At 41.1% G+C, this 122476-nt stretch overlaps 1 protein-coding gene across 1 annotated transcript; it reads left to right on the forward strand.

Moving 5' to 3' along the window:
• Nucleotides 1–21148: 21148 nt before the first annotated feature.
• On the forward strand, nt 21149–121513 carry PCSK2 (proprotein convertase subtilisin/kexin type 2). The gene is made up of 12 exons (XM_027886514.1): nt 21149–21594; nt 41327–41431; nt 69336–69449; nt 70790–70898; nt 72575–72612; nt 90157–90233; nt 96319–96407; nt 99037–99212; nt 110270–110485; nt 111766–111866; nt 114415–114642; nt 118348–121513. The coding sequence occupies exons 1-12, from the start codon at nt 21406–21408 to the stop codon at nt 118832–118834; spliced, it is 1929 nt and encodes a 642-aa protein (XP_027742315.1). The 5' UTR covers nt 21149–21405; the 3' UTR covers nt 118835–121513.
• Nucleotides 121514–122476: the final 963 nt, after the last annotated feature.

The following is a 122476-nucleotide window of genomic DNA, read 5'->3' on the forward strand; positions in this document are numbered from 1 at the left end:
TCTTGTTAGCCCTTCCTGCTAGATTTGGATATTTTGAAGTTGTTCAGAGACCTCAAATGTTTTGATGACTCAGAGCAAGGCACGCAATTAAAGTGTAACCAACTTGTTCCTGTGACGGAGGACCTTTTAGTTTGCCCAGCCAGGAACTATAACTCAAGCAGCACAATAAATTAATATATCATTGATGGCTTCTCTGGTCTGGGGGCGTATTAACTAAAAGCTGTTGTGCACATCAACAGGAAAACAAGCATGTTCTCATCAAACAGCAGAGAGCTTGCAGAGTTGATGCTGGAGGTCGGTAATTGAAACTTAAACGCGCAAGTGCAGTCATCTACTCCTGGGAGGAATGTGAATAAGAAGGGAAAGTCAAGTAGCCTTACCCTAACCTAAAGTCTCTTTGGGTGAGATTGGGAGAAGGCAGTAGGATGCTGCAGGAAGCAACAGAAATGGTGCTGCTCAGCATCCTCCCTAAGGCAGGAACAGGGCATGGGGAAAGTGTTGGTGCTATTTCTTTGCCAAGTAAAGGGAGATATGACCCTGTATCTGGTGTTGGGCAAGACTTGGTTGAACCTGGTATTGACATCTGTGAATTCTCACTCTTGGGATGGTTCAGTAGCTGTGGTGCTATGGAGATAAAAGATGCTTTCTAGATGTTTAGCTCCATGACAGAGCAGCTCTTCCAACGTCTGCAATTTTGGGAAAGAACTGCCAATTCTGGAAGAGATTTGTGCCAAGTTCAAGGATCAAAATGTTTGAATGTTTTCTCATTGTGGAGAGTTCATTGGTTTCTGTTCTGATAACTGCTCATTAGAGAGTGGGGACTCTGTGAGCTCCAAGGAGCAGTTGTTTTTTGGGATTCTTCTGGGCGTTTCCTGTTGTTCCTCAGTATTCTGTCCAATTTTCCTTTCTGTCTCATGGGCTATAGGCTCCATGGGAATGATTTCCTCTTAGAAATAATGCATGTTGTTATACAAAGGTGGAACATTTCCCACCCTTCTCTCCCCACCCCTCAAACCCCAAACTTCTTTGATCTTTCAATTTTGTGAGTAACTTTTCAACTTCTTTCCTCCCCCATTAGACTCCCCATTTTCCTGACTTTGGGGGTTTTGATTTTTAGTCCTAAGTCAAAGCTGCTGTCAAGGGAGTAAAAATGTGGTTTATCTGATCACAGGTGTCAGGCAGCTGTTATGTGAGTGGGTAATACAAGGACAATTTCCAACTTTCTGTAAATAACTGAAAGCTGATAATTTTGCTACTGTTTGGCCCTTGAAAAACTGCTGCCTTCAGACTCTTAATACTGTCTGACAAAAAGGATTGCAAGCATGTTCCCATTCTCCCCCATTAGTGGATGATAAATAAGGTGTCAGGTGAGTTTGTTTACTTGGAAAGCAAAATGAAGGAAAGCAACCCTATAAAAGGAGACTATCCTTCAGGTGGAAGACAGTTGTTGAAGGTGCACAAAGCTGTCATTAAATATTTGCAAACTATTATTTATGTGATCTAGATTTCTGGGAAAAAAATTATGTGAAGAATTTTTTTTTGTTTATACTGTTTATATTTTGTTTATATATACCACAAGGCCTACTGTATCTCTACTATAAACAAACTTTATGGAATTCGCTGTGTTCAGTCCATAGAAATTATTTGGTAGTAGGAGGAGCTCAAGGAAATATTAAATGTGGTGCAGGGAGTGCTTGCTAATGCAGGAATTATCTTCTTCTGAAGTTAGATTTATATAACTTTCATATAAGAATTGGAGTTGACCTATCTCTTCAGGCAGAAAATAAAACCCTGAGCTCTCTGTAGATTAAACCTGTAAAGGGTTATATGGTTTGCTATATTATACTATTTTCAAAGCCCAGTCTAGTATTTTAAAATGTAGTCTAATTAAAAGTACAGCCCTTCTAGAATAAACATAAAATATGAATTTTTTTCCCCCTTTCTAGAAGATTTTTGTTTTCTTTGGGTACAATAACAGTCTTAATTGTCTACTTTGGTAATTATGTTGAGTTATGTCTTATTTAATGTTAAAAACATTTATTGAATTCTCCCTGAGCTCCATGTGTATCCCTGCATAAGAAATAGATGTTTATACAATAACTGAAATTATTTTTGGACTACCTGATCAGATCATTGCAATTTTACTAGAACCATTGTGTACTCAGAGATATGTCTCACATTTGCTGGATGCTGTTTTTAATGCATCAGCAATGAGCACATTGGAAAACATTTATTATTACCAGGATAGTTTCAGAGAGCTGTGACTGACAGTTTGGTTGCTGAGCTGATTCCCTGGAGCATTAATATATTGCCATCCCTTAGCCCAGCCTTGGCACTGAACCAGGATTGTATTACTATTTCATGAGATAAACCTCTGATAACAAAACATCTTGAATACAGATAGAGTGGCAGAGAAAATGAGAGAGGCAGTCTGGGTCAGATCCTCAGCCATTATGAATTGGCCTTACAGGGCCATGGAGGTGCTCTGCATTTTGACACTGTTCCTTTGAGAGCTTCCCACTGGACAGGTGCAGATGAGGAAAGCAGCTTTCTCAAACTGTAGACTGCAGATAAAAAACAAACAAACAAGCAAAGACAAAAAGAGAGAAAAAAAACCAGTAAAGGCTTCCCCCTACTTAGCTTTAGGCCAGATGCCTGAGAAGTTGTGCTGATTTTGGCTGGGGTGGAGTTAATTTTCTTTGCAGTGGCTGGCGTGAGGCTATGTTTTGGATTTGTGCTGAACACAGGGTTGATAATATAGAGATGGTTTTGTTATTGCTGGACAGAGCTTATACACAGCCAAGGTTTTTTCTGCTGTACTGTGACAGTGGTGAGGGGGCTGGAAGTGCATGGGGAACTGGGATGAGACACTGCCAGAAGAGCTGAATCCACCTGACCAAAATACGACATCATGCTCAGCATATAAAGCTGGGGGAAGACGGAGGAAAGGAGGTTTGGAGTGATGGTGTTTGTCTTCACAAGTAGCCATCCTGTGTGATGAGGCTCTGCTCTTCTGGAGATGGCTGAGCACCTGCCTGATCCTGGGAAGCAGTGAATTAATTCCTTATTTTGCTGTGCTTGCATGAACAGCTTTTGCTTTCCTCATTAAACTCTGTCTCAACCCATGAGTTTTCCAGCTGTTACCTTCAAATTCAATCCCCCATCCCACTGGTGTGGGAGTGAGTGAGCAGCTGCGTGGTACTTGGTTGCTGGCTGGGATTACCACAACAGAAGTCAAGCTGGTTGCTGCTATTCCCAGATGGAAAATTGCTGTTTGGGGTGGGAGACAGATGTGACTGTACCTCACCTCCTTGATTCCCTCTGAAGCAGCCCACTAAGGCTCCATATTTCTGTCCCAGCCCTTCCTCTTTTCTCATGCTCTTCAGTTCCTGTGACAGAAATATCCTAGCACAGCCAGGCCTCCATAACCTTTCGCCACGTGATGAGAGGAAATCTAGTTCCAAAGCTGACTGCTTACAAAAACTCAGAAATGGCTTTGGGGTCCATTCAGACACTGCAAAAATACAGCAGGCCCACTTGAGACAGAGTGTCTAAATCCATGATGATCCCTACATGCCATGGACACCTCTCCCACTTTCTTGACTCCATTGGCTCCATATGCTTTCCTTTCATAACAGATGCACTTTCCTTTATCTTTGAATCAAAAACATGAGCTCAAAAGACAGTAGGAGTGATAGGGAACTGCTTCAAAATATTTGTTGCTTAACCAGGCACTTGTGAAATTTTCACTAGTTGTAGGCACAGCAGAACAGATATCAAAGTTTTCTAGCATTCAGGAGATCAGCTGTACCTCATTGTGCTTTACCTGAGCTCACCCAGGCAGAAAGTGAACAAAACCTGCTCTGCTTGTTGCTCGAAACTAACCTTGACAGAAACAGCCTCTGTCCTATCAGGGTACCATTGATAAGGGGCTATGCAGATGAAACCTTATCAAGATTCTTGTAAACATTAATCCATTTCATTCAGAAGCAAGAAACTCTGGTGCTTCATAGCCTTTAGAATAAAATTATTTAAATCTTATGGCACAGGCTTCACTGGAAACCAATTTCCAAGCAGACATTAGCAGTGAAAGAGGCACCCATTTTCCTGCTTTTAATTTAGAGGCTGGGTAACCAGAAGAGAAGCAGAAAATGTACTATATTTTCCCTTCAATTTTTTTATGCTTAGGAATTAAAATACACCTGGCTGTAGCATATGTTTTCACAACTGCCAAGTAGGCAAAAATGGGATTTTCAGAACTGATTAGGTGGACAAGACATGTTGGCAAATTGCACTGAGAATAAAGTAGGTGCTGAACTTGTACTGAAAATCGAAAGGAGCAAGGCTTTTACTTGTATTTGTGCAAAAGAAAATCCTTCTTAATGATATATTCAGTCTTCAAGTCTCACTCACAGAGATCTGGGTGGGTTTTTTCCTTCTACATTGTGGTTTTAAATCTATTTTTCCAGAGGGAGACTCCTGGGTTAAAAAAAGGATGCACGTTACTTGAGACTGCATCCAGTGAGGGATTTGGGTATCAGAAGCTGCCCTGGCAGCCTTCTGACATGTTCAGGTGGAACCCTTGTCCTCTAAAGGATGTGGGGGGATCTTAATGCTTGACAAGGGGTTTTCATCCAAACTAGATAATCTTATTTCAAAAGAGGTACCGTGAATTGTGAATATGTTCCAGAATAAAAATAGAAGAAAAAAAAGCTCTTTCATGGCACTCTTCCTTAGTGGCTATTTTTATTCTGTTGTGCTGGATGCCCTTTTCCTGCTACCCCACTTAGTTATGTGCATTTTACCTTTACTGACAAACCTGCAGGTTTAGGATGGAAACAGTTTGCAGCTGATTAAGGATTTTGTGCCTGGCGATTTCTTGCTAATCTCTCTTATTGTGCCCTTCATGAAAATGGCAGTCATGGTATAAATCCTAGTTTAAATCAATACCTGCAAGTGCTAATCTCTGAAGAGGAAAATGTCAAATACCTCCTGCTGTGTGCAAGGACTCAAATTGTACGGCATCAAACATTAAAGGTTATTGAAATTGTTCACCTTTTTTTCCTTTGCACAGTGCTTTGTACTTTCTTTTCTAGTATTCCACATGTCATTAACCATTCTTACATAAACGGTGCCTTAATGGTGGTAGGTGCTATGAGGTGACTGACATGGTCATTGCTCAGAGCCACCAGTGGTCCTAGCTCTCACCCAGTAACGTCTTGGACTGTGTCTTGAGCTCTGGAATCAGCTTCCTTCCTTACTCACGGGACCTCTTCTGAGAAATGTATCAAAATGAGTGGTAAATTATGTCTGTTTTGGGATCCTAAACCCCGGTTTAAGCACTTAGGGTCAGCATCCTATCTCATCCTCATGGATGCTTTTCTTGCTGATTAACATCGGGACACACGGTTTTTTTCAAGCCTGCTCTTTTTTCCTGAACTGACGGAGGGGGAAAGGTAAATGAGCAAACTAAGACTGAAAGATCACTTATGAAATGAGAAAATAGCGTGTTTCAAGGTAAAAGACTTTACCTGCCCACTGCTTCTGTTCCATCTCTGCAGAAGTATGTGCTCTGCTTTCTAAATTAAAATTATTCTCATAAACTATTTCAGAATGTAGAGAGCAGTTCTGCTTTCAATGATATCTTTGGTCCTCTGGAAAGACAAGCTGCTTGTGAACCTCAGTGCATTAGGGACCCTGATTCTAGAAAGTACTTGAAATTGTAGCTTTTTTTCATGATTGAGATAAACAAACTGAGAGACAGAAACTCTTTATGTAATTTTTCACAACTTTTAGAAATTTTAGTGTGGTTTTTATAAGGTACAGGACAGATTTTAGTTTGCCCCTGTGTTAGTTCCACTGTGCAAACACCAAGCCAAATTTTGAAAATCCTTAGTCTCCTTTCATTATGTCCTTGCACAAAAGCACCACTGATGCTATCTTAGCCCAAGGAAGAGCCAGGGAATACTGTGTCATTAGCATCTTCAGATATGTCTAAATGCCGTTTCTTAGTTTCAGGCAGCTGCTTCTGAAGCATGTTCTAGAAGCTCTTCAACTACAAACAGCAGGGAGTGTGTCAGGCAGAGGTAGTTAGGAGTTTGGGGATCCCTGTAATCTTAAGCAACAAAGTATTAACAGATTAGAGTCTACAGCTGCACTGGATGAAAAGTCTTGTGGGAAGAAACACCTGAGTTTTGGTGTTTGGCTTTTCCCTTAACCACGGAACAGCATGAGGGAGAGATGACTGCTAGAAGATGGGCACAGTGTTTCCGAACAGATGCTTGCAGATACTCCACGAAAAATTGGGTCTGAATGGGCTCTTATAAAGTTTTTGTGAGATAGGGAGAGATTCTCTTAGAGAAGAAGCTCTGTTCTCCTGAGGACTTTTATGTGTTTTTTAAAAAAAAAAAAAAAAAAAGCTGCTTTCAACTACCATATTTGAGAAAGCGACCTTGGATTGTACGTACACTGATTTCCTCCTGTAAAAAAACAGAGAGGATATATCTAACAGCCATCATCTTTTCACAGCTCTGCAGCTGGGAGGACTGCCACTTTTCTGTCATTTCACAAAAAAAGCTGTGGTTTCTCTCTGTTTTATGGCAACTTTTGGAAGCTAGGAGCCAATAAGGGTTGAAGAAATAACACAGGCTTATGAGCAGTAAATTTGCAGCTTTATACCTGAGACAGCTAGTGACAAATTCTGTTCACACAAGCAGTCCTGCTGGGGAACACCAGATCTGTGTGAAAGCACACTCCAGGGCACACTCTGCTTTAGAGGTGTTTACTACCAAATAAAAACAGTGCAGAATTGCAATCCCTTCTGCCCCCATTACACCAGTGACATTTCTGTTGACATCAGCAGAATTTGTAATGCTTGATGAAGCTGAAGCAGCACCTTTTTCTTCCCCGGAATGAGGTGATTGAGTTCATTTTAAGGGATGGGAGCACCCCACACCTTGACATTTTCATATTGCAACAAAGTTTGAATGGAATTCAAGTCACCTCTTGCGAATCTGTGTGGTGAATCCAGTAGGTGGATTGAATCTTACTGTGGCTCCACGGACCTGCCTGATAAATCAACAACTGCTCACCAGTTGGATTTGTTTGCAGAGTCCTAAGGGCGTGCTGTGATGGTGCTGCATTCCAGCCCCTCCGGATGTGCAGAGACTGCACTAGATATTATTTAGAACCGGTGTTTGGCGCTTTGCAAGATGCTGTGTCAAATATAAGAATCAAAAGATTTGGAGAGGAACTTTCAGGCTACTGGGCAGCTGCACCAGAAAGAGAAAGAGAAGCTGTTGCAGGGAAGCTGCCTGGAAGGAGGTGGACAGCAGGCCATGTATTTGCAATGACAGAGACAGAGATATACGTCTCGTTCACCCATTTGCTCAGCTTTTTAATCTCCCATAGCAGTCTCTTGTTATGGTGGGCTCTGCACATATTTTAGCCCCATCTGTTCTCTGTGTCTCTTTTTTCAGACCATTTGTCTTTTCGAAATTGTCTTTGGTTTATCAGTCTTTCACTTCTTTGCCTCCTCTACCCTCTTCTGCATTCCCATTGCTCTCCCTTCTTGCTTTTCCTTTCCCTCAGCCTTTTACGCTCTTTCTTCAGGCCCCTTACTTTGCCACATTTTTATTTTTACTTCTTTGTCTACGTTTTCCTGGGCAGCATGCAAAGGTCAACTTGTAGGGTGTAATCATTCTGGCTACCTCCAAATGTGAAAAGGGCTTGAAGCTCCTTGAGACCTTAAAACTATTTTATCCTCCAGTCTCTTGGCTCTGAGAAAAGAGAGGAACCAGCACACTTCCTTCTGTGGTAACTGATCCAGGCAGTGCTGTGCAGGGCAGTTCAGAAGAGGAGCTGCAGCTCAGTTCTTCCTCAGGTAGGTTCTGAAACCCCCATCCCTTCCCAATGGGGTCCTCAAGGTACAACTAGGACCTGAGCTGTCAGATTTGGATCAAGGCCTCACCCAGGAGCACTCAGGTCTCCTGTACTGTTTTGCAGAGAAGGTCAGGTCAAGATGTACTCACCAAGTATTTCGGGATTTCTGCCCTTAGTCGTCCTGGGTCTAAGTAGTCAGAACCGGTAAGGTTCAGTACAAAAGGTACTGGTGTTATCCTGCCAGAGGGATATGCACTACAGAACATGCCTTAGGAATGAAGGGCTTGTACATTGTGTTGGAAACTGTCCCTGCCTTTGGGGAGTTTCTGTAGTCTGGCAAAGATCAGCTGCCATGTCTGGCATTTTCTCAACCCACAGAACTTGGTTATTGTCTAACATCGACTTGTAATTTATCCATTAGCTGCCAAGCCTTGCTGATAGACTTTTCAGAAATCTGTCACCCTTTGAAAAGATGCTTCATCTCAGTCTTTGCCTTTCTTCACACAGCAGATGTTTTAATTGTAATTAGGAAACCCAAAGTTTACTAGATTTTTTGCATTTCCAGAAGGGAAAATAAAACTCCTATGTAAATTATTTCATGTGTATGTTACTTGGGGGGGGGGGGGGGGGAATAAATCTATTATCCTTTCCTTTTTGTTTTCTTTTATTTTAAAAGATGCCGTGGTACAAAGAACTGGGAGTGTTATACCAGGTTAGCAATTCCAACTCCTTCTTTCTGAATGCACCACATCACAGCCTTTCCCATAAGCTTTAGCAACCTACATCTTAAAACCTATTTCCCTCCTGTAAGACCTCACTCCTTTAATGCTTTTCTTTTAATGCTTAATCTTTTAGCTTTCAGCGTAGTCATGCCTGAATGTGGATTATTAATAACTGTTCTTATAACAATAATGCAACTGGTCTTAAATGCCCCTTCTTTGTCAGTCTTTTCTCCTAGATGTGTGATTCTGTAATTGTGTTTTTCCAGAGCAGCCCTATCCTTTCTCTTCTGTTGTTGGTTGGTTGAAAAAACACAGCAGGAATTTGTAAATTGTGGACTGACTCTTGGTTCCCATGACTGTCTTTGGTTTTTTTTTTTTTCTTTTCTATTTATATCTGCAGCAATCTCAATCTTTCTTGAATTTGAGTGAATAACTTTTTTTTGTGTTATTCCACTATTCCCAGTGCAACTCATCAAATTCTTGACTATAGGGAAACCCTGTTTTTGTCAGAAATGTTAGGTAACTAGTACCTAACATTGTTAGATAACTAGTAATTACCATCAGCAGAGAGATAGCTAATAAGTCCTTCAATTTCAGATGCTCTTTCACCTTAACCTTGCAACAAACACTGACTTTAAGATGCAATTTAAGATACTATTCCTTTAGATATGAGTTGTTCCTATGATGTTATATTTATGCTTCCTTTCCAGAAGTTGCTCTCCCTCCTTGCATTTGCTTGGCTTTGTACTCTCAATAAAAGAAATTCAGATCTGACATCTAAGCCAAATTCTCAGCGGTCAAGAAAGCTGCAATAAGCCCACGTGTCTGTAGCCACAAAGCCATCCTTCTCCTGCTGTTGTGAGTGCCAGCTCACATCCCTCTCCTGCTTTGATTTCCTGGTGACCTTTCCTTTCGGTGCTCAGCCCTGTTGAGACTCTCACAAGGGATGCTACAGAAACGAATGGAATTGCTTCCTGAGCAGAGAAATGCCAGACCTTAAACAGGCAGCTGGAGAGGCCAGGGGATAAATGAGAATGCTCTGCTCTTGAGAAGGAGAAGCTTATTTCACTGCCAAAAAGTCAGAATCCCTGTGGAGTACAGAAAGTTACTTCTGGAGGGAGCAAACGTGGGCCTTTGTATTTTCTCATAATCTCTCATGCAAGCATTTCAATACTGGATACTTGATTAAAGTAGATATCTCTCATTTATACAGATGCTCCCCAAACCACATGGTTTTTCCAAAAACACATGGGTTTTCCTTTTTAAATCTTGTTGTCAACATCGTCATCTATCGTGGATATGTGGGTACTTCTCCTAATATGACTAATATATTAACAACAGCCAATGTTCGGTTTTAAGGTTAGGAACAGACTACTTAATTATCCCTCCAGGGTATAATGGGTACTCTCAGCCCATGTCTGTACAGCAGTGTCAAGCTGTGATAGTCACCTGCCACCCACAGGTGATTCAATGTGGGATGCTGGTCCATCTGCACTGGACTACTTCAGGAGGAAATGATACTTGCAAGGTAGCAGGAGTGGAAATGAGTTGTGAAGCAGTGGCTGGCACTTCTTGGATTGGGTGCAAGAAAAAAAAAACAACAAAAAACCAACACAAAAATATCCCTGTGGCCATCATGAAGGCGGGGCTGTTTTCCAGCTGTACCCATCGGGGAATCTTTTTCAGTAAAGAAAGGAGAGAAGGAGGACTGTTGTATCAGGACATCAGCAGTGTCCCTCAGGTGAGCAGCACACCAGCACTGTCGTGTACCTTGGGGCTGAGAACAGCACACAGCTCTTCCTGCTCCCTCTAAGGGGTTTAGAAGCTGATTTATAGGCTCTTTCATGAGAGCCAGCATAACGGAGGCTCACTGATTTTTATCTAAACTGATTCAGTTAAAGCACTGAAACTTTTATTCCTTTATTCCCCAGCATGTATTTAAGGCCTTTTGTAGATTAAAGACAATAGCTACCATTAGTGCTAGGCTGCTTGCAACCCTAGAGCTCAAGTGTTTTGCAAGGGTAAGTCTTGTCAATCGGATTGAACAGTTCCATGTGCTCAGCTACAAAATCTTGAGGCAATTGTTGGAGAACCTGGTGAACGAATCTCAAGGTTTCCTTGACCCACTTCTGTGAGGCCCTGTCTTGCTCCTCAGAGCTGAAAGATGGTTGTGTGCATGTATATTGGTTTGAGAGGGCATATAAGGAGGAGTGTAAAGGAAATAAAAGGCTGTTTAATATCAGGTTTTGCGCTTTTAGAAATTAATTCTGGGGAGTATTGCAAGTGAAAATAACTACTTTTTCATTTGATTGACTTGTTTTCCTCTGCTGAACAGCACTCTGTCTTTGTCCTGAAATGGTTTAAAAGGAGCTGGAATGTATTTCTCCCAAAACTCAGTGATGTTGAGCGCTACAATCATCTCATTCCTAGGATAAAGTCTGTTGAGCAGAAGTATTGCTGATCATAGAGCTGTTCTGACCTCTTGCTGTTGATCTGAGCTCAGGAAAATGTGAAGGTCATTGCTGCTGGCATAATGAAGTTCATTTGTTGAAACAGGCAAATACAAATCAGCTTGTCAAATCAGTAAAGCAGACAGTACCATCCAAGCCTCAGAGTATGTTTTATTAAAGGGTTTGTCTTAGAAAGGCAGACAAAGTCTAGCAATGGAACTGAGGATGTATCTGTTAAGATAGCAAATGTGGAGGGATTTCTTGTTCTTGGGGCTGAATGTTTTCACTAGTTGTCTTGAAACAGTAAATGTGTAAAGATCATGGTTTATCTGCTGCTTGAGGTCCTTAGCTGAGAGTGAGGAGTTCTAGGCTCTAGTCTCTTTTCCAAAACCTTGCTATATTTCTTATCCAGTGACTCCTGAATGTGAAGTACATAAGCAGTCTCTTTGCCCAGTCTATGCTTTAGGTGATTACAGGTGAGGGGATTTCAGGATTTCATTTCTGGGCTTGGTGAAACTTTACCTCCTTGAAGGTTTAAACCCTCTTTGGAATATGGTACTGCTGTGCATTGGGTCACAATCCTCAAACACAGTACTTAAGATTTGATTACTGGAGTCAGAGTGAGATTATGGTAGTTTTCAAATTGAACTAGGGACACATTTTGCTAAGGTTGCTTCAAAGTGGAAGTTTGAGGACTTGTATAATTTCAGTGCTCTTGAAAACTTTACTCAGGTTCAGGGATAATACAAGTGTTCATGCTTTTTACTCCTCTCATGCTGTTAGACTTTTCACTATCAGCTTTCACAGATAGTTCAAGTAAAGGAAAAGAATGGAAAATAACTTTTAAACATGTTTTTCAAATTCCACAGGCCAGTGAGTCAGCCCAGTGGTGCAGTGAATTGCTAAAAAGCCCTGGCTTTACAGCTGTCGTGTGACACATGAACATGAGCTATATAACCAACTGTGCTGTCCCTGGTGGAAACATTTGTGGGAGTGATTTGTGGAAGGGGGAGGAATGTCAGAGGGGGCTGAGGTTGTTTTATAAATGCTTCTGAGTAGGCTGAGGCTTTCAGTTGGAGTAACTGAGCATCTGCTTATGGGCTGTTTATTTCTACAGTAGTAAACAGAAGATTTGAGGGAAAAGCAGCACAAAGTCATGTGTTGTATAGATTTGCTGACATGTTGTGCGTATTTTGAGGGACGTGGCTGGTGGCACCTCAGTGAAACCTGTGTGTTTCACCAGCTGTTACAGCATTATCCATACAGTGAAGAGCTCAGAAGAGAGGCACTGAAAGATTTAGAGCAATGCCACCTAGTGATAAAATATAATCTCCTGAAATACATAAGTTTTAGTTTTGTAGGCTTTAAGTTTTTTTATTTCTTTACTCTTTGGCAATTCCACTTGTTAGCATTAAGCTTAGATATTAAAAAATGTCCTTGAGGCACAGTTAAGAGATTTTGCTCAGCACCAGCTTGGATTTACAGGTATGGCTCATATCCCACTGAGAGCAGTGGGAAGGGCTGATCAGGAGGAGCCCTCTCGCCTCACTTCTTTTCTCCTGTCTTCTATCAGTTAGTGGCTGAATTCTGATACCACTACTTAGCAGGAGGGAGTGCATCTGAAGGAGTGAATTTTTAGCCTTTGATGCTTGATCATGAATCACTTTCCCCCCCCCAACAGCTGCCTAAATAAGGTGGCCATCTGTTCAGTATTAAAAAAAAAAAATAATCATTTTTTCAGTGTTGTGCAACCTATATCAGATGAATATAGGGATGTGCTTTGTCCCACATTTCAGCAGTAATCACACAGAGGAGTCTATACAAAGATACAAAGGTGTGATTTGATAAGATCCATGATTGTTGCATATCAAATAGAACATTCCTGGCTTTTCTTTTCCCTTTCCTGAATTCCTTTTCTTGCATTTTTTTTCCCCTTTTGTTTGTTTTGTGGGTTTTTGTTTGTTTGGTTTTTTTTGTTTGGTTGGTTTTTGTGTTTTTTTTCGTACTTCTTTTCATTTTTTGTATTTTCTGGTCATGCAAACATTTATTCAGTATCTACTATGCATTACTGTGACCCTTTAATAGTTAAAATTATTTGGACTGTTCTATATTACACACTTCCATAAGAAGACAGAATAGATGTATTTCCCACTGAGATTATTTTTGTCTTGTGATGCCCTTCATGATGTTGGTGTTCCTGCTGCTGCTTAATTTCTTCATGCAAGGTATCAACACCTTTCAAAGGGGTGGCTCCTGAGAAAACCTCAACAGGATGTGACTAAAAGAACCTGTCAAAACAAATCTTTGGGCAAAACAGCAGTGCACAGTTGGGGATTGAGATGGCTTATCTCTTTGATTTTTTAAAATAGGGGCCCATGGCTCTGCCAAAAACAGTGTCATAGATAGTAGAAAAGATATGTATACAAAGGTAAACCAGTCTTAAAGATTTTTTTCCTTTCCCATTTAAATTCCTCTGTCTTGAATTTGACACTGTTTCAAATGAAGTGTCACTGTCTCCTCCATTTGTGGTATTGTTCTACTTTCTTCTCTGAACTGAAATTTAAATGGAAAGATTTGCTGAATCCCAAGTCCTCCCTTTGGACACTGATGCAGCTCTGCTCCTGTCGGGAGGTAAGGGATGCAAAGAACTAAAAATGATTGAGAAGTCTCTTGAAAGGTCCCCCACCTTGAAGCCAGCATGGTAATTCTGATGGAAAATAAGTTGCTATTAAAATTTTATTATTAAATTCTAATCATGTAACAAAGAAAAAAACAAAACCAAAATGAGACCCAAACCAACCCCCCAAATAAACTAGACTTCAGTTTTGCCATACCAAGATATTTATTGAAGACTTGAATTCTCATCTGCTCCTTGTAGCTTCTTTGTTTTCTACAAATGAAATAAAGACGTAGTCAAACATCAGGTTTTTGCAGTAGTTCAGAAGTGAGCTCTTGAGCACAGCCTGCACATGTTTTTGTGATGTTCATTATAGTTATCTCTCAGCAGAAGTAGTAACAGGTAATACATTTCTTTATGATGTGATTATGAGAGAAATTTAGGAGACGAGTGATATGTTTCTCCTAATGATTTATATGCTCATTTTTTCCCTTTTTTCTTACACTGTCAGAATTGACTTTTTCAATTATGAATGTATAGTTGCTTTTTGGTGAATTGTTTAGGAAGCCACGATACTGCTTAGTATGACAATATGCATATATATGCTTCTTAATGATTTGGAAAAGGACAGCACTAGAGAAAAGAAGGTGGAGGGAATAGATGTGTTTGTTTTCATGCCAAAAATCCAAACAAAATTATTTTTGCCAGGGGAAAATTTCAAAGAACGAGACAGGCTTTGTCATCCATCTCCCACTGAATTTCAGCAGGCTTTGTATGGCCTGCCTTTTAGATAATCCTCCATTTTTCTTTACAAAAGGTTGTTTATTGTTGCTGTCTACAGCACAAACACTTCTGAACCTCAAAATGGAATGAGGTTTCTTTGTGCAAACAGTCTTAGTAATCATTATCTGAGGTATGAGTGAGATGAAGAGAAAAATTCAAGTTTTCCTTTCTCCCTATACCTTTTTCATTGCTGACCTGTCTCTTCTGTGTCAAGTGTGGCCTCCACCAAACAGCTTTTTGTGGCACAACTGGTGACAGAGGGCTGAGCTGGTGGGTGCTGGCAGCCTAATCTTAATCCTGCCGTGTTGGGGTGTGGCACACTCTGGCTCTCTTATTTCCCAAACCAGTATCTGTGGAAGACTGTCTGCAGCATCATCCTCTGAGCTTTGTTCCTCAGTTTTTAGCCTGTGCCTGCATCCCAGCTCCAGTGCCTCCCTCCCAGGAGTGTGAGAACATCACTGTTTGCAAGGAAGAGGTTTTTAGGCAGGGCCTGGGAATGAGACAGTCAAATATGGCAAAACTTAAAAGGTAGCTGTGCAGAGATCGTGAAGGAAATGACCCTTAACAGGAGTAAACATCTATTACCTTAAAACTGATAATCTGGTGTGATGCTTTAAGCTGTTTTGGGTTTTTAATTTGTGACTCTGTGAGGGAAGGGTTGCTGGTCTGCAGCCTTTTTCAGAGTGGGAGGTGAACTGCAGGTGTGTGAAACTGGTACAAGAAAGAGCACAGACAAATTCACCTCAGTCATGTACCAAGCACCATAACTCTGGTAACACTTGGCAGCTGAATTATGAGAAAGGCGATCAAAGCAGCCCAGCAGAGGTGGTTGTTTTTTCCTGTACTTTTCTATGGGATGCAAGGCTTTAATTTACGGTAGAATACAGAGGAATTTTGTAAGCAGGGTCCATCAAAAGAATATTTATACAATGAAGTCTTGATATGTTTATTTTCCTATCAGCCAGGGGAACAAAGTCAGAAGTGGAAGAGTTTAATTTATCTTCTTTAAACTTGGGATTTCAAAGATAAACTTGAGAGAAACCTGCATTTATCTGGATATATGGTGTCACATATCTAATTTATGGAAGCAAACTAATGTCTGTCCATAGAGAGCTTTCAGCTCAGATAGGAACAGCTTCTTGTTTTATTTTCAGTCTTGCCTTTATAAATTATTTTCTTGTGATCATATGTCTTGGCTTTTCTTTAAACTCAAGTGCTAAAATAAAAATTATGGATTTTCTACTGAGTTGTTTTGCTTTTGGTTGGAAGTAAAGCCTGAAATTTTAATACACAGAAATAAAAAAAAAAAAAAAAATCTGTAAACATATCTTTGTTTCAAACTGATGGTTTCTAACTGCTATGGTAAAAAAATATCAAACATTCTGTGAGGAACATAATATGAAATCTAAAATGAAAAGGACAACAGTAAATCTAAGATTTTTCAGTATTTTTTAATTACTAATCAAAGACTGGTTTTTTACCCAACAAAATTGTCATGGAACTGTCAACACCACATATGCATTATTACTGCAATAAACTGCACTTTTGTCTGTCCTATATTCCAGCCAAATGTTCACTATTAGTGGTCCCCCACCTGTATGTTGTCACCCATTCCTCTCTATCAAAGAGATGAGCAGCTACAAGGACTCAGAAAGTTAAATGGCAGTTATTGCATTCTCTTCCCCACCTTCCCTCAGCCTTTCTGTAATTAATTTGAGACACAGTTGGGGACTTCCTGAGGCAAACACTTAGATTTGTTAGTAATTCATGCAACTTTCATTACCCATGTGGGTGGATTTCTCGGAGACAAATTTCTGGATGTTTTGATGTTTTGTTTTGAATTCTACTTTTCAGTCTTTCCTCCAGAGCAGGATCTCTTTCCCTAACTCCACATATCCAGTGATTTTCCTTTGGTCTAGTCATAGTCAACAGACATCTTTGCACCTTGGCTTTCTTGTACCCTCTTCCCTTAAATCTGCTGCTGTTGTTGGGTTTTGGTTTTGTTTTGGCTTTTTTTTTTTTTTTTCACCAGTATTTCCAGGTCTTGTTTAGAAGCTTTCTCTCACCCTATGAGAGAAATAACTATGAGAAATAGCTATGATAACTCGTACATCCATCTTTTTATCATTGTGCTCAAATGGCCCAGATGTGTTTTATTAAAATCCTCTTTAAGACAGTCATGGCTGGTTGCCAAATCAGCCCACAGCGGACTCTCTGAATTCACCTGCTGTGGTTTCAGCTTTTCTTTCCTCATACCTGTGCTGCTCAGTATCAAAACAAACCAGTTTAAAGCTTGCTCTTATACACTGCAAGGCTGGCAGACAGATATACCTTTAGAGTACTTCTGGAATCCTTCTGAAGTGTCTTTGATCCTGTAGCTGAAGTGGGACAACTCAGCAGTGAGTTGGTTGGCTCAACTTCCCAAGCAGTTCCTGACAGCATTTCACTCTATTCTTTTCATTCTATACATTCAACTACACATGTTCTCCTGTGCTCTTGATGTGCAGAGAATACACGTTCTTTATTCTTCTACATTCTCTTGTTTTTGCTTTTCTTCAAATAGGTCTGGTCATTCCCTGTCCTTCTAAACAACTTTCCCAAATGATACTGCTTCACTTTCTTTCAAATGTGAGCTTTTAAACTATGTATCCAATTCCTACCTTTTGAAATCTCATGCTTTTTTAATCCCATTTCTGTGGCTCAAAATGTAGGTATTATCTTTGAGCCTGTTTCCAAGTCTACTTAAGGCATGTATGCTCACTTCACAGCTTCAGAAGGATAGGTTTAAGGGAGACTTAGACTTGTGCCAAAGGATGCTCATGTGCTTTGCTGTCTCATAACATGAAATTTAATTATTGCAATATTCTGTTTCCAGCTCTTCAGAACACTACTGCTTGTGTAACTGCTGGGATGAACGATTAAAGATGAAAGCAATGTAAACCTTGTACTTAGGATTGACTTCCACAACAAGGAAGTGAGTTCTTACAACTTCCTCTGACACACTGGTCTCTTGGCATGGTACCATCCTGTGCAGTCCTCAGGAGAAGGTAAAAATTAGTACTTTATTGACCTCACACTGGGTGCCAATTACTTGTGGTAAAATAATTGTAGTAATTTAATGGTTGTTTAAAAATGTAGTCAGCAATCCATTTGGGAACTGGAATTGTTAAATTAATTTTATATATATATTTTTAAGCACTGTTGTAGTTTTTGACTGGTAAAGCTAGTATTGTTGTTTATTTATATTTCGTTAGATGAGCCAAAATTATATGAGTAACCTTGGTCTCTTTTACTGGACTGACTGATGAAGTTGAAAAAAATGCAGGTTTTTTTTGATCCATCATGTTTATGACATTGCTTGTGTCTGGGAGACCCTTAACATTGTGTGACATGTCAGTGAATAAATAGGATACAAAATCAAAATGGCCTTTATGACACAGACTAAAAACTGATTAAATGCTAGGTCCTTAAGTATAATTACAAACTGGGAATCATTACTGGAGTTGATTTGATTCTGGAGAAGTTCCAAAGGACTGGGGCCAAGAAACAATCTCTGTAAGATCTTGCTAATCCAGTACATCAATGTAAACTCATTACCGGTAAAGTTTGCAGGTTGAAGAAGGAAGCCCTGAACTATAAAAGAGAGGAGTGCTGGCTGATCTGGATTGTCTGGAAAGCTCCATGGATGTAAATGACGTGAATTTTGATCAAGTAAGGTAACACATATCTAGGGACAAAGTTCGTTGGCCAAGCAGGAGGGTACAATAACCCGTCCCAGAGAGCAGCAAACCTGAAGAGGGCTCGAGGGGGATGAGAGGTGTGTGAGTCAGCACCGACACTCTGCTGCACGTCAGGGAGACTGAATGGAATCCTTGGTTGGTGAAACACTGGGTTCCAAGTAAGAATAGAAATGTGATGTAATATCCATTTAACACTGGCCTGACCTCTGCTGAAAGAATACCTGATGCAGCCACGGTTCACAATTCAAGGAGTAAAAATATTTAATGGGAAAGGTTGAAGGGATGGAAAATATGCCTTACAGAGAGAGACTCAGGTAGTGCTATCTATATGTCTTTATCATCACAACATTAAAGCTATCAGCTGGGGATAATTATAGTTCAGTAGTTCCATGAACAAATTCATAATAAAAACAAAACCTAGAAGTCAATGCAGGACCAACTGGTGTTCTAAAGAGAGATAGAGTTACAGCTTTTTGTAAATGGCTCTAAGCAATCATTGGAACGTTCCCCCAATGGCCCTAATAGATCAGTCTTGATTTTTAACTCAAGATTGGTACATTAAGGAAAAAAAAAAAGGAGCTACAGACCAGATGCAAGAACTAATACAGATAAGCCCTTCAGCTTATATAAAGCACTAGGTTAGAAACCCCAGTGGTCCTGTCTGGTCGTAAACTTCTGTAGTCGTCAACATAACAACCATTTTTTTTTTTTGAGTGGCCTCTTTGTGTGGAGTTTTCTCTTCTTGGTGTTATTCAAATTAGACTTTTTCACCCAATCTTTCCTAACCCAATCTTTTTCCTTTTTATTATTTTTAAACATCACATAGACAGAACCATCAAAGCTTGTCATGGTGTGGTTTATAAGCTAGAGCCAGTTGGTGCTATCTCCTTGGCAATGTCTCTTTAGTGGCAGCAGCTTGCAGAGCGGTACTGTCAGACGGCAGTCGGGGCTGTCAGAATGTGCACAGCAAATGACTTAGTCACACCCCTCACCAAGGCTTGTGATATGGTCCCGGTTTCTGAATGTGTGCAGGATCTTGCCCCGCTGGGTTTCTCCGTTGCCTTTGTTACTGATGTTTCTCTTTCTACGGACTGGCAACAAAATGGGGAAATGTGTGCCAACCAAGGGAAAACTTCTGGGTGAAGAAAGGCTTACCCACACGCACATACATATATATATACATACACACACACGTATTTACAGATGAGAATTTAAAGTAGTGAAAATGCCCTTCCCTGGTTCTGTTTTATTTTCCTCAGTTTCTGATCCCAAGGATGGAAACCAGTAGGGCCTTCATTGGCTGTCAAGCAGTTGCCAGCAGGTATTACTGATCCAAGAGTTTCCCAGGCCCCAAGTTACCTGGAAACTCACCATGAAGCAGAATCTGCTTTAATGCCGGGAAGGATATTGTAAGCAGAAGTGTTGCTGAATATTGATGAAAACAAACAACTTGGCTTAAAGAAATAACATATAAAGTTGTTTTTAATAGCTGTCCATGCTTAGAACAGGCATCCAAAAAATGGATTTTATCAATGTAATCTCTTAATGAGGCTGCAAAGCTGTTTTCCTTCTGTACTGTGCCATTTCTCATGTTTCACCTTTCCCTTGTGTTTGATTTTTTTTTTCCCAACATCAATCATTCATTTACAGCACTTCTGTTGATGTAAATGGGCTTTGGATCAGGCTCCAAGTTACCATTTCCCTTCTGTTTGAATAGGGATTTTCTTTTATCCAGGGGAAGGAAATCAATAACTTACCATGACAAACCAGTGCTCATTTGGATTCACAGTCATGCGATCAGCTCTTCTGTCTTTTTCTAAAGCATTTTAGGATAATGGAAGAAGAGTCTCACTTGTGATTTCTGCTGTTTTCCTTTGTTTTCCTCAATTGATTTAAGGTCTGTAATCCCTTTCAGCATTTGCAGGACAGATTACAGTAAATCTATCTTTTTGTTTGCTTTAAAGGCAGTACTAACTTTCCATGCTTCCATGCTTTCTGTGCCCTGAGTCTTTCCCGGGGGGGATCATTCAGGGATCCATCAAAGGATTAACCTTTGGCATGACAAATTACCAGATGTATCTGTAGGAACAAACTAAACTATACCTTTCAGTAAACTTGTATAACCTGCACCATTCCTTTCCACTTTGAGCTTTGCAGATGGCAGGTTATTTACAGAACCAAGCTCCCATCCTTTTTAGGTGCTGCTACCTCCGCAATCCCACCAGTACACGGAACACTCACAGTCCTTGGCTGTCTCAACACAGGGAATGCCCAGGTGCTTTCCCATCAGTCATCCCCTGAAAGCTCATGTTTGGGGATTAATCAGGGAGCCTGGACTGCTGTGTGATCCTGTGCAGGCTGCCAGAGCAGACTGGAGGTCAGTGCAGAGTGAGGAGCCCTGGGCCTGATGCTTTCCCCTGACTTTGTCCTAGGACTGCTTGATCACTTCCCTGTCCTTTGACTTTTGTAAAAAGAGGGATGGGGACAGGTTGCTGATGGCCCTGGGAGCAGATGGTGCAGGGTTTTGGCTAGAGAGGGAGTTGAGGGGGGAACTCACTGACTTTTGCGTTTGTTGGGCTGAAGAGAGGGTTTGGTTCAAGTGTTTCATTCTCCTGTCCCTACAGCCACCTGTGTAACAGTTCCTTCTCTGGGGTTTCTGGCACTGCTCAGCATCCTCTTCTCCTTGCTCCAGCCCCACGGGAAGAGCTGGGGCTGGAGCAGGTCCAGGGCTAGGCTGGAGCTATGGGGGGTGCTGCTGCGTGGCTTGCGGGTGTAATTGTCGGGGCGCGGCTCTGGCGGGGGAGGACCGAGGCAGGTGGGTGTGAGGTGTGGGTGGGGTGTCGGGGAGACGAGACGGGGTGTAGCGAGCGCCGCGGGCTGTGCGAAGGGGGAAGGAAACAGGGCGATCCTCCCCGCCCGTGATTGGCAGCGCGGCGTGTCCCCCCCTCCATCCATCCATCTATCCATCCTTCCGCGGCTGGTGCTGCCCCTCGGCCGCCGCGGAACGCGGGGCGCGGAGGGCCGGGCTCTCACAGCGCTCACACATCGCACCGCCGCTCCCCTCCTGCCTTCTGCCGCTCTCGTTTGTTTTAATTTTAATTTTTTTTTCTTCCCTCCTCCTCCTCCTCCTCCCCTCCCATCCTTTTGGGCGCTTCCCCCGCTCGCCCGCCCGCCCCGGCGGGCTGCCCTCCGCGGGCGCGCAGCGCGGGGCCATGCCGGCGGGGCCGCCGCTGCTGCGGGCTGCCCTCCTCCTCACCCTCGTCCTCCTGCTCCTCTTCCTCGGCGCCCCCCCGGCCCGCGGAGCCGTGTTCACCAACCATTTCTTGGTGGAGCTGCGCGGCGGGGGCCGGGCGGAGGCCGAGCGGGTGGCGGCGGAGCACGGCTTCGGCGGGGTGCGCAAGGTAAGCCCCCCGCGCGGGGTCGGGTCGGGGCGGCGCGGTGCCCTTCGCGTTGGGATGTCCCCCCCACCCCCCGTGGGGGCATTCCCGGCGCGGTGCTGCCCGCCGCTCACCTGCGGGAAGGGAGCGGGAGCGGGGCGCGTCCGGATGCCCCCGCGTTAGTCCCAGCTTTGACCTCCGCGTTAATCCCCGCTTCCCGAGGGGGTTCGAGGAGTAGAGGGTACCAGGCGCTCCTCGGCGGCGGCCCAAGGAGGGTGGCTGTCTTGGACTGGAGAGCAGAGGAGTTTCCCCACATGGTTGACTTACTATGTAAACATCCTGCTATTGAGGAGCTCCCCATCCTGCGGGGCTGGGGCTGCCGCCCTGGGCTTCTTGAGCGCGGCTGGAACTGTTCGGAGAACCTGTGGAAAAAAAATTAAAGCTTGATCTCCGTGGAGAAGCTTGCACACAATTTAAACAGACGATTTCGTAGGGGGTTTGACACTCAAGTTTGGGAGGCTGGTGGCTTCTTAGTATCCCTGTTATTCTCCTAGGGGAAATAGGATAGGATGATCTTAGGCTGAAGCATGAGAAGCAACCAATGCTTTTTCACTAATGAATGTAAGTTAGGAAACTTCAGGTGCCGTTGGATGTTATTTTCACTACTGAGGTCCCAGGAAATCAAATGTAGCCAGAGTGGCAGGGAGTCCCCCCTCCTGTCTCCTGGAGAGCCCAGCTCTGCTACAAATCTTTCCCATTTAGATAATAGTTAGACCTCTGAGTATGCTAGGGTACAGTCAGACCTGGGGTGAAGACAAGGGGAGGCTGATAGAGTGCCCTGGTCAATATAATTACTGGCCGACTCGGTTTGGAGGAGCACGGACAGAAAGCGGGCTGTGAGCGTTCCTCCTGCTGCTGCTTGTTTAGATTTTTTTTCTTTCTCTGGCAGTTATGCAATGAGAGCCTCATCCTACTTCCAAGGAAATGAATGAGAATAGCATCCTGGACTTGGATGAGTGAAATGACTTAAAACCTCGATTTAAAAATAAAAATTAAAAAAGCCTATCAAGTGAGACTCCCTCCCTCGGGTTTGCCTTGTTTCAACTCCAGTGGGAGCTTGTTAGAGAAATGAGGACAAGATCATTGTTGCTGTGACCATGGCCAACTCCTGCTGCTGATAAGATGCTTTTGTTTTGGGCTCACAGCCTTGTCCTGATAATGACAGAGCTGGGCTGCTGTTGCCTTTGGGAAAGGATTCATTGTGGGGAGGGGGTTTTGCTACGTGAAATTTATATACAGTTTTTCAGTCAACAGTTTTCCCCTTTTGTTTCCTCCCTGTTTGTGACCCCTCCCGGGAATATCTGACTGATAAGGCCTCATGAGGAGGGAAGGGTACTTTTCTGCATAGTTCAGTTTCTTGCGACTTTTGGTAGACGCTCTCAGATGATCCTGTGATACGCATGGGAAAGAGACAGGGAGAGAGAGGATTTTGTAGGATGGAGAAATGCAGCTTCTGGGCTGTCAGAATCTTTTCCCCTCCACTGTTCCTCTCCCCAGAATGCCTCGGGCACATTAGGAGACATGCAGCTTCATCATGGAAATCAGCCTTGCAGCTCATCTCAGGAGAGAGCTGGAGGGAAGTCCTTTGGGTGTGTGAGAGGTGTGTGCTTTCCAGGACGTGCTGGGGGGGGTGTGTGTGTGGCTGTTTCCCATGGACGCCGGTGGCTCTAGGAAAGAAGCCCTGCAGAGCCACGGCATGCTGTGTGTGTGCTTGCGGGGTGGGGCAGCAGGTGGTTGCAGCGGCTCCTCTACCCGGCACATGCTGTCCCAAGAGGTTTCTGGGTTATGTCATCCTAGAAAGCCTCCCATCCCCTCCTCCACAAATGTGAAAGGAAATAGCACCCTCCTCTCTGCAAGGTAGTAATTTCAGGGAAGAGGAAAAGTTGGTGGGGTTTGACATTTTGCTGGCTCTGTCGGAGGATAATTGTGAGAGGCTGACAGCAATCCCCGCTCTGCGGGGGAAACCCATAACGGGGCTTGGGTGGCGGTAGCTGGCTGGGAATAAAAGCTTGTGCCATCTACTCCAGTGGCTCTTCAGTATTGCTGAAGAGCCTCCTCTCTGTTTTGCTATCATCAGGCTTGTCTGGCATCTCTGCTTACAGTCTGCAGAGTCAGCTTTAATGGCGATAACGTCGGTGCAGAAAGTTGAACGTGGCCATGTGTGTGGAGAGAGGCAGAGCTGTTCGTGGGAAACTCTCAGGGGAAAGTGCCATGTGGAGGGAGATATGCTGTCTAATGAAATATTCAAAAAATACCAGAAAAAAACCCCCAAATTATACCACCCAGAGATGTGATCTTCTGATACTTCAATGACATGTGCTGTTTGGATGATATAATGAATTTTTTTATGTAAAACAAATCCAGTTGCCTTTACCCATGCTGGAGAAAAGCCATTGTCTGAAAATAATCACCTGTATTTCAGTGCAGGGATTTTCCCAGTAGGACCACAAGGGCAGATCCAGCTTTTTTTTTTTTCTATATGTGAATTTAAGATGTGTATGAGAACGATTTCTTGTATGCCTGCTTTATATCATAGACCCCTTTTAACATGGCTTTATGGGAGCTGATTTTTAAATTACATATTTTTAGTGCAGATATTTTTTTCCCAATAACAAGCAATCTCTGAGCAAGTGCATATTACATTTACTTAATAGCAGATTTCTGCAGAAATACATGAGAAAGGATTGCCTTGAAAATTAATGTTATGAACTGTGTGATGTGCTTTTTAATTGATTTTTTTTTTGGCCATGCTTACTACCATCATTCTGAAACCACTACAAAACTATAGGTGAGCTAAATGTGTACTTTAAACTCAATGCTTGATGAAGAATGGCTTGGTACTTACATAAACAGGTACTTATATTAAGATCTATGATTCTAATGTGAGTTAGAGTGTCAAAAACACTAGTTAATTTTTCTTTAACCTTCCCTGGATGCATCCTGAATTCAGACCTCTTTGTAACTCTGACTTGGCTCCTCGATTTTTTTTTTTTAATGTTCGCAAATTTTCAATCGGTTTGTACCTACCGAAATCAGTTCTCTGTATTTCTGGTGAAATACTGTGGTAAAGCATATTTTCTTCTTAAAATGCTTAACCTTATCATCTTTGAGCTTTCAGAAGTTATGAGGATGCCCCCCTAGTATTGTGAGAACTGCAAAAGGAACGTTTTTTAGCTTTGTTTGGTGTGTTTTCCCTTTTTATCTGCCTCCTGGCATCGTTACTGCCAGAATACATTGCTTAGTGCAGGCTGAAAAAAGCTTCTTTCTGACCTTGCCTGGCAATTCTTAATTCATTTCTAACAAGGAGAGTTGGAAGATGCATTTGGAAACGCTCCTATTTGGAGATCAGAGTTTAAGGCATCTCTTTCCATTCATCAACAACACTGATGACAATCCACAAAATGCCACAATAGCTAAATAGCTAAATATTCTGCTTCTGGTAGCACTGGGGTGAAGGGTTTTAAACAATTAGCATTTAGTGGCTTCATATTTTAAAATAAGAACCAAACCAGATTTCAAAACACGGGGAATTTTATGTTCCCCAAAGCTCATCTGTTTTTTATCTTGATGTATGACCTGTTCCTTTTTCCCTCTAAATCCTGGAAAACTCAATGTGCCTTTCACAGCAGTGACTTCTCTGCTTCCAGTTTTTGCTGCTGGTTGAGAATCAAGGTTTGTGGAGCCGACCAGCAACTGAGAGCTTTTGGAGTGAATTTTTGGTTTGTTTGTTTGTTTGTGTTTTTTTTTTTTTTTTACATTACATAAATACAGACTTACTGAAAGCAAAACTTAACAGGTGAAGAAGCTGTATTTCTTGCTGCAAGAGCCCACTTCTCTGCATCTAGGCTGGGAGCCTGTGTGGTGGGAGTTGATGTGATGTGGAAGGCAAGACCAAGAGGCAGAATAATGACTTTGCAGCCTTCAGAGCTCTTTGCAGGGATCCTGAAAATTTCATCCTGGGATTTACTTACTAAAGCCTTGAAAATCCCCTCCTGTGCAGATCAGCCTCTAAATCTGGAGAAGAGGTGTTTTGCCTGGCTTGGCTGTCTAAGGTGCCAGAGTATGCTTCTGCATGCCCAGGAGTCAGTGTGATGGGCAGATGGGATTTTGCGCATGTGGAAAATGCTGGTTGTGCATGAGGGCCTATATGTGTGTTTATAGATGGGTGCATATATTTACATATGTATGTTTCTTGTTCCTTTTCCCTAAATACCCTTGCTTGCAGCAAAGAGAAAGGTGAATTCTCAGCCGGGCTCCTGGCTTGACCCTGTGTGCACAGGTACTAAAGCAGCCCATTTGTGCACATAGATGGTGGTCCATACTTCACAGATAAATGTGCCTGTGTTGCCCTCACATGTGTTGCTGTCCCAAGTGCTTGTGCAGGTGTTAATTGTGGCCAGATGAAGGCAGCACAGAGGGTGAAGGAATGCTCTGGTGTGGGGAGAGATGCTGAAGCAATGGAGCATCCCATGCAAAGAGGAGGAGGCAGATTCTCAGGTCTCCCCACGTGAGGCCACCTGGGTCCAAGGACTTAAGATCAAGCCTTAGACTGCAGTGTTTCCGTGCATTAATACGTGTTTAATAATTTATTAGCTTTGTGTTTTATGCTGGCGTAGAAGAAAGGATGTTTGCTTGCAAAAGCCTTTCTTTATTACAGAAGCAGAAAAACCTCTTAGACACGGAAGGTACAATGTAAATTTTCTAAGGAACCCAAGAGCTTTAATTTCCTAGATTTCACAGTTGCAATTTTGTATTACTAAGACAAAAAAAAATGTTAATGGCATGCAAATGCTAATTGTGCAGTACTGAGATTTCAAGAGGCCATCTCACCATAGCAGCAAAAGCTTCAGTTTGCATCCAAGAGAGAGTCTGAGCTGATGTATTTAAATGAGGGGGAAGAAGCAATTAAGTAGCAGGAAAAGTTTTATCCTGCTGTGGGCAGGCACACTGCTGGGTGGTGATGTAGAGCTCCCTTTTCCAGAAAAGCCCTGGAAGAAAGTAACTGGGGAGATGCAGAGAGAGCAGCTCTCTGCATCTGGAGGGAGCCTTGTCAGCTCCTCACAGGGGGAGTCCAGACATGTCACTGGGCACAGGCTGGAAAGGCCTGTTTGCTCCTATTTACACTCAAAGGCAAATATTAGTGGAATTAAAAAAGAGTTTTGCTGTGCTAGAAGTGAATTTGCCTCATATGTGGAAGTACTGTATTGCTTCAAAATGTTGATTTTTTTGTTTAGGTTTTTTTAAATTTTATTCTATTTTACATTCCCCCTTGGATGCAGCAAGAGCCCCAGGAACAAACACTGTAACTGGCTAACTCAGAACAACAACAAAAAAAATAATAAAAATCTACTGTTACTTAAATGTAATCACTTAAGCACATGAAAGCTGTAAACTGTCAAGAAGAAGAAGATTGTAAACCACAGGCTCAAGTACATCCCTAACCCAGTTTCTGTAGAGCTCCTTCTCTACCAGAGACTCAAACCGACTGTTTGTTGGCGGTGAGTGTTCTGCTTGAGCTTTAAAATAATTACCTTGTCAGATTTTCAAAGCATTTAATATTTGAGTATAAAACAAGAAGGTCAGACTACCCTACCAGAGATCCCTGCTGTAATTGCTCTATTACTGTTTTGAATATGTGGTGTAGTTGTTTCTTGGCAAAACATGCACATTAAACCTTACCTTTCTAGATTTTTGTTTTGTTTCCTGAACTACAGCTCAGTAAACACAAAGATATGAAATTCTGGCTGTTTATAAAGCTGCTGGCATTTATAATTTTGTTTATTCCATATTGCCTGAACCCACTGGCAAAACAGAACATGTGGTAGAGACCCAGGAACTGCATCACAAGTAATTCCTTTTTCACTTTTTTTTTTTTTTTTCTTTTCTGATGCTCAGCCCGACTGGGGATGTGCAGTTATTTGTTTCTGTTTACAGTATGTTTAGTTTTGCCAGCATCAGGGAGAAAAAACACGAAGAATGTGTGATCCCAGCACAGCAGAACTGAACATGGTGTGTACTATCCCAACTCCTGCCATCCAGCCCTGAATGCCTGCCTGATGAAAGCTTGTTGTGGTGTGCTATTGAAGGCACCTGGGACACCTTTCTGCTCCAAGAAGTAGCTCCAGGTCTGAGAGGCTTAAGCAGCTGAGGCATCTGGGCTAGAAATGGGGATACTGTGGGGTGCCATCTCCTGCTTTCCCAACCTTGCAGAAGCTGGTGGAGCAGGAGCACCTCATCCAGGCTCCTCCTGGCCAGAGGCTGCCTGCATTGCCACCAGGCCAGCAGTTTTGGGACAATATGGCACCATGGACACCAGAAATGACCAGTGGCCCCCTGAGTAGTTTCCTAGAGCTCCTACTCTGGAGGGTGCCTGTGACGTGGGGGAACCACCAAAGAGAGCAGCTGCAAGTTCTTTGCTGACACTTGTTGAGAGTGAATAGCCTGTTCCCCCCTCTACTGTGTGTTCTAACCCTGGCGAGGCTCCTTTAACTAGTTTTGTGAAACCTCTTCAAAGTATTGCATGGAGTGACATCAGCTCCTCAGGTTGTTTCTGTCCTTTGTGCACCTCTGTGTAAAAGCATTGTGACGGTATGTGGGGATTGCTGTGTCACAAAACTGAGGCTCAAGATTTGAATCATGAGAGACAGGATTCGTGTATAGGAAACAAATCTCTGGCTTTGCTTCACTTCAGATGAAGCCAATTCTTTAGCTATTTCAGACCTGTGCAGTGGAATTTATAGTCAAAGGTATTACTTCAATATCACCACTAGGTAAACAAAGATCATTAGTATGGTCCTGCAGTCAGCCTGGGGTCTCCTTCCTTCTGCCCAGATATCTTTCTTGCAGATAACTTTCAGACTATTTCTGGGCTCTACAACGTACAGATTTATTAATCGCCTGTATGTGTTGGAGCTTTGGAATCCCATATGCTGTGGGAATGTGTGTGGTCCTGCTTAAAGCCCTGGGTAGGTGCTGAAAGCAGTCTGAGGGCCATTTCTGAAAGGCAATATGGATATCTGTAGCTGTTAACCTACAAAGAGTTGAATTTTTCCCCTGATCTTAGGCTGCAGAGCTGTGCAGCAAAAGGATAACTGTTTATGCAATAGCACCCTGCCTTGAAGACTTGGTTTTTGGTATCAGGCCAGATGGACAGATCCCATTGTCATGCCTATGACCAGACCCAGATGGCTTAGGTTACTGTGAATGAAGGAGAGCAATTTGTTTCTAGTTGGGGAGTTCAAATCCAGACTAAAGCTCTAGACCAAAATAAATTGTCAGTTCACTCCCAGCTGGAAGTGCTTCCATCTGAGATCTCGTGGCACCCTTGGCATTTGTTTATTAGCAAGACTGACTACACTGCTAGAGCTTGGCTTCTTCAGAAAGGGATAGAGGTGTTAGAATTTGTGTTATCTTTTTGAAAATCCTAGTATTGTGTGGAGGTGGAAGATAGCCCTCTAGCCTTCTCACAAAATACGACAGGTGACAAGATGTAACACCCTACTCACCCTTGGAAAACTTTTATTTATTGCTGTAACTATACTGATGTAGTTAGAACAGGAAAACAAGCCCAGCTGCAGTGCTGTTACTATCAGTGTAGGAGTACTGGCATGTTCAACTCAGAACAATATTAGCAGAAATTTAATTTCAACTAGAGCTTTTAAAAGTAAGACTTTGTTGATTTAAAAAAAATCCCCCAAAACCAATCCAACAGCAGCAGCAAAAAAAAAAAAGAGCATTAGACTTCCTGGAATAGTTATACTGGTAATACTTTACAGTATAGCTAAGTAGAAGTTTGCATGTGATCCTTTACCTCATCCATCTGTGGAATTACTCAATTAAAATGAATACATGGAGCTCAGGTTTCAAATGCTTGTAATAAAGTATTTGCAAAGTAGTTGCTGAAATGTATGTAGAATTTATTTGGTAGATAGTTTCAATTAGTAAGTTCTGAGAAATGTCCATGCTCATGGAAAATTCTGTGAGCTGGAAATCAAGCCGAAGTGCTAAAATGAATGATAAATTCTTCTAGTTCTTATTAAAATATTATAGCTGGGAAACCCTCCTGTGTAGTTCCAGCCCATGAGTGGGTAGTTCTGGGAGAGCTGTAGTAACAAATTTAGGGCTGTTGTTAACGGATGTAAAATTTACCTTTGTCCTGCAATGCTATTCCAGTCGTCAGAAACCCTGCTCTTTTTTTTTTTCTCCTTTTCTTTCAACTTTCTCAGATAATTAAATGGGTCAGGTCTCTACAGGATGCTGGCTGCTTGGTGGCTATAAATATTGCAGTGAGCAGCCCAGAGCTTCCATCCATCCCTGGCCTCTGGTGGGAGAAAGCTGAACTGCTCGACTGTTTGTCAAAGACCGTCTGGTGTGTTGCTCCTGTAAATCGAGGCGAGCCCCACATTTAACTCTCATAAGTTTATTGAAAAAGCAAACCCTGTGATACTGAAATGGAGATTTAATTTCAGCTCAGCAGGCTCAGCCCGTGCTGTGGGACAGAAAGCACTGTCCCAGAGAGAGCTGAATTCGGTGTGTGCTGTGTGAAATCCTGCATGGCCACGACACGCAGTTTATCATGCAGTGTGAAATCCAATTTGGTCACAGATTTATGGCAGTAGCTCAGAAGTGTAATTCAGCTGAACACTGGCTGTGTTCAGCAAATAGCAGGAGCTTGGACCTAAAAAGGAAATTATGAGCTTGCCCAGTCTTACCATTTATACACTGGGAATATAAACAAATTGGGTAGTGAAAGCTCCAGTTTACCCTCTCAAGGAGTGAACTGGGACATAATGTTCTTTGTCATGTATTACCTACCTTCTCAAACAAAACTTCTGTGTAAATGGTACATTCTTAACCACTTTGTCCACAGAGAGCAAATGGAGAGAGTGACCTCAGTGTTTACATCAAACTGGTCAGCAAGTGTGTCTCAGATACTCCTGACTGAACTAGATTATTTGCTTACCTGATGAGTGAGATGGGAATATTTCAGAGCTGCTTTCTCCTATAGAACCAAAATGTGAAAATATGAAACTCAACAAATAAATATTTAAATTTTATTATTATAAGTAAAGAAACTGGTACTGTTTCACGTGGTTGTTGGATATCAAACTAGAGCCAAACAGGTCAATCTCTTCCTTGTAGGGGTAGTAAAAAAGGTGGGATATAGCCTCCCCTTTCCCAATGACAGAGGATCCTTATTTATGCCTACTCATTCTTTGTTAGATGCCAGTGAAATGAAGGAGTGAGACTCTAAAATCTGCTCTACGGGTGAGCACTGTCGTTGTCACCTCCTGTGCAACACCAAGTGCAGCAGAAGCTTCTGTTTAAAGATTTTCACTGCAGCCGAGATATGGTGGATTACCTATAACCATGACTGATGATTCCCATCAATCCCACGAGGACCTTATGCTTCCCTGTATCAATTCATTTTAGAACTGTGTTTTGACTGAATTTAGCTACTTAGGAGTTATTCCAAACCAGTTGTAAAGTAGAACTGTCTGTTCAGAATTTGGGTGAAGAAGTATAAAAAATCAGGACTGGAACACATTTGCAGGTTTGGAGGAATCAGTTAACATTGGTGGAATGATGGCTGTGATCAGGATATCATCTGAAGTTTGCTTCTTGCAGCATTTCCATCTGTTAATTTTTACATTATCATTTAAACACCCAAACTTCACAGGCAAATGTACTTTTCATCTCTTAACAGTAAAAGCATTCAATTTCTCCTACAATTAAGATATAGTTCAGAGTAAAACCTGGACAGAAGAGCAGCTGGTTTTTTATTTCTCTTTCTTCTGATGGGGATTAAAGAACTCAATGTCATTCTGTGAAATCCCTTTTTTCCCCCTTTCTAACAGAACATATTTTATTCATGTTAAGTATATTATATCCTGGTAGAGAAACCAGTATTCCAGGCTCTGAAGGCTGAAATGCTGAGTGATTAATTAAAACCCCAGATTTTCTTTGCTTGACTGATGTGTAATAAGAGCAAGATAACACATAAGCACATGCTGGATTGACCACAATTTCTGCCAGCAATAAACTTCTGTCACTTATTAATTGGTAGCAACAAACAGTAAAAAGACTTATTTCATAGCTGTCTGAAGGGTCAGTGAGGTAGGTCCTGGCAGGAAAGGGAAAAGGTGGTGTTGCTGTTTGCTTTCCTTTCTCATCATTATTAGTAGTGTCGGGGCAGGTTTGGGTCATCCTTTTTCCTCTGTCTAGTACAGAGTTCTTGACCACACTCAGAGCAGTTAGTCCTTGTTGTGAAGTGACCATCATGCTGTTGTGCCCTGGAGCTGAGAGGAGCTCTCTGCAGTTCGTGATGATGTAACTAAAGGCAGAATTTGTCTCTGACCTGGTCTTGTAATAGTGGGGATTAATGTCTGTGACTTCCTCTTAGCGGAGTCAAGAAACTTCGCAAAAATGAGAAAAACAGCATCCAAAAATATCCTCTTTTTCTTGGCTCTGCTTTAAGTGTTTTTCTTAAAGCTTCCTTCTCCTGCTCTTCTCAAGCCTACTATTTTATGCTGTATAAAAAAAACCCAGGAGAAACAGTGTGACCCTCCTGTCCTTTAATGTCACAGTTTTGCTTCTAATTGTTACCCATCAGCTTCTTTCCCATAAAGCACGTATTTTTCTCCTGGAACTGACTGCTTCTCTGGTAACTGGAAGACTTGTTCAGGGTGGTGTAACAGCAGAAACTCCCTGTGAAGCACTTTCTGTCAATCGTCTACTGCTTGGCAGCCTAGCATTAAACAGACATGGAGAGAAAAGGAAAGGATAAGGGTTTTGAATTGCAAGAGAGCTCAGATCTCCTCTAAGTGTTGGTAAGGGCTAGAATCTTTGCATTAGAGTAATTCACCTTTTCTGTGCCTTCTTGAGTAGCTCTTCTCAGTGAACAACTAATTCTGGTCTGAGCTGCTTTTATAGCACTACTTCATTAGAGCTTGAGTTCCTGACTTTGCTTTTAGGGGCCACATGAGCTGGGCTCTTGCACACATATTCATACTCTACACACTTTGTTATGTGTACGTAGGTTTCAAAATAATGCTCAAGTGCCTTGCTGAAATTCATGTCCTGTCCCTTCTGGATTTTGTGAGACATGAGTACCAGTCATTTGTGTCTGGGGCACACTGCATCTTAATGGGTTTGTTTGTTTGTTTGTTTCTTCAGGTTTTTGTTTGTTTGTTGTTTTTTGGTGGTTGGGTTTTTTTAAAAAAAAAAAAACACAACAAACTTTATCTCTTAGCTTTTATCTCAGTGTTTTTGGAGCTGATGTTACACCAGCTTCCTGTGTGACAGTAGTGGTCAATCTGTTTGGTTACATGTTTAAAAGGAGAGGTGGGTTGTAAACCAGGCAAAGTGGCCTTTGTTTAGCAGTGCTAAATTGCTGTCAGCTGTATTGATCCAGCTCAGTTAGGAGTATGCCATGGTCATTCAAATTTGCAGACTCTAACTGAATCAAGCTTTTTCTTATAACGGGAGTTTTCCATAAGGCAGCTGTACTGATATGAAGAAGAGATTTCCACCATATATTAATTAAATATATTAAAGTATTCACCAAGTATTTGATGCTGAAGAAGTACCTGATTGCACACAGATATATGTGTAGATATACCCATTAATATATGTTTACAATGGCACTTGACATTTTATAGTTATAGTTTTACAGCACAGTCTGTGGTGCTGTACAAACATAAATTAAATGAATCCCATCAATAAATAGAATAAATAAACAAGTACTTATTAGAGTGTGCCATTTTACATGAGATGGAACTGAAACAAGAATATTAAAGCCCTAGTTGCCTGAGATTCTCTTAATATTGGGAGATACTGGAGTTACCCAGCATCTCTGAAGATGCTGAAACTCACGTTGTGTGAGTTTTAGTCCTGGCTCTGTCCTATAGCAAAGTGCTACCATGTGAAGCAACAGCAAGAGGGAAACAGCAAAGAAAACAGTCCTGGATTGAATGAATTTGGCAAGAAGGTTATTTGAGGTATGAAAACTTTTACAGAATATTATCACCTTTGAGAGATGGCTTGAAAACACAGCAGAACATCAAAAGAGTGACAGGATACCGTGAGGAGCCCCATTGCACCAAGCAGGAGACAGGCACTTACAAGCAAAAGTTTTATTCACCTTTGGTAATAAAATGTAGAACTGGCAAAACCACTTTTGGGTAGCCATCCTTTTTCCTCCCTTTATTCTTAAAGCATTGACTGCCACAGGCTAAATGAATTATGGTTAATTAACTGGGTCAAGTACTGACCGACTTTCTGTGCCTCTGAAGAATGTCTGGAGTATGAGTTCTCTTTGTCTTTTTTTGTTTGTTTGTTTGGTTTTTTTGTTTGTTTTGTTTTGTTCCTGGTTTTTGTTAGTTTGCTTGGGGTTTTTTTGTGGGGGGTGGTTGTAGTAGAGATGTTTTTGTTTCAACAGGATGGTGAAATTCACCCAAATTGTGGAAAAAATTCGTTTTCTGTTACGCATACCCGTCTTAAAGAAATTTAATTGATTCAACTTCTGATGAAATAATATTTACTTCATTATTCTAAGTGATGTGTATGTTTATCTGTGTGGTTGTGGTTTTATCTGTGTCTGTTTGCGGGATTGGTATGGAGCCACGTAGCTGAATGATTGAAGGATGCTGTCTCTTTTTCCCAGTGGCTAAAAATGACAACAGAACTGATAAATGCTTAATCTGGCTGCTGAGCTCTAGGATTTTCCTGGTGCCCAGGGCTTGAGTGAGGTGCTCCTCTTTCAGGATACTCAACGTTTATCTAAGAGGACATAATGATGATTGCTCAGCCTTCACTTCAGGCTGCCAGTCAAACAATAATAATCACCTAATCCAGGTAATGACAATCTGAATTAACCCAGGCAGCCCAATATAAGTGCTGGTGTATAAACAATAACATTTTCCTTGAAATCTGGGGGGTGTACTGCTTTTGGCAGTGCATGTGGTAGGATCAATAATGGGGCTTGCAGTTGCTGGAGAGTAAGAGGTAAAACTCTCTAAACTGCACAGATCCATTCACATAAACTAGAATAAATCTCTTAAAAGCCTCAAATGGCTTCTCCATTTCATTGGTAAAACTATCAGCAAATCCAGTCTTATCACAGATGACTTGTATGACTGTTATGGGCTTGCAGGATGGAGCTCTTCAGTGGCAAACTTATGTGATACAAATACAGTCAAATGTTACACCTATGTGATTCATTGAATTGCAGATCACATTCCAAATACCACCAACTTGTAACCAGACCAATGGAGTGGTGTTTTGTTTAGTGCTTGGAAACACTGGGCGTGATAATGTAACAACAAAACTGATGAGAAAATGAGATCTATTTAACATCAGAATTGATCTACCTGAACGTGAACAGCTGTGCCTTTCTTACAGACTCTGGAGCGAAGGAGGTGCTCCTGGGGCTTAGCTCTGCTTGTATTTTAACATGGCCACCTAAAATAGGTCAAATGAATCGTGCTTTCAAAGTGCCACTCTTTTTTTTTTTTTTTTTTTTCTTTTTTTTTTACCATGAATTCAGACCGATTGCACATGGACAGACTGGACATGTAAGCGTAATAGCAGTCCACAACTGGTTCTGTTTCTTCCATTTACTGCTGTGTATTTCCTAAACTCCTCATGTCCAACTGTTAGGAAGATTGTTTAACCTTGTGGTTGCTGCGTGCAAGAGGGACTAGACAAAAGGCTTTGTTTTATCCTTTTGGATAAAATATAATCCAAAGGCATATATTCTGCAAAGTCTTCGGAAATCATTTTTGACTTTACTTTGTTTCTAGAGGAAAAGACATTTTGCTATGGGGGTGAGGGAACCTTTCAGAAACCATTGGAAACTACTTCTGTTGGCTTGAGAAAGACTTAAAAGAACTTTTTAAGCAAGGTTACTGTTCTCATATAGGATAACCAATACCCTTATTATATCATGTGTGTTGTAAGATCTCTCTACTTGGTCATGGCCCTTCCTTACTACTCCCACCTCTTGGTGATTCCTTTAAGAGGTGATTGGATATTTGTATGAAAGAAAGCTGAAAACATATGTAAGTTTTTAAGTCAGGTACTTCTGAATTATTTTGTAGGAGAATGTTTCACTGTGCGTTAATCTACTGATTTCACAAGGATCATCTGATGACATTTTAACATGAAATGTATATTTTGGGTAATGGCTAACACCTCCACCTGCCACATGTGCCAAGAGAAGCAGCTTAGGTTTTTGGTGGAGGCAGCTGAGTAAGACACAGGTGCCAGGAGAAGTGAGCCAGGGAGACTGAGTCGTGACGCGTCGTGACACTCAGACCTGGGCCTGGCTGTACCAGCTGTTTGGAGCCTGTGCAGATCCCTGGCTCCACCTGAGATCTTTATGCTGAGCCTTCAGAGTAATTATAGCACACTAATGAGAAAGTGTGAAATCCTTGCCTGTGGCCATGGGGACACGGTGGACTGGATTTCATGTTGAGCGAGCTCCGAGCTCCGGCACAGCTTTAGTCCTCTGTGCTGTTTCACATTTCTCCACCAACGTTTGAATTAATCCTTTCTTGTTCGTGCTTTGTTCTGTGTTATTTCGGTGCCTGGGGCTGCCTGTGTTTTAGGCTGGCTCTTCTCTTACATGGCCCTCGTCGCTATAGTGAGTGAGTGCTTTTGACTTCAGACTTGGCTCCCATCTGTGTATTTAAAAGTAAAACGGTTTCTAATGCTAATTGGGGTGAGGGAAAACGAGAGAAAGAGAGTTTAAAAATTCATATTGAATATTTATAAGCATCCTCAGTGCATTTGGTAAAACTCGGCTGAAGAGGTTTCTAAAAGGTTTCTAATTTCTGCTGTGAGGCACTTTGTTGTGCTGTAATGGCAAATGAAGGAGTGAGGCCTGTGGGGCCTGTAAAGGCTCCAAATACATTTACTTGTACCAGGTTTAGGTCATATTTTCCATTGGTGTAATTACAGAACAGTAATGGCATGAAAGAGCTCACCTATGCTGATTTGTGGCTCCTTTTAAAGTCAGGAGTGATGCTTGGGCAGTGCTTGGGCTCTGTGAGGGAGGGATATTTTGCGATATACTTTAAAAAAAAATTAATTTTTTATTTTTAATTATTTTGAGGATGAGTATTGTGAGGTTTTTTCCTCAGAGAAGACAAAGAGTTTCTTCAGCATCAGTATTTGTTTGACCCATCACATCCATGGCCACACATTCATACTAAGAAATGCAAGGAGCCCTGAGGAGGGTCTTTGTGAGCCAGGCTGGATGAGGACTGCAGTTTTAAATTAAGGAACAGTGACTGAGTTAGGTCTTTCTATGGCTTCTTTTCTTTAAATCCCTGCACCACTTTGCAGCTGATACTGTCCTTTGCTTTGTGACAGGCAAAACTACATCTGGTACCCCAATGTATATTGTCCAAGGCAAGGCCAAGAAAGAAGGGCAGTTTGATTTTCTCTGTCAAATAGATAAGATGGGATGGGAGCCATGTGTGTGCTGCCCCATCCTAGATCAGATGCCTGTGAGGAACAGGCTACCTTATACCTGATTTTTTCTTCCCAGAGCAGATCAGTAATTGAGGGATCAGCAGTGGACTGTATTTTTTTTTTTCCTCTTCCTTCCCCCTGTCAGTATTAGGGAGTGGCCTCCCAGCAGCATTGCCTTGAGCCTGGCAGGGGAGAATTGTAGCTGCCTGTTCACAGACCTTCTTCCCAGGAGTGGCATCTAGGCAAGCACAGAGTGAATTTCTCCCTCCTTTTTCTTGATGGGGAAAGACCGTCATAGGTAAGGAGAAGAGTGCAGAAAGGCTGGGAACCATGAATTTGACTTACCTACTTTTATTTCAACAATAATTACACCTGGACTGCTGTGGTGGAGCAGTAGTCTGAAAACAGCTAAGTAATACTTCAGTCGGAGGTGTTGGTGCTAAGACTGTGCACCATTTGAAGCGCTTCCTGCTTCTTTCTCTCATTTTAATAGAATCATAGAGTCACTAAGACTGGAAAAGACCTTCAAGATCATCAACTCCATTTTTCTTTCTCATAAGCTTCTTCCATTGAAAGAGTTTTTCTTTCCTCCATTTAGTTGAACACTGAATTTTTAAAAGGCATTTGGTGGTCTGTGGCCTTTCAGGAAGGAGGTTAAACAGACTTCATCTTTACTTCAGAAAGTGTTACTAATAACCATAGGGAGGCTGCAGATCTGAAGGAAAGGAGGAATCAGGTGTATATGTAAGGTTTTGCTCTACTTGCTGTGCTGTATTTGTGGTTCTGGTTTTGCTTGCATGTATTTCTCCCCAGTAATTCTTTACAAATATTGAAAGCAACAAAGTACCTGTAGTTGCTGAGAGTCTTGCTTTGTACTGGACTGTATTTATACATCGAGGCAATAGTAGGCCCTTTTCTAATTCTCAGTAATCCTCCTCACTTGAATATTCAAGTGCTTTCCAGTAATTAGTTATCTTACTTAATTGCTAATTTTCCTCTGAGGGCAGGAAGCGTTCTTTCTGTCTCACAGAAAGAACCTGAGCCACCAGGCTGAGTGCATTGTTGTTCCATGGTACATACTGAGCCTGCTGCTGCCAGAGTAGGAATTTTACTCAGATGCAATTCTAGCTTTACAACGAGAACATTACAGAGTAGCTACTGCTGGTGACACTTTGGAGACTTTATGTACAGGAGCCCTTCTGTTTTCATTTCACTTCATTACATGCACTGCTCATTTTGCTATTTGCCCTTTTGCTGTAGCTCCAAATCAGAGGAGACCTCCCGGGGAAGCTAATAGTGGGAATGTAAACCCTGCTGGGAGCTACCTGCGTCCTGCAGCTTGGTTGCTGCTGAGGAGTTACTGCCTTGGTAGCAGGAGTTCATCAGAATTGGAGGCTTCAGTCGTTGCTTGTGGTATTCACAGAGCTCGGTGCAAAATCCCCATCTAAGCCTGTGACATTTTTAGGCCCTTTGCTGGTGTCTGACTTCCCCTGTGTGTACATTCATTAATTTTAAGGATTTACTGCAGTCTTTAGATTCTTCCTGCAAATGGCTTGGTTTCTGCTGTTAATTATTCACAATCCGTGGAGTTTGATTGTGTCATCTTTCAGGTATTGCCTCATTGAGTTGCCTTCCTGTGTGTCCCCACCAGTTTCATTGATCCAGCATGAAAACCATGCGAACCGTAAAATATCTTGACTTCCTCAAAGATTGCTGGCATAACTGTGGAAAGAGTGAAATAGTCTTAGTCAAACTTATTCATGACTTTGTCCATAAATCTGGTCGTTGTTGTACTAACTGCAATTGCAAGTCAGATGTGAACACATTAGCTTTAAAAGTTTACTATATAATATATTGCTTCATTCTGAGAGGCACTGGAAACTAACCTTGTATAGAAAATGAACAGCAGATACGTGTTATATATTTCCAAATTGCTGAGACTGTTCCTTAATGGAAGAACATCAAGATCAATATTTGACTGGATTTGACTTGAATGGCTGATACTGAGATAAAAAGAAAGAAAATAGCCCGGTTTCACCGAGAGAATTAGAGGGGTAATTGGGCCACAGCTTGCAATGGATAGTAATGGTTTGCACGCCAAGATGGATTTCAAGCTGTAACTGATCTGGCTATTTAGATGATGGGGGTTCTTTTGTGTTTGTTGTTGCGGTTTTTTGGTTTTTTTGTTAGTTTTAGGTTTTGTTTGTTTAGTTTTGTTTGTTTGTTTTTGGTTTGATTTGGTTTTTTTTCCCTTGCATGTTTTTGAGGCAGAATATATCCAATGTGGGGGAAGGGCCAAACCCTGAATTATGGAAATACCTGATTACCCAGCTAGTAAAGATATCGGATACAAGCTTAAATGTAAATCTGCTTTTAAAAACAATTACCTAAACCCAGAGAGAATTTGAACCTTTAGAGCTGTGACTCTGAGGGTATATATGAAGAGGCCACTGTTGTAAGCTTTTTATAGACTTCTGCCTCCTTCTACCTCGGCTGTTTTGTTCTTCACATGTGTATGGAGCTGATGCAAAATATTCTGATTATTTACCCAGAAAAGGTCTCCATTTCCAGCTGGCTGTGCAGATCAGCTCCAAGGAACCACAATGATTATGATGAAATCTCCTTAACCTTTTATGTACACTTAAAACCAGATCCTTTTATCGTAACGGAATACTTTGATTTAATTTTTTATGTTACTTTGCATTGACGTCTTATGCATCTTACACATTGGAATTTTAAATGTGAAAATGAAATGCTTTGATTTCAGTGATGGGAAATGTTTCAATTAAAATAAACAAGGAATTTTTAAGGAAAAAACAAAACAAAACCCAAACTTGCATACTCATGTTTGAAATGTGACCATGTTTTATATTTTCAGAATTCACTGTCTTCCATTTTCACACTGCTTCACGTATTTACAGAGCTGTGCCAGATATAATGATACATTTGTGCACTGTAGGTACCTATATAGAGGAACAGAGTCTGTTTTATGACAGCAGGATCCTGCTACCCTTATACAGCCCAGGTTCTCACAATGATTCTTCTATCTAGACATCAGCCTCAGCATTTCAGGAAAGAACTTTGAACTCCTGCTAAGATGTTTACGTTATCATGAAGTATAGATAATAAAAATGAGAGGAACAGGGCTGTCACAGCTGTTGTGGAATATCTCTTTTAAGTAGTTATTTTACATGCTGGGTAGTCAAACCTTTGAAGTTGAAATGTTCACAGCGTTAAGATGTAATATACCTTCGAAAACAATTTTTTTCTGCTTTCACGTGGAGAAGCTCAGCTTAAAAATGCACAGTTACTTGCTTCAGTTTAAACATTCAATCAGAATGTTCCTGCTGAATTGGAAGTGGGAAAGAGAGGTAGAATTTGAGATGCAAGTGGATCTTCCCAATTGACTGCTGGAAGTGGGGTGCTGTTCTCCTAACACCATGTCTTTTAGCCTTCTCAAAGCTAAATGTTGACTGCCCTTCCAGTCTTTCTCTGCCAATCTTGAGGAGAGAGATGAATTTAATAATGACCATACACCTTCCTTTCTCAGCACCTGCCTTCAGTGGGGCTGGGAAGCCCTTAGGAGATGTTTCCTTGCTGCCCAAAAGTCTCGGACATTAGAGCTGCATCAGACTGTTCCCACCTGGACACTGAGCTGTCTGTTTTCTTAGTATGCTTTGTATGTTCCATTTTGTGGCGTTCAGAAGAAATTCCAAGTATTATATTTCTTCTGGGAGTGGAAATCTCTTTGCTTTCTGCCTTGTTTGTTGCATTGTCAGTTTGGGTGCATTATAACAGCTCAGCAAAGGATGCTCTGTGTAGTTTCAAATCATTTGCAGTTCATTTTTCTCTTTTATTACCTTTTTTTTTTTTTTTTTTTCCAGGAAATAGGGAATACATCCTGCTGTAATTTTGGATGCATGTCAGAAATATTGACACTGTTGATCTTAAACACAAGGTGGAAACAGTACTGAGTGTAGACAAGTGAAGTGACAAGTTGTAAACCTGTAGCAAACAACTTCAGTGCTGCTGGGCACATTTTTCAAAAGTAACTTAGGAATGACATTCCTAGAAGGATTTGGGCTCTTTGGCATAATTGTTCACAAGTCTTATTGTAGATTCCCGAGGCACTTCACAGGTAGTTTCCTTGTCATCCTTATAAACAACCGAAAAAGCTCCATGATGTTTTTTTTTTTTTTTTTCTCTCTTTCTTCCCCAGCTCCCTTTTTTAGAATCTGGATACTTCTTTTATCACAATGGCATTCCTAAAGCCAGGAGAAGACGAAGTCTTCAACACAAGCTTCGTCTGGAAAAGGACTCCAGGGTAAGTGTTTCCTCATTATGTGCAGCTATCATGTTTTCTTTGTGACACAGACCAATCTTTTATGAGATCGGGGTGATGATCAAATTTGTGGCTATGGCTACATTTTTTTTCCCCGTGCTTATTTCAAGCTTGGTGGCTGCTGTATTGCACACACCTCCCAAACAGCCTCAGCATTTATTTTTATTTCACTGCTACAAATAGCCCTGCGTTCTCTGAGTTGTATCCTCTCTGCAGTAAGACTCAGTGATCTCACAGTCCCCAGGACAACTCAGTGCACTCTGTACTGTGGAGAGAAACCATCCAGGGGACAGCTCTGGGTTGTCCCCTCCACACGTCCTGCTATCCATGGATTGTCCCGCCCAGAGTACCCTGTAGAGTGAATGTTGGCACTTTGCAATCACACTGGAACTTTTTCTCAGGGAATGATGTGTATATTGTGTGTGCTGCCAAACGTCAGTAGCTCTTTTTAGAGGCTCTTGATGGCAGTCTGCAAATGGTATGCTCAGTTTTCAGAAGCATAAACCCCTCAGACAGGAGAAAGAGCCCCCTTTTGTGGAACGCTACAAGCTGGCAAATTCTTTTTTCTTTTATGCAGAGTTTTTACACCGGTTTAATACCGGGCTGGAGTTGGGCCAGGTAGCACAAAAAGTGTATTTACTGCTCAAAGAAAGTGGATAAGCCTGAGGAATGATATCATGACAGCAAATAGATTATTTTTTAATCCTTCAGTAGGATTTAAACTCTGCATTGTGAGAAAAAAAAAAAAAAGGGGGGGGGAAACAATTTTATTCCAAACAGAATTTGACTGCCAGCTACTATGTGGGTTTGGAGCACCTATGACAATGAAAAACTTGAGTAGGAAGAGAAGAAAAATATGCTAAATAAAATCATCATTGTTGTTGTGACACCAGAGCAAGCAAGGTCTGATGAATTCCTGACTTCCTACTTCTGCAGAAATTTCAAGTGATTCTGGGCCCAGGTCCAGCTGGGATACCCCTGGCTGGTCTCTCCTGAGGCTGAGGGCCAAGTGAGTGAAGCACACAGGTTCCAGGTGCTACCTGCCCCATCAGTTTGTCCTGAGATGCTGATAGCTGAGTGCTGGCAGGTTCTCAGGGGGTGCTGCTGGTCTTCCAGTTCTCTAGGTTACCTTTTCCTGACCCTCTTCTCCAAAGCTGGTACCAGGTACAGATGAGGGGGTTTTGAGGACCCATTCACCCTGCCTTGAATAGAAATTCTCAGGCTTCCACTGTTTTATTTACTAAACAGGGATCAGAAAGCAAACCACTGAGGAAAATCCACAGTTAGTTAGATACTAAAACAAATGTCCTGAGAGAGGTATTTCATTTCCTTGAACCATCCAGTCTTGTAAAATCATTTCAGAAAAAGCACGCAACTAAGTGAATACGTTGCAAGCTACTGCCTGAGTACAGTCATTGTGCAGGTTGCTCTATACTTGAAATAAATAGTTCTGTACATTTCTGAAAATTTTATAAACACCTGTGATGTTTGTATGAATCCACCAATTCTGTCTGCAGCCTAATATTACATATCTGAACACTCCTGTACTAATTCCAGACTGGCTCTTGCAATGAATACCTCTAGACTAAGTGTCTGTACTGCTATTAAGAACAGCTTAAATGAGTCTGCCTCCTTGTTCAGAGATTTTCTGACTTTTGTAGTCATCTGATATTTGCAGTCTCTAGACTCCTGGTTGGCTTCTGTCATGTGCAGTGAAATCTCATTTTTACTGTTAATCTCTACCTCATCCTAGTGCTGCATACCAATGGCTCAGCTCTCTTTGGCTTCTTCCTTTGATCTCAGGGAGTAAAGCCCTGTGTTTAAATAGCTGGGAATATCTCCTCTGTGAGAAAAAGGAGGATCCTGGTGTATTCTTACTTCTTGGGTTACACTGGAGGATATAAGGGGGATGAAGCAACATTTCATTTTTGACGTGTAACATGACATTTTCTCATCTAACCCTCCTGCTTACTCTGTCCTGTTGGATAGTCTTTGAGCTCTTATGATATCATATAGGTCAGTTGCTTTATGCAATACAGTTTGAGAGCAATTAAAATCATTACTCTTTATCTCCCTTCTTCTTTTATATGTGGAGTTTGGAGAAGTCATTAAAATTCCTGTCGTATCTGAGTATAAGTGGAAACATGAGTTGTGTTGACAGTACTTAATTTCGAACTCCAGAAATAATTTCTAAATTTAATGGCAGCTTTCTAGACCATTTACAATCAATTTTACTTAGCAACAAATGTCAGCACTGTCATGGTTAATATGTTAACGCATGAAGCCAAGAATAAAATGTTCCCGTTGTCAGGCTATCCAGGAAGAAAACTTCCACCACAGGGCTGTAAAAATCTCTCAGGAATTGTTATGGTAAGTGGCATAGTTGCTTGGCCCTACCCAAATGTTGTGAGAAAGTGGGCTACACCTATTCTGTACACTTCTCACTTTTAAGGAGATTACAATTCCTAGTTAATTTTAATTATTAGTTGAAAAACAGCACAGATGTTCACTCAATTAATTAATGTTCTTTAATCAAGTAAGTCCCTTGAGGAACCATGTCAGTTTTTCAAGAGTATGAGGGGATAGATGACAGAGCACTGTGTAAACAGGTTACTGCATCATTTCCATGCTCTGCATGTCTTTTAAAATGCTCAAAAATGCTTTCTTGTGTAAAATCTGCTGTATGTTCTGACCAAAATAATTTGGAGACACGCTAAACACAAACAGAAGTTGTGTGATAAACATCATTGCTGTCAAGGGGGTGGAAATGGAACATCATTAAGATTCCTTCCTAGAGATCCAGTAAGAGCTAATCTTTCTTCTGAAGAACAGCCTCACAGTGGTTTTGACATTATACAATACATCTATGGTTGCTTAAGCCTGAAGCAGTCCTGGCAGCAGGGGCAGGTACCCTGTAATGGTATCACATGGTGTGTTGTGCTACTGAACTGTTCAAGATAAAAGTGCAGGCATGTGGAGCACCTTGACTTTTTCTGTCAGTACTGTCCTGTCAGGATGGCAAATGCCACAGTGAAATGCCACTACTTCAAATGGAGACTGTTTAGTTATTTGAATTACATCTCTGATATACAGAGAAACTTGCTCATGAATGATTCTTTTGCATCAATTGCAAAGTTTCATGATTTCCAGGTCCATTTCTATTTTTCTATTTTAGCTCATGTACCTTTAATGCCAGATAAATTGAGAGGAGGACTCCCTTTAAGATTTTTACATACTTAAACTGGAATTCTTAATAAGCTAACACATAGCAACAAGATCTCCAGCATCCTACATGTGAAATTGCTTTTATTTCTCTGCCTTTATGTGTTAATTGCTTCAGCAGAAATGTCTCAGACCTAAAGGTCGACCATCAGAGTTGTTTGGCCTTGGGAGACTTTGCTTAACGGGCTGCTGTACTTTGTCCTTGCCATGACCTGTGGGCACAGACAGCTGGGAGGAGGTGACAGCAGAGGCAGGGGCCTCGGGTGACATAAAGCTGTGAGGAGCCAGAGTAGGATGGGACCAGAGATCAATGTGAAGGTGAAGTGGGACAGGCTGAAACAAGAGCCCAGAGTCAGAGAGAAGGCTGACTTATTTGGGCATGGAGGAGCCCATGTACTGAGTGGGACATGGAGCAGCACAGGGATGGGATGGAGAGACTGGAAACAGGGCGTCCAAACGTGCTGCCTCCTGGGTGCAGGTCACAACAAAACCTGAGAGCAAAGTGATCTTCAGAGTCTATCCTGTGAGCCAGGGGAAATACAGCCTCTGCAAGTGCAAACTTAGTTTTTAATAATGAGGGACAGGGTTATGTTTCATCATGTGATTGCCATGGAAAAGTAAATCAGAAATATGGAGATACTTCATGTTGTCTTGTTTGTTCGTACAGTAGAGGCAGGATGGAAAGCAGAAACCCTTCCTGCTCCACCATAGCTAAAAGAAATCCACAAGATTTGCTACATTTGGATTTTCAAAACTGATTTACATTCTGGCCTTCTATGTTATTAAAACAGTTGTGGCCTCAGCTGTGTTATTAATGATCATTTTGAAAACTGGCCACACAAGTAAAAGGAAAGAAAAAATGCACGGTGGTTATGTTACCTTTCAGAGGAATACTTTTTGTATTTCTGCTGTTGGTGGGTATTTTTCTGTTAGTAAATAAGTCTTCCACTGAAGGAGCAAGAGTTGAAACATAGTTTGTTCTCTCGAAGATTATTTTGCTTTCTTTCAAGTTTTAGATAAAACCATTTTCCTCCCACACAGTCTCCCTTGTCAGACAGCTGCCAAGATTAATCCCACTCAAGAAAGAGGCTTTAATATACAGAGAAGAGCTGAGTCCTGTTACTGATATCTATATGTGAGTGCATCTGTGTTGGTGTTGGGGGAATGAATAAATATATATGTGTGAAGGGGGAAGGTGAAATGAAAATCTTCCAGTGAGAGTAAGCGAGTTTGGCACTTAGATGATGACTTCTTTGGAAATAAGCATCTCAGCGATGGCAGTTGTTACGCTGCAGAAAGGGATTAGAAAGGGAGACTGGCTGATACCTATGCTGATAGAGGAGGAGTCTGGGGAGGTGGATGCAGAGCTTCTTCCAGGGCTAGTGTGTAGGTGACTGTGGTGGTTTGACGTGGTTAACAGTACTTCCAAACTGCTTGTCTCATGAGACAGGGAAGGAAAGGGGGCTGTAAATGCAGCGGTTCTAAGCTTTTAGTTGAATAAATCAAAATCTCCCATATCGTTTGTCACCTGAGATCCTTCATGTGCCCCCTTAACGTGGCTGGCTTGTTGTGATGGGACCATTGCAACCTGTGAAGGCAGAGGTGTCTTCTGATGCCAGGTAAGGGGCAGCCGAGTGCTGCCAGAGAGTGATAGTTCATCCATGGTCACCTTTAACAGGGAGAAAGGGGAATGGATGGCAGCTTGAGGAGAAGGAGCACAGCTGCTTAACAAGCAGCAGCCCTTAGCAGTGGCAGAGCAATGTAAACCAACTTTCAGTGCCTTTTCCAGCAGCGTTAATGACAGGCTTGAGCTGGGTTAAAGGTGGAGATTTTTGCCTCGCTCCCTTGGACAGCAGCACAGATCTTCCCCTTTGCAGAAGTGAAAATCTTCCTGATAAGATCAGGAAAACTCAGTTTTCCTCGGTTCTCCAGCCAGTGTAGAGTGCAGTGACCTGGGGGTACAAGGCACAGGAGCTGTCAGAGCTTGCCTTGCAGCTATGGTCAGACCTCTGTAATTGCTGTGGAGGTGTAACCTGTTTCTCCAGCCTGCTGTTACTGGCGACAGGCAGTATTCTGTCTCTGGAGCATAGCAATAAGAACAATTTACAATTACTTTTATGAAAATGGCAATATTTGGCATCTTTCACATCTTGATTTCTCAGCTTCCTGACCAGTGCTGGTGACTTTCATTCCCTGGTAAGTGTCTGATCAAAGCTTGGAAGGTATCTCAAGATGCTTCCTCCCTCTGAGAAGAAAACTGGTTTGCTCCTGAAAGCAAAGGCGCAGCAGGAAAAAAAAGGGCCAGTGCCCTGTTGTGGTCATGCTGTTGGCTCCCTTTGTGAGTAGAGGGATTAGTTTCCTTGCAATTCACCACAGCAGTGACCCCAGAGTCACACAAATCTTCCAACCACTGTAGAGATAAACACAAATGAATGTAACGCCCAAGACTTGCCACTGTCAAGTCTTCAGGGAGGCTTCAGGTTCCTCATCCAGCTCTCTGCCAGGCAGGGAGTTATGGATGTGTGCTTTAGGATAAAGAGATGGGGGAGGACAGAAAACGCTTCATGTTTTCAGCTCTTTTGTGTAAATTCATGCTGCAGATGGTAGAGGTGACTGACTTCCCAGTGAAGTCTATTTAGCATTTTGCTGTAATATCTGCTGTCATGGGCTGGCACGCTGGTAGGATTATGCTCAGGAAAAGTTGGGAGCTGCCATCAATTTTATGAGACTATAGGGCAACATTACATGAGCACTGGTGTTATCCTTTTGGTAGGAAATGGAACATTAGGTAATAAAAGCTCTGCTTAAGTACCTGTAATAAATATTGAACAGCCAAGGAAAACTCATTAGGGGAAATGTCTTCTTTGCAATGCTGAAAAAAACCTCAACCACCCTCAAACCTACACACTATTCATTGAAGCTGCATTGGCAACCTATTTACCAAGTAGGAACTGAAGAAATTTTTGTCAGCAGTCATCCTGAAAAAAATGAAGTGTGTTGTGGAGGAAACATGCATTGACTTCCACAAATGGATCCCTGGGTTATTGTTTCTGGTTTAAGTTGTCTTATGCTTTATCCGGTGTATTTGAGGAAGGGTTTCCAAGAGTTCCAGTTCACAGAGGGAGGCTTCTTCTTGAACTATTAACTTTTTCAGGTTGATACCACCTTGAACGATATTTTGCTTTCCCTTACAGTTCAGGACCCTTTTTGAAGATTTTTGTGTTTCTAATTCATAATGGAGCCAGTTGGCAAGCATTGAAAGAAAAAAGAGATGATTTTCTTGAGCAAACTCTAACAACTGTATATCATCTTATAATTGATCTGGTGTATGTCTAATTGCTGAGAGAATTTAATGCTTAAATGTTTTTTTTTTTTTTCTTAATGATATTTAGACCCTTTGCAGATGTTGGTGGGTGGTTCTTGAAACGTGCAAGTTCATGAGCACTATTATCTGATAAGATGAAAAGAAAGAAGCAGCAGAGATTACAGCACAGTGTTAAATAAAAGGTCTGATGCACTTGGAGTTCGGTTTGTGGGACAGTGGAGTTCAAACTGCACTTCAGACCTGGAAAGAGAAGGGGTCCTACAGCCAGAAAGGCAGAGATAAGTAATTGTAGGAAACATTCTGCATATGTTGTATGAACTGTTTCGTTCCAAACAAGAAATCAACAGGGCTGCAAAGAGGAGATTTAAGTGTCTGGTAAGTACTTTGCCCTTCTTACACTGCAGGCAGAAGTAAGAGGCTATTGCTGTGCCTCTGGAGTGCAGAGTGCAGTCCTTAGGTCATGAAATTGTTTGTTTCTGAGATAATGTAAAAAAAAAAAAAATCAGAAATTCAATGAGTTTGGTTCCCACTATACAGATAGCATGGTTGTTGTCACTGCATATAGTGATTGCTGAATTACCTGTGATCGCTTTTTGAAAACTGAATCTGAGGGAGTCCTGTTTCTTGTTGTCCCAGGCCTTTGTAGACTCTCTACCTGCCCAGCAAAGGTTGATGGAGTTTAACTCCTCACGGAAAGCCCTGCCCAGCTATGTTTTGCTTAACTGACCAACAGGGACTCCAGCTGTAAAGCACTTAGCTTCTCTTTAGTTGAGATATCACAGTTATTATATAACAGTCAATTTCTGTAATATGAATAAAAAGAACTCTCTCTTTATGATAATAAAAAATAATGAGGCTTCAAGATATTTAAGCTGTCACTTAAGTTGACACGGTAGTCCCCTTCACTGCAGTGTGTTAAGCATGTGCTGAACAGTTTCACAGCTTTTGAGTTTAAATTCCTCATATTAAGTGTGGCATCGCTGGCTTGTCTTTGGACTGCATAGGTGTATTGTATCTGTGATGTACAATACAGTTCTGAAGTTAAATATCACAACACTATTGAGTATGGAATATTAAATATTTCAGATCCTTTGCTCCTGGAGCAAATGCAAGTATATCCAGCACAATGTAAAAGCTAAACTTTATTGATCTATTATTTCTATTTGTTACTAGACAGATGGGAAGAAAAAACCCAGTCCATTAACAACAACGTTAAAGAATGTTGGAAATCTTTTATAGCTGTATTATATCAAAAAGCACCATTAGCTGCACACAATAAAATATCAGACTATCAAAACAGCATCGAACTCAAACATATACAATGCCTTTTATAAAAATACTGTATAACTGAAATTACAGGGTAAGCTAAAACTATTTCTATTCCAAAAATATAAATGAATGTACTGCTGGCTACTGATAAGCAAAGGCAGTGCTGTGCAGATTCTTGTAGAATTTTCCAAAACCAAAAGTGGTGGCACTGCAGTCCTTGTGCCGCTGGTGGCTAGGGGGTCCACATGTTCAGTGGTTTTAAGACAAGGTTAGGCAGTGATCATGGCTGAGTTGGATGTGGCTGATTCTCCTCCCCGCAGCCCTGGGATGGTTCAGGTGACCTCTTGAAGTTGCTTCCTGTCACATACTGCATCATTTTCATGCTGCTGAATGTGACAGCTGGGGAAAGGTGGGGTAAGGAAGTAGAATGAGCTTTATCCCTCAAAACTTCTTGTTACCATGTGGAAGTTCAGTACTTTTACAAAAACCTGTTGTGACAGCTGACCATATTCAGCCTCTGCTCTGCTGCCTGTAAATTGGTGAATTGGTATTAGCTAAGTTTTCTGCTTTATTGTCGATGTCTGTTCTCTTGACTACAGCATCTCCTTAGTCTCCCTCTGCTTTTTCCTGTCTCCCTCTCGTTTCCTGCCTGATGAATAGTGTCTCTGTTTTGTGGAGCAGGCCTTGATTTTGTTATTTGTCTGTGCAATTTCCAGCCTTGGATCTTCAGAGGGGTCTGTTTAATATTATAATACAATCAGTGGCAGTGCAGAGAATAGATGGTTTAGGGTTTTTTGTTAGTAGGACGTAGAGAAGAATGGACAGTGCGAGCCAGTGGCTTTGGATTAACATGGAACCCAGTGTGACGCAGAAGTTTACTTTGGTTTGGGACTAGTTTGGTTTGGTTTTGAAAAAGGGAATGCAGTGCTTTGACGAGCTGAGCTAACAGTCACTGAAGGTCATGAGTGTCTCAGCATTCACTGGATCCAGGAATCCACAGGGGTAGCGCTGATGATAATCATGCCTTTCTGCCTTGGGAAGCTTGAGCCAGCTTTTCACCAGCTCATGTTGATGAAAAGAAGGAAAACCCTTCCTGGGCTGTCACTGGACCCTGGAGTTACCCTTTCTCTTGCCAGGGCTTAGTTCAGGACAACTGGGGTTGACTTGGAAGAGTCAGTTATGGCCTGGGGAAGCACTTGTGCTTGCTGAGGGTGAAATATGTGGGGGTTCAAAAGGGACCAATTCAACAACATTAGAGCTATGACAGAATTCAGACTGCCAAGTGCAAGTGCATCTTCAAAGTTACCTTCACTTTCAGTTTAGAAAGTGTGTGTATTCAGATGAACTTTATTTTTTCCAGAACAAGTAAATTTTATGCTAGAAAACCTTCCTCAGGAACAATGCAAGACATTTTGGAGTCTGTTTTCTTTTGGAAAATCTCAGGGCCTAACAGTAAATATGGAGACTGGAAAACTGCCTTTGCATTAAACCCTTTTGAAAGACCCCAAATACATCCTTTAACATATAACAGAAGATTATAGAATTAGTTGAAATATTGTACCTGATAGTATATGATGCCGATGTGTTTTAGACTGCGAGATGGTAGCTCTAGAGTAGAACAAAATAAATTTATAACAGTTTATTTCTCCTCTTTCTTGTCTTCAGAAAATCAACTGTTAAAACAGTTCACTGGGTTTCTTTTGTTTACAGTGAGGTGACCAGAACCCTTCATTGTGCATGACATTGACAGTAAATAAATGGGGGTACAGTAAAAACAATAACAACATAAGACTGGAATATTTTTTGGTGTAGTTTTTGGGGGTATCTGAATGTGCAGTACATGGGCTTGTGTTACAGGATTGTGACTTTAAAAACCCCATCACCTTTTTGCTGGGAGACTGAAGCTAAAAGAATTGATGCAAGAGCATATGCTACTATATCACACAATAAATGTATTATGTAGTGCATCCACTCATGCCATTTAACATACTTTACTGTTTAAATTTTGATGAGTGTTTTCTTTATGAACAGCATTTTGGTCTATTGGTTTATTTGCAGCCTTTTCCAAAACATTGTTGCTGCAAGCATTCTGTGTTGCCAAATCTTTAAAGTGTTTATGCAATGTCTTAAGTATAATATTAAAGGTTGGGGTGTTTTTTTTCCCACCAACAGCCCAGAGGTCAACAAGGAGTTTTAAATACATCTGAGAAATCATTGCTTGTATGCATGATGTGTTCTGTGAATAGAAAAAGGGGTTTACAAAGGTCACAAAAAGTTGCTTGCAGTATTTAGAGACACAATGGAAATGTATTAAAGGTTTAGATTGAAATTATTTCTGAGGAATTTGCTGCAGTAATTACTTGAGGCTGCATTGGAACATGGCTTTTTAGCCAAATGGGTGCCTCTTAGCATCTGAGAATAGCCAATGGTAATTAAAATGCTAATATGTGTGTCATGGTTTAGTGAGGTTGAATAAATACTCCTTGGCCTTGTGAACTTCCATACTGAGGGAGAAAACAGGACTGGGTAGAATGAAGCACTGTGAAATACCTAAACATCTCCATGGTACATATTTTTCCTAATTAATTATAGAGTATAAGTCCCATACTATAATAAATGGGCTGTGGTCAGTATTACAGTTTTGCTTGTAAGAAGTGATAGCTGAATGGCCACATTTCTATGAAAAGCTTTATGTTTTATTTTAGCCGTCCACTGTCTGAGTGCTGGTAGGAAATACATTGTTATTATGTGTACAGGTTTAATATTTCTTAAATGTACATAGTCTGCCTTTGTCCTTTTTATCTTTTTTTGATACAGAGGAGTACAGGTAAGGGATTCATGAGCCTTGCAGATGTGAAGTCTTCACAGAAGAATCAGAACTGGCAGATCTAATTACTATTGTTATGCTCCTGATCTCACAGCAGTATCACTAAGCTGATTACTGCTGGGCTTTAGGTTATGTAACACTGCAGTGCTATGCTCCACATTAATACCTGGTTCTCTTCTTCCTTGCCAGCTCCTCACACTCCTATTCCTTTTCTTTGGAGGAAGTCCAGATGCATTGGATGTGTCCTCATCAAGAACCCCAAAAATAAAATAAGCCACTGGGGCGTGGAGATGCCCTGTTTTTTGTCTTGGAGTCTGAGAGATTGATTATGTTTGTTGCCATCTAACTTGGCTTTGTCATCCAGCAAATGTGATAAACTCAGTGCTGAGCCCATCTTCTGTGTTAGGCTGCTGCTCTCCCTGGCGCTCAGCCAGCCTTGCCCTGCAGAGCTTCTGAATCACTCTTGTCCTCCCTGTGGTTCCACCAAAGTCAGGGCTATTATGTCTGGAGACATTTTTCTCCTGGCAAAACAAGGAGCTGGAGGAGCTGTCAGCTCCAGCTACTCTGAGCTCTGGAAAAAACGCGGTCTAGTCAGTGACTGCGCAGTGACTTCAAAAATGGGAGATTCCTTAGAGGCACCATAATAGCTACTCTTTTTTCTAACCTCCAGACAATGTTCTTGTAAAACCTTCATGCATCTGCTGGATCTGCAACCATGGGGCAACAAAGATCTCTGGTTGAGTTTGGCAAAAATACTGATTCTCTTAGGCCAGGATGTACAGTGCTTGCTCTGTTTTTCTTTCTCAACTGTGATGCTCTCCTGGGAAAACATTCATTGGAATATGTTTTATTTGTTTTGGAACATGAGCTTTTCTTGGAATAATTCCCTTGATTGCTGTTGGACTGTTTATTTCTTGAAAAGAGGAAGGGAAACACCCCTGTTAAACTTTTATTTCCTCGTTTCCATTTCTAACCATATACATCTCCCATAAATCTCAAGGTTCCTTCCCCAAGTTTTGCAGGGCCTGTTATAAGAAAAGCTTATGAAGATTTTTTCATTGGACAAACAACAAGTAACTAAAATTACTATTTTCCCAAAGAAAAAGTATTTTTAAGACTACAACTCATTGTATTTCTGATCATGAATCACAAAGAAATAGAATCTCCTTTTCATATTTGAAATACTTAATCAGGAAAAAAATAGCATCAAAATATTTTATTTAGAAAAACAAGTTTTTATCATTTTCAGTTGGAACCTTATAAATTTTGCTTCCTGGTCATTTTTGACTGTTTTCTTCAACTTCATTGTTTCTTTCCAAGTGAACATCCTATTTCCAGACATCCGTAGGTCTGATTCCATTTTCCACAATGTGTGAGAAGTATGTTTCTTGCAAGGAAAAATAGCTATTGGGAGACAACTTCTGAAACAGGGATCTGATGATCAGCCAGGCCTTCAGCCTTCTCCTGCTCATAGAAATGGGTATCTCACTGCTCACTTCACTGCTCTTCTTAATTGACTCTAAATGGCTAAGAACAAATTTAAAAGGCAGCAGTGCCACTGTGAGGATTAGAGCTTCTCACAAACAAATCCAGGGGAACTCAACTCACCTTGCCTTGTCTAAAAACATTATTGGAGGCTGAGATTTCCCTTCAGTTAGAGCAGACTTAACATCTTCTTGAACCCTGTTCTGAGGAGCTGATGGGAACTGAGTCCTCCAAAGGAGGAAGCACTTCACCCATAGACTATAATTCACTGAAAAAAACCTCAGTAGTTCACTTGAGACATACAGAAGATAAGATATGAATAGTGGGGTTTTTTATTTCTTCCTGTAAGCTAGCTGGAGAAAAACCTGGAAAAGGGTTTTTAAAAGTAGAAATGATTGGGTTTGGGTAGTCATCTCTAAGGATGAAAACTTTATATGCAGTGAGCAACTTGCCGTAGCAAGAAAATGCTTTTTGTTTCATTGCAGTGTTGCCATATGCAATCTCAGTGGAATTTGGAGTCTAATGATGAACTGTTTTCACTTTCATGTGTCAGAGAGGTTTGGAAGAAAGTTTGAATGTATGAAAGAAATGCAAATTCCAGATCGAGATGGAAAGGTATGAAAAAGGACATTGCTTTTAGGAGTATGAGTCAATCTGACGTCTGCTGGTGTCCTGCCATTCGCTGTGAAACACTGAACATTTTTGCATAAGGAGAGGATGTATTTCTGTAAGGACAGCTGTTTACATGAGGATGTTGTCTGTCAGAAAAATCTACTCATCGTGGTTTCCTTATTAGCACTGCAATTGAGAAGTGTGTGCAAGGTGAATTACCTACCTGACTTGCAAACACTGAATAATTTAGTATGAGCCGTAAAGCCAAATAAATCTTCCTGAATACTTTCTGTCTGCCTACAGAATAGACAACAGTGAGAAAGGGACTGCTTTGGTGACTTCATACTTGCAGATCTGCCACTGAAATGATCTGTCTGTTCATTTGAAATAATGTCTGGTCTTTTACAGTATTTAATGAATTAAATATTTAACTACAGGTTTCAAAGCATGTTTCAAATGTGGATTATGTGTATTTCACAAGTGCTCGAAATGAATGTGGGAGGAAGAGGACTTCAAATTTTCCAAAATGTCATACAGCAAAGTGGAGCAAAAGTAGGAGTAGATTTGAGATACCCAATCTTATTGTCTGGGAGGAAAAAAAAAAAAAAAGGAGGTTGGATTACAGCCATTTGTGGTCTTTACAACACCTGGGCAATAAGAAAACTGAGATGAGAACAGTGGGGAAAAAACAAAACCCCAGAGATTAGCACAGATCCTCTGAAGCCCAGAAGACTTTGACAAAGGATAGTAACCTTAAACTGTAATTACTGTTGTCGTTCAGTGTTTCCACATGCATGATCTGAAGGCTCAGGGGAAATTACTGTGCTAGAGGCTATCTAAGCATAAAATAATAACAGAATTGTATGGAGTCATTTGCCCCTGGGTATAATCCAGTACTAGTGGTCCTGCCTCTGCTCCTGTCCTTGCTTCCCCATGGTTCTTCTTCATCCTAGGTAACAGCAGCAGCAGATGGAGAAAACCTCTCTGGCATTAACAGAGATTTGAGGGAGAAGGCTTTGTGCTCAGGAGACTGTAACCTGAATAACATTTTTTTACGTTACCGTTTCATTCTGTGCTGTCCAGTGAACAACTCACTTTTTGTATAAACTTTTGCACAACTTATTTGACTGAACATGTTTCAGTTTATGTATCTAAAATACATAGATGCAGTGTTTCTCAGAAGGCAAAATCCAACAACCCCTTGCCTTTATATTTTCAGATGAAAAGAAGCAGGAAGTTGGGGAATTTGTATGTCTTTGTACTTAGACCTACCTTTTAGACTATACTACTGACCCCAAACTTGTGTTGGTCAGCTGGGGAAGGTACATCTCTTGTTTGTCAGAGAGATGTATCGGTGATTTCTTAGCAATTAGGGTTGTGTAGGTGTTGCGGGTTTTCATTTTAATATTTGCTCATGAATATTGGAGCTCTCCTGGGTCTCTGACATTTAGCTCCTTGCAGTTCTCCTGCCTCAGCTGCCAGGAGCATCGAGCAGAACACCAGGACAAGGCATCTTAGCTCCGATCCCAAACTGCAGCAACGCCTCCAGGCCAGGGTTTTGTTGCCTTTGAGTGCATTACACTCAGATGGAGACGGGAAATGAAATGATAAACAGTTTTTATCCCTTTTGTGAGGTGATTTCAAACCTGTTTTAATATGTCTTGCCTGATTGAAACAGCAGCTGCCTACCCAGCCTGACTAGAGGAGCTAGGGATTTTAATGAAAGAAATGATGAATAATTTGCTTGAAATTTATGTGTGGTTTTTTTTGTCAAGTCCAGAGTTAAACTGAGAGGAGATGTATGAGAGGGGAATAGGAGAGAACTTTATTCAGCTCTGCCTTTGTTTTTTCTTGTGAAGGTTGACAACAGGAAAGGGTTTTTTTTTTTCTTTTCAGCCTATTTTCCATAAGGACCTCAAATAAGTTTTTTTGAACTACAAAGTACATTTCAAGGACTCTGTTTTCATAACAGATCTCAAGAAAGACAAAATAAACATCTGCTTTCTTCATCCTTGACCAAACCATGACCTCAGTTACACACTCATGTAAGGCATGAGGAGCTTTCATCCTCTCTGCACTAGGAGGTCTCTAGGCCATGTCCATGTGCCCTTGCTGCTTCACTGTGCCCTTCACTTGCTGCTTTAAGTGCCTGAATTTACCAGTTTTCAAGGCTCTGCATGCTGCTCTGTCTTCATAGGATGCACCTCTTCTGGGCATCCCTGATTACTCCTTCCATCTCAATATCTCAGTGTCTTTTCCTCACCTAGTAGGTTGTGTATTCTGATTTGCTTACTTCTTCAGAAACAGGTGTTCTCCCCTGAAGCAAAGAATAATAATTTGTCCTCACAAGTTCAGCAAGTTTGAACTGGAATTCAACTGGAGGGAGGGTTTTAGCAGTGTTTTTCCTCACAGGGATGGTGTTAAACACAGGAGACAGACATTTCTCCAATTTGGAGCAGTGAAAATCTGAAGTAATTTCACTGAAATGAATGCAGTGAGTCTGTATTTACCCTTGGGCCAGAGGAGGTGGAACCTGGGTCTTTGCACTTCTGGAGAATTGAATCTCAGCCAAGAAGCTTAATGCCAAATGTACACTGTTGTTCCACTGTAGTGGTTCACCAGATTTTTTTTTTTTCTCTGTGGTGTTCCTGAGTTAAGTATTTCTGCTTCCTCCATTCTTACTGTTCGTTCTTCTGACACCATTCACACTTTTTTTTTGTTGCAGGGATAGCTGGTATTAGGGAATATGACTGTGTTTTTAAAAAATTCTTTCTAAGCTAGAGCATTTCCTTGATTTCATTTGCAATTCAGTTCAGAGTGGCGTGTGGTGATATGAAACAAGAGGGAATAAATTAAGTCGGGTTGACCCTTCCTGGAAGAAAAGTGAGGAACGATGAGAGGCCCTACCCAGTAAAGAGTGTTGCCCAAGACATGCAAGACTATCCCAGTCTAGGCATCTGTTTGAACTTCCATGAAGTCAATCCTTCTGCTGTAGTAGATTTTCCTAAATCTCCCTTTTTCTACTCAGGAAGTTTTAGTAATCTCAAGGTGTCACTTCAGAGCTTGCTGTAACACAGGTTAACTCTGGTTTTTTTGCAAATATGAAGAGCCCTTAAATGTGCATGCAGCAGGCACTGTTAGATTCAGCCAGAGTTTCATCACTTCTCATACTAAAGAAATACAGTTCCGTGGGGAAAGCTCTTCCGTTACATTTTTGCTCTGTGGAAACCATAACGTGAATTGGGTCTCAAAGTTTGGACACAAAGAGTGATTTTTATGTAATTTGTGTGCATAATTTTTGATTGCCTGCTGTGGGAATCCTGAGCAAATTATTTCCTTCCATGATTTGCTAAACATTTGTCTCAATGGAAATAAACTAGGAAGGGAAGGAAGTATATGATGAGGAAAGCAGTTTACAGGAGTCTGTGGAAATCTTCAGTGCTAGACTAAACCCTAAATATGCTTTTGCTTTTCCCCGTCTCTTGGGGTGCAGGCTCCTTTCAATGAGTGAATACAGAGGTCCCTATTAATATTAATGTAAGTTATGTATGTGCACTGGGAGCAAAATATACCCCAAAGTCTAATTATTTTATGCTAATAACTGAACTGAAAAGATACTTCCTCATTCCTGGCCAAAAAAAGCAGCAATAGTTCAAAGAATTTGCAGCAGGATGATCATTTTATCACGTCATTTAAACCAGCCAGTGCTCTGATCCAGTGGGAGCTAGGGAAAATTCTGGTACCAAAATCCCTGCCTAGTGCACGTGCAGCTGCAATTAATAATGAGTTTTGTAGTCTTCAGGGCCCGCTTTTCATTGCTTTAGGCAGTGGATAAATAGAGGGGCTTGTGACAAATCTGAACCACTCGGATGACTTGGTCCCTTGAAATCAAGGCAGAAACCCCTTTGTTCCTAAGACTTTTGAAAAGAATTTCAGTTGTGCAGACATGCTTTGCAGAGAGGCTTGGTCAGCAACCAGTGTGGTACAGGCTGTGGAGAACATGGTCAGGAATGTAAAAAGCCTCTACTAACGGTGGTGGAGAGAAAACCCATAGAGAATACTCAGACCACACTTCCATGCCTTAGAATCACAAAATGGTTTGGGTTGGAAGGGACCTTAAAAATCATCTAGTTCCAACTCCCAGTATACCAAGTTGCTCAGAGTCCCATCCAGCTTGGCCTTGAACACTTCCAGAGATGGGGGGATGCCATGTTTCTGTGTTGTCACAGAGGACAGTTTCATCTGGGATAAACTGAGATGTTAATACTTGTCTAACTTTCATGGGTTTTTCCTTCTCTGTGTGCTCTGTTTTGCTAGGACAGGCTCTGTGCATCTCTCCCTGCATTGTTGACCTCACTGTTGCTCTGGGTTAGGTCTCCTGCCTACAGTCGCATACCAGATGTGATTCCTGTGCCAAATCCCTCATGACCTGGTGCCCTTGCTGTCAAAAAAACAGCTACAGGCTTTGCCTGCGGGAATGTGTGTTCAGTACACTGCCCAAGCCAAGCACTGGGCAGCTCAGGAGTTCAGGGGCAGAAGGATGCTTTTGTGCCACGTGATAGCAGCCAGATTCTGGGATGAGGTGGGGAAAGCGTCCTGATGATGATATCTCTGCCCTGTCTGTGCTCTCTGCCATGATGCTGGGCACCAGCAAGCTCTGCAGCTGCAGTCTGCAGGCTCCAAGGCTGGAATTCGAGGACAACATTTGAAGATTAAAATTAAGGATTCTGATGTACGGCATTGTCTTGACAAGGATCAAGCGCAGTGCTTTGAAAGTATCAAATTAAAAATTGATTTGGATGAAGGCCAAAACAATAGGGCATCAGCTGTTTCTTTCCTTTTTTTGCAAACCAGTCTCTTATTCCTCATTTTTAACTACCTTCCCTCTTAATACAGAAATTGTTCTCTAGAAATGGCTCTGTTTTGATGCTTCCTGTGTGGCAGATGGCCTGTCCCTGGCAGCTCTACTCTGGTAACCCAGTGCTGTACAGCAGCGATACATAACCCTCTGCTGATTTTATTAACGTGTTTTGTGATGGGGATCCATAAACCTCTGAATCTAAGAACTGAAAAAGTGCAATTGCAACCTGCACAGCCTGGTCAGTGTAAGTCATTAGTTGCTTCCAACTGGACTGGGAAAGGCAACCATGGGAGCAAAGCTCCAGTGTCTTTTCTGTCCAGTGTATTTATGGAAATAGAATAAAGAAGTAGCTGTGCTATAAACAGCTACTCTGCTGTTGGGTGCATGAGCAAGTACATGAATGTGAGCAGCAGCATAATTGCAGTTTTCCCTCTGTCATAAGATTGGCTTCTGTTTTGTGTCTGGCTTCTAGTTATGACATTTCCTGAGAGAAGACATTGTACAGCCCATGTAATTCCCCCAAGACAGCACTTCAGGAAGATCAGTGGCTTGCAATTCTATATCTCATCTCCACTGCGATGGCAACAGAGCTCTGAAGGTGTTAAAAATGGACAAGAAAGGCTCACTAATATATCACTACCACTCATGTGAACATTGAAGTTTATGTATTACAGGTGTGAAATATTACAATAAGCTCAGACTCTTTTGGCAGTTGTTGCTATATCACTGCAGGCAGGCAGCTTTGTAAAAGCAGGCTTTGTTTTTTTTTATTAAAGCTAAGTGGGCCTTCTGCAGATGTCATTACCACCTGGCTGGGAGGTGTTGACAGCAGTGGGCAGTAATCCATGCTAGCAACCTGTCAGCGTGGGGATCTGAGTCAGAGCAGAGACTGCAGGAGCTGCTGGAGGAAGAGTATGTGGCTGTTTGTGGTGTTCTCCTCTCCTTGTGCAGAGGTGCTCCCTTCCACGTTGGCCGAAATAGATGCCTTTTTGGGAGGTGTTCTCAGTTTCAAACTGCACCATTTGCTTGCAGAGCAGAAGAAACAGGGAAAGGAAAAATTGTATTGAGCAATGACAGTGCAGAAGAGGTTACAAAAGAATTGTGTTCTGTAGGGCACTCACGAGGTTGCAGCCAGGAAAAAGAGATGAAAAGGCACTTGTGACTTTCCTGAAACCAGTTTTGAGAAAGCCTGGATTCTGCCTGGTGGAGCCTACATTTTCCTCACTGTCACCCTATGACTCCAGGTCTTGAGGACCCACAGCCGGTTTTAAATAACTCTTTTAATTCACAATTTCTTTAATTAATTTATATTAGATTGATTTTCAGCTTGGTTCGTGCACTGCATGTAGGACAGCAGCACTGACATTAGTCTCAGTGCCTTCCCTCCTAGAACCGTGATACAATTTTTATCTGAGAAACTGTTCTTTAGCTGAGATTCTGACAACAATTTTGTGTGAAAACATTTCGCTACCACTGGATGCAGTGGGGTCCATCTGCTCAGAAGGGGCAGAGGTAGCTGAAGTAAATGGTTTTTCTAAGCCCCACAGCATAAGGGGAGTCCCAAACAGCTCCTGCCATGGTTATGATGACTGAAAGATGTCACTGGGCTTGGGGGACAGCTCCATAAATATGCTTGAGTTCTTGACTCGGAAGGTGTTTAGAAGAGGAGCACAGGTAGAGAACAAAATAAATTACATAAAGGAAATGGCAGCTCTTTAATGAGCGTGACGTTACGGCAAGTTTACTGTGGCAGGGGAAGGGGATAATCCATGCCAGTTATTCCATGAGAGAAAACACACGTTACATTTTTCCAAGCAGATGTTTCAAGGCGAGTGATGAGCTATTAGGGGACATTTGAGTGGGATGGAGGTGTGGGGAATTAAATGGAAGTATGATGAGTTACAGCACAGGACAGAAGGCAGCTTTTAAGAGCAGAATCACTTTGGAGACCAGGTAGTCTATTTTCAGCACATGCTGCAGACTTAGTTTAAGGTCTCATCCTCTGCTGACCCAGTTTCCCAAAATGATGACGCAGACCTACACAGGTGTTGTGCGAGGAACTTCCAGTGTGTCCATAAAGAATACACTTAAATTTAATGTCTGTAGAGTGAATTGGCATCTTTGGAAAGGAAATACATGAGGAGGTAAAGCTGCTACAAATGATGCTTTATGACTTCAAATGTGTTTGGGCATTGGCACAAATATTCACACATTTAAAAGAAGTCTCTTCCATGTCAGATCGAGTCAAGGAACACTTCAATAAAAAGTGTAACTTCAGCTGTCAGTTGAGTCTTCCCTTACAAACCAAACTGCACAGATTTTTTCTCCAAGTGATATTTTCTCACAGTCCCCACTTATCTGGAGACTTGCTTCATGAAATAAATTAGCTTAAAATCAACAGACTTAGAGGAATCTTTAGCCTGTGAGCACTCCTCTTCTCTTGGGATGTATCAGATATTCATTGCTTGTGTGGGAGCAGCAACTGTAGTAATGGAATCTTTAAAAAGGAGGTTATATAAAGATGGACTCTGTAGTACATATCTCCTTGTAGGACCAGTGAGCTGCTGTGAAGTAGGAGGGAGGTCCTTTGCTGGACAACTGCCCAGGGGTATAAAAAACAGTCCAAGGTTACAAATGACAGAGAGAATATTAAAATTAGAAGATTCAGCATCACGTGAGCACCTTTCTTCTTTGTACTGCACAGATAAAGCCAAAAGGTTTGCAATCTTAAAGATGAGCTGGGCCAGATTTTAATTTCAACTAAAACCCTTTCATACCACAGAGAGGCAGTGAATGTTAACTTAGACCTACTTTGGCTGTCACCTCAAAGGTTGATGATGGCCTTTGTTGTAAGTGAAAATCGCTTCATGAGAAGACTTTTACCCTCTTCTTCCTCAATAGTAGGGTTTTTTTTTTTCCAACCATGATGATTTAGGAAAGGCACGTCTGCAGCACTTCACAAAGGGATGTAAGAGAAGGGAAAACGGATTAGCAGAAACTAGTTTTGCAGCTAAGAAGGGAGGATCTGCAGTTGATTATGCCCTACATGCATGAGGCCCAATTTTCTGTCACCAGGCATGCTGTTGTTTATATCTACACTGAGAGGTGGTTATTCTGATTGATTTGGAGAGGCTGATCAGTTCTGTGACCCATGTAACTGCTGAGACAGCAAAGTGCAAAATTTACCCACAAGCTGCTGATAAAGTGTCCCTGTGGCTTGCAGGCTTCTCAGGTCTACTGGAGAGATTAATGCATGTGGTTATAGACCATTTCCAGGGAATTTAGCTTTTACAGAGATCGTTGATTTTGTAACTAACGGTTCTTTTTTTCTGCTGTTTTCGAATAGGAAGCTGTTTGAAATATAAATTATTTTGTCTCTTCTGTCATTATATAGACTAAGAAGCAGGTTTTCATTCCTTTGGAAATATCTCAAGATTTCAGAAATGCTCCTCCTCTCATGTTGGTTCATCTAAGCAGTGCAAAAAAAAAAAAATAGAAACAAGAGTTCCTAGAATAGCCAGCACCTGTGATAGTGTAGATCCTGATATGTCCCTCTTGCCAAACTGAGGAGAGAACAGAGGTGTGAAGCTTATTCTTGAGGCAGTGCACTGCATATCAAGATATCCGGGGCTTTTTCTCTGTCTCAGTCTTTCCCCTTAATAAATTCTATCCTAGAGCAAAAAAATATTGTCAAAGAGGGCATGATCCTGTGAAAATTTCTGTTTTTATCCAGTTGGCATTTTCCATTGCAGCCTGTCCATGCTCAGCATTCATTTTACGTTGCAGTCTGAACGCTCACTTGCATTTCAAAGTAGAAGCTAGAGGAGCTATTGATTGCTTAGCTGAGCAGGTTGAATATGATCTGCAGCCTCCTCTTACACATTGATTCCTTGTCTCTTTACTCACTGCTTCCTGAATGTCACTGAACTGTGAGAGGCCTGCTAAATGGACAAAAATATTGATTTTTTTCCCCCTTCTTTTATTTTTTGAAAGCTCCTTATTTACCAAGCACTGAACTAATATGAGGAAAACAAAAGGTCACAAAATAAGGCAGAAGCAAGTCAGTCCTTCCATATTTTTTTAAAAATATATGAACTTGGTTGAAACTGGAGTCCTTTAAATTGTGTTTCCATCGAGAAAGGGTAATTGCTTGAGTGGAACCTTTGAGCTTAGGCTGTTCAGCGTCATATTTTACTATTGTCTGATTGATGACGAACTTCTGGAGCGGTTTCCTGAATGGCTGTACCTCTGGTCTTATGATTTTCCGCAAATTTTTGCAGAGAAGTTAATGAGCAGTCCCAGCTATGCCAGGATTTCCTGTGGAATGCAATCAGTAAACCTTTTGTTAGAGTCTGTGGTGCAGAGTTCGTCCCTGTTCTGTTCACCTGGGAGTGCGATATTTTGCAACACCAAGTCCAGAGAGATGGAAAAAGAGTTCAAAGAACACAAGCTGGAGTCAAGTAAAAATGAGAAGACATGCCAGGAGGGATGACTGGAGGCAGCATAAGTGTCCAGAGACTTTAGGATCTGCTGCTAGTCTGTGTAAGCTTAGAAGTGTTTGGGCAGGCAAATGGGGCTGGTTAGAGAAAGTGGAAAAGTAGAAATGGTCCAGAACATCCAAGGGTAATAAGAAAAAAACCCCAGGAGGTCCTTGATATCCAATGACTCTGTTGCAACTCGTAACAAAACAAAAAAGTAACAGCAAGGTAGAGGGATGGTTAAAAACAACGATAAAGGGATCTATTTTAAGGGCACATTACTTTTCCTAGAAACCAAAGCAATTCTTGTGCTGTCTATGCCATGCCTATGTCATTATGAAAATAGCCATTTAAAAGCCTATAAACCAAGAGTGATGCAAGTAGTTTGTGGAGAGAGATGCATTTTTGCTCTCCTGGAAGTTTTAAATTGAAAAAAAATATATTTTTTTCCTCTGTGCTTTGATTAGAAGTGGTGGGGAAGGTTGTGTTGATAAACTTTGAAGTTTCTAAGGACTTGTACTTTAACAGCTGCTACGTCTCTGCTGTAGTGGCTCTAACTGTCCCTGCTGAGGAGTGGCAAGATATCCTGGGGCAAGAGTCCCTGTGCAGAACACTCCCCAGGGATTAATGGATACAGTAGAAGAGGCACTTGGAGGCTCTTATAAATAATCCTCCAGAAACACCTATGTTTAGCAAACTGTTGCTAGGTATGGAGAGATCCATGAGAGCCTTTGAAAGTCATTAGCTTGCTTAAGAGGAGCAGTTGTCATTTGATTAGTAAGTATTGGGCGGTCAGTGACACTCACAAGCCCCCTGAGGTCCCTGCTCATTCTTTCTAGGCCATGACACAGGCTCAGAAAGATTGAAATCAAGCAGATGGATCCAGCCATGTCACGACAAAAGGCATCAGTTTTCTGTGTTGCATTGGCTGGATGGAGTTGAGAAGCTTCACCACCCCAGGTTATTGATTTATTTATAGCGGTGAGCTGTCTCCTTTGCCATTTCAAAGTGATTCAGTTTTGCTTGGTTCATCTGACTTTAGTTACAGTTCAAGTAGATCTGTACTTTCTTTTTGCCAGTGAAGAGCTTCAATGTTATTCCTTTCATTTTGTGCTGGAGAGTGACACAAAACTCAGTTACTTTGTGGCTTTAACAGAAATGTAGAATGTCAGATGGGTGCTACTCTCTGACATTGTATTTCCCTAATATATATATATATAAATATATCATATGACGATGGAGTGGATAGTAAAATTAAATATCTTTGTGTTTACTTAGAAATCAAAGATGAAAAAGACACACCCATTAACTCTTCATGAGGTTTAGGAGCAGGGGGATGTAATTTTCGGATAATACCCCAAAAAGCTGTTGTATGCACCTGCTATCCCATTCTCATTACTTTTTTAAGAGTTGGCTGTGCCTATGACTGGCTCACTTAAACTTTTTTGTCTCTCTCTTTTGTTGCCACCATGTTTCTTTGGATATCAGAAATTAATGATACCAAAAGTCAGGACAGGTTTCTGGTACCTGAAGGTCATTTCTTTGATGATGTTTTTGTGCATCTGGACACACTGTTCCAAACCACCTTCAAGGGATGTTGGTCTTCAGTTCAATTTTTGGGGCCTAAGTCCAACCACCAGTCAGACTTCTTCAAAATTACAGGCTATGAGTTTCCAACTTCTCACTTCACCTTCAGGAACAAACCTGTGCTGATCCTGAGGCTTATAAAGAACTCTGAATAAAGAACTGTGACTTCCTTTGGTTGGTAGACTCACTACGATCAACCCCAAACCCACTATGTTTGTTTTTTTTTTTTTAAGAAGACAAGCATGCCTACTAGATGTCATCAGTTGGGACTACCTTCTTGCTCTGGAATTTGACCCAAATTCTCCTGAAGTTCTTGACTTTTGAGGTTGGGGTTGTGTGTGCTGTTCCACTTTTGTACACCCACTGGTATGATTTAGTAAATCTGTCATTTATGCTCAGTGTAACAGAGTCATTTAACTGCAGGAGCTCACCAGTGAAATTAACCCTGTTCCATCAAAACGAGGAGCTGATTATCTTGGCATTCATGGGAGCAGGGAGCACAGTTAGAGTGCTGTGGTTTTCTGGCCCTCCCAGAACAGTACTGCAGTCAATTGATTATTTTGCTAATTTGTTCTGCATCGGTATCCTGCTGGTTTATTATCATCCGAGTGACTTCATGCACCATGCATAAGTACAAGTATATTAAAAATCAATACTTGAACCTTTTTTTTTCTTTGTAAGGATCTTATCATTTGTGGACTACCTTCTTAGATACATGACCTTCAGTCTGCTTATGACACAACTAGTAACTTTTTCATTATTTAGTCCTGTGCTAATGAAGTAGATGCTCAGATTCTGATCTCTACTTAATCCTGTATCCTAATGAAAAAGGAATAAATTAATTAAGAACAAAATAAACAAAAGGCTATTATTGTAGATAAATAAGCCTAATTTTGAGATGGCAAAATTCATGCTATTTTAGTAAGAAAATCTTGTTGCTTCACTAGGCTCTAATAAGTATCATGCTTCACAGGCTTGAATCATTTAGAAGACTATTATCAGAAGCCTGAGTCTTATGAATGCTGTTTTTCCTGCTCCAGTTAGGGAAACAAGTATTTAAAAGATGTCATGAGGTTGTATTGTTCATGGGATTGAGGGCTGGATTCCTGGTCTGAACTCCACATGAGTAGGTGGGATTATGGCTGTGACAAGAAATGAATCTTTTCCAACACTTTTCTAGTGTTGGATGTGCAGTCTCTTGTATGTGTTGTTGAAGCATTTTATCTGTGATATGGTACTTAATGGATTTATGTTACTGATGTTGTGGGGAGGTCTACTTTTCTTTAAGAAGAAAAATATGAAATAGATGCAGAATCAGATGCATCTCTCTCCTGATCTAGACTAGATATGAAAGCATGAGTTCCCAGCTCTGGAAAAAATACCACTTTTCTAATACAGATACCCAGTTGGTGAGAAGACTGGGATTTTACTGAGTCAGCTGTCTGCAATACTAAGTGGCCAGTTTTCCACTGAGATCATTGGATTTGCATTATCATTTTCCAAGTTTGTTCTTTGGGGATTTTTTTTTTTTTTGGAATATATGGATTCTACATGCTCTTGGGATTACTGCTTCCTATACACATCTTCATGAGGAGAAAGGCAAGTTCTTACCTCATGCTGGCCAAGATCTTCCTACAAGGCAACTGAATGAGGCAGATGTGAGAAGCTACCAGGATATTACCCAAACCTTTCAAGTTATTTCATGACAAAAATGCCTAATCTTTTCTGGATTTGATTGTAAGATTTGGATTTGATTTGTTGCTTGCAAATGTGAGGAAAACCCCCTTGTTTCTGTAGTGAAAAAGAGGGCCCGTAATTTCTGAGACTGCTATATTTGTGAATGGTGACATCCTGTACGCCCTTTCTCTGAGAGAAATATTCAGAAAACAGCATGCAGAGGTGTTTCAGTTCAGAGAAAGTTATACCTCTTTGAGGGGTATGTTTCCTTGTCTCAGGAAGTTATAATATAATGCAATATGATACAAAAGTAAATTATGTTTTATTGTGAAGATGGAACAAATCAGACAAATGAGATGATCCTGAAGAGGGAAACCAGCCTGTGCTATTTCTGCAGATTGCTCCCCCTCTTTCCTCCAGGTTGTCTAAAAGACACGCCAGTGCTTCGCAACACTGCTTCTTAATTAACAAGGATCCTTTTGTACTAAACCCTAATTCAGTGCCTTAATGCAGCAGGTCCTGCAGAGCCAGCGAGCTTGCGTGGGAGCACGAGCACATGAAATCTTTTTTCCCTGGCATCCCTCTGAGTGAGGGTTGGCTTCTGTTCCTAATTACCTTCTGTGGTGACAGCTCGGGGTTTGCAGTGGCAAGCAGGGGTGGGAAGGGAGGGAAGGAGGCATCGTGGCAGGTGATTGCTCTCTTGTCTCCATGGCATCACCGAGCCTTATCTTAGAGGTATCAGACTCTGTGGTTATACCTTTCTTTGCTCTGTACAGCTGCCTGGCACCACTAAGTACACCAAATGTGAGTCCTGCTTAGTCACTTAGTCACTCTTTCCAACTTATTTTATGTTAGTTTTTTTTCTTTACTTTCAATCTGCTGCACTTTTAATGAGCTATTATATGTGAACATGCGTATAAAAGAAAGCACTTACCAATTCAATATTTTACTATTTGGTACCTTTAGTTAAGGAGTTAAAATTCCTACAAGTAGATTGTTAGAAATTATTTTCTCAGGGCATGCTGTGTCCCTTCCTGCTCACTACGAATTGGTATTAGGTTTTGGGGGTTATAATGAAGCAATACAGCTGTGAGGAAAATGGCTTTTAGCCCCCATCAGTTAAATCCCAGTTTAATTTCTGCCTTAGACACCTCACTGAGCACTGTCTTTTGAGGCTCCTGCTTTAATTAATGGAGACAGAGAGACACCTCCAAGAATGACTCAACTGACCTAAGATCTGATTTAGCCTTTGGATGAATTTCTCCTCTGTTGATTTTGACTGACACAATATATATGAGTTGCTGTGACACGGTGGTGTGACTCCTGTATACACATTTTTAATCAAAAATGCCAAAGCCACAAAGATAGAAATGGTTCTCTGAGTTATTAGATTTGTTTAATAACCGTGCATTCTTTTCAAGAGCACGCCTAAGGAAATGTTAGGGGTCTTACTGCCTTTTTGCTGCGCCTCAAGGTGTACTCAGTTTATGGATTTAAGCACTCCTCTTTGATCAAGAAGGCTAGATTTTTTTGCTTTTTGTTTTTTAAAATAAATGCTGGGACTCTTCGTGCTACCTTGTTTTCAAGTGTTAGGCTAAAGAGTACAAAATGAGTATGCCAAACTTGACAGCACTTTTAGAAGGTCTGTGTGTTAGTACATGTTACAACTCCTCTAGAAATGTTCTTTTACATGGGTACAAGTAAGGTGATTATGACATTTGAAGCTCCTGTCTCTAAAGATATTTGTGTGTCTGACTTCTCTTACTTTCTACAGTGCTTACTTAAATGTCTTATGGATTTGCTGGTGCATAAAGCAAATTATTTCTAAAAAAACTGTGGCTACTTGTGTTTCATAACCTGTATTTTTGTATCTCACTAGCCAGTTTGATCAGTTTTAGTGGCTTTTTTGCAGTGTAGTTTATTTATCACTTATATATTGCAAGGATAATCCCTGAAAGTAGATCACTTTGCAAGGAACGTTTTTGAGAGCCTCAGGAGTATGATGAAAGTGCACACCACCAGAGCAAACCTCTTTGGCAGGAAAGGCTATCTAATGCTCTGATAATGCCCTGGAGAAAAATTTTACAAAAGTAAAAGTGCAGTTGAGACCTGCATCCTTATTTTACCAAATGTCAGCAGCTTGGAACTGTGGCATATTTGGAATTAGTTAAATAACTTTAGCTTCTGTTTCGATGGCAATGAAAAATAAAAGTATGGCAAGAAGATTGATGATGATAATGATGCCTGGATAGGGGCTTGCTCTTATGCTGATTGTTTGGTGTCTAAAACATGCTCAAGGTGTAGCTTTCCTCCACGTAAGACACTCTCAGTGTCTCTTTCCCTCATGGCTGTTGCAGTAGTCCTGGAGTCCTCTACCTCTTTGTGAATTTTGACTGAAATCAGTAGCCGTTTTAGAAGCTGCAAAGGAATGACACAGACACAAACTGTGTGATTTTGTAACCCTTATCTCTCATGAAAGAAAGGTTAAAAAAGCTTCATGGTCAGGAATGTTGTGCTAAAGATGTAAAAATTAACTCTTCCAGGTGAGGAAAGCTGTGCAACAGGAGGGCTTCAGCAGAAGGAAGAGAGGATATAGAGACATCAATGACATTGACATCAATATGAACGACCCTTTATTTACAAAGCAATGGTACCTGGTAAGTTTTGAAAGAAAATCACAGGGGTCCTAACTAAATAATTGTCATTCAAGCCATTCTGTGCCACTGCAATGCTTTACAAGAGTTCCTTCCACCTACACCTTGGGAATGGATCCAAGCCTCTGCTGTGTTGTTTTTAATTGTACCCCTTTTATACTGGGAAGACCCAGCACGTTTCAAGAGCTAAATTTCGTTTCAGTCAGTGGAAAGATCCTTAGAAGGCTTTGAAGAGAATTGTGTTGGTGTTCTGTGGGCATTTCTGGTGTGCTGATGTGATCCCTAAAACTGCATATGAATCATGTCTTTGAGCTGATGCCAGGTAAAATATTGTTATAGACTTAAAACAAAAAGTTCTAGTGCCTTGGCTAGCAAAAGTTGGGGGTTTTATTTTCTTATGGAAATTTGAATGTTAATTGATCTTCTTCCATCAGACTCAGAACAGCTGAAAAATGATGAATTTTGGCTCAAGCTAATGTCAAAAGAAATTAATATTTTTCTAAATTGTTTCATTTTTAGTGTGTCATATTTTATAAGGAGAAGTCTTTAGTCCTCAAGGATAAATTATATTTTTATGTGAAAGTAAAGAAAAATTTTAGGAGTATTAAAATGATTTTTCTATTTAAAAAGTTGATACAGTAATTCTGGTCCGTTTTAATGTTGCAATCTATTTATGATACTTAGTAAATGCAGTACTGCCTTGTTAACTTAAGAAGGGTCTTTTTACTTAAGAGCAGTGTTTCTTATTCTCTTTCCTCTTAATCCATTTCTTATGTTTTATGAATCCATCCAATATGGCTGTGGTTTTTTTTCATAAGACAAGAGTTTTCAGATGAACGGGAGCACATTAGCATGGATGGGATTTCATCTGTGATGAGCTGATAAAATAAAGTATGGATTTTTTTTCTGGTACTTAATCAAAGTGTTGCAGTGATAAAAAAATAACAAAAAATTTAAGAAGCTATGTAGTAGATCCTTGCTTTCAAGAAAAAGGGATTTCCCGCTCATAAGAAAGTTCTCTGTAAAATCCATTGGTGTAACTTTTTTCTGAATTGACCCACTGGCCTAACAAGCTTAAGTAGAAAAGTATTTTTTGGAGTCCAGAAGATTCAGCATTTAACCAAATCTTATAAACTGCAAAGAATTGAATTTACCCAATAAAAATTTTTAAGGTATTTCTTACAGTTGCATTATTGCAGTAGATATGATTACGTACAGATGTGAACCCCAAACCAAATGGGATATATTTTCCATGCCAAAGATACAAAGAATAAATTCAGTGCCTGTGGAAATATGTCAGTCAAGTAAAAAAAGCTATTTTTCTTTTTCACTGATGTTATTAGATTAACACTGGTCAAGCAGATGGGACTCCTGGACTTGACCTTAATGTAGCTGAAGCATGGGAGCTGGGATACACAGGGAAGGGAGTAACCATAGGAATTATGGATGATGGTAAGTGAAGACTGACTGTTAATTTATTATTTTTAAATAGCTTTTTTTCATGTAGTCAAAGTCCAAAAAAAAAAAAAAAACAAAACCAAAAAGATTAGAAAGTAATAACAGATTGCTTATAGTGGTGAGACTAATAAAGACTTTGAGATCTTCAGGGAAAATATGATATACAAAGACTTAACTAGGGATACTGAGGCATGAATATCCAAATATGAAATGTAGTTTGCAATTATTACTCAGATATCTTCCAGGGCAAACTATAATGGCCATTGAGCCAAAGGAAATAACTCCCCCTGACTTCTGTAGGCACTGACTGGGGGTTGTAATTGCTGTGCAAGAAATACTTTCAAAAACGTTTTCTGGGTTACATTATTCTCAAAGTCATACTTGACAGCTGAAATAATTAAACACTTTCATGCTGAATGTCAGTAAAGATCTGCATATTAAATATATTACTAATTTGAGTCGAAGTTCAGGAAAGATGAACATAAAAGTTACGGTTGAAGTTTATAGTTGTTTTACTTATGGGTTCCTTGCTGAAGTACATGAATTCTGTGCAATCTCTTAGCACTTTTCTTCTGAATACATTTTGAATATTTTCCTTTCATGGGGAATGAGTAATATTAAAAATAACTAACTAAAATATTTGAATCCACATATGTTTTCTAGGGTCAACTGAGATCTATCCTCGCTTACTTCTGTTCCTCATTTGCTTACTCATAAGGCAAGGTTTTGGTGGAAATAAGAAAGTAAACTCAGACATCTAGATACTAGGAAGAAATTCTTTATTGTGAGGGTGGTGAGATACTGGAACATATTGCCCAGGGAGGCTGTGGGTGCCCTAACCCTGGAAGTCTTCAAAGCCAGGTTGGATAAGGCCTTGAGCAACCTGGTCTGTATACTGATGAAAGATCAATCTCATGGGAGAGATGATCTCTCACGTGTCACAATTTCATTGATCCCACAGAGGCAGAACTTGGCTTTCAGATTATGACTGTAATGGGAATCATGGCAAACTATTTGAGCTTCAGGTCAAATTAGCTGATGGCCCATCAGATACAGCTCTTAGAGAAAGCTTTACCCTATAATTTGTTTACAGTAACTCTAGAAAAGAAGGCCCGAATAACGTGATTCTTCATTGAGTCTTTTGTTGCCTGTTTACCATTTGGATCAGTAAGGTACAAGGGTCTCTTCATGGAAATCTAGTGCTAAGGACACTACAAAATTGGAGACAATATTTTCATCAGAATAACCTTGATGATGAAATGCATTTCATACCATGAATATCATGAAATGGCATTCTCCTTGCAAATAAAATAGAGCTTATAATGGTGTTATGGTTGGAGAGACAAGATAGGGTAATGATGAAAATGTAACGTGGGATTTCTGGCCATTTCTTTGGATGTTTTAACTGGATATGTAATAGGTCAGGTTACCCATCTGAATGTAGATCTGCTGCTTCTGTTACACCTTCCACTAGGACTTGTACATTTGCCGTACGTAGAAAGATGTCATGCGTTAGAAGGAGTATATTCCACACCAATCTTTTCCATACCACGGTCTTTGCCGTGATCATTTTCCTATGGTTGCAAAGGAATCTTGTTCTGTGATCATTAGAAAATCTTTTTCCGAAAGTCTTAACCTTTGGTTTCTGTTCTGTCATTGTCTTATTGCAGGAATTGATTATCTGCATCCAGATCTTGCATCAAATTACGTAAGTACATGCTGACCTTTTCTGTGAAATGTGGATTTTCAATTTTTTGTAGTCCCTCTGCTACAAAATTTTAAATAGTGAGTAGAAAAGCATTTCCCATTGAAAGAAGCAGACTGAAAATGGGATTGCCTGTGCAAGGAATGGCAAGGTGACAAGGCCCTTTGTGAGGGCTGACAGTGCTGCATCACATTGCATAAGCTGCAGCTTGCAATATTGGATTTAGGACAGAATGAGTAACCTCTGAATTGGCTCTAAATCCTGCTATTAAGATGCAGAATGCTGCTGTCACTTGGAGGGCCGTGGAGCTGTGGGCTGTGGCAACGCTTTTAAAGCCTCCAGGAACAATTTAATTCCTCACTAACAGGTGTTTTGATCCAGCGTTTCAGTGCATGTGCAGGGCAGACTGTGTATTCTCAGCACACGCTGTGCCACTTGATTGTTCTTCAAGCCTCAGGCTTCATACCTTTGGACTAGAGATTTTCATATTTCTTAACTCTTCCAGGCTCTCTCCAACCCCCTGTTGATGCTGGCAGTCCTGTCTCCAGGTGCCTACAAGGGCTGCTCTGGCGCTGTGCTTGTGCCAGTCCCTTGGGCCATGGGCAACAAGAGGCTCCTTGCCAGGGAGGTTGGATTGTTTCTGCTTTAGGTCTTGCTTTTCTCCTCCAGTCAGTGTCTTCCTGAGGGAAGCCCAGGCTTCATCTGCTGATATATGCAGTTTAGTTTGCAATTGCAACTAAATGGAAAAAAAGAACAAAGACAGCTCAAGATTTGGGTAAAAATATTGGCTGTTCAAATAGAACAGCTCCAAAATGAGGAAGGCAGTTATTTTTACATACTTGCAGTTTGGAAACTAATAACACAAAGAATGAAAACCTATTTGTTGTTGCAAGTAGTAAAGCACATTTGGTAGATTATAAATGGCTACAGAAGGTGTTTGCGTTGCACAAGGAATCCAGGAAACAGCTGACCACAGAGTGCAGATTAGCCAGTTTCACTCCTTATGAACTGGTTTAATAACTTGATAGCAGCTAATTAAACCCTGTGCCCTGACTGCAAAATTCTCTCCCAAGAGAAATAACTCAGTAGGATGTTCCCATAAATTGATAGAAATAAAGAAGATTGTAAAAGACAGCCTTTTTCTTTGCAAGAATTGTGCTCTGTATGCATTCTAGAATGTGATGTGGGCACAGCACATGATTTACACTCTTCAGCAGCAGGCTTAGACAGAATATGTGGGAAAATTATTTCTCAAAAAATTGTAATTCAGATAAACAAGCAAAAAGTCTGTACAACATATCTGATATAACAGTTCTGTTGTTAACAGTGAATTTAGGATTACGCCCAGAAATCAAGAATAGATTTCACTGTAATATAGTGTTTTCTCTTTTAATTCCAAAAATATTTTCCGTTTGATGGATGAATATTTGCCAGGCTTGGCAGAAATATATTGTTTTTAGAGTGGCATTAGTGAGTGTTCTGGAAATTAATGGAAAATGACACAGAGAATGACTGTGCACGGACGTGATGGTAGAAATCATGAAATAATGGAGCTGGAGAGAAATCTGAGAATTGAGAAAAGAGATATTGGGGTGAAAATTGAAGAAGAAAAGTTGTCTGGCCTGGGGACAGCAAACCTTTAATAGCAGCCATGGAAGACTTGCGAGGAGGCTGACCTTGAGATGAGAATCTGAAAAGGTTTGTGTAGGATTGACTTTGTCCAAGCAAGGGGAGGTTCTGTAGTGGAGCAGTAATCAGGCTGTAGAAGGACACAAGAAGATTGTCTGGCCAATACAAATTGCAGAATTAGGCAAAAAGTGGTTGGTAAGACAGTCATTAAAGGAGCAGCAGAAACCCTATATGAAAGATGACAGTCTTAAAGGAGGTAAGACCTCAATGCTTTTAATACAGAAATACAAAAATATGAGCTGTCACATGAAATCTCTGGTTCCAGGCTGTCACAGCACCGTGTCTGAGAGGCGGCTGAAGGTTGACTCCTTCTCCTGCTGCTAAAACCTGCCATTCCCTCCCTCTCCCAAGCACAGCACAGCAGTTGTGGGGTTTGGTTCATCTGCGCTTTGCCTCTCTCCGAGAGGCTGCACAGACCTCCTTGAATCCCAGAAGATCCTGCTCTGGCAGCATCTGCTGTCTCTCAGAGGCCACAGGGCCCTTTTTTCCCAGTAGGTAGTAATTTGGGCATGAACTGAAGACAAGGACTTAAATTCAGCTGAAGGAAGCATCAGTTTAGATGTAAAATGCGATGAAACCAGTCTCTTAAGGAATAAGTTGTTAACTCGCTTCGGGCTGGCGCAGCAATTGTAATCACTTTTATACGACTCCTGTACCACATGTTTGGTTTTTCACAACATCTGCACTTTGGGGCAGCCTTCTCTGAAGTTATATTGTTTATTTTTTACGAAATTAAAAGCTTGTAGCTTATGTTTCTCAAGTGTGTAAGTGCCTGCATACCCTGGCAATGTCTGTACATCTTGCTTGGAAAACTGGGAGCAGTTAGAGAGTCTCTCAAAGGTGGTGGTTTTGGCAGTTGAGCATTTTCAAATATAAAAACTTGGCATTGGTTAGTCAGTTTAATTTGGCTTTTATGATTTTGACTTTCTGGGTTTCTTCCTTGAATAGTTTAATGGAGGTTAGCACTTAGATGAAATGGAGTGTTGGGGAAGGAAAATATCTTTCTGAAGAAAAAACCAATTTGTATTTTCTCCTAAAACTGCTGAACTTCGACCTGTCATATGGAGTGCACTTCTGTCCATATTTTTCTTGCAGTTTTTGAGCTTTACTGCTTGAATCATCCATTTCTGGTTTTGATGCACTTTATATACACGGAAAGGACTGTGCCTGCTCACAGTCAGGATGGACTGCTCTTCCAGCACCGCCTCCCAGCTTGCTGCAGTATAGCTACTTGCTTTTCTGGGATAAGGGGGCTATGGCAAAGCTGGAATTTTCCATTCTGCACCGTGAATGCAGAGAGATTCATTGTCAAACAATCTATATTTTCTTCCAAGCCTTGGAAACCCTGCAGAGGTTCAACCTTCAGGAAATTATTTTTTTTCCCCACAAAGAGTCCTTCATTATGAACTGATAATTAGAAAGCTGGAGCCTAATGTACTCCGTGGTTTTCTTTCAACTCAGAATGTACACATAAAGCCAGCAGTTTTCAGGACTGACTTCTCCGAGATACAGCATCTGAGTGAGAGAGAAAAGTGAAGTTACAAGGGCTGCAGATGAGATATGTCTAATAAAAGAAGAAAACAGGAGCCGTGGGGGATGGACGTAACAAATTTCAGTACGTTGTTTTAAAGAAAAACCTAAGAGAGCAAATGGAGATTTTTTTGGTGTGTGTGTTTACAGAAACATAAGCTGAGCTCTCTCTCAAATCAGTTTGTATTGTGGTATTTTATACTTAGCCACTGTCTGCTGGTGAAGGTCAGTGTAGCAGCATTATCCCACTTAGAGCAGCAGGGAGCTGATCATCCCCTGTAAGTGGGTTTGTCCCTGATTAGCAGTGGTGAGGAAAATCAGGATCCCAACAAGAGACTTGGGCCAGGAGTAGAAAATTGCTGGTTTCACTGTCTGAACTCTGCCTGAAGCTGAAAGCCTGTTTCAGAAAACCTAGGGAGGGAGAGAGAACAGACAAACACTGTAGGAAAACCAGAGGCGACTGCGAGTAGGCAACTTTTTCACTTAGCATTGCTAAATGTAGAATGAGAGTCATGCAACAGTTCTTAGTAATAGATGGTAATTGAAGATAGTCAGGTAAGAAAAAAGATTTTGAAATCTGTGGTATTACAGAGATGTAACATGCACAAACTAGTGTGCAGTCATCTCAGCAGCTCTTCATTGCTGGCCATACCCAAACTTCCTGACTTTTCTTCTCTGTAGCACGGATCTTTACGGTGCAACCTCATCTTCCCAGGTCCTTGCCAGCTGTCACCCAAGCTGTACACAGGAAAGACCCTATGAGGGAAGACTTTCTGGATTTACCCCAGGGTTAATTGATTTTTTCTGTCATCTACCATTTCTTGTTCAAATGTGAACAGCAGATGGTCTTACCTGTCTTCTCTTTACACTTCGTTGACATCTCCAAACATGTAGCAGCCTCTCTCTCGCAACTTCTGGTAACTTGTCACCAGCTAATATGATAACAGCTCCCCCTGCCTTGCTGAGAGGCAAGTGGGAGCATATTTTTGGAATAATTACCTTATCACATAAGCAGTGAAGCAGGGAAATGTTCTACTTCTGTTATGAGCTGCATTTGCCATTTTATGGTAGGGGAACAAAAACATTGTTGAATAATCTTTTCAGGCACAAAAGAAATAAGAAATAGTACGGGCAATAAATTATACACTGCAATATGTGCAGCAAAGCGTAGTGACAGCATAAAGGATCTTCTTTCTTTTAGAAAATCTGTTTTTCCTTCATTAGCATGAAATTCTGAGTATGCTTTGGACTCCCTGAATGCCACCAAAAGGACCAGCAAACTGTTCATTGCCTGATCACAGTGATTCACCAGTAGAAACTATCAGTATCTCCACTAAAATCGCTGGGGCCTAATTGTGGGGTGTTGTGAGTTGACAGAGCTCCATTGACATCTACTGAACCATGTGCTGCTTTGACCCTGATGATCACCCCAAAATCCCAGCTAATGTAATTGCCTGAGTCAAAGAGAATTCACGCGTAACTAGTGGGGAGAAAAATGTTACCCTTCCAAGTCTGACATTTGTTGGAAATACTCTGAAGACCTTGAAAAGCTCCCAGTGTCTCTGCACAGTCATTAACGTCAACCCAGGGGATCCACAGGGATCGTAAAGCCAAACCGTAGCAGAGTTGGGTTCATCCTTGCCTGGCGTCAGGGAATGATTCCACTTGTCTTCATGAGACCTGATTCTTACAGCAGGATTTTCAAAAGACCCTGAAACACTTACACTGACATTTGCTGCTGCATTTCAAAGGCTTATTGAGCACATGCACTAGACACTAAATTTCAATAAACCCTTCCTGCTGATACATCAAATGTGTTTATTTAATCGGCAAGCTCTGTGTGCTGCCCATTGTTGCTAGTGCCTAGTTTTAATTGTAATGTTGAAATAGCACTTATTATCAAAAAAATAAAGAACAGAATAAACTTGTTTCAGGTGTTTCATCACATCACTAATTGGATTTTGGTTTGCTTGGTTTCATTTGTGTTTTTTGGTGTTGCTTTGGAGCTTGGTTTTTACTAACAGGTCTTCTAAAATAAAAACACTTTATAACAGTTAAAAATTATCAACCAAAACCTAGGATAAATTCACAATACATCTCTCTGCTGTCGCTAAAAAGGCAGTAAGAACACTGATGGATGGATGCTTTTGGAAGCAGATTGTGGCAGAAATTTCATGAAGAAATTGCTGAGACAGAATGAAGCCTCTCTTTTGCCAGGACAGAAGGATGGTTCAAGAGTTTAAATGCCAGGCTGACTGATGCCTTATCAACTGAAACTGATGGCCTTCTGTTGAGCTGTTCATGCTGCTCAGGTGACTTCTGACAGCTCGGGGGCTGATTTTACCATTTAGAGATGATAATTTGGGACATGCAAGACAATGAACTTTCACCAGCATAAACTAGGAGTTACTGGATAGAGAATGAATTCTCTCTTTCAAACTTGGTGCTTTTTTTTTTTTTTTTTTTTTTTTTTTTTTTTTTTTTTTTTTTTTTTTTTTTTTTTTTCTGTTATTCTGTGCAGGATCAGCTTCTAGGCTCATTTTTCTATTCTGTGCAATCTGTTTTGATTTTTTTCCTTAGGATATATTAAAGGCTGAAAAAGTGATGATGCCTTTGATCATATTAGCCAGGCAAATAAGGTTCTCTGTGTACTTGGAAGGGTGTCCTGAGTTTGTCACATACAGAAAATGCTGCAAATCTTGGAAAATGTAGTGGAATCCTACAAACAGCCCTCCTCTGCTCCCAGCAGCAGCGGTTTTTAAAGGTACCTGTCAGTGGTGCTTGTTTATTGAAATCTAAATGAATTAACTGTACAGTTCCTCTGCTCTGTGCCTTACAGCTACTTAAGATGAGCTCTGCTAACAGGAAAGAGAAGCCTATGTAAAGGGGGTGTCAGAGTCTTCTTGCTTAATGAAAGATAAAAATGTTCTGTAGTTGTAGATGTTATCACAGCCTTCTAGCTTTCAACTCAATTAAAAAGATGGAGCACCAAAAGGAATTTGAAGACTGTTTCTCCTCTGGATTATTTCATTTGGCCAGAGGGCATAGAAAGGCTTCTTCTGCAAAGGAGGCTGTGACTTGTGAAGGAGATGTGATTGCCTTAAGGAGAGATGATTTGTGTCACAGAGCTGTGTTGGCAGCTGAAAACTGTATTTCTCTCGCTGAAAGACGTTATGCAATGGCTCTGCTAAAGCCCATTTTGAGAGATCTAGACTCTGAATGCTTGGCATGTTCTGGGGCTTGGTGCTTAGCATGATCCATGCTGGAGCTGGCACAGCTCCACTGATGTGGGCCTCTCCAGAAGGATGCACTGATTTATAGCGGCTGTAAAATATCCTCAAAACACTATTCCTTTGGATTCAGAAGATATTGACACGTTGTAATTGTATTTACCTGAGATTATTTTCAGAGCACCGAATGCTGGGAGAAAGTTTCCAGCTTTGTTCTGTATTGGAACCACCTGAAAGGGATAATCTTCAAGTTAAATGCGCTCCTGATGTGCAAGCAACATGGGATGGTGCCAAAGACACTCCCTTTGCAAACTGATGACCACTCATTGTCCACAGAGTTTATTTCTCTCTGTAATCAATGTACTTAATTAATGAGCTGCACACTGAGAAAGTGCAAGGTGGCTAATTGCTTTAATCATTAAGCACTGGTATTAATTTTCACTTAAGGCATTATCTGTGGAAAGTAAATTAAGATTGTTGAAATGAGAAATGCACAGGGATGGAAGAGAGCAGTTAAGGATATTCCTGCATCAGTTCTGGCTGGTGCTTTTGCAGTTGGCTTGTGCCTCTCTCCAGGGTCTCTCCAACTCAGTCTTTTGGAAACATTTTCTTATTTAGGCAAGAAAAACAGAGGAAAGGTGTTGGTCTTCACTGTTTGCCATGGAGGGGGCTGGCATAGCTTCAGTTTGGTTTTTTTTTTTCTAATTATCTGCCTTTCTGCAGACCAATTAGCTTTTGGAACTGGGCAGAAATCTTCCATTAGAACAGTATTTTTGCTGGTAAAGGTGAGTGGTTTATAAAATTAAAGTGTCCATTGGAAAATGGAAGTGAAATATTTTTGGTTTGGATCAGTTCAACCTTATTTTAAATGTTTGACTTCTAGAACATGCTGAGATGAAACAGCAGCAATGAAATCCCACTCTGATGTGTGGTCCACTTGGGAGAACAGGGTCAGACACAGTCCCCTGGAGGCAATGCACACCATGGTGTTTTAAAACCAAGTTCAACAAATTGAAGGAAAGAGCTTTTATTTCCCCATAGTGAAAATAACACATTTTGGGTTGAAAATGCTAAAAGAAAAATCGGAAGATTTTTCCATTTGAAAGCTTTTATTTTCTGTTATTCAAAGAATAGTTATTTTAACTTCTCATGGTATGTGGAAATCCATGAATGTCCATCAGTATTAAAATGGAGCCTAGTTAAAATTCATGCTGTCGTTACATTTTGGGTACCAAGGTATTACCAGGGAAGTCTAAATTGATGCATGTGGGGAACTGTAGTCCCTCACAAAGCTTCATCAAAATCTAATGGGTGTTAAGAGAGAGATTTTTGGGCCCAGTGATGATTTTGGCAAGGAGAGTTGCAAACCCACTATTAACTAGTGGGCATGCACTGGTTTGAAAAGGAAAATTTTGGCCAAGCCCTCTGGATAAGCCAAACTTGCAAAGCAAAAGAGGAGAGGAGAGCAGAGATGCACAAGGAGTCCCCTTTCTCCTGTGAAACCGTAATGGCCTAAATACAGTAGATAAAGATGCAGATGGTTTTCCAATACTTTAAACATCTCTCTTTCACTGAACTTGTAAATTAATTATGTTAATTTGAAATTAATATAATCTTTTCTGTCCGGGCACTTCATCTTGGCATGGTTGTTTGCTTTGCATTGTTTGATTTTACTTGTATTTATGTTCTCCATATTAATATTTTACTTCTTGGTAGCTGTGTAGGTGGTTAAGATATTTTTAACCACCTGCCCTATTTCAGATTGCTCTGATTTAAATATAATTTTCTTCATTTCTGTTGCATTTCCAACAGGAGCAATATGCATAAGAAACACCTCTTACCAGGGAACAAAATGGCAGTGCACAATATCTTATAAAACTTTGGCCACATTGAAGTTACTGGTAGATTTTCTGTAAAGTTCAGAGAAATCTGAAATTTGATAGATCATATAAATAACAGGGTTGTAATATTTCTTCTACTGTATTCTTTTTTTTTCTTTTTTTTTTTTTTTTTTTTTTTTTTTTTTTTTTTTTTTTTTTTTTTTTTTTTTTTTTTTTTTTTTTTTTTTTTTTTTTTTTTTTTTAAATCATCACAGTAAGAAGCATCAGATTCAACAGAGCAAATAATGATACCAAGAGCTGTGGAAACAGGATTTCCTGGGATAACATGTTTTGCTGTAGAACAGGAACTTGGATTTGATGAAATTTTGGCTACTTCTAGTGCTGTGTAGCTGCTGTTTGACGAAACTTAAAGGCATGTTGTGTTATGAGTTTTATTAAATGAGGTGAATCTCTCTTTGAATATGTACCAAGGAGAGCACAAAGACTGTGCTGTGTTCAAGGACTTCATAATTTCAGTGCCAGCACGTGTTTTTTAGAATTGCTTTTTATGAGAAACTAAATCACTTTAATTCAGCGGCACTTAACTCGGTGGCAGAATTAGTCAACCGTGATGCCCTGTCTGACTGATGTAATTATGAATCTTTCTATCAGTCAGCTAGTGATCATATCTAGGATATTTCTTGAATTTACATATCCAGTAAATTATTATAAAAACGTTATCTGTGATCAAATATACTAATCTTTAGAAGAAGAATCTGGAATGATCATGTACTATTTAAAAGCATAAATACCTGCAGAATGTAGTGTGTGTGGATTTCCATTAAAACATTCCGAAGATCCCACTTCTCTCCCTGTAATTTTGGATTTAGCTGTCCATTGGTTTGGCTGATTCCACATGGAATAAGCAATGCAAACTTTTTAATTAATGCAAAGGCATATAAATTGGTGCATTAAAATCCCTGAGAGCCCAGCATGTCTTGACGGATATTATTCACATAATTAATACTCCCCTGGGATGCTCACAAACTATGCTAATGAGGTCAGCGTGCATCCGGAATGAAGCAGAATAGATCCACAAGACCTTTTAACTCTGAGGCCGGTAAATCAACCTGTGTTTGCTTTCTGTGACAGAGGAAATGCAGATAATAAGTTTGCATTATGTTTTTTGAGTCTCTTCTCTGAAAATTTCACCTCCTTTTGATTCACCTTCAATGTCCCTTTTGTGTCCATTCACCTTCTTCCACATTCGTGCAGTTTAGGTGGAACACGAGCTGTGCAGTTGGAAAGTTTCTTCTCTTGTCAGCTGAGAAACCTTTCACAAGAAGGAAAACACCCAACCACTTTTCTGTCTCATCTGCTGTCACTTCTAGTTTCCTCTGCATCACCAGATCAGTTCTCCTTGTCCTCCCCTCTCCATAACCATCACAGACCAGGTCTCTCTGTTGTAGCTAACCACCTCCAAACCACCTAAGCCACTTTGATTTCCAAAGCCACAGTTTGCCAGTTCCGTAACAAAGAACTGGTGTAACCCCTGAAGGTGCTCACCCTTAAGAACCTTCCAAGTGTGTTTTATGAGTGCCATTACAATGACATACCCAGCATTCCTGCCCTTTGCTGTGAGCATTGCTGACAATTGATCAGTTCTAACAACTCTGTGGTGCCGATGCCTTCTAACCACTCACCACAGCAGAGCGTTGTCTCTCCCAGCCCAAGTGACTACTCTTTGCCCACACCATGTCATGCTAAATGACTGGGCTTGAATGACTGATGAGTTTGTGTTGCAGGCTCTGTGCTATAGATTTTCTTCACTGATGGAAAAAAAATTCTCCCTTATCCTCGCTGTGCCACTTAAGAGACCTTTATGCTGTGTGTGATCTGAATCTTGCTGTACTTGGTGGGAGAGCCCATGGCAGATACTGGTAGATGTTGGACCGGGCTCATTGACGGGAGCAGGAGGGTTTAGCTCCCCTTCTCTTCCCACTAATCCCTCCAAGAGGCTGTAAGTGCTGGCTACCATCAAAGCACTGCAAAGACAACCTTTACTGCAGCTCAGCACCCAGCACATATTTGATGTACTGACAGACTTGTCAAGCTGTTTCTTATAGGGATATAACTAAGAATAATGGACCTGCACCTTATTTCTCTGCTGCCAGCTTTATAACTCTATTACTCTCTCAACTTCTGTAGGTCACACCAATACATAATCAAAGTATCTGAAGGGGGAAAAAAATCCATGTATTGGACAGGGAACGTGGGCCAGGTTTTTAATAACATGGAACACTAAAGCTAGATGAAATTAGTGTTCACGGTATTTTTCAGTAAAAGTCATTGCACAATTTGTATTTCCTATTATGATTAAATAATCCAACGGCTCATAAATCTCTAGCAACTCATAGGCCAGCTTTTTTCTTTCCCCTCCTCCCACCCTGAATTAAAGAAATCAAGGAATTCATTCCATAATCTGAAGCTTTAAAGCTTTAAACTTGCTGCTTGCCCTGAAAATATTTTAACAGTTACTAGTTGCTTAATTTATTTCTGTTTTACTAATTTTATTGTTTTAGCCAAATGACTCCCTGTAAATATATCTCTTTGTATGTTGTGGGTACAGCTTAAGGAGTCTTGTGCATCTCCTCTGAAAATTAAGGAATGTTTGGCTGAGCAGAAATAGGTTTCAATGTTCTGTAGGTTAACTTGCCTTCAGAGCTTTGGCTCTGAGTAATTAAAAATTGGTGATGTGCTTCAGGTTTTCTCTACATCAACCTGAAAACTGTGGAGCAGGCTAAGAATGCCAAGAGGTGAATCATAAAACAGTGTCTCTATTATAAAACACAAGTTCATTTGGCTGCTTGCTTTTTAATAAAGTCTCATGCCTCCCTCAATTTCTTGTTTCCCTATGTCAGATAAAGATGCAGGGGAGAGGAAATGAAGGGTTTTCCAATAAGCTGGTTTTATTTTTCAGAACTGATTAGAAAAAAAATTCTCCACCTCTTAAAAATTCTGCCCAACCTAAATTTTCTCTCAGTCTTTGTGGTTCCTTTTTATTTTTGGCCCTGTTTGACTGGATACCTCTGAGCCAAGGGTTAGCAAACAGCCGCAGGGTTGGATGGCATTTAGCTGGATGCATTTGGACTTTCATTTTGTTTGCTGGAAAAACACCCAACAATCCTGGTGCCTAAGAATGGAATTGCTAATTTCTTCTGTTCTTTAGAGCTGGGAAATGTTTGTGCTTGGTGTGCTTTACAGCACTGCTGTACTGCCTGTCTGCTTTATCCCCATGTGAAATAAAAAGCGTGTTTAGCTGCAACCTTTCTTTTTGAAGATGCTCGTGTGCTGAAGAGCACCAGCCAGCAGTGTAACTCATGTTGGTTGCCTGATTCTGTCTGCAGGGGGAGTAGGAAGGAAATTAGTGGGGAGAAAGTAAAATAAGCGATTGTGTGACATTGTAGTGTGAAGCGATACGTGGAAGGATCATCAGTTACTTGACAAAGAAAACTGTTTAATGTAGAAAAACAAAACAATTTGAGATTATCTCAGTGAAACTATTTTTCTTCATAACTGTAACTTTAAATGTGTTCATAACTTGAAATGTATTCACTATTTTTCTTCATAACTGTAACTTTAAACCTCAATGAAGATAGGTGCTAATGTGAGAGTCCAAATTTTTTTCAGCTGCCTTTTTTGTTTGTTTGGTTTTAAAACCAAGCAGTGAAAAGCTTTCAGCTTTGCAAAATCATTTAGATCAGAGATGGAACAACCAACATGTCTTCCTATAAATTCAGAAGCTGGATTATTAGAATTTTTACTGCTTGTTATCTCGTCTATTTTTACTCACCTAAATTAAGCAGTAGTCACCTGTTTGTTGTTTGCAGTCTCTTTTGTCTGTAATTCTACTAGTTTTGGCCTAATCCCAGATGCTTGGTGAGTGCTGAAGAAATTGAAGTAAGAACTTTTTCCGTGATAACTACAAAATGAAATCACCATTGTGGTGTGCTCTGTACTTGTTCATTCTGTGGCCAAGCAGAACCTTTAGTGAATACCCAGGACTGGAATACCAGGAGGGCTTATGGGCACCTCAGGTATTATTCTGGGCCCACTGTTCCATCCGTTTCAAGTGATGCTCTGATGTATTATTTGGTGGCTGTTTTGAAAAGGAGAATAGCAGACAAGTGTGCTGCTGTCTTATTCATTATTCAACATCTGGCTGGTGTTGCCTGACTCAGTATTTTCACTTTTATGATTTACCTGTAAGAACTGTCATTTTTGTTTCTAGAGAGAGATGGCAAAACTCACCAACTGTGAATTTGCTCTTGAAGGTTAATATCTTTGAATACAACCCATTACTTTGTATATATTCTCTGTGTTGACAAGAACACAGAAAATGCAGCTCTGAATGTGCTGAATAGTTATACAGGGCATGCCCATTAGTTCACATAGAGGCACAATTTCAGAAATTGCAGGTTTTTTTTTTTTTATTTCCATTTAAAGCCCCCCACAAACCAAACCAAAATAGAACAGTGTGCTTCCCGTGGCAGAGAGGAGAGGGCTTATTGTATGACAGCTGACTGAGCAGCAGTGCTTCTGTTTTTCATTAATGACCTTTAAGGCTTGTAGCACCTCTCCTAGGCTAAATATCATGTTGCCTCCTGGTGAGCATATTCCGTTTTCTTAAGCTTGTGTGTACAAGACTGAATTTCATTTTGCCACCACCCGACACTGGGAGTTATTTTAGTACAGTTTCTCCGAGATGTTCTGTGTTGTAATTTGAGCCCAGGGGTTTGCTTGCTCTTTGGATCAGTAAAGAAATCAAACAAGCAAAAGGTGTCTTTCTGCTTCAGATCGCTAAGGATTTGCAGTTGCCTAAGAGGGTAAGACCAGATGCCATCTCTGTTAAAAATGTTTCTCTCCTTTGAAAAGATACAAATCTCTGGGCTTTATAAATTCGCCAGTGCTTTAATGTCATGAGTAGAATCAGAATGTGACCAGTGGGATGTGTGTCTTTAATTGTCTCCTAGATTAGCATGTGGGCATAGATATATTCCTCGAGCTACAGAGAAAAAGAGAAGTATATGTGAATTACACTTCAGAGGCCTGTAAAGTCATATAAAAATTTATGGGCTTGCTGCATTATTCAAGGTACATAATTTTATTGCAGAGCTGAGCAACACATGGGACAACTGATTTACTATTATAGTCATATTTTACATAATGAATGTTTTCCACAGAAGATTCTACTGCATATATTTTAAAAAGTACAGGGCAATTCTTTGGAAAATTCTGATCTAAGCTTATTTTTAAGGAAAGCAGAATTTTATACATAGGCAAAAGTTTAATCTATTTGTGCCATGGTATTCAAGCTGTTACTTAATAAATGATTGCAGGGGTCTCATCATGTGATCCAATACTCTTCTGTTAGCATTTAATTTGGCATAGAGGCTAGAAAGCAGAAATAGAGATATGCTTTAAAAAGCAATACCATTCCTCTCTGTAATAGCTTATTATGTAATAGGTGTTGTTTACAAGTAATTGTGTATAGATGGTGACTGATAAACATCACATTCAAATCACTTTGCAACAGTGAGATGGTTTTAATTGAACACCAGGGATAGGACTCATCTTGTTCTAACACTGAGTCCTTAATGGTGTCCAAGACTGGTGGCTTGAATTCTCCCTGGAGGAAAAGATCTGGCAACTACCTTAATATTGAAAACCAAGTGAAAGACACTTCAAGTCCAAGAGAAGAAACTGTCAGTAGACTAGTTTGGCATTAAAACTGGACACTGAATCACCTGAGTGGAAAAGAAAAAATGTTCTCATTTCAGTGTGTTGTTGCAGATCCTCATCTGCACTGCTTTTGATTGCAACCTCCCAGGTTCCTACCCTGATTAATTCTCCATGTTAGCAATAAATTCTCTCTTGCTGCCTGCTGGGGACTCCAGCCTGTGGAGGAGAATGGCAGACCACAGATTTTAATAATTCACTTCCCAAAACACAAGATGAAATATTTTAGCTATCTGCTGAAGCAGTTTCCTTTTTGGTGCAGTGTTGAAACTGATTTAATTTCTCACTTATGCTTAAAAAAAAAAAAATTTAAAAAAAATTAACAAAGGCTGAGACTTAGATATTTGTGGATTTTATCTTTAAATTAGGAACTTGAAGCAGTCCATTTGTACTTGTCTCTGCTGTTTCATTACCCATTTCACTGCTTCCACAGTGTGGGCGGAATATTCCTCACTGTCTTTTCTCAAAGACCATAATGAAGATAAATTGTGCGGTCAGCAGTTGTTTTCTTTCCAAGAATTCTTCTTAATTTTGCCCTTTGTGGATGGTTCCTGCTACATTAGATATCTTTTTCCTTTGAGCACAGTGATCCAAAATGAAGTGAATGAGAGGATGTGGGAGATGCTGCACAACTTTGTTTATAGCCTGCCCGAAGCCACCTTTCCATAAGCTGGCATTGGGTTACGTGGGATATACATCAGAGCTGCAATCTCCTGTAGGGTGTCTGAATCATTCAGGCTGGAATCCCTTTGTCTGTCACTACTGTGGCACAGCTAGAAGGGCTTTCTGTCCATAATTTTTGCACGAGGGAATTCTAGAGTCAGGAGTGGCTGGATAGCAAGTACGAGGTGCTCTCATGTCTGGTGGTGTCCTGAAAACTCAGCCTCACCAGACCCTCTTTGAGCTTAGGCTATGTAAGTAGGACTGCATTTTTTCCAGATGGGAAAATAAAGCACAGCTGACCTGTGACTGAGTTTAAATTCTCGTTTGTACAATGTTTTTAGAATGAAAGCAGTCCTGAGTGAATGTGAAGCTGGCAATATATTGAAATAATTACATTTAGTACTGAGTTAGGTCATACCTGAAAGATATGATTGGAAATCACTGGAACTAAGCTTTGTTATTTGCAGTCTGAATAGTTTCCAGGCCTTGTCTATTCCGAGGCAGTAGTGCAAGAAAATTTCTTTAATTTGTGATTGAAATGCATTTCTCTCCAAAGGTTGCCAGGCTAGGCTCTATGACAGAGTAGGTTTTATCTGCTAATTGAATTGCTCAGAGAGAGTCACCATTTCTATTTTGACTTTACCATAGGATGTGGTTCTCCAGCTTGTCCTACTAGAGTAGATACTGCATTAATTAAAAAAGACTAGGACTGGATCTTGTGTTGACAACCTCATTTCTTTTAAATACCGTGGGTGAAGCCTGGTCCCCTGCACAAATCCTTGTCATTACCTGGATGCTGTAGAATCCAGACCTCCTCTGTTGCATTAAGGTGGGATGCCTGTGCCACCCAGGCACACTGGTGAGACCTCAGGTCTTCTAGCTCTGGATCCTGCCTCCAGCAGCAGCCAGTGGTGGATGATTGGGGAGCAGCATGATATCTAGTCAGAGGCTGTGCCTCCCCAGCTTTTAACATTCCAGTTTATGGACTCCTGGAGAAGGAGGAATTGCAGCCTAATACTCCATCTGGATTTATCTTTCACTAGTTTATCTAAGCAAATTTTATTTCATTCAGGTTTTTAACCTCTCTATTGCTGGGGAGCAGTGAATTTTGTAACCTATTGCATGTTCAGTGGAAAACTACTTCTTGTTTTGTGCTGCTTCTAAGTCTCCCCTCTTGTAATTTCTGTAGATTCCCATTAGCTTTTGTATTATGAGAAGTAGTAAATAATAACTCCCTGTCCACCTTCTCTGTACTCTTAATGATTTATAGACAACTGTCAAATTCCGCTTTTTTCCCTGGCTGAAAAGTCATGTTCTGTTTACTCTTAGCTGATGCAAACCTATGCCATTCAAAGTGCTGTATAAGCAGTTGTGATAATTAAAAGAGGTAAATTAATCAGACACCTGGACACATGGAAGCACTGAAGATTTGTGGCTCTGGCTGACAAGACTGTGAGGCATCTTCAGGCCGAAAATCAAGGCCTTGGTGAGAGATATGGAGAGATCAAGAAGGATCTCAAAAAGGGGTTCAGATGTGAGCTGGAGGAGAGCATCAAGCCATGAGAGAGCCATTCTCTTCCCTCAAAATGCTGAAAAGTATTTGTTGTCTGTGCTGAATATAAGCAACCAGGCTTTCTGAAATGAGCTCCCAAAACCCCCAGCTGTACAGTAACTTGAAAGATACTTAGTTTTACCCTCCAGGTATCACAGACAATGCTGTCCCTGGTTCATTCTTTTTGGGAGTTAGGGATTTTGAATCTAAACCCCAAACACTTGTGTGCTACCAGTGGACTGTCTATTCCTGTACCCCAGGAACTGAGAATCAGCTGAAGGGGAATGTTTTTAGGAGCAAAGCTATGCATACACGAGTCTCAAATTATCTTCAATAGCATGCCCAGCCAAATCTTAAAAGGAATACAAGTACACATTAATTAAGAATTAACATAATTCTGTTCCTTGAGTATGGTGATTATTAAAATGTAAACTCAGTGAACATACACTTGAGAGGAAGCTGCTAAATATTTTTAAAGCCTAATTTTCAGTCACCCTTTATTTATTTTTTGATTAAGAGAGAAGAAAGAAGATGGCACTTGACTTTCTGAAACTTTCCGTTTACTTCTCAGATATAGCATCAGAAAGTTGCCAAGTGCCCTTAGCTGCTGATAGGGCAAATCAGGAATGATTTAGATTTACATGGAAAGCACAGGCATGGGATGACATTTTGAAAGGCACCCGAAAGGCACATTTGTGAAGCTGTTGAGACAACTAAAGGACCGAGAAAATATGCAAAGGGATTTTCAGACATATGTGCTGACCATTAACGCAGCTTTCACAGTTGAATTTTGAGAAATTTACATTCTTAGGCGTTGAAATTCTTTTAGAAATCTGGCTGTTGTAGTACCACAAACAAGTTTTTTAAAAAAATTCTGTTTCAGAAGATCCATGTGTCTGGTCACTTCCAACACTGTCTGGAAAATAGGATTTAACCTTTGCTTTGCCACACCAAGGATAATAACTGAATACTTTTGTAAGTGTTGATGAAAAGTCCCTCAGCAGTGACCTGAGTTCTCACACCACCTCACAATTAGCCACACTGTTTGGAAATACCAGCGCTCTCCAGAAAACATCTTTTCCCAGGCTTGCTGGTATGAGAAACAGCACAGCAAAACAGGGACTGGTTTCTGTCCAGGTGCATTTGGCTGAATGAAGAGAAAAAAGTTTGCTAATGATTGTCAGCTTCCCCTTCAGTTTGTGTTTCACTTTGCCCTGTGTATCTGGTTTTCAGCTGACTTTCTGAACTTCTTTGTGTTTTGCAGAATGCCAAAGCCAGCTACGACTTCAGCAGTAATGACCCCTTCCCCTACCCCCGCTACACAGATGACTGGTTTAACAGGTAAGTGGATTTTGGGCAGGCTTGCCCTTCACTTTGGTTTGCTTAATAAATTTTGAGTTTTGATGAAATTTGTGAAATGTCTGTTTCCTGCTAAATTCAACAGTCACCAGAGCAGATGCTGCAGTTCTCACTATTGCTTGAAAATTGGAGGTTACTTATGACTTCATTTTTTTTTTTTTAAGTAACCTCTAAATAGCACTGAACAACCATTTTATAGTTTATAAATGCAGTTGCTGCTTCGGAAGAGTGTATTTTTAGATTGTTTGAATAGGTGAAAGCTGACTTTTTATCAGCTGTCCTAAGACATTCAAGTAACCCAGACCTGTATAAGGTGGTTTTCTATCACCTGTACCTGAGGAAGTATCCCTGCTAGCTAATTTTAAAGGCAAGTAAGCTGGAGAAACTAAAGATTGTTTTGGGAAAAAAAAGTTTTTTCATCTGATTGTAGGCTAAGAAGGTAGAAAAAGCAGCATGGTATAGAATGATCAGTTTAAAAACAATTAGATGTTAAGTCCTGAATCCTGTATTTTCACCTTGATTATGGGCAGTGTACATGGGTAACATTTTTCTAGCTACTGGAGAAATTAAAGTCCACATACAATGACTGGGAAGCTGTTCTCTTTGTTTTATAAACTTGGAATCAACATTGCTGCTGTGCTGGTTGTGTTAATTCTCCTGAATACGTAGTGAATGCCCAAGACCCATTCCTTCCTTTGTATGTTCTGAACTTGGCTCTGAACTTAGCCATTTTCCAGTAGGAGAAGGACAAGGTATGGTATAAATAAGAATGGCCAAAAAGATTTCAGATTTTAGAAAGTGTGACTTTTTTTTGTTTACTTTTCTCTTTTTTTTCCCCCACATGGAGTAGAAACACTTGATAGATTTTACAAAATGTGTGTCCTGAGTTCTGCATCTGTCCCATGGAAAAGCCCTTTCTGACAGCTCCTAACAAGACAATAGTGTAGTCAAGGGTACAGAGTCCAAGGTACTCCCATAAGGTGTGTTTATTACCTGGTGATCTCAGCATACAGCACCTCTGGATCTGCCCTGAGGTCTCAGGCAGGTTCCAGTTTGGATTTGTAAAAAAATTGTTTCGAGACTTTTTCAGTGAAATTTCCGGTGCAGAGGATTTGAAAACTTTTAAAGGTTTCAGGGCTCAGTCTTAGTGCTTACCAAAAAAAAATATTTCAGGCCTGTTTGATGTGGTTTTCATCTCTAACTTAGGATGACTGGCTGGCCTTTGAGTTTTGGATGGGGATTTTTGTTTTTTATTTCTAAAGAAATCAATTGTAGTTCTGTCAGAGTGACACAACAAAGCAGCAGCTGTGCTTCCACCTCAAACACAGGCCTCCTGGAATGGATCAAACAGATTTAGCAGCTGTGATGTCCTTCTTTGTAGTCCTGCCATTTTTCAGCCAAAGCAAGATCCCAATGAGATTTCTCCTTCATTCTGGGGAAGGACATCTAACACTTTTAAAGTGGTATGAATCCAATTAGTGAATGGAAAGTCAGAGAAAAACTATGGCTCTAATTTGTGAAGGTCTGCTGCCTTTCTGTCTTTATTTATGCAAAGGATCTTTATAGGAGAAAGATATCACTTAGCCCGGGAGCGGAGGAAAATTAAATTTAGTTTTAGTGGTTAATGGTAGCTTCTGTCATTTTCAGTGTGGAACTGCATAAAACTGTGTTCTGCCAAGCCTCATTAACACTGATTGTGCTGCTATCAAGTATTTTATAGTGGGGCCCAGTTTGCAGTCCTCACCTGTTCTGCAAAGTGGCCCTGGAGGGAGAGTTATCTCCTAAAGCCTTTTTAAACAGACCTCAAGCATCCTGGATGTGGCAGAGGTTATGGTCTCTGGTCCTTGGTGCCTCTGGCCAACTTCAGACACTTAAGTGAAAAATCAAATGGTCACTTTTGACCCAACCTGTGGTACTTAAGAACACGATTAAGGTTTTCAGAGAACTGCAACACTCTCTTCTATTTCTGGAGGGAATGGGGAGCTCAAGTCAGCAAGTCAGGAGGAGGAAAGCAGTGGAGAAATGGCAGGGAGATTGGAACTAGATGATTTTTAAGATCCCTTCCAACCCAAGCCATTCTGTGATTCTGTGAACCTTGAGATTTCTTTCGTAAGACAGGGAATTTTCTGCCTTACAAGGTAAATCACGGGAGCAACACATGCAGTAGAGCATCCCTTTCCTGCCTTCACAATATAAGAAGGCTTTAAGATGAAAGATTTCTTGTTTTCTCCAGGTTAAGATGCAAATCAACACACCATATCCAGCTGTTCAGGAGTAGTTGTTACTGTTTTTTTTCTCTGCATATTTCTTTGCTATACAGTTAATTGAGTTGTTGTATTCCTATGTAAGCTATTACCATGACTTCTGACTTCTGAATTATTATTACTTGGCAGGTTACAACTGTCTGCTCTGACAGTCTGTCCATATGTGTAGCTGTACAGGTGCACCTGGATAGGGAGTGATTACACAGAAAAGCTGTTCAGAGAAAACTGCAGTAAAGGCTCCATTTTTCTCTGTTTGCAATCAGTGATGCATTTCCCATTGAATTTTATGCATGCAGGAGAATCAGACTCAAAATAGGATAGCGTAATATCCCTTTTTCCATGAAGAATGTGTTTCTCTGTGAGCAATTCCAGTGATTTGTGGAATAAGAAGCAGAGGACTGATCACCAAGGGGCTTTTGTGAGCTGCCAGCTGCATGTGCAAAGTGTCATTAGATGTTAAGGAAAAATGGGAGGTTTTGCAGGGAGTATTTCATTAATCACAGCTGCTCTGCTTGTAAGCACAGATTCTTCTTCCACTTGGTGCTTTTTAAGGCTGCTGGAAGCACTTTGGCCTTTCCATCTAACAGCCAGTGGCCTATGAAACCAAGCTGGGTGGGTTTTGGAAGGGGAGAGTGTGGTGTCTCAGACAGGGAATTGCAGTCAGGCAGTTCAGCTGCTGGTACAAGCAGAGGCATATCAATGGCTGGGCAGCCAAGGGATTTATTCCTGTGCTTACTGTACTCACTACTTGGCCTTGTTCAGACCCACAGCTTGGGAACCAAGCCAGGAGAGGGAACACTGGGACAGAGCTGTGTTTGAGTTTGAGGAACAGTGTAAGAACCTGAATCAAGCCCTGTTCCTAAAAAAAGAGGCAGCCCCACAGCACTCAGAGTGGTTTTGAGGAACCTCTTTGGGAACTGCCTGTGATTTTGAACACCCTCCCCTCCTGAACCACATTCAGTACCTTGGCAAGTTCCACGTGGTGCAGTGTGGAGGTACCAATAGGGGTCACTGATAGCTTGGCCTTTCTGCACAGCCCTCTGTTTTCTTGTTGTGAACATGCAGAAGACACAGCTTGGGCTCCCCATCTCTGTAAGAGTTTGCAGGGCTAAATTTATTCACTATCTTGGAGACCTCGTATTCTTTAGAGGTAAAAATATCTTTTACTAATTAAGGATCCAAACCAAAGTAGGGGAACCCTTTCCCTTCTGCAAACACTCAAATGCTCAGAAGCTGACCGTGTCATGTGTTTGCTTCCCAAAAGTGTCCCTGGGGCTCTGCATCTTTAACTGCTGCCCAGTGCAAGCAGCTAAAATGGTCAAGATACTCAGATGGTCCCAGCTGTTGAGACTGCAGCTCTGCATATCCCTCCCTGCTGACAGCTGAAGTTAGGATGGATGGGTCCTGTCCTTTGCTGTCTGCAGAAGCATTTCAGAGCAGATGAAAAGAGACCTCAATGAAAATCTGTGCCACCTCTGACACTTTCAAAAAAACACGTTGATATAAAAGCACACACAGTAACGTTGGCAGGAGGTTTTAGAAAAAAAAGTAGTTTTTAAAGACAAAACAGAGTAAAATTTTTGTAACTTATACAGGTACCTTACTTAAATGCAGAAGGCAAAGCTGGTTTTCAATTGAATCCCCTTCTCCCACCTTATTTTTTCATGAATGTTCATGTAAAATGTTTTAATTTATATAACATTTATGGAAAACTTGCTCTACCTGCTAACATATGACTTGCTTGACATGCTAGTATGTGGTTTACTTTTGAAGTAACTTGTACAAAAGTGAAAATATTATTCATTGTTTTCTATCCCCTTGTTTCAACCATGGAAATAATAGGGAAGAAGTGAACGCTGTAGAGAAAGGGTGTGATTTGTGCTCGTGACATGGATCGCTTCATAGAAACCACAGTGGGTTTATCAATGATACATGAACAGCAAATAGTGCTAAATTGGGAAGGTCTGCTATTTGCCATTAATAATTCAACCAAATGCATTTCCATTCACTCATATGTGGTTATTTTTTTTTCCCCCTAGTCAGCAGCATGGTATTGAAACCCTGAGCTGCTGGAACAGACCTTCTTGCAGTCTCCACCATAAGGACCACTGTGATAGGGAGGCCAGGCAGGGGAGGGGACCTTCTTGTGAAACCTTTTCACCAGGAAGGTCCTAATACAATTTTTCTGTCTGTGAGAGAAAGAGCTCACCCGCCAGCGTTCACCGATTCTTTGCGCCCCAGCATCAGTCAAGCCAATTTTTAACAAAGCCATTTATTCTGCTCTTTGGCTTGTAGCTACCCCACAGGTGACCAGATAATGAATGCCTAGCAACAGTGTGTTTTTTTCACACTTCCTCGAACAAGGGCATGAGGAAAAACCTGCTTGATTGGTGAAAGAAATTTGTGCAGCAGCCGAATAAGAAATGTATGTCACTGTCCTCACTGCCCCCTTTGTAAAAGCAACATACATGAGATCTTCAGTCTTTTGTGATCAAGACACCCTGTACATTTAAGACCAGTCATTTGCTTTCATGGAAGTGCCTTTAAAAACATATTCTTCCAAGTACTGCAGGAAATATTATATGTTGTCTCTCACCCCTTTATTAATGTTACTCTCACCTTTGCCAGAGGTGCTTAAAGGAAAAGCGAGAGAAAAAAGATGATTAAAACTTAATTCTACTGCCTCCCAGGGTGGTCCATCTGATAGTCAGCGTAGCCCTTACAATACAGCACTGTTAATTGCATGAATCCTTAACTTGCTGTAGGAGCAATGCCAATTTTAATGCACAGAGTAGACTGCATGAGCAGTAGGATGGATTCATATTGATTCAACATCTTAAACCTAAAAAAAACCCTGACAGCAGCACAGGTTTCAATAGTTTCCCTGCTGTGCTATTTTTTAAAAACTAGGTTGTGTTGTCCATATTTATCTTGTCTGCAGTTTAATTTCTGCGATGAATTAGGAGAAAGGAAAGTGCGGTTTGCCTTCCTGCAGGACTGTCTGAGAGTCACTACCTGTTAAAGGGTCTCTGTTCAGAGCTGTAAAGCACTTCAGAGACACCAGGTGTTTTTGAAATGCCATGTGTCAGCCCAAACCTGGACCTCTGTGTCAGAGCAGAGACATTTCCCAGTTGAGCAGAAAGTAGCGCCACGAGCTGACAGCTGGAGCACCTTGGCAGCTCCTCTGGGAATTAGGCGTTGGAGGAGAGGGATGCATGTGCTGTCAGGTCTGACAGCTTGTGGTGTGGTCAGCCAGGCCACAGCTCTGCTGCTGAGGAGTGCAGTGACCATTTTGGCTCCCTTCTGCTACTCCAGCTTAGTATTGCACCCACCTCTTCCCTCAGCATTTCTTTTGTGGGCAGGGATATGCTCCTTGCACGTGTTCAAATAGAAAAAAGTCAGTCAGGGTTCAAAGTAATGAGAGTCGTGCTGTCAAGCCACAAAAATAAAGGAATTAATATTGATCACATGTTTACACTGTTCTGTCAGGGGCCTGTTTCCTACTGACCAATATTTGGTAGCAAGGCAGAACCTCTCTGACAGAGTTGAAGAGAAAAGGTCTGAATAACTCTGCAGTGAAATGCAGTGTTAGTATGCAGAGGGGAAGTTGGATACCTCCTGCTTCAGGAAGGAATGAGCTCATCCAGGTATCCAAGTACAGCGCTCAGCAGTTTGCCGTGGAGTGGTTTTCCTCTGCAGCACTGGGAGCTGACTGAGGCAAAACAAGCTCTTGGTGATCCAGCTCAATTCAGCACGTGCATTAGCTGGGATTGACGTGGGTCTCTCTGTCTTCCCTTTCACAGCCATGGGACAAGGTGTGCAGGAGAGGTGTCTGCTGCTGCCAACAACAACATCTGCGGCGTGGGAGTCGCCTACAACTCCAAGGTTGCAGGTATGGTAGCAAGCTGAGGGGTAAATGGTCGCTGTGCCTCAGGCAGAACTTCTTCTGCAGAGACAGGGAGCGTTGCCCAGGACAGGGCTGCAGGTTGGCACCGGGCCGTGTGTTTATTACTTTTCACAGCAGCCGGGGAGAGGAATTTCTCCATGGCTTTGCCTTTTCAATCAAGGGCCTCTTTAATTGCCTCTTTAATAACTTTGCAGAGGAGCAGCTCTGCTCCTTCATATGCCAGTTCCTGTTCATGCACTGATTTTCAGTGCTTCATCCCTGCGTAGCTGCAGAATCATTTGTGGCAAATCATATTTTGCAGAAGGTAAAGTATAAATTCCTGCTGCCCTCAGAAAGTATTAGAAAAGGCAAATCTCATGCTGTTCTTGCTCTTTAGGCTCTCACAGAGCAGGGCCTGCAGTGCTGTAAATCTCTTTGGTCATTGGTTTCCTCTGTTTTTTAACAGTGATGCAAAATGGTAGGAGCAGATGCAGAGGATGAAATGGGTGGTACCCAGCATTCACACCTCGGGTGTGTTGGGTATTTTTACTTCTAACAGGCTCTTTTCTGTGCAGATAGACTGAACACAGTGCTTGGAGTGAGTTAGGCTCTTGGACACCACGTGTCAGTCTAGTTTAATCTGAAGAAATCTAGTTTTCCTACCCTAAGACTGTTCCATGTTGAGAAACGAGCCACAACAAGTGGAAATAGATGCTCATGAATTTCACTTAAATTCCCCTGATCTACACCAAGACACCAGTGTGGATGCACATGTTGCTCCCTACGGATGGTTCACAACATGTGTGCATGGACAGCTCTGCTCTGCTTGGCCAGTTCCTGTTTCACTGAAGTGTCAGAAGAACCTGGGGAAGGCTGCATTTCATCTGTCACCTACACAATCAGAAGCTGAATCTCCACTATAGGAAGGGCACCGAGCAATGCTTGCTGAGCTGTTACCCACAAAATATCACTGAGAGTTAGTAACTGGCCAGATCTATCTAGTGCAGGTCTCCTTTCTTCAGTAAGGGTAACATCCCCTTCAGGGATGGGACATTCCACAAAATTTACATTCTGGCAATAGCTACCATTAGAGGAATGTGAATTGAGGTGTGGGATTTTGGCTGGACCTTGTCTATATTATTCATCTAACTCTACAGCTTCAAGCTGGATGCTTAAAAATCAAGAAGTGAAGACTTTCTCTGGCGACCAACAGCCTACAAATAATCTTCTGTACTTCCCCACCTCGTTGCAAAATCCCCACAGGATTTTGGAAGTGCCAGCCACCCTTCCCGGTCTGAGGACAGTGCGCACCTGCAGCACCACCGTGTGGTCCATGGGGATGTGGAAGTCCGGGCGAGTTGAGAGTCTGCTGCTGTCATGGTTCAGTCTATTTGCAAGTGGAACTGGGAGTTGGTAGCCAAGGATCTGGAGTGTCACTTGTTTTTCCTCTTGTTCCTCTTTTTTTGCCCTGGAGATGGCTTGGTTTCTTCTGTTGTTTCCTCACCTCCCCAGGGTCAATAATTAATTCTGTGGTTTCAGTGCAGATCTGCATTTTACAAGTACATGAAGGGATTTCTCAGTCATTGAATTTGGCTTCATCCTTTCTAGCTTGAAATAGTAGACCAGGAATATGCAGCTTGGATCTAGTTTCTATTTGAATATTACACCACTTTTTTCCAGCCTCATATTTGGCACACGGGGCTTGTATTGAGTATAGTAAACCCACTGGTTTCTAAATCAGGATCCTCACCACCATTCACACTACTTGGCTCTGTGCTACTGATTTCTGTCCCATCTGTGTCCTAAACTGTTGGGAAAAACTGAACTTCAACTCAGGGCTAGAAATGAAACAGGTGGGCTCTCAGTGAACCTGTCCCATGTGTGGGGCATGATGGATGGAAGGGCTTGCACTGCTGTCTGTCACACTCTGGCTTGCTTAGAGCCAACACTTTGAGGTTTTGTGAAGTTGACATGTCCCAGGATTGTACCATTTAAACTCTTAACTCCTACTGCAGTATGGGTTAAAGGAAGCAGGTTTTAGTTTTCTTTTTTTCTTCCAAATACTGGCCATATTTTGCTATTGCATCTGCATGTTGACACAATGATTTTTTTCCAGGAAATTGCTGTGTAGTGTGTTTCCCTCTTCTGATTAAATGCTGGAGAGCCACCAAAATAAATAGAAAAACTACTTGAAAAACGAATGACCTGTCAACACAAAACTGAGTATTAATTAGATGAGGGTGGCCTTACTCTTTTTCCCTGGCTGTTACAAAATACTACTTTACATGCCGTTAATATTATTTAAATGCTATGAATTTTTGAGATTGCTGAATATGAGTATTTTTAAAGTGTTCTCCAATAGTAGATTGAAAATACTGTGTAATGAGAAAGCTAACAATAAAGTGCTTTCTCTTTCTGGGCCACGCTGCCTTGCTGTGGCTGGGTGTTTAATGCTGGCATCCTGCTGGGTAAGCACACCCTGGTGAAATGGGAAATGTCGATTGTGGAATTACTGAGCGAGTGAAACTGCCAGTGAATTAAAATACCTGTATAACCAGGGGCCTTCTGCAGGTGCTGAGATTCCATCCCGTGCCAGGTAATGCATAATTCATGTTTATGTTGATTAAATCTACAGGTATTCGAATGCTCGACCAGCCGTTTATGACAGACATTATTGAGGCTTCCTCCATCAGTCATATGCCTCAAGTCATAGATATATATAGTGCCAGCTGGGGACCAACTGATAATGGGAAGACTGTGGATGGACCTAGAGAGCTAACACTGCAAGCCATGGCAGATGGTGTGAACAAGGTAACAGTCTTATTAATAATCTGTGTACTGGGGCAGAGTGGTGTGTACGGGCTCACACTGAAACCAGTGACTTGAGAACACAGTGCAGTTGTGTAAATTATTCTGGCCTTCAGCATATTCCAGTGTTAATTGGTGTTCTCTCTGCAATATTTTGGCAATATTTTAGCATTGCTTTTATTGTATAGTCTCAGCATACTGTGTTTATCTGCAGTCTGCTTACATATGCTTTTCCTATGCCAACACAGTCAAAAAGGAAGAGCCTGATCCTGTAAATATTTCCCCTGTTGAAACATGCCAGCTGTGCTACTGATGCCACATTGTCTGTTTTGGTGTGTTACCAATTTAATTGTTGTTTTGGATTTGGAAGGTCTTTCAGGTCACTCATATAAGATCATTATAATAGCTTGATTGAACTACAGCTGTTTAGATGTCCAAGGAGTAGTATAATTTCCCAGTAGCAGGAGCCTCCTTGTTTATTCCCACCTTTCCAGCTCCTTCTAGGAGCAGTCTGTGGTCTTTGTAAAAGACATTCAATATCATCCTGCAATCTGTTTAACCTGTACACTATTAGAAAGTTGGGGAACATGTGTGCCAGAACTCAAAAAGAAAGCAGATCAGCCCAAAACAAACCAAGCAACCTTGCATAGCTTTGTCTTCATCTCTTCTGTGTCATGCAGCCAGATCAACCACAGTTGCTCCTGGTGATGTAGGAATGAGCCTCCTCCCCTTGGCTGATTATAGATGGCTTTCCATATTGACAAGATCTGAAATTCCCCAGAACATCTGGGGTGGTTTTGTGTGGGAGCTCCACAATTACTCATTTTCCCATCCAAATTACTTTGTCCTCTTACTTGTGCCAGTTTCTCCCATTCTTCATCACCACCTCGTTAGTAGCAGCACATTCACTTTGCCAGGTTTTGTGACATGATAATTAAATCTACTGCTGTGGTAAGTAGTGAAGCTTCTAAAGTTTTCTCAAATCCTGAGCCCCAAATGTTTTGCCTAGAACGGAGGGATTACAGTCATCCTCATGCTCCTGTCCATAAAATTCACAATATACTGCAATACCGCAGGAAGACTTGTCACAAATTCCTCCTGAGTCTGCTCAGTTTTGTAGTATAAACTTTACAAACCTCTGATGAGCTCAGAGTCCCTCTGAAGTCATCTTACACTAATTTTGTTTCTTCTTGTGACTTCCTTTCATTTATCTAGTGTTTCCATAAAGATGCCCTTAAATACTTTGGTCTTGAGGAGGATCTTTCTTAGGTATGTGGCAGTTTTAGCAACACCTCGATGTGTTGGTTACTTGGTCTTTCTTCCACTAATATTGGTTGGAGCAGACATAAATTCTGAAAATAGAAAAATTTCCATATAATTTTTGTGTTGTTTTCCTTCCATGCAGAACTTGTCTAAAAGTAGCAGAAAAGGCACAAATAATTCTGGTGGAGGGATACAAACTGAACTGAATAGAATATTTTACCCTCCAAGAGAAGCAGATTTTAAATTGTATTCATGGGGTTTTTTTATAGTTTGGTATGTAAAAGATCTTTCAATTAACTTGCTGTCATGTCACCGAATGCTTTCGTTTGTGGAGTTACACTGGAATTAAAACCTCTTGGAATGTTAAGTATTGGAGAAGGGATTTTTCTTTTCTGTTTCACTGACTGGTTGTAGTCCCATACCTGGAGTGTTGGGCATATTAATTTTTTAATGACTTGCCCTCAGGAGTATTTGTGATTCTCTTCAAGAAATAATTTGCAATATTAAGATCGGAAGGGACCCTGAGATCACTTGGGTTGAAGGCTTGGGAGGGAGAGGGAACAGTGACAGTGAGCTATGCTCTGGCAAGAGCTGCTGTCATACTTTATCAGAAGACATAAAATCAACAGGAGAGTCTGCATTAGGAAACCAGTTCCGTCAGCCATTGCAGAATTAGAAGGAATGATACGGGATTCTGCCTAAGAAAAGTGATGTTGTCCAGGGACAATTACAGTTCATCTTGTAGTGGCAGTAACCCAGCTATCTCCTGGCAATCCCTGCACAAAAGAAGAGACAGCCTCACCCCAAATAACTCACTTTGCATTGTGATCATAGCTTTATCTACTCTTATTTTGCTCATTACATTTCCTGTCATAGAATGTTTTTTTTAGGGGGAATGGTTTGTTCTGATCTCCTTTTGCGGAGTGCCAGATTTTCTAGAGATACCTCAAGCTGTCAGTGGATGCTGGGTAATCTCCCTGGTCCTTTGAAAAACACACTGCAGACTTCCCTGCATGCAAAGGAAGACTAACAAGCCTTTGATATAATACCCTTTTACCTAGTTTAGGTCTATAATATATGCATCAAATTCTCTATTGACTGTACAAATGTAAATCTAATTTATGATCGTTTTTCAAAGTAACCCTCCTGTTTATTAAAAAGGATCTTTTATAAACTGAGACAAATAAATGTAGGAATTTTTCTTATCAGCCTAGAGCTGATTCTCACCACAGTGATGGTTCACGAATTAATGATGAAGCTGAAATATTGGCAGGGAGGAAGCAACATGCTGAGAATAAAAATGTGTTCTTAAACTAAAAGCAATGCTTCCAAATGTCCTAGAAGACAATCTAAGATCTCTTTCATGGAGCAAGATTAATATCCTTGCTGCTAATGCAATAAACTAAAAATCAGTAAGTAGGAATGATACAAAATTCTTACAGGGAATATGCAGTTGAACTGAGCTGACAAACACAAATAGAACATTTACCTTGTTGCCACCACACTTGGGAGAAACTCACTGACAAGACTTTAATCCTTCCCCCAAACTCCATTCCACTGTCATGTCCTTTAGAAGTCCTCCCTCCAGAGCTGCTGAGATGTGGGGGTAACTAGTCACCTGATAATGACAAGATGATGAAAATTGCAGAAACTGTGAAACTTCCTGTTAATAAGTCTCGTTTTGTAGCTTGAAGCTGACATATGTTCTATATCTGATATATCTTCTTCCTCTAGTTGAAGATGTCCCTGCTCATTGCATTGGACTAGATGACCTTTAAATGGTCCCTACCAACCCAAATTATTCTCCGATTCCATTTTCATACCTTTCCACTTCCGTAACCCATTCCTGGCATGTGTTAAGCTCATCCATGCCTTCTGTCTTAGTCATACCTTCACTTTGGTGTTCTGTTTGCATGGAAGGTAAATAGCATGAATAGAGGCAGCACTACAATAGAATAATTAAGGAGAGCAAAATCCGCCCCTCACGCTGGCAACTCCTTTATAGGCTCCTCTAATTACTAATTTCTAAGGCTGAACACAAGAGGGGTGGTGTGTGCATGAACTTGGTGTCAGCATAACACAGGTAATCAGAAGGTCTTGGGAAAGGGACTCAAGCTGCTTTTTGTTAGTAAGACACAATCCCAATCATTTTTTTGTTGCAATCTGGCTTCACTGGGCTATCTCATGGTTTTAGGTCAGAGGTAAGAGTCAGCAGCTTGACTGGATCACTGAGTAGTGGTAGTTGAACTGCAAAGATAAATGAGCTCACAGCTGAATTAGCAGGTGCTTGAGAATAGGGATTGAAAGAGTTTCTGACACACAAATGTCCACAAGAGTTTGGCAATTACTGGCACTGGTGTGACACTGATGAACACCCTCACCTAATGCACATTTCAGCTGCTAGAAAATATGTATTTGAAATGTAATTGAAAAAGACCTAATACAGCTTGTTTAAAGTTGTGGTTTTTAAAGACTAGGTTGAAACTTGCGAGTATCCAGTACCTGCCTAATGAGGGGGCGTTGCACTCACTGTATGTATAGTATGACTGGACAAAGCAATAGTGAGTAGTTTTCATATCCCTTGTCTGAGCTGTGCTTACCCACTTTGGGGCTGGACAGCTTTGAGAGGGAGGTAGGGGATGGTAGATGGAAATCCTGTGATACCACATCTCTCTTAAATAGAGACTTTTTGATTATTGGTACTTTGCATCCAGAATTGTATCAGCAGTCATCTTAAACAAGAAAAGGCAACTTAGGTCAAGATCTAATTCCACTCATGTTTTATGGTACATCCTGTCTTTAATGCAGTGTCCAGTAAACATTTCTTATTTGCCATTTTGTGAGTCCAGTTCTTTCCAGCTTCAGTTATTGGAATTTAAGGCAATAAAAAGAAATAATCAGCTAAGCTGGTTTCTATCTATTGAATTTTTATGATGGAGGCTTTTATATTAGTAGGTTGCGAGGGATTGCTCATGGACAGAATTAATTCCTTGAGACTTCACTGGCTCAGCCAGAATATATAAGGCATAATCCATTCGTGCTTGTGCTGGTGAAAACATTATTGCTTCCATAATATGGTTCTACCTAAGAAAATGCTGCCCAAGTACAAATTGTCAGGGGAGCAGTATTCAGAATTTATAATCTCATCATGGTTTTGTAATTGGACTCCCAATGAAAGAAGAAAGGACATTGTTATAAATGAAAGGAAATATTTCTCATTTGCCTCTCTCCAAGGGCACAGACATTGTGTTATTGTACTTTAAAATATGCTGAAGATGGCACGTTAATGAAGTATATGCAGTTAGATATCTCTAACATCATTTTATTTGCTCAGCAGCCAAATGAGGACATGGAAATTAGCTTATGATCTGGGAACCATCTGATTACTCCATTTCTGAGTGAGCCCAACAAGCTTCTTTACAGCTTGGGAGCCCTTTACCATTATATTGCCATCATGTCTGAAATATGCATTATAATTCCATGCCTTGTCTTATTTATGTAAGATAAAATCAAACCTTATTAAAACCCCACGTGAGTATGTTGCATCTTCTTTGAATTCTGAGCCCAGTTCGTTTGACAAGGGTGTTTTCAGGCTTTTGTAGAACAGCATGACCAGCTTTTCCAGCCCGGTGACAGGATGCGTGGACTTCTGACTGAGTACATGACCCAGGTTTGGACACATCAGTCTGTGGGAGTTTGCTCTCCTGCCACAGCTCAGGGAATGGACATGTGCCTCTTTAAGACAGGTTGGGGACTAATCTCAACCCCCACTAATGTCTTTTGTGAGACTGGCTTCCTCAGGGATGCCCTGGTCAGCTGAGGACCTTGCTTGTTGTGGGTTTGGGCTTTGTATAGGCCTGTAAAAGGGTTAAATATTGCCCTTCACAAAGACTCAAATGACTGTCACATAAGGAGCAGAAGGCTGCTGCATCAATAGGTTGGGCCAGTGTGGCAATATTTGTAAGCTCCAAATAATAAATATTTTCTTCATTGACATGTAAATTACTGTTTCCTAAGGTGGCATGACAATAATGTAGCCTCAAAATGTAGATTTTGCTCTCTCATTCTGACTCCAGGAGTGTTTTTTTTGCCTAATTTCTGTGCCACACCTCAGCAGATATGTGCTTTAGTCTCCCAGCAAGGCTGATTCTGTAAGCTGGAAACCTTTGAACAATGCTGGCAGAGCCACAGGAGAAGCTGTGAGGACAGAGCTTATCACACCAATTGGGAGCTCTGGGTGGGGAAGCCAGCTTTGTCATTGGTAGAAAGTAAATTGGGTGTTTAGTCTTTTTTATCAATGACAGTTTAGCTCAGAAATACTAAGAGGATGAGATGGGTTTTTTTCAAATGTTATTGATACCAGAATTAGGCCTGTGGAATTGTTGGACTAGAATAAATGCATTATTACTTGTGGTATGCAGCCCAGCATCCAACAACAAAAAAAAAAGAATGGCTAATTAAAAGGGTTTGCCTCAGCGTTTTCAAAGTTCCCTCCCCATTTCCCTGCTAGACTGAACCCTAATTGAAACCTAATGCTGCCTCTCTTCAGCAAAAGTGTAATTTTCCTTTCATTTCTCTTGGCCAAGAGAAGTCCATCCAATTTCAACAATAATTGAGATGTACAAAATGGCTCAAGCATTATTTTTAGCTAAAGGAGGTATTGACAATTATGCAATTAATTGTAGGCTGCTGGATGTGAGTTCAGTACTCTTCTGTGATCAAGTCTAAAATAAGTTACATGAAGCCTTTTGTTAGGGTTTACAAATGATAGGGCTTAGGGTTTTTGAGAATCTCAAATGCAGCAGTCTTTTGGACTTGGGTGATTATTACTTGACCCAAATAGTTTCAGAAATCTGTTAGGAGGAACTGCAGCCAGTTATTGAAGACAGCAAAATGTGAAAGGGACAAAAACAGGAGAAGCGTGACTGAAACATGGTTCCAAGTGACAGTTATCCTCTGCACAGCAGCCAAGTGTTGAACTGAGCTCTTGCTCCTGCCAAAACAACCTTTCCTCCTCCACTGAATGCCAGAAGGTTAGACAGGACAGCAGAGAAGCGACACAGCCTTCAGCAGTGGTGAATTTGAGGAGGATAACCCAGCTGCTATTTCTTCTGAGCTGAACTCTGTGTCTTGTGGCTGTGCTAGGCAGACCAGGCATCCTGGGCTTTTCCAGGGATGCAGTTCAGCAGCTCCAGGCTTTCAGAAGGGGCTGGATGTGGGAGAAGTGCTGAGGCATTCAGCTGAGCTGTTCCACTGGACCTGTGTGGTGGCAAACTTTGGCTATCCAAATATATTTCCTGCTTAAAACTCTGGTGTCTGTGAGGTGAAATTGAGATTGCTTGGCTGGTCTCAGGCAGATTTTGCTTTAGGTTTTGACAGTGCCCAAGAAATGAGTATAGGAAAGGAGCAAAGGGGTCCAGGGAAGACACAGGCAGCCAGATTGCTCTGGGCAAATCAGCCTGGCAGCTGGAGGAGCCAGGAGAGCAAGGGCTTATGTCAGGGATGCAGGAAGGCTCCAGAAAAACCTGTGAGTGCAAAAAATGAGCAGCAGTTCAGGGATGCCAAGGACTCACTGACTCCAGCTGGCTCCAGTAGTTAGACTGATGGTGCGCAGGAAGTGTGGGGAGACCAAGGTAGAGCAAGGTCTCTGTGTAGTCTCCTGGAAGTCTTGGGAGCCTCATGCAATGCTCCCCATCAGGTCATGGCAGCAGGAAAATGGTCCCACAGCTCTTCCAGTCTGTCCTTGTCTTGGTGTGTCCCAGCCTGGGGACACGATGACGGTTTGTGTTGCCTGCTTGGGACGCAAACTACACTTTCTGCAGTAATGAGCAATCTAAAGGAAGCAGTTTTTAATCTCAAAACAAGTAAGGATTTTTAAATAATTTAGTCATGAAGAGAAAGGAATGCTCTTGTCAGAGGAAAATACAGTCAACGTTAACAGGGGAGGGAAACTGAGTCAGTCAGTAGGACCCATGACAAATGTATGAAGAAGCTGTATAATTTTTTGCTTTTACCGGATAACCAGCCTATCTCTTACCATAGCAGGAAAAATGGTAATAAATTGCTATTCAATTATATAGTAGGTGCTGAAACACTTCTGTTTTTTTAGGAGGAAGAATCACAAAATAGCTATCATATTTCATGCAAAAAGAAAGATGCTTATAAAATAATATGTGCTTTGAATTTGTTACAAAAAGCAGTTTTCAGTTCTGTAATTTTTCATGTTTTTTTTTCAAATGTTCTCCATCTGCACTTGCTTCCACAGAAGTAGTCCATAAACATCAGCAAACCATTTGGCCATCCTTATCCTGAAATGTCACTGCACCTAAAATAATATCTCTTCGTAGTCAGGTGCTGCTTTTTTTCCTTCTTATCCTGCTCCCACCTGCCTGCTGGTGTCCTGATTCTGTCCTTCCCTGGTACTTGGCTTTCCAGGGCAGGAGCCTGTTCTTTGCTTTATTGGTTGGAAACTGTTAATCCTGGTCTATGACTGAAGGATTAGGCCAAAGCCAAAGGGCACGAGAAACATGCTGTAGGAGCCACTGCAGAGGCTGTGTCATGTTAGAGGCCTTGCTGTTACTCACATGGGAGCTTGCCAGCCTTGTTGGGAAAGTTCAGGGAAGCTGGAGGAGATTTATTTGTCAAATACCACCCATTTTTCTCTGGAAAGTGTGATCTAGCACTTAAAACTTCAGGAGACACTGACTTAGGCACTAGCCCAGCAAGCATGGTGAATGAACACCAGTAATAAGGGGAAAAAAATCAGTTCAAGATATGCCTCAGGTTACATAAAGCGAAACAGACTGTAGTCCCCTGCCAGCTCACTTTTGCAAGGTAGTTCAGTAAAGAAGTCTTTCCGGGATTATGGACTTGTGGAAGATAAGAAAAGGGGTAAGAAAATTTCTCAGGGATATTTTTTGCTGGTAGCGCAACATCCCACGAGGGACACTGGAAATAGAAAACGTGCTGTTTTCTCGAAGAGAACTTCTCAGGAGCTGTCCAGGAGTTACCAAGCATGTAGCTTTGCCCAAGATTTGATTCTGGTTTAGCCTGAATTGGGAGGTGGGCCTCTCTGGAGCTAAACGCACCAAGATCCATTTTCAGCTCTGACACCTTCAGGTGTCTCAGAATGGCGAGTGCCAGGCTTGCATCACTTTTGAGGGAAATGAGTAGGTTTCTACAGGATTCTGAAGGAAAGATACTCTAAAATGTACCTTACTGTCTTGCCGGTGTTCTCTCTCCTTCCTGACTCTTCCTTCAGGATCCCCCTGGTATTTATAGTCTATTTTACTACTGCCTTCTCCAGTCCTATTTTTGGTCCAAATGTACAGCAGCCTAAGTGACACCTCTGAAGTTTTTTAGGTTCATATAAGGTTGAGATGCAAATAGGAGTTTTCAGTTTGCTTTAAATATGATGCTCAGTTGACCCAAATGGGTTTTATTTTCTGTTTCAGCATAGAATGATTTGGGTTGGAAGGGCCCTTGCCCTGTTCGGGAACAGGGATTCCACCCTCTAGATCAGGACTAGATCAGTTTAGACTACTGCCATCCAGAGAACTGAAAATTCACTTCCCCTGAAGCCATAGATTTCTGCCTGGGAAATTCCATGATGCCTGAGGACACCGTACAAACTGTCCCACTGCTGCAGGTCTGTCTGTGGGACATATAAGAAATAACGCACTTGGGCTGCTAACTGTTTATTCCAGTAGTGTTTGTTCCTCTTTCCAGTCCTGGCTAGGAAGGAAAGGTGATTGAAATTAGAGTATTAAGAAGTGAATTATAGGTTTTGACACTAAGCTCCACTTGTGGATGTGTCTCCCATGAAAGTGATAACTTGAGGCCATGCTCAAGTTACAGTAATTATGTGCATAAAACCTGCCCCAGAGTTTCAGTTCCCCCTGTTCCACACCAGCAATCTGCTACACCCTTTTTCAGCCATTCTGTCACAAATCCCATCCATGGGGTAAAACACTTGGCAGCACAGAACATACGTGCTGAACAGAGCTAAGTCTGTTTCTCTGTGCTGGACCCTGCAGAGGTTAACTTTTTGTTAGCAACTTTGATGAATTTCTCACATGAAACTGAAGTGGTTTTGCTCTCTGTAAAACCATTCGAAGGAAAAGGTTAGTTAAGAATGGATCTATACATGTCAAATTCCTACTCCTGGCACCAGCAGCCTCCTACCTTCTGCACTGGACTGCTGCTTGTTTTTTTTTTTTTTTTGGGAAAGAGACTGTCCAGAGCAGGCAGATGATTGCAAAGTGGTGTGGTGGTGTATATGGGCATGGTGGTGACAAGCTTAGGGTGTAGCCTCTGAAGACAATTCAAAGGCCAGGTGTGAGCCCTGTAGGTTAATGCCAGTCAGAGCACAAGGTGGGATATGGAAAAAGTCAAAGGCAAAAAAGACATAACTGATCTTGTTATACTGGGTTTTTTTTTTTTCTTTTTTTAATAAATTGCTGGAATGATTTTGTTACTAAAGGATAGATTTTTGCAACGGTATCATCCTCCCTTGAAACTCAAATGACTGATCTCAGGTCTTCGTGGGAGTTCTTAGATGGATTTCAGTGAGCTTTTTCATAGTCATTATCTTTATTATGAAAATCTATGTCCTGAGATGTTATATACCCCAGTGGCAGCAAACCTGCTGTGCAGTTCAGTGGATTGTAATGCAACTCACTAACATGCTTGAAATAATGAGGTTGCTCTTGTTCAGTGGGGTGCGATGAAAAATAGAAGCTACTGCTGGGAGCTCAGATTTGATTTAAAATCCTGAGAGAAAAGGTTCCCTATTAAAATACCGTTGCAGGTTACTAAGTTTATATATTCTTTAACTTCCATTCCATGCTGGGCAATCAGGAGGCCAGAAGAAATTTTTTAATCTTTTGCCCAGTGCATATAAACAGCATGTTAAATTCAGGCCTTGCACCCTTCTGGTGCTTTTGGAAGTAAATGTTGGATTACAGTGGACTAAACATAGAGAGAAATGATGGCTGTGCTGGAATCAGTGGGAGATCTGAGCTTTGGGTTCAGTTGCCCTGATCTTTCTCAGGTCTAACTCTCTTCCAGGCAGCTCCTACCTCTTTCTGAGAGTGAGATTAGAGGCAGCTGAGCTGATCCCTTCTCACCCACTATCTATGTGGAAGTTCTGGAGAGGATACAGATTTCTTTCCTTTAGCTAATGGGAAGCCTTTATAGCTGCCCTTCAGCTTCAGTCTCTCCTGTTCATGTCAGTGTAACTGCTGAACCATTTTTCTTTAGAGTATTTATATGGTCTCATAACTTTATTTTCTCCTTAAAACTAGACGCTGGTTTGTCAGAAAAACAGCTTTGGGGGATGGCAGGAGGGGTGTGGGGAATCTATTGAGAGAAAAAGGTGCCAGTAGAGCTTTTTAACCATTGCCTGAATCTAACTGCATCTTACAAACCCAGCCTGTGAGATGACCGGTATCTCTTTTAAAGGAACACTTTCCTCATAGCACTTAGACCTTGACATAAATACTAATGAATCCATAAAATGTCTTCGTGCCTGGCACGGGAGCCTTCAGGGCATGAAGCAAACCAGGAGATAAATGGAAGTGCTCCGTGTACACAAGGCTGCAGAACTGGCTGAGGCTGCCAGTTACCTGGATTTAATAACCTGCGTAAGTCCATGTATTTTCAGCTTAAGGTTGACGTATATTTTGGTTGGGCCAGTTTTCTGCTTTACGGGCACACAGCTTTACAGTTAGATGTGCAGGTTAATGTAGCTGCTCTTGGCAGTTTGACTCAAGAGGGTCGATTTTCCCCCTTCACAGGGCCGGGGTGGCAAAGGCAGCATCTATGTCTGGGCCTCTGGAGACGGGGGCAGCTATGACGACTGTAACTGCGATGGTTATGCCTCAAGCATGTGGACAATCTCCATCAATTCTGCCATAAACGATGGAAGGACAGCTCTGTACGATGAAAGCTGCTCTTCAACCCTGGCCTCCACCTTTAGTAATGGCAGGAAGAGAAATCCAGAGGCTGGTGTGGTGAGTCCTGGTACTATTGTGCTGTTGGTGCTGTCTCTGTGCACTCCCTTGACCTATTGCAACTCTGTGTGCTTTGGAGCAGCAGATGGTTCTTTGTTGAGATGGATATTTTCTCATCTGCACTATGTGATGGTGCCAAAACTGTCAGCTGAAGAGAGGTGGGATTAATACTGAAAACAGCAATGATCTTCCATCTCTTAGACCTTCAAAGGAAAGTTGGTGCTTTTCTTTGTCAGATACCAGATTCAGAAGTTCAATGCTCCTCTTCCCAGAGGACAGTATGACAAAAGGTCTCTGTAAAAATCTAAATTGAAAGTGTTAACATCTGAGATCTTGTTTACTTGTACTGGCAGACTTCTGCTGTACAAGCAGCACAGAGCAAATAGACATTTAGTCACTCACAGAGGACTTTAGGGGGTTCAGATCACCCAGAACCTCCTGTTGAGCAGTGCTGAGCATCATAATGAAGTCCCCTGCTGGGCCATACCTACAGCTGGAAGACAGGCAGTTTCTGTTCCAGTGTATTTGGGATTCTCTTCCACCATAGTGATCACTGCTCTTCAGCACCTGCAGACCAGCCAAGACATAATCCAATTCACAGGGTGGAAAATTCAGGTGGTGTATCTTAAGGTTAGTTTTTGCCAAAAGCTGTTATACATTTTCCATGGCCCTGTCTCAAACCCCAAAGACATATTGTACAGTCCTAAATGCCCATGTGGAGTAGCAGACAGAAAACCATTGGTTTCTGTCTTGATATCAGCTCTGTGCTGATATCAGCCATGATGATCTGTGGCACGTTTGTAATTACTGCCATAAAATGGATTTCTAAGGTTTTCTTCTGGTCTCTTCTAGTGGCTAATCTGCATAGAAGACAGTAGCCTGGTACTGCTGCTGGTTCTGGAGTTGCACAGGTGTTAGAGAGCTCAATACTGTTAACAATTCTAGTTTCAAATCCCTCTGATCAATACAAAGGAATTTAAGGTCTTTGGTTAAAATGTGTTTTGTAAGAAATAAAGGCCATCTGTATGTATTCATGAGTGATAATGAACATTGGTTTACTACCTCATGGCTTGCTCTTGCATTCACACCCTCTGTAACCACGTCTCACCGTGGTTTGAAACCGATACGCTGTTCCAAAGAAGAAAACAGATCATGGGCTCAAACACACAATTAATCTAAAGAGCAAGGGCACAGACACCTCTTTCTGCATTTTTCTGAGTCTGTAGCTGCAAGGAAAGTGGAATAGCTTGTTTCATTAATTACATCTAATGTCGTTGCAGGCCACGACGGATTTGTATGGCAACTGCACCCTGCGCCACTCGGGCACGTCTGCAGCTGCCCCCGAAGCAGCCGGAGTGTTCGCCCTGGCCCTGGAGGCAAAGTACGCTGTTGGGAAATTCCTTGGGAGCTCTAGGGAGGAGAGGGCCTGCGGTTTGTTTAATGGTGTTCATCATTTCACTTGGCTGGCTGTGGCGTGGGGCTGGAGTGAGCGGCTCACGAGCTGCCTGCTGCAGCAGTGATGTGCGTGGTGACTTACAGATGGAGCGACAGTCTTGCCAAAGCTGTATGGCAGATACATTCTGGCTGGCTGGCTCGCTCTCTGTGTCCTCACCACCCGCTGCTTCCAGGGACTTGTCTTGCACTGTTTGGAGATTATTTCATTTCTCCACATGTCCTGTGTGAAATGCCCAGCTCACAAAACATAAGAATGAGCCTTTTGTATCAGACAGGAGTTCATCTGGCACTGTCTGCAATGAGAGATTCTTAGGCAGGGGGCAACAAACAGGGATTAAGAGTAATCTTTCAGCAAGAGTGGTTTGGTGAGAAAGGAGTCAGACTATCCTGTTTAATAGCCACAGGCAGATTGGTCTTCTATAAATTTGATTAACTCTTTTCCAAGTTGTCTGTATTTGGCGCCTGTGTCATCAAGTGACAGTCAGTTCCACAATATTTTTTGGCAGTGGTGGTGGGGAATGTTTTCTTTGTTTTCTCAACCTGTCACTGATAATTTGTTTCTGTGTTACCTAATTGCTCTGTTATGTGAAGGAATAAATATCCATTGTCATTTTACTATCTCCATGCTATTCACAAAACTGGAGCCCTCTTGTATATTTCAGAATAATTATCTTCTTGTCTATTGATTAAGAAAAGTTTTCCTTACAGTAACTTATGCCATCCTTTTACTATGTGTTAAATTATTTCATGAATTGAGGCAACTTTTGCTCAGTTTCACAGCTTCAGTTGCTGTAACCATGGCATGAAGTGAGCCCTGTGTATGTAGTTTCCTTCAACAGAGCAAAATAATAAAGATTTGGCAGGGGAGGCCAAGTTTACACCATTAGCAGAGCAATGATTGTTGTGTTTAGAGCATGACTTGGGCCAAGTCTCATTTTTCAGTTTTATACACATAAAATACAGGCCAAGTGTTTAACTTTGGATAATCATTCCTTCGATTATCAAACTCATTCAGTGGGACAGCCACTACGTAATAAATTAATATGGCCATAAAATTATAAAGGTTTAATGAATTTTCTGACCACTGAATGTTTAAACTGGACTGGAACCTAAATATCCCCATAATGATTATTATTCCTTTTCATATGAGTTATCCCTAAAGACTGGGATTACTCTGCCAAATTATCATGAATAGGAATTAAACTAATACCCTTGGCTGGCACCAGAGTTTGCTGAGAAGGCAGCAGGGGAGAGAAGGAGCTGTCAGTGTCTCCTATCTCCTTCCAGTCTGGCTCTTTTAAATTGTACTGTGCAGAACTACCCTGGATGAGCTGCACTAGCCTTCTTGGGAATGTCTGACAGTCTCCCATGCAGACTGTTCTTGCCTGCAGTATGTCTGTCATCTCATGCATGACACACATCTGACAAGTCTCTCAAACCAGACCAACCTGTGAAATGGAAAGTACAGCTTTAAGATACGTAGCAAGCTCTTAAAAGATTTCAGTAAGAATGATGCAAGTGATATCTGCTTTTCAGCTCTCTTGTGTCACCTTGGGGAAATGACAGTAATTGGCTATTCTGGTGTACATTCAGCATGCACACATGCTTATTACTTGGGGCACAGAAAGCTGAAAAGCAGATCCTTTTAGGTTGATGGTTTGAATCAGACATATTGTGATGTTGAAAGAGTTCATCATAAACCAACTGGAATAGCTTTAGTTATGTAGAATTAGAATGTCAGTTCTAAAGCTTCCAGAATAATAACTTATAAGTGCCCTTCCTGTCATCATAATCACTGAACATCCAGGAAGACAAGAGCTGCTGATGAAAAATGACCATTGAACGTAGGCAAATGTTACTTGACTGCATCCCATGCTAGTATATCATGGGTGACAAACCTCTGCCGTCCCTTTTAATGCAAACCTGCAACCACCCACAGCCTGCATACCCATATCCACAGAATCCTGATACACCTGGATCATTAGAGCTTATCAGCTTCATCAGGCTGGGTCTCCTTGGGGAATCTTGGAAACTCCTTGGGAAAAGCAGGAGTGGCAGGCAGAACGAAGAGGGCAAGATTTAAATGGAAGGTTAGGTGAAATTTTATCATCATCACTTTTTATTTTTATTTTGTCGGAGTCTGGTATAAAATCCTACTCATTTTATTAGCTTAAAAATTGAACGGTGGATCTATAATGTATAGTTAAACCCAGTTATTTTTAAGAAGTGAGACAATCAGAAATGATTTTGCAGTTTTGGGGAACATATTTTGGAGAAGTACTGTACAATTAAAACCTATTCTTGTTCCCACTGAAATCAACGGCAGCTTTGTTATTGATATGTGTATAGATACAATTTCACTGTTATTCATAGAAGCAGATTTCACCAAGAGGCTTACTCAAAGCACACAGCCTTTCCCTAATATCTGCTTGGAAATACTGTACCCTATGTTTTCCATGTTGCTCTTCCAACAGCATGGATCTGACGTGGAGGGACATGCAGCACCTGACAGTGCTCACCTCCAAGAGGAACCAGCTCCACGACGAGGTTCATCGGTGGCGTAGGAACGGCGTTGGGCTGGAGTTCAACCACTTGTTTGGTTATGGTGTCCTGGATGCTGGAGCAATGGTCAAGATGGCAAAAGACTGGAAGACTGTCCCTGAGAGATTCCATTGTGTCGGGGGGTCAATACAGGAACCCAAGTAAGTGAATAGTCTGGTGTGTTTGGCTTCTTCCAGGCATTTAGGGGATCGCACACACGCAGTTACGTTGGCAAAGACATAGCCTGAGGAAGCCTAATGTGACCAGTAATAAATTGATGGAACATTTTTTATCAACGGTTGTTGATAAAACTACATAATCTTTTGATTCCTGGTTTGCTTTAGGAGTACATTCTACGGCACATCTGTATACTCGTTGCTAGTGCCAGTAGTGTTAACAAGCATTTCTCCTGGGTGCTCTCAGGTGTGTTTGTGCTCAAGTTTCTGTGAGTAAAGAGCCTGTCCCCAAGTGAAAATCTGAGAGGCTGCCACTGTAAATTACATAAACTGCTGCCATATGAAATATCTGTGAGCCAGGTCATACCTCATTGTGACATTTTCCAGCAGACAGTTTTATCTCCAGAAGACTGAAACAATCATCTGCAGGTACCAGTGATTCAGTTTGAACACTACAGCTTTTAATTGGGCCTGGTTTATGCTCTCCAAGTCTCTAATTGCAGGCTAGATAGTCAGATTATTTTCTGATTTACCTTCGTGTGCTAAAGTGAATGATTCAACAAGTGAATGAATTAATACTAATTGACTGCAACAGCTGTAGTTTAATTTAAGTAATTGAAATACTAACCTAATAATGCCAATTTACGCCTATACAATTTGAAATTGGACTTTTCAGTGCCGTTTTTGAAGGCATCATTATTCTGTTGGGGAAAAGAAAACAAAACTGTTTGCCACCCTGGCACATAACTCAGCCAGGCAAAGAGTGAGTTTGTCTCCAACCTTCCAGGTGGGTTTGTATTTTCATGATCCAAGAATCTGCAGCTGAGGTCTGAGTTTTAATTTATCTGGCCTATACATGTTCACAGGTTAAAAAAAAAAACAAACAAACCAAACAACTGGAAGAGAGCTAATTTTGAGCTGTCTCTAGTTTATTAATAATTGAATGCAGACAAATAATCTCATTTATTTTAGTGCAACTCCATTTATTGAAATGGAGATCATCCTAGAGGTGGAGAGAATATCTCTTTCTGTGGGCTGTATGGGTGCCCCCTCCCTCCCACTACTTGCCTGAGAAATCTATATGTTAATAGCACTGCAGTAATATTTATGTCTCCCAATAAAAATGTCACCGACAGGAGATAATAAGCATTGCAAAGTGCAACATTTACATCTTTAGAATTTCACTGTGAAAAAAGCTAATTAAGTCTCAGCATCTCCAGAGATTCCTTGGAAATGAAAACTACACTGCACTTCTGCCGTGGATAATTGGGTTATTTTTTTTAGTTGGTCTTGCTGGAGTAATATTTTCTATATATGCTCTCCATATGTTTATTTAAGTATGGATATTTGCGTACACAAAATACAAATTCAGTGTAGATGTATGTAGGTGAGTAGTTGATACAGAGGTGTGTTTTAGAGCAGCACTGTCAATTAGGCAAAAGGCCAGGAAATAATTGACAGCCTAGAATGTACAGTGTGCTGAAAGCAATTAGTATTCAAAGTAGAAACACTTGTTAGCAATAGGAACTTTTCCTGATGAGGGATCTGGATGTTTTAGGGAAACACAAAGATGATTTAGGACATCATAGTCCATTAGCGGAGGAACAGGAGCACATGGGAGTGTGCTTCTGGAAGGAGGGGAGGTTAGCCCCCCTACGCATCTCTATCTGGGTACTACACCATGTAAAAGTGAGTATATTATATCTATATATATTTATAAATTGGGCAGTGGCACACTGTGAGGCTGTGGAAAATCCACTTCCTCTTCTTCTCCTTAGTGTCAGGCTTTTTCCACCACCCCTGGTTCTTTTTGTTTCTTTGGGAAAATTCACCTGGACCACAGTAATTAGTCTAGTGAAGCAGAGAGTGTTGGATCCTGATTAATAGGAAAGGAGGAAACAGAGCAAGGCTTTTCTCCTGTGTTTCAGAGAACTGAGAGAACTTTAGCACTTGAGAAGGTGCAGAGAAAAGCTGTCTGCAGCTGTCAGGCTGATTGCAGAGAGATGGAGTGGGACCACACTGCTCTTCTTTCTTTGGTTTTGGTGTTGATGGGTAGAAAAGAGTAACACTGTGATGTCCCTCCCCATTAACTGGAGGAGATAAAACTTATCACAACCCTGGGAACGAAGCAGTGTTTGACAGAGCTTTGTCCACTGTGTGAGAAGGCTGTGAGACAACATGAATTTAGATGGAGTCGAGATTGATGCTTCCCAGGCAGAGAAACTGCAAGCACATGGCAACTGTGAAATTATGATCCTTCACCTCTGGCTGCATATAGTGCATTTTTCTTGTGCTTTGGCACATAAAGTAAATACCTCAGGGGTGTTATAATTAGATGCTCGAATACTTTTGCTGTACAATATTTATGTTACACCAGCATCTGCTCCAGGGCATCCATAATACTCAAAACAACACGGATTTTTCAGTTTTAGGTAAGGGTTTAAATGCCTTGAGGACCTGAATCTGAATGACTTTTTACTCTGCAAGTACTCCCAAGAAGGCAATACTCTATGAAAAGGGAGCAGAGACTGGCCTGAGCCAATTAGTGCTGTACTAAGCCATAATACCTGGAGCTCATCTCAAGAAGAAAAGAATTCCTGGAAGATAGGCTGGAATGAAATGCTTTCACTGGTCTCTAAAGGACGCGGTATTTTATTAGCAGAGGGAAAAAAACAGTGCTCATTTCTTTTGAAAAGAAGGTGTTCATTACCACAGTGTGGTCAATGCCCTTACAAAAGGCTCTCAGTGTAACTGCAGAACCGAGATCAGGGAGAAGCCACTGGAAGACAATGGCAATGACAAGGTAACCAGAGTCTTTTGTGACTTAGTCCCGCTTTTAATGATTGCAGTAATTCTTGTCTTGCAGTTATTTCTTTTAGACAGAGAACACCATCACACTGCTCACAGAGCACTGATGGTAGAGGTGCAGAGCATTTTTACATTTCCTGGGTATTTTACCAGCCAGTTTCTGAGGCAGTGGTAATTGCCAGTTGCATCCTGCCCACAATGGGTTTAGAAGGCACTCGACTGCCCCAGCTCCTGGGCCAGGCAGCACTTTGGCAACTCAGTAAACACGTGAGACTAGTTTCCATGCTGTATGTGCTCTCGTACAGGAGCCAGCCTAGGATGGAAGTCTTCATAGAGTAGTATTTTTCAAATGAGCTGATGCTGGGATTCCCTGTTTGTGCTGGTTTGCAAAGCAGAACAAGGATGTAGGCTTTAATGTGACAGCACTGAAATTCTGTGCCACTGGCTCCTCTGGCGCCAGACAACCATTTGCTGCTGTCATTTAAGAGACTGTCTGACATGACTGACTGCTCATGGTTCTTCTACTGAATATACACATTATTATGCAATTACTCAATATAGGAGTGTTAAGTAAAGCCATTTATTTAACTTTATGTTAATAGTTCCTAAAGAGCAGTATGTCCTTCTCAATTGTATTGCTTCTCTCGTTGTGTAGGTGTACACTTTGTAATTATTTTCAAATTAAGATTTTGGTATCATTTTCTAAAGAGAGAATGTTTTCTTTCTGGCTAAGTTTGCCACTATTATCTCCTTACTTTTCCATGTATTAATAAGAAAAATATTAAAGGGTTTTTCTTCGAGGCAGCAGTAATTTTAGCATAAGCCATTTCGTGCCACGTATGTCCTTTTTTTAATCTGCTTAATTGTCTTTTTGGCCCACAGAAAGATACCACCAAGCGGCAAACTGGTCCTCACGCTGACAACTGATGCATGTGAAGGGAAGGAAAACTTTGTGAGATACCTTGAGCACGTCCAGGCAGTTATAACTGTGAATTCCACCCGGCGGGGCGACCTCAACATCAACATGACCTCGCCCATGGGAACAAAGTCCATCTTGCTGAGCCGGCGCCCCAGGGACGACGACTCCAAGGTGGGTTTTGACAAATGGCCTTTCATGACCACACACACTTGGGGGGAAGACCCCCGAGGCACCTGGGCTCTGGAGATCGGGTTTGTGGGCAGCCAGCCCCAGAGGGGTGTGCTGAAGGAGTGGACACTGATGCTGCACGGGACTCAGAGCGCACCGTACATAGACCAAATAGTAAAAGATTATCAGTCCAAACTGGCCATGTCCAAGAAGGAAGAGCTGGAAGAAGAATTGGATGAAGCAGTGGAGAGAAGCCTGAAGAGTATACTGAGCAAGAACTAGTGCTGTTCTGCATGATGGTGTCTTTCCTTCCCCAGACCCCTCTACTCACCTTTCTACTATCCAAACCTCTGTGTTAGGCATATTACAATGATTGTCTCTATAGCCAAATTATCACCCTTTCTTGATTTTAAAGTCTTATATCTCATCAATAATTACTTTAATTGCCACCGAAGCAATCAGTTTTTTACTCTAAACCACAAATGTACTGTCTCCCACCGAATACTATGTACAGTTTGTGACTGTAAATGATTTTTTCTTTTGTGTCATACAAATAGGTAATAACCTGCAAAGAAGTTGATGGCTTTTCTGTTCATATTTTTGTGGTAAACGTTGTTTGTATTAAAAAAAAGGAGTGAATTTTAACATTGGCAGTTGGTGATAATGGGCACATTTTTAAAAATTACTGTGAGAGAGGGAATCACAAAGAGGTTGTCTGGATAGGTCTTTAAATGTCTAAACAGCTCCTTCAGCATCACTGACATCAGTGGGACTTTCCCCATTGGGTTCAACCAAAGTAGCACTAGACCCTACAAGAGGAAATAATCCAGAGATGAGGAAAATTCACCAATCCAACTTGCAGAAATCCAAGTATTTTAAGAGTTTTCTTTAATAATACACTTATACAACATACATGCTAACACTTCAGCCACAGGATGGGTCAACATGCAATAAGGGAGGCGAAGTGATGCCAAAGCCAGGTGATTGGGGGAAGTGCTTTGCAAACTGGGTCAGGGCATTCTAGAAGCACAAGTTCCAGTTTTGGTGGAGGTTCTTCGTTTGGTTGGTTGGTTGTTTTTTTGGGGGGTGTTTGTTTGTTTTTTGGTTTAGGTGAGTTTTTTTTAACTTTGGCAATTTAAATCAATTTACCATCTTTCAGCAGAACAAGCACATAGGGATGAGCTGTAGGATTTCTGGCAGCTTGTGTGCTGAAGTGCATCTGGTGGTCTCTCTACTGAGATGTACTCCAGCAGCATAAGGCTGTGTCAGCATTATCAACCACAGACCCCTATTTTCTGGGGTTTTACAATGTGGCTGCCAATAAATTACTGTGGGAGAAATGTGAAGCATGCAGTTTCAGTCCCGATGCAATTTTTAAATTCAAATTTCATTTTTAAAAAATACTTACCTGTTGGTTTTATGTTAGACATATTTTTCTCCTGAAATATATCTCTATAAGTTATTAATGAATAAAGCAAAGTTTGCCTTCTTGGGAAATAAAATGTAGTGTGTTTGGGAAGATTTGTTTGCAGTCATTGCTCTTTGCTGTTTAAAGAGTCAGTCCCACCTTGACTTTTTATACAGGAGTTCAAGTCAGTCTCTCTCACCCTCAGAGTATTACTGCAAAATGTAACATCCTCCTTGGTGGGAATAAGTCATGGTAGCAACCACTGCATGTTTCCAGGTGTGAGATCCCAGATTTAGTGTTTGAATAATAAAGGGTCTTGATTCTGCAAATATATAGGCACTTAAAATAAAGGCCCTCAGTGGACCTACTCAAGTGGTAAGTAAGTTTAAGCAGACACTTCAGATCTTTGCAGGACCCAAGATCTACGTTTTAGCAGCGACTAGTTTCAGAATTTTATTATGTATTTTTAATATGCAGAGTAATTAATCTAAAATGTTTTAATAAGAGTTCTCCTGATAGAAGCTCATTCAATAAGTAAATATTTATCTAAAAAAATAAAACATAACCCAAAGGTTCTGTGGTGGACACGTTTCACTTAAGAATGTATAATCTGTGCTGTTAATTTGAGTGAATATCCATCTTTTATTTTTCCATAAGAGGTCTGCTCTTTCCTTTACAAATCCAAATGAAAAATAAACAGCTCAACCTACTAAAAGTCTCTGTGAATTACGCTCTAAAGGCAAGCCAAGGAGCCTGGCATTACTCACAGGTTCCTCATTGTGTGCAACAGTCCCATAGGAAGAATTTACCATATAGATATATATATTTATGCATACACCTCTATGACTAAATGCATAGTGACACACCTGTGGTATCTCTCTCTCTGTATATATATATATTACATACAATATGTATATTCAGAGGATGTTACATATATTTGCTTAAAAATATATATAGAATTACATATGGTATGTAATGTATAACACACATATGCACATCATAACTTTTTGTGTGTATGTGATCAAAGAAAGAGGTTACTGGAAGCTTTTTAAGGACTTCTAAAATGTGGAAAAAGTTTTGGAATAAGAAAAGTCCATGTGGAATTCTTAAATGAACATGTACCTGACTTTCCATTGCATTAATGTAATTTTGCAGTTCTCTGTTCAATTATTAAATATCTTATAAAGCAGCAAAATAACTAGATGGTTGTTCATATTTTCATAATGCTGACATAATTTATTAAGTGAAAGATCACGATAATGAGAGATATACAGAAATGGTGAGTTTTGATATAAGTATATATAAAAACTACGTGTATATACAATATAGAGATCTACTTCAAATTCTTCAGGATTTTTGCTTCAGGGGATCACTGAAAAATATGTCCAGTTAGACTGGGTTTTTATGGTATTGCTGATGGAAAATAAAGTTAATTTGTTAGTATTTATAATAAAGGAGAAAATAAAGCTCATGATGCGAAACAGGTGAACACTGTTTAACTAAAGTGATGATGTTTTATAATATGAGTAAAATAAAGAGCTGTTGTAAACTGGCAGGTCCTATCATCGTTGCCTATCTGAAGGTACATGGGAGGTAATGCTGCTCCAAGTGGGATGACTTCCTCCTCCTCTGCTTTCTACAGTGATTAAAAATACAGAGAAAATAAGGATGATCCTCCAAAAGAGTTAACAGCAAAAGGTGAAGAGTATGGAGCTTTGTGTTAACTCTGTGATAATCTGGGACATAGAAGATTCAGGCTGCAGGCTGGGAAGAGCTGGGGGTGTTACTTACGTGGTTCAAACCTGTTGGCTCCAAGGGCAGCTCTGCAGAGGCCGCAGCAATGCAGGTGCTGAACGTTTGAGAAGAGGATGCTCAGGAATAGAGACAGTGACAGTTTTGCACTGCAGTCCATAAGCAACTCTGGTCCCAAAGTAATGCTACAGCAGGTTGATTTTTTTTCCCCTCCTCTGCTGTTTAGAACACTTTGATGCACACTAAAAGCCCTGTTTTCCTCCCTGTCTCCCACCCATACTTTTTGGGTACTTTTCAACCCATATATTCCCGTGGCCGAAGGTGGATTTCATTTTATAATTTCTTACCATATCTGCAGTAGTAGAAGATGACAGTCAAGGACCTCCTGATCTAGCTCGGGTTGCCTCAGATGTGCTTGTAATAATTTGAGTTTCTTCCCAGTCTCTAGTGAATAGATGCTCACAAGTTTAGCATTTAAGTGCTTTATTGAGAATCTGCATTTAATGCAGAGGCTAGCCCATAAATAATGAGATTTCCTATAGCTTTATATATTTTTCCTATATATAGTATATATATCTATAGCTCTATGTATTTTCTATACCTTCAGCATGGTCATTCTGAACCAGAGTTCAGTTCTGAACTACTAATGTTTTTCCATATAATTTTCATGCAAATTTGGAGAAAGGTGCCCTACAGCCTTACAGGGCAACTACCATGTCTGTGAAAGGTCAGAGGTTGTAGCAGAATTTAGCCCTCAGCTCTTC

This window comes from Empidonax traillii, unplaced genomic scaffold, assembly GCF_003031625.1.
Source record: "Empidonax traillii isolate 1590-97213 ecotype Southwest subspecies unplaced genomic scaffold, ASM303162v1 scaffold188:size807701, whole genome shotgun sequence".
NCBI lineage: Eukaryota > Metazoa > Chordata > Aves > Passeriformes > Tyrannidae > Empidonax > Empidonax traillii.

Bases quoted from the DNA above. Each gene is read 5' to 3' on its own strand.
- PCSK2 (XM_027886514.1), top strand. From the start codon at position 21,406: ATGCCGGCGGGGCCGCCGCTGCTGCGGGCTGCCCTCCTCCTCACCCTC. The intron at 70,899-72,574 runs GTAAGTGAAGAC...GTCTTATTGCAG, and splicing joins CATAGGAATTATGGATGATG to GAATTGATTATCTGCATCCA. The intron at 114,643-118,347 runs GTAAGTGAATAG...TTTGGCCCACAG, and splicing joins GGGTCAATACAGGAACCCAA to AAAGATACCACCAAGCGGCA.